Source organism: Anabrus simplex, chromosome 1 (assembly GCF_040414725.1).
Source record: "Anabrus simplex isolate iqAnaSimp1 chromosome 1, ASM4041472v1, whole genome shotgun sequence".
Classification (NCBI taxonomy): Eukaryota; Metazoa; Arthropoda; class Insecta; order Orthoptera; family Tettigoniidae; genus Anabrus; species Anabrus simplex.
This window is the reverse complement of record NC_090265.1, coordinates 1398293248-1398437426: the sequence shown is the minus strand read 5'-3', so window position 1 is coordinate 1398437426 and position 144179 is coordinate 1398293248. Positions and strand designations below refer to the sequence as shown.

The window sequence follows — 144179 nt, the reverse complement described above, 5'->3', positions numbered from 1 at the left end:
ACAGAAAAACTTACTCAACTTGTAGGATTCCAGCAAGATATAGCAGATATCTTGGATTCAGGAGGTCAAATGGACTGTATCGCGATTGACCTGTCTAAAGCAGTTGATAGGGTGGATCATGGGAGACTACTGGCAAAAATGTGTGCAATTGGACTAGACAAAAGAGTGACTGAATGGGTTGCTATATTTCTCGAAAATAGATCTCAGGGAATTAGAGTAGGTGAATCCTTATCTGACCCTGTAATAATTAAGAGGGGAATTCCACAAGGCAGTATTATCGGACCTTTATGTTTTCTTATATATATATATGATATGAGTAAAGGAGTGGAATCAGAGGTAAGGCTTTTTGCGCATAATGTTATTCTCTATAGAGTAATAAGTAAGTTAAAAGAATGTGAGCACCTGCAACGTGACCTCGAAAATGTTGTGAGATCGGCAGCAGACAATGGTATGTTGACAAACGGGGTTAAAAGTCAGGTTGTGAGTTTCACAAATAGGAAAAGTCCTCTCAGTTTTAATTACTGCGTTGATGGGGTGAAAGTTCCTTTTGGGGATCATTGTAAGTATCTAGGTGTTAATATAAGGAAAGATCTGCATTGGGGTAATCACATAAATGGGATTGTAAATAAAGGGTACAGATCTCTGCACATGGTTATGAGGGTGTTTAGGGGTTGTAGTAACGATTTAACGGACAGGGCATATAAGTCTCTGGTAAGACCCCAACTAGAGTATGGTTCCAGTGTATGGGAGCCTCACCAGGATTACCTGATGCAAGAACTGGAAAAATTCAAAGAAAAGCAGCTCGATTTCTTCTGGATGATTTCCGACAAAAGAGTAGCGTTATAAAAATGTTGCAAAGTTTGGGCTGGGAAGAACTGAGAGAAAGAAGGAGAGCTGCTCGGCTAAGTGGTATGTTCCGAGCTGTCAGCGGAGAGATGGAGTGGAATGACATTAGTAGACGAATAAGTTTGAGTGGCGTTTATAAAAGTAGGAAGGATCACAATATGAAGATAAAGTTGGAATTCAAGAGGACAAACTAGGGCAAATATTCATTTATAGGAAGGGGAGTTAGGGATTGGAATGACTTACCAAGGGAGATGTTCAATAAATTTCCAATTTCTTTAAAATCATTTAGGAAAAGGCTAGGAAAACAACCGATAGAGAATGTGCCATCTGGGCGACTGCCCTAAATGCAGATCAGTATTGATTATTATTGATAGTCCTCGTGTCAGAAAAAATATCCATTACAGACATGGATTCGAACTATGATCTTTCTGTTCAGTGCCAGAAAAAAAGTCTCAATTACATGCATGGATTCGAACTCTGAAACTGAAGGGCAAACTACCTATCTCCTTACTTCGCGAGCTGTCTCTATATTACAGTCATGGGTTCGAAACCTGATCTCTCTGTTTAATGCTAGAATAAAAAAATCTCTTTTACATGCAAAACATAGTTACTGTTGAACCCATAATTCTACGGTGAGAAAATTTTTTTTCAATATTTATTTCGTATCAACAAGCTACTTTTATTTTTGAGAGCAGCCATGTTGCACTCCTAAGAGCCCCGATGTCGCGTGGGAATGATCTCACTCACGGCAAGCTCGTGAAATACCGTGACACCTCGGCGGACCTCGAGTGTCCGATAATTCTTTAAATTCATGGAATTCTATATAACGAGGGATTTTGGCAATACAGCAAATAAAGAAATAAATAAGTTATATTATTCGTAAACCCTACGTGAAGACAGAGCCCCCAGGGAAAAACATAAATGCAGTTAAGCCTAAGTACATGTCAGCGTCAGATCAGTGAACTAGCTACACGTGCCAAGGTCAATGGATGAAGAAACCGCGCGAAACGCACGGACAGAAATAATTTATTTCCCCTGTTGTGAGTGTGGTAAAATTATAAGATTAACATCTAAAATAATTACAAGCCTGTCCGGAATTCTGGGACAAGTCTCATAAAAATCGGTCTATTAGACGCAAAATTGGCAGATTACGCAATCAAGTGTGGGTAGCGTCCCTCCTGAGATTATAAAACGGAACCCCCCACCGTATATCTTTCAGTGTCGATCTGGATCTTGAAGCAGCGGGAGTTTACGCCCGTCGTCAGTGGAAAATTGCACCAGATTGATCTACAAACAACTAAATACATGTCCGTGGCTGAGGTCCACATACTCGGTTAGCAAGAGAAGGTGACTGAAAAGTTCTGAACGTTTGCCGACGAACTATGAAAGTGTAGGCGTTTGTTAAAATATACACAGCAGATTTTATTATATCACCTCATGTACGTTTGAAAGTGGTAAGAGAGTTGGGGAAGCTATTCAGAGTAGTTCTGCTTTCTTTATCTGTTGAACACCTGTTTGTTGGAAGAACAGAGAGAGACAACTTTGGGAACGAACCAGACAGTCGCAGTTGACTGCAGAACGAGGGAAGTTCGTGGTGTAAATTATAGAGAAAAGTGCGTGATTTGTGTGGTAATTTAATATCGTGTGAAAAAGGCAGTGTTTGTAAGAGTGAGATGTTGGAAATGATAATGTTATTTGTGAAAATGTACGGCTAAAGGCACGAGGTCAGCTGGCGACGATGTACCCAGAATTCTGGGAATGACTCCATTGTGCAGGTCTGTCTATATTTGTATTATGTCGTAGTTAGATTTTATTGATCTGTCCCAACAAATTTTTCAAGATGATTATCGGGTTGATATTTGTAATTATCAGGCGAAAGGTGTTGTAATTTTTGGTCAGCGTGTGAAAATTTCAGTGTGTAAATTTCACGTCAAGAAACTGTAAAATGCGACGTTTAAATTTGGTGTTAATGTTCGATGAGATATTGTCCAAAGCGAGGAATTTTTGGAAAGTTATAAGTGTAAATTAGTCGTGGCGAATATCTTAATTTCAAATATCAGTTGAATTCGGAAATTTTTGTCGATAATAATAATAATAATAATAATAATAATAATAATAATAATAATACTAATAATAATAATAATAATAATAATAATGTCTACCGCGGGATAAAGAAATTTCTCTATGTCAAAAGTGCATTTAACCTGTATATTTTACAATGATCGCAGGCATTTAGAAAATTTCAGTGAAATTCGATAGAGTTATATTTATTCATGGGAAGTAAATTTTTGGGACATCGTGTATATCAATGATACGAGAAAAATCGCGGTGTGTTCTTGAATTCTCGAGGTCCAAAAGTCGTAATAACAGTAAAGTAAGAGGTGTGTTTTATAGTGGTCGTTGTTTTCACCAGAGGATTGAATTATGAAAAAGGGTCTTGGAAATATAAGAAAAAAGGATTGTGAACGAAGAATTTATATGTATGTGGAGATGAGAGGGATAGGAATATTGAAGATGAAATGAAGCCTGGATTTTAAGTGATACCGCTGGGATACGGCGAGGAGAATGAGTTTGAAACAGGCTATATTTGCCGAAGAAGTATTTGTGAAACAGACTGTATTGAGACAGGCTGTAGTGTTTACGCTACCAATCCGAAATTTAAGACGATTACTGTGTGAGGCGCCGTAGATTTCTAGTAAGGTCCCAAGTGAAAACGACTCTAGTAAAGGTTAAAAATCATGGTAGTAAACGTCCAGTGATTTGTTACGTAAAGCCTGTATGAATATTAAGATAATGTGACCTCAAGGATAAAAGAGCATTTAGAACACACGGTTGGTGTTGTATTGAATTTCGTTTCACTGGATATGTCATTGATATAAATAGTTGGAACTGACGGTAGGCGATTTGAGAGTTTCTAATGCGGTAGTGATGATTATTATTTTGAAGGCATCCACTAAATGGTAGAGGTGTGTTGGGAATTATCATTGCTTCCCTAAAACTTCATTGCACAGGCTGAGATTGTGTTTGAGGTGGAGAATTGTTCGTCACGTATATTTATTTTCGAGTTCACGTATTGTAACGAGGTAGAGACTTACTGTATTTTTCGACTTGCATTCGTTTAATAGTAAGAGACGTTGTTCCGTTGTGTGTTATTAGTCTGACCAGGTTTAGTATTGAAATGTCAGAGTTTATCTGAAATTGCTAGTTCGCCTGATATGTTAAGGGATGCGTAGTACGACCCATTTTTGACGCCCGACGATAGATTTAGGACGTCACATGTTATCCTTGGAGTTACTGATGATGAGACGTCCTAGTTCACGGCCGACGATATAATTTGGAAGGTATCATGTACATAGAGGTTAGTGTTAGGATGTACAGATTTAAAGTGAGCCCGACGATAGGTTTGGGATGTCAGCTGTACACACTCAAGGCTCAGATTAGATGTTTCTTTTGTTTTTTTGCGAAGTGGCCTGAACGAGGGTAGCGCCTACAGTAAAATATAAATTATGAAGAGGGTCAGATCGGTTATGATGAGGCCAACTAGTGCGTAGCTCCAACAGCTGTTGGTGTTCCTTAAGATAAAGGGGCCTCTATCGGCGATTGAGGGTTGCCCAAATGTTGGATATCGACCTGATGGAGATTAAATATTTTTACTGTAATTCTCCGTGCGTGTTGAGCTTTAATGACTTCAATATGTTAATTTATTTTACGGACTTAATTTTTCTTCTCGTTTTGACGTCCGTTTCGTTTTGATGGTGCGCATATTGACACTCAGTGTATTAGTGTGAGACTTGAGTTGCGAATGCGGTTTCGATTCGTCAGCTAGTAACACTATTTAATTTTTAATCTTTGTCGTACTTTCATTTTATTCGTAGTTGAATTTGATTAAGTAATCACTTTATAAGTAGTGTGTTGGGACAGACAATAAATAGATATATCTGTAATGGTAGTCATTGTTTTTCAAGGGAAAGAATTCCTTAAAGTTGTAATAATTTTCAATGTGGACTGGTAATTTTATTAAGCGTAACAAAACCATTTCTAACCTGAAAATCGGTTCAATAATAATACTTTTCAAGTGACATTCCACTTTTTAATTAACTTCAGTGTTTGGCATTTCTTCTAAATGCATGATGAATAAGTGTTTCCTGCATTTCGCAGTTTTGTTCCTTTAGAACGACATAACGTAAGATCCTCACGGATCATGTTGTTGTTGGTTCCTTCCGAACAGCTGTGTTGGGTGATGCACCTTTAGCATCGGGATAACCTTATCACTTAAGGGTGTCATGAATGACAAATACATGGTGGAATTTTATTTCAATTGTGAATGATGCTGTTAACTCTTAGTGAACACCATGCTTTCCCATAATATTTCGCAACCTATCTAAAGCAACTGATAGTCAATTTGGTTCGATTAAGGGTCCAGTCGGCGGGTGTTCCGTATCCGTAAAGGGTATTCGACTGGTGAATATCCTTAATTGAGAGAAAATCAGGCGTTCTACTTGTTGAAAGTCAGATTTTCCACGGATCGTGTGGATTAACTCTCAGTTCTCGTTTGGACAATAGGTGCCCGGTTTTCAGGTCTTCCCTTTTTCAGTTTTTCAGTTTCGCTATCCACTAATGTACTAACTTCTCCGAAGCAACTCTTCGATATTGTAAGAAACAAATCAACGCTATGCAATGTGACTGTTTGAAACATTCAAAAATAAATAATTCATTTTTTTATTTCAAGAATGTATATTAAATTAATAATGTTGTCGTGCTATTTCGATTTAATAAAAGTTAGTAAGCACATTTTGCTCCTCATTTCAAGTAGTTAGGCTCTCTTCTGAACCCCATCGTTTGGTTAAGATCGTGACCGAATTTATTCCCGCAACGACCCATGATTTAAGAGTTCTAGATTGTTCTACTGTAGCAGCCGTGGCCGACCAACGATGGAATGGTAAGTTCAAGGGTTCACCGTGTCAGAAAAATCTCTATTGCAGACATGGATTCGAACCCTGATCTCACTGTTCAATGACAGATAAAAGAATTGCATGCAACACATAGTCACTGTGTCAGAAAAATCTCAATTGCTGATATGGATTCGAACTATGATCTTACTGTTCAGTGTCAGTGTCAGAAAAAATCTCTATTACATGCATGGATTCGAACTCTAAAACTAAACGGCAAACTACCTCTCTCCTTATTTGGCGAGCTCACAAACACGTGGTGACCGTAACAGAATAAAAAATAAATGTATATTACAATCATGGTTTCGATCCCTGTTCTCTCTGTTCATTGCCAAAATAATAAAAACTTTATTTAATGCAACACATTTTCAGAAAGACATGGATTCGAACCGTGATCTCTCTGTTTAATGCTAGAATAAAGAAGTCTATGAAACTACTTATACCGCGAACTGTGTACACATGATTCATAGCATGATTACAAACGCACTGCATTAGGTGAAGAAACGACCGCACTTCTCATTTTCGCTAGTACACTTCTTTAGTGATATACGCCCATGCAGGCATATAATTTTCAAGCACTCAAGAAAATACGAGGCACACAATACGGAATTGATTGTTACATAGAAATAGAAAACATATATTTAAGCAAAAAGCAGGTGCTGTGAGCTAGCCCTTACACACATACATATTTTTTACTGCGGACAGTAAAATTAACTTAGATATAGCACACACACGAGTGTAATTCTCCGCACACTTCACTCATATTTTAAGATTTTTGTAGGCGTGTGTGCTTTTTGCGAAGCTATCAAAAGAAATGAATGAGATACTGTGTGTGCCTGCGCGTCGCTGGAGGCTAGACCAGATGTTTAACTCAGCATACGCATGCAAGTACAGAACCTTTCACTTACCTACAGTACAGATTCAATACAGTACTGAGAATTATTTATTTATTTATTTATTTATTTATTTATTTATTTATTTATTTATTTATTTATTTATTTATTTATTTATTTATTTATTTATTTATTTATTTATTTATTTATTTATTTATTTATTTATTTATTTATTTATTTATTTATTTATTTATTTATTTATTTATTTATTTATTTATTTATTTATTTATTTATTTATTTATTTATTTATTTATTTATTTATTTATTTATTTATTTATTTATTTATTTATTTATTTATTTATTTATTTATTTATTTATTGAAAGTACACAGGCAATAAGCCCAATACAGTACCTTCTTAACACAACAGTACTTATAATGCATACATGTAAGTAAAGATAAATACATAATAATAATGCTGAAGATAATAAAGACAAGGAAGAAGAATGAATGGAAAACACATATACAGAGAAAATGACAATTGAAACAAGGAATTGAAACAAGGATATAATAAAGTAGTAAGTGACTATATTAATAAATAAGTTAAAGAGCACCTATTATATAGAAAAGGAGTCTGAATTTATAAATTAGAAACACAGGCCTTTAAATGTGAATAAATAACAGTGTGTGATTCTGAAAATAAATCTATTCCTGCAGCAAATGTGTTGTAAAATCGTAGCATTTTAATAAAAGGCGAGTTCAAGTGATGAGATGTTCTTGATCTTGGAACTTGAAATACTGTTTTCATGCGAGCTCCAGCTCGTGAAACATGAAAGGAGATAAAATTGAGCAGTCCGATGGAATTAAATTTATTTCTTACGATTTTGTTTAACGATTTTAGAGAAATAATGATTCTTCTGTTCCGCAACGACGTGAGGTTAAAGTTACTTCTTAAATGCCGTGTTGATGTATCATAAGGGCAAAGTGTCTTATTTGTTTTATAATACAGATACCACAAAAACTTGCTTTGAACAACTTCAATAGTATGTATTTGTTCGTTAGAACACGGGTACCAAATTACAGATGCATATTCTAATTTACTCGTAACAAGGCTAGTAAATAACTGAATAACAATCGATGACTGAGTAAATAATTTAGAACTCCTTATTATAAACCCGAGCATACGGTTGGCCTCGTTCGTTATTTTTGTAATATGGGCGTTGAATGTTCATTTTTCATCAAATATTACTCCTCTCTTTTTGCCGAAACTGTTTCTAGTTTGGTATTCTTTATATAGTACGACGCAATCGTACCTTTCTTTTTCCTGGTAAAAGTTACTGATTTTCATTTCTTTACATTAAGAGACATATGATTCATATCGCACCGTTGTACAACACGATCAATGTCCTGCTGTAGCTCATCCTCATCCTTCTTGTGATGTACAACTTTAAATAGTTTTACATCGTCAGCAAACAGCAAACAACTGGCATGACGAAGATTATTCGGCAAGTCGTTAATCAAAATTAAAAATAGAAGGGGACCCAAATTAGATCCTTGAGGAACACCGGAGTAACTAATGAAGTTGTCTGAGATTTCGCCTTTAAAAGGCACAAACTGACGTCGATCTTTCAGGTAAGTACATAACATTCGAAGTAGTGGTTTCGAGAACCCAAACTGGTGCATTTTTTGGACAAGAATTGTATGTCTTACCTTGTCGAATGCTTTTTCGAAGTCTCTAGACAACATCCGTTCTTTCGTTGTTATCCCATACATCATACAGTGTCTGAGTAAATCCTACAAGATTTGTAATAACAGATCTATTAGGAAAAAATTCATGCTGAAATTCTGAAATACCTGTCTTAACGTGATTATAGATCTTAAAATATAGTATATGTTCATATACATTTGCAAAGGCGTCAATAATAGAAACAGGGCGGTAGTTAGATATATTTTCATGAACGCCTGCCTTCGGAATTGGTGTAATTTTTGATATTTTCCACCTTTCAGGGAAGCAAGACTTTTTTTAATGAAAGGTTGAAAATGAAGGTTAGCTGTGGAACCAGTATTTCAGTACAACCTTTAATTATATAACGTCGGATGTTATCTGGACCACTTGCCTTTTTAGGTTTTTGTTTTCCATTAATGACTCTTTCTACCTCCTCTTCTGATATAGAAGTAATATTGAGCACATCCATAGTTGGTAATACAGGAATCACATCCAAGTCCATGTTATCGATATTATAATTAAAGTCCGGGATGGTATACACCGATGAGAAATATCGCGCAAATCCTTGGGCAATATTTCCAGTTTCATACCTGTTGTTGTTATACACTGACTGACAGAGCAAATGCAACACCAAGAAGGAGTGGTTCGAAAGGGATGAAAGTTGGGGAGAAAACAGAGACGGCATGGACGAATAATTGATGTTTATTTCAAACCGATATGCAGGTTACACAATGCGCACGGCATCGACTCAGTAGGATGTAGGACCACCGCGAGCGGCGATGCACGAAGAAACACGTCGAGGTACAGAGTCAATAAGAGTGCGGATGGTGTCCTGAGGGATGGTTCTTCATTCTCTGTCAACCATTAGCCACAGTTGGTCGTCCGTACGAGGCTGGGGCAGAGTTTGCAATCGGCGTCCAATGAGATCCCACACGTGTTCGATTGGTGAGAGATCCGGAGAGTACGCTGGCCACGGAAGCATCTGTACACCTCGTAGAGCCTGTTGGGAGATGCGAGCAGTGTGTGGGCGGGCATTATCCTGCTGAAACAGAGCATTGGGCAGCCCCTGAAGGTACGGGAGTGCCACCGGCCGCAGCACATGCTGCACGTAGCGGTGGGCATTTAACGTGCCTTGAATACGCACTAGAAGTGACGTGGAATCATACGCAATAGCGCCCCAAACCATGATGCCGCGTTGTCTAGTAGTAGGGCGCTCCACAGTTACTGCCGGATTTGACCTTTCTCCACGCCGACGCCACACTCGTCTGCGGTGACTATCACTGACAGAACAGAAGCGAGCGTGACTCATCGGAGAACACGACGTTCCGCCATTCCCTCATCCAAGTCGCTCTAGCCCGGCACCATGCCAGGCGTGCACGTCTATGCTGTGGAGTCAATGGTAGTCTTCTGAGCGGACGCCGGGAGTGCAGGCCTCCTTCAACCAATCGACGGGAAATTGTTCTGGTCGATATTGGAACAGCCAGGGTGTCTTGCACATGCTGAAGAATGGCGGTTGACGTGGCGTGCGGGGCTGCCACCGCTTGGCGGTGGATGCGTCGATCCTCGCGTGCTGACGTCACTCGGGCTGCGCCTGGACCCCTCGCACGTGCCACATGTCCCTGCGCCAACCATCTTCGCCACAGGCGCTGCACCGTGGACACATCCCTATGGGTATCGGCTGCGATTTGACGAAGCGACCAACCTGCCCTTCTCAGCCCGATCACCATACCCCTCGTAAAGTCGTCTGTCTGCTGGAAATGCCTCCGTTGACGGCGGCCTGGCATTCTTAGCTATACACGTGTCCTGTGGAACACGACAACACGTTCTACAATGACTGTCGGCTGAGAAATCACGGTACGAAGTGGGCCATTCGCCAACGCCGTGTCCCATTTATCGTTCGCTACGTGCGCAGCACAGCGGCGCATTTCACATCATGAGCATACCTCAGTGACGTCAGTCTACCCTGCAATTGGCATAAAGTTCTGACCACTCCTTCTTGGTGTTGCATTTGCTCTGTCAGTCAGGTAGAAGTAGGCATTATCACCTATTCGAGTTTCTCTTTTACTACTAGTAAGCGTCCAGAAATTATTATTATTGTGTTTTATTCCATTTTCTAAGTTGTGAATATATATTTTATATGCAATGTTTATTTTAGATTTTAGTTCACTTCTAAGCTGCCTAAATAGATCGTCATAATATTTTGAAAATTTCTCTTCCTGGCCTATTTCTTTTTTCGCTTTAGAGTTTGGATAATATCATGTGTAAACCATACGGGATATTTGGATTTTTGAATGAGATTCCTCTTGGGATTGCATACATCAAAACATTTGTAGAGTGAGGTGTAAAAGAAATCTACTGCAAGGTCAATGTTCTCAAAGGAATACAACGGGTTCCAGTCAAAGTCACGCACTTCACATAAAGTTTCATAAAATCTGCATTTTTGAAGTCGTAATATTCACGGCATATGTTCTTAAAAAGGGGAAGTTTCCTGGTTGGTAACGATAATAGAGAGAGTGCGGGATAATGCAAATCTTCCGGTACCAGTACGAATTCTTCATGTTTTATATTAATTGGTATGTTGGCCAAAACCAAGTCTAGATTTCAATCCTAAATACGACATGAAATTTGCTAGACTACGAGTGGCCGTTGATCCTTCAGTAAAATTATAATTTACATCATTAATTTAAGCTAAATTAAAATCACCCATAATGATGCAATCGGATATTATAAGGTGATCAATGTTTTCGACATAGTTAATGTAATCCTGATATACAGAGTAGCCGGAAGAGGGAGTTATATAGACAACATTTATAAATAACTTTCGCTTGTTACCGAGAATTTGAAGAGTAAGGGATTCACATTGTTGACTATTGTAAACAGAGGATAGCTTTACACGGTATCCCTTTTTAATAGCTATAAATACTCCAGCTCCACGCGAATGATGTATTTGATAGTGAATTATTCGATGATCGATATGTGATATTTAGAAATGATAGGGACACATCACTAACAGGAAAGTGTGTAGAGTTCATTTAGTGATATTTATATAGTGGTGTTTAGTGCTTGTTGGTAGAAATTGGGAGTAGTGATATTTATTTAAATTTTATAACAAGTAATTCAGTTGGTCTTCAGTAAATTAACGTTTTCTAGGTTAAGTAGGCTAGCTAGGTGTATCTTGTTTCGAATTTAAGTTTAGGAAATACTTTAGGTAATAATGAAAATGAAAACCTACAACCTGTTTTCCAGTCATTGACCGGATCAGGAATGGAATGAATGAAACAGATATAAGCTATTAGTACGATGGGGTCGCCACTCGCAAAGTGATTTAGTAATGACTGATAGATGCTATGAAATGAGAATGGAGAGTGTTGCTGGAATGAAAGATGACAGGGAAAACCGGAGTACCCGGAGAAAAACCTGTCCCGCCTCCGCTTTGTCCAGCACAAATCTCACATGGAGTGACCGAGATTTGAACCACGGTATCCAGCGGTGAGAGGCCGACGCGCTGCCGTCTGAGCCACGGAGGCTCCTAGGTAATAATATTAACTTTGAAAATATTTGTGAATATCTGTAAGTTCGTTGGTATAATACTTACAAAGGCAGATTATCGTAAGGAAAAGAACCGTAAATTCCGCCGAAATTTCTCCGGTATTTCGTATAGATATCCGTCCAAACTACCGCGAAGGTAATAATTTACTACATTAAAAACACGATACGCCTGTAAACTTCCATTTAAAAAGTAGTTAAAGAGATTATAAGGTAATAATTAACAGTCGTTGTATTGTTATTGATTATTGTCGCTCCTCATATTCAAATATTGCATTGTTGGCTACAGTCGTGAACAAAGGGAGTAATGTAGTCAAGTAAATATAAAAAAAAATCAGCTGACCTTGTATTCCAATCATTTGTACTTCTGAGTAGGTAGTTAAAGTATCCGTAATTTATATTTCGCTCCCTCGATATTTCAGTATTTCTGAGCGGTTAGCTAATAATAATAAAGTTCATATATACCAGTAATTGCAGTTCAAGTCCTTGAAGTAGTAGGAGTAGTTTTGATAGAAATATTTGAGAAATTATTGTAGACAACCTAGCATTTTTCAGTAGGCCTAATTAAGGACACTTTTATTCTCCGTCCCGTGGAGTAGGGAAAATAATAGTAATCCACCAGATGTAATAATCACATAACCACATATCAGTAGAATTGTAGTGAAGATACGGTATACTATATTAGATAGTATCTAGCCAGGTATATTCGTGTTTTTCTTCGTGTACGGCAATCCTTTCGCTACTTAAGCATTTAAAAACTCAGTGTAGTGTACCGGTAGTGTAGATACATTGTAGTATAGATACAGTACATTTAGACAGTGCCGTATCTTGCCTGCTATATTCGTGTGTTATCTTTCGTGTGTATTGTACCGTAATACTAATAATAATTTGTCTAAGCATTTAGCTTCGTTGGTAATCTTTGAGTACAGTAGTTCTTGCAAATTTCATTTCTGTTTGTGCTTCGTAGTGACATACGGTACCGGTATTGTAATTAGGATACGTCTGAAAGTAGTTTAAAAATTACTGTAGTGTACTGTATCATATTAGAATTTAGTGTGCTTATTTTATTATTGTAAAATATTTGTGTAGTACTGGTGTAGTAGAGGTATCCGTAGAAACTCTTACTAAAATACTGTTGTTGTAATTAGGATAGGCTTAATTGCAGTTTGGAATTGTGTAGTTCTTGTGTATTACTTTCGATATTCAGTAATTAACAGCAGTTTTTATCCTGTTAGGGGTTGTAGGATAAATAATAGAGCACGACTAATTAGTATTGTAGTGTAGTCGTATATTAATTACCTCATTGTGTGATCTTTGAGTACTATCCCAGACAATATAACCCTCCGTTCATTTATTTTTTTGCAAATAAGTTATTTTATTTTTAATTCGATTCTTTTTTCCGTAAAGAATGGCTAAGGAGCGCGAGTGTACGAACTGTGGGTGTGGCGAGGCATTGAGGGGTATGAGGGAGGAGTTGGAAAGTTTGAGGGAGATAAGTAGGATTCTCACAGAAGACAGGAAGGAAGATAGGACTCCCTCAAAAAATGTACAGGTTACAGTAGGTGTACAAGAGGGAGGGGAAGGAAAGGGGGGAGTTGTAGAAGACAGGTGGTCTAATGTTCTAAGGGGAAGGAGCTTGCAGGCTAAGGGCTCTGTTCAGGATCAGAATTCAGGACAGGTGTCTGTGCGAAATCGGGACGAGTCACTCCAGGTAGAACAACAGAAGGAAGATGAGGGACAGGGAACTGTTGGTGTGATGTGTGGAAGTAGGGGGAAGGGAAAGGGTAGGAAAGGGAAATGTAGAGTATAGGATAGGAAAATACAGGTGGAACAGGGACATGGGAAGGAGAAAAGGTAGGAGGAAGTAGCTTCTGCAGCTATTAGGAAAGACAGGGCTGACCAGGAGGGGAGGGGATCAAATGAGGTGGGTAGGGTTGAGGCTCTGGTCATGGGTGATTCCATCGTTAGACACGTGGGGAAAGTGTGTGGAGGAAAGGGTACTAGGGTAGAATGTTATCCAGGAATTAGGTTGAAGCAGATGTTGAGTAAAGTATAAGAAAGGGAGGAGGGGAAGGAGAAGATGGTAGTGTTTCACGTTGGTACAAACAACGTATGGCAAGCTGATATAAGTATCAACATAGTTGTAGATGTGTGGGATCTGGTAAATGCAGCACGGGTGAAGTTTAAGAAAGCGGAGATTGTTATTAGTGGAATACTGTGTAGGAGGGATACTGACTGGAGGGTGATTGGGGATTTAAATGAGACTATGAAGTGGGTATGTGGGAAACTGGGAGTGAAATTTCTAGATCCTAATGGGTGGGTAGGAGATAGGGATCTGCGCTCAGATGGCCTTCATTTAAACCGGAGTGGTACGTATAAGTTAGGAAATTTGTTTGGAAGGGTAATAGGGAGGTACATTCAGGGAAACGGGATGGCCTAGGGAGCGGTGATAAGGGAACAGGGAACTGGAAATCAAGTAGGGATGACATAAAATTGTTAGTATTGAACTGTAGAAGTATTGTAAAGAAAGGAACAGAATTAAGTAATTTAATAGATATATATTTACCAGATATTGTAATAGGAGTTGAATCATGGCTGAAAATTATATTATGGATGCAGAAATTCTCTCACCGCACTGGAGTGTGTATCGTAGAGATAGGATAGGAATGGTGGGAGGGGGATTGTTCATTCTGGTGAAAGAAGAATTTGTAAGCTACGAAAAAGTTAAAGATGAGACACATGAAATTCTAGGTGTAAGGCTCATTTCTAAAGATAATAGGCAACTTGATATATTTGGAGTGTACAGATCGGGAAAGGGTAGCACTGACGCGGATTCTGAATTATTTGATAGGATAGTCAGCTATGTGGGAAACGACATGGAAAGAAATGTGATTGTAGCGGGAGATCTGAATTTTCCAGATGTCAATTGGGAAGGAAATGCCAACGACAGGAAGCATGACAAAAATGGCAAATAAGTTAATATAGGAAGGACAGCTGATTCAGAAAGTGATGGAACCAACCAGAGGGAAAAATATCCTGGATGTGGTGCTGATAAAACCAGATGAGCTCTATAGGGAAACTGGAGTAATAGATGGTATTAGTGATCATGAACCTGTTTTTGTGGTAGTTAAAAATAAATGCGATAGAAAGGAAGGTCTTAAAAGTAGGACTATTAGGCAGTACCATATGGCTGATAAAACAGCCATGAGGCAGTTTCTAAAAAGTAACTATGATCGGTGGAAAACAGTAAATAAAAATATAAACAGACTCTGGGATGGGTTTAAAGAAATTGTTGAGGAATGGAAAAGCAGGTTTGTAACTTTAAGGGTGGTAAGGAATGGTAAAGACCCACCTTATTATAACAGAGAATTAAAGATACTAAGAAGGAGGTGCAGACTGGAAAGAAATAGAGTTAGAAATGGCTGTGGAGGTAAGGAGAAATTGAAGGAACTTACTAGAAAATTGAATCTAGCAAAGGAGGCAGCTAAGGACATGATGGCAAGCGTAATGAGCAGTCATACAAATTTTAGTGAAAAATAGAAGGGTATGTATAGGTATTTTAAGGCAGAAACAGGTTCCAAGAAGGACATTCCAGGAGTAATTAATGAAGAGGGGGAGTGTGTATGTGAGGATCTTCAAAAGGCAGAAGTATTCAGTCAGAAGTATGTATAGATAGCCGGTTACAAGGATAATGTCGAGATAGAGGAGGGGACTAAGGCCAACGAAGTAATAAAATTTACATATGATAACAATGACATTTACAATAAGATACAAACGTTGAAAACTAGAAAAGCGGCTGGAATTGATCAGATTTCTGGGGATATACTAAAGACAATGGGTTGGGATATAGTACCAAATCTGAAGTATTTATTTGATTATTGTTTGTTCGGAGGAGCTATACCAGATGAATGGAGAGTTGCTATTGTAGCCCCTGTGTATAAAGGAAAGGTTGATAGACATAAAGCTGAAAATTACAGGCCAGTAAGTTTGACATGCATTGTATGTAAGCTTTGGGAAGGCATTCTTTCTGATTATATTAGACATATTTGTGAAAGTAATAACAGGTTCGATAGAAGGCAGTTCGGTTTTAGGAAAGGTTATTCCACTGAAGGTCAACTTGTAGGATTCCAGCAAGATGTAGCAGATATCTTGGATTCTGGAGGTGAAATGGACTGTATCGCGATTGACCTCTCTAAGGCATTTGATAGGGTGGATCATGGGAGACTACTGGCAAAAATGAGTGCAATTGGACTAGACAAAAGAGTGACCGAATGGGTTGCTATATTTCTAGAAAATGATCTCAGAGAATTAGAGTAGGTGAAGCTTTATCTGACCCTGTAATAATTAAGAGAGGAATTCCTCAAGGCAGTATTATCGGACCTTTATGTTTTCTTATATATATACTAGCAAGATACCCGTGCTTCGCTACGGTATTATACTGAAATGTATAATTGAATGCTTATTGTATTAGATATATAATCCGCCGAAATTCGCGATCTGACTCGTTTTCTGCGAGATTCCACCAAAATTCCCGATCTGACTGGTTTTCTATGATTATACGGCACGTTTCCTCCCACTTTTAAATCTTCCTTTCCAGCAATCGATTTCGTACTTCCCGTGCTAGGCTCAGGTATTCCTCCCGGTCAGTTGGGTCCGTAAATCTTTGCCATCTTTTCCTAAAATATTTTTAATATGGATAAAATCCTTCTGGAGATCCGGCGTGGTGTCATATTGGGTGCCTTGGCGGCACTGAACCCGCGGCCGGACTGCATTCTTAGTCATTACCCGTCCAGGAGCCGTTTCCAGCGCGGTCCGCACATTTGACGACGGTCCGGAACATTAGCATTATTATTATTATTATTATTATTATTATTATTATTATTATTATTATTATTATTATTATGTGTTGCTGGAATGGCTGATGACAAGGAAAACCGGAGTATCCGGAGAAAAACCTGTCCCGCCTCCGTTTTGTCCAGCATGAATGCCACATGGAGTGACCGGGATTTGAACCACGGAACCCAGCTGTGAGAGGCCGGCGCGCTGCCGCCTGAGCAACGGAGGATCCTTATAAGTACATTAATAACAGTAAAATTAATTGGTCTCACCTCCTTCTACACCCCACCGAAGTTAAGTTTATTTACCGCCAACCCCCCCCCCCCCCATAAAAAATTAAAAGAATGCTTGTTTCTTTATGTTTAAGGGAGATTCCAAACACCAATGTTCACGTCTATTACCTTCAGTTTTGAGATATAAGTATCCCCATAAAAATTATTCACTTCTTTTCACTTCATTACACAATAATCCCTCCCCTTAAGTGAATTTTCCCGCAAATAATACTTGTTTCTTTAATAGTAAAGGATCTTCTAAATACCAATTATCACGACTCTAACTTCTTCAGTTTTCGATTTATGTGTCCTCTTGAAAGGAATTCACCTCCTTTACACTCCCGCCCTCCAAGATGGTTTCCCCACCAAAACGCGTTCTTCTTTGTTTTTAAAGGAGGTCCAAATAAGAATTTTCACGTCTGTAGCAACTTTAGTTTTTATTAGATGTATGTATTCTCATACAATTCAGTCAATTAATTTTTCAATTCTTTCACCCCGCCCCCCCCCCCACCCTTCATTGGATTTTCCGGGAATACGTGTTTCTTTACTTTTAAAGCAGATTGCAAATATCAAATTTCACGTCTGTAACATCTTCATTTTTGAGATATCAGTAGCCTAATTAAAAGAATTCATCACCATTTTCAGTCACTTTTACCCCCCCCCTTCCACGCAAGTGGTATTTTCGAAAACTAAAAGTACACGTTTCTTTATGTTTAATAGAGATAAAAAATACCATTTTCACTTCTGTAACATGTTAATTTTTTTTAGATATACTGTAAAAATTCCTCATTTTAAAATTTAACCCCTTTTAAGTTCCCCTCAAGTGGAGTTTCCAAAAACAAATCACCTATATTTCTTTACATTTAGAGGAGATTTACACCCACTCTTTACGTCTGTAACATTTTACGTTTCCAAGATATTCTGTAGATATAGTCTTTCAAAAAATTCACCCCAATTTGTCACTCTTGTTTAACCGCAATTAATTGGCTTTTCCAAAAACTAAAAAATACGTGTTTCTTAATTTTTAAAGGAGATCCCATATGCAAATTATCAGTTCTGTAATATCTTTCGTTTCTGAGATATGTGTATCCACAATTAAGGCATTCAACCCATTTTTTACCCTTTTACACCCCTCCTATTAGGATTTACAGGAAACAAAAAAAAAAAAAAACGTGTTCCTTTATTTTTAGAGGAGATTCTAACTACCAATTTTTACATCTGTAAATTTTAAAGTTTAAGATGTAGACACACTCATTTTAAAAAATTCACCCCCCCTTTTCACCCCCCAATATTTGGATTTTCCAAAAACAAAAAAAATACGTGTTTCTTTACTTTTAAAGTAGATCCAAAATACCAATTTTCAGGTCTGTAATATCTTCAGGTTCTGAAATATAAGTAGCCTCATGAAAGGCATTCAACCCATTATTCACCCTTTTACACCCTTCCCATTGGGATTTTCCCAAAACAAAATATACGTGTTTCTTTATTTTTAATGGAGATTCTAAATACCAATTTTTACATCTATAAACTTTAAAAGTTTTGAGATATAGATACACTCATTTTAAAAAATCACCCCCTTTTCACCCCCCCATTAATTGGATTTTCCACAAAAAGAAAAATACGTGTTTCTTCATTTTTAAAGGAGATCCCAAACACCAATTTTCAGGTCTGTAATATCTTCAGGTTCTGAAATATAAGTAGACTCATGAAATGCATTCGACCCCTTTTTCAACCTTTACCACCCTTCCTATTACGATTTTCCGAAAACAAAATATACGTGTTTCTTTATTTTTAATGGAGATTCTAAATACCATTTTTTACATCTATAACCTTTAAAAGTTTTGAGATATAGATACAGCCATTTTAAAATATTACCCCCTTTTCACCCCCCTTAATTGGCTTTTCCAGAAAAACAAAAAATACGTGTTTCTTTATTTTTAAAAGAGATCCCAAACACCAATTTTCAGGTCTATAATATCTTCAGTTTCTGAGATATAAGTAGCCTCATTAAAGGCATTCAACCCATTTTTCACCCCTTTTCACTCCTCCTATTGCGATTTTCCGAAAACAAAGAAGTACGTGTTTCTTTATTTTTAATGAAGATTCTAAATACCAATTTTTACATCTGCAAACTTTGAAAGTTTGGAGATATAGATTCACTCATTTTAAGAATTCACCCCCTTTTCACCCTCCCATTAATTGGATTTTACAAACGCAAAAAAATACGTGCTTCTTTATTTTTAAAAGAGATCAAAAGTACCAATTTTCAGTACTGTAATATCTTCAGTTTCTGAGATATAAGTACCGGTATCCTGATTAAAGGCATTCAACCCATTTCCCCCCATTTTCACCCTTTTTCATCCCTCATATTGGGATTTTCTGAAAACAAAAAAATACGTGTTTCCTTATTTTTAAAGAAGATTCTAAATACCAATTTTTACATCTGTAAACTTTTAAAGTTTTGAGATATAGATACACTCATTTTAAAATTTCACCCCCATTTTCACCCCCTTACCGAAGGAATATCCAAAAATCCTCTCTTAGCGAGCACCTACATCATAATATGAATATATCCCCAAACTTTCATTTCTTTATATCCAGTAGTTTTGGCTCGGCGATGATGAATCAGTCAGTCAGTCAGTCAGTCAGTCAGTCAGTCAGTCAGTCAGTCAGGACAAGCTATTTTATATATATAGATAAATGATATATGTAAAGGAGTGGAATCGGAGGTAAGGCTTTTTGCGGATGATGTTATTCTCTATAGAGTGATAAATAAGTTACAAGATTGTGGGCAACTGCAACGTGACCTCAAAAATGTTGTGAGATGGACAGCAGGCAATGGTATGTTGATAAGCGGGGTTAAAAGTCAGGTTGTGAGTTTCACAAATAGGTAAAGTCGTCTCAGTTTTAATTACTGCGTTGATGGGATGAAAGTTCCTTTTGGGGATCATTGTAGGTATCTGGGTGTTAATATACTGAAAGATCTTCATTGGGGTAATCACATAAATGGGATTGTAAATAAAGGGTACATATCTCTGCACATGGTTATGAGGGTGTTTAGGAGTTGTAATAAGGATGTAAAGGAGAGGGCATATAAGTCTCTGGTAAGACCCCAACTAGAGTAAGGTTCCAGTGTATGAGACCCTCACCAGGATTACCTGATTCAAGAACTGGAAAAAATCCAAAGAAAAGCAGCTCGATTTTTTCTGCGTGATTTCCGACAAAAGAGTAGCGTTACAAAAATGTTGCAAAGTTTGGGTTGGGAAGAATTGAGAGAAAGAAGAAGAGCTGCTCGACTAAGTGGTATGTTCCGAGCTGTCAGCGGAGAGATGGCGTGGAATGACATTAGTAGACGAATAAATTTCAGTGGCGTTTATAAAAGTAGGAAGGATCACAATATGAAGATAAAGTTGGAATTCAAGAGGACAAACTAGGGCAAATATTCATTTATAGGAAGGGGAGTTAGGGATTGGAATATCTTACCAAAGGAGACGTTCAATAAATTTCCGATTTCTTTGAAATCATTTAGGAAAAGGCTAGGAAAGCCACAGATAGGGAATCTGCCAGCTAGGCGACTGCCCTGAACGCAGATCAGTATTCATTCATTCATGCATTCATCCGTAGTTGGTTTCCTTAGAGCTGTCATATCCTCCTTCAGATTAACCAGAAGTTCATAGATGTCACCAACAGATGGCATCTCAGCTACTGACATTTCATCACTCACAGTGCTCGATCTTTTTTTACTATGACAAGCTTTGCACCTCCATTTATGATCACTGGATGAGGATAACTTCAAGTCTCTGTCTTGGAGAGTTACACATTTAGAATGAAACTATTTACTGCAATTAGAACACTGTATTTTAGCAGTGGTATCCTGCCTGAATACGGATTTTCCACACTGCAAACAGGTGCACATCGCAAGCGTAGGCAAGGTCGATATCTCGAACAAACAGTGAAGAACGTACTCCGGTGTTTTCAATTCGTTGGGTTTGCAACACTGACCGCCTAATGTTTACATACAATGTCCTTTATAAAGAATACTAATTAAACCAGTATTACGGCTATCTGCCAGCGAAACTTAGTGTTATTACTGTTCGTTGAAACTTACTACATCGGTAGACACGCCTCCAAGTCAAGAAACCAGAATAATCAGCAAAAATAACCCATTGACACCAAAGCACTATTCACACACGTCCTCACTCAACCGCCATCACTCATCACAGTCATCACATTAAAGTAATTATCACATCTGCGTCACGGTGTTGTTCAAAATATGTGAAATCAATAAAAATTAACAATATGACTATCTGTTGTATTGTTAATCGATTCTGATACTGTTCAATTTGCATTACCTCTCTAGTGGATATACTTAGAGTTTTCGTGACCTGCCCAGGGAATAAAACCCGAGACCTGAGCGGGGTCACTACGTTACTGTCGGTGGATAAATCTATAGCTGAGTAGTCACTGTTATGTACAGTCTCTCTAGTATGGCAGACCCTCTAGTCCCTCTTCGAGACCGCATGCTATTATTATTTTTATTATTTAGACATTTTTCTTAACGTCATAAAAATATGTGTTAACTGTCTAATTCTTTTCTGCTGGCAGAATATGCGAGCTGTTTTCAAACTCACATGCAACGGAAACTTCTGTTATTCATAAATCACGGGGCATGTTGGCTATCCGTAGGCGACCTGCACGTTTTGATGTCATATACCAAACGCTAAAGCAATTCAACCCTTCAATGGCCTTGGATTACCAAGCGGCCGCAGGCTGCAAACTAGCGGCCGTATTCTTAAGTTAGGTACCATCCCAGCATTTGCATGGAAGAAACCATGGAAAATTACTTCTAGGATAGCTGAGGTTGGAATCGAATCTACCTCTCCTCAGTTGACCTCCCGAGTCTGAATGGACACAGTTCCAGCCCTCGTACTACTTTAAAAAAATTCGTAGCCGAGCCGGGAATCGAACCCGGGCCTCCGGGGGTGGCAACTAATCACGCTAAATACTACCCTACAGGGACGGACTAGGAATGTTTTAATTCTACGACTGCATGTCAGGGAATTGAACGCAGGCTTCTAGAGGTAGCAGGCTACGAACTAGCCCTCAGTGTCGTCCCTCTAGTCCTCTCCAAGACCGCATGCCATATTATTATTATTATTATTATTATTATTATTATTATTATTATTATTATTATTATTATTATTATTATTATTATTATTATTTAGAAATTGCTGTTATCATCATAAAAAGTAGAATAATTGTTAACTCTCTAATTCTCTACTGTCGGCAGAAGATGCTACGGGGGTCTGCGACGTACAGTCCCAGCATTTGGTAGGTATTCACTATGGGCTATTCTGTGGCCCCGGGTTCGATTTCTAGCCATGTTACCTGCATCTAAGTCTAGTATATAGTCTACGCACACATAGCCCCCCGTGAATTATTACAGCATTGTAGTTGCACCACATCGCAGAGAGCTGTGTCTTGGGCCCCCAGTTTTACAAGACGTAGTAGCAGGCCGTGGGCTTAAGTTAGGTACTATCCCCCAGAATTTGCCTAGAGGAGAAGCGGAGAAGGCTACTCAGTAAAATCCCTGACCAGATCGGGGAATCGAACTCCCCGGCTACGAATTAGAAGCATGTTGAAAACTCTAACTTGGCCTGGAATCGACCTCCTGAATTCTCTAGGTAATAATCTCAACCCCTCTTCACAACACGGACGGTGCGACATTTCTTAAAAATCGTATCTGATTTATTTTATAATTCACCTTTCTACTGTATGTCAGAGAACAAATAGCGGTCCGTATGTATGCGCTGTTTTCACTGAAATTTGAAACTTCCTGTTTCCTGCTGTGGACAGGAAAGAGACACGCGCACTAGGAAGGCGGCCACATCATTTCAAAACAAGAATAAATCTTCTTTATATTTTTTTACAGGTAAGTATATATTACGATACTATAAGGTAAGTACAAAACATGCGATCGAAGTGTCTGTACAGAATTATAACACGTACATAAAAGGTGTGAAAATGCGTGTACTTTCCCGTTCATGTCTTCACTACGTTAGAAGGTGTGTTACGTAGTCCAATGCGTGTGCTATTGTCATGTGTTTAATATAACCGTGTAGTACCGTGAATGGGATCAAAGCTACGTAGTCCAATGCGTGTGATATGTGACGTGCTTAATATCTATGTTTATCATTATTCGTACCGTAAATAGGAGCAAATCCACCTCCTTAACACAATACGATGTAGAAAAGCGTAGAATTATTTTTATTGCACACGACTGCGGTTGTTGTGTATAGCTGCTACACACCCGGTCGCAAGCTGCGTAAGTGAAACGCTTTTTTTTATTGTGTAGGCAACACTGAAGAAGCATACAAAATTCAGTGAGGTAGTTTCCCGTCGTTTACTTCAAATACAGTTCAAGGTTCTGTGATAGAGAATTTTTTATTCAAGCTCAGTCGCTATGTGATTGTGTTGTCGAAAGACTTTTATCGTTATTAGGGAGAGGAAGCGTATGTAGGTCCCTTATATTTTACAGACATACCTCCGTAGCATTTACATGATAACATCGCTGATAATTTTACCGAGGAGGCGGAACAATATTGCCAGGGGGTTGTGTCATACAGTCCTAGCATTTGTTTGCTATTTACTATGGGCTAGTTTGCGGTGGCCAGGTTCGATTCCTAGCCAAGTTACTAGCACAAACAGCCCTCCTGTCAATTATTATAGTGGTGTGATAGCACAAATAAGTAGGATAGTAGTCATGTGTTCGATTCCCAGTCAGAACAAAGATGATATTGTTAAAATCGCATTCAGTTATGTTAAAAATATGCAATTGTTTAACTGGCTAATTCTTTACTGTGGCAGAAGATGCTATTTTGAATCTCCTTAGTTATTGTCTTGTAACAATATTCGTTAGAAGATGGTAAGTATCATCACACAAATGAATAATAAGACAATATGCTGTTATGTTAAGTGGAATATTTTGAGATGTTTTAAATTCTAAACGAATATCGACAGGAGATTATTTTATAGATTTATTATAATAAGAGCAGACTATAACTACAATCAGTGCCTTATTTTTAAAATATTTAGACAACAATAGCGGACGAAGTTCTTTCTGGCTGCCACACACCCGGTCAAAAGCTGCGTAAGTAAAATGCTTCTTTATTGTGTAGGCAACACAGCAGTGGCATACAAAGATAATAGGTAAGGTAGTTTCCCGTTGTTTACTTCAAATAGAGTTCAAGGTTCTGTGATAGAGAATTTTTTATTCAAGCTCAGTGGCTATGTGATTGTTTGGTCGAAAGAGTTTTTATCCTTATGAGGGAGGGGAAGAGAGTTTAAGGTTCTGTGATAGAGTTTGTTTATTCAAGCTTAGTGGCTGTGTGATTGTGTAGTGGAATGGGATTGTGTCCTTATTTCCAATAGCATAGGGAGAGGGAGCGTAGGTTGGTCCCTTATCGTTTACAGACATTCCTCCCCAGCATTTGCGTAGTAACATCGCTGATCATTTTACCGAGGAGACGGGACAATATTGTCGGGGGTGCTGTGTCATACAGTCCTAAAACTTGCTTGGTATTTACTATGGGCTAGTTCGCGGGGGCCGGATTCGATTCCTAGCAAAGTTACCTGGACACACAGCCTTGCTATCAATTATTACAGCTTTGTGGTTGCACAACTAAGTAAGATAGGATTCACGTGTTCGATTCCCAGTCAGGACAGTGATGATATTGTTAAAATCTGATTAAGTTATGTTAAAAAGTACAATAATTGCCTAAGTGGATAATTCCTTACTGAGTCAGAAATCGCTATTTCGAAAAAATGTGCAATAGTTGTGTAGCTGACTAATTCTTTATGCGGTAGAAGCGATTCTCTTCATTTATTGTCTTGTAACAATATTCGCTAGATGGTAAGTATCATCACACATATAATAAGACAATAGGCTGTTGTGTTAGACGGAATATTTTCAGTTGCTTTAAATTTTAAACGAATATCGACAAGAGATTCTTTTATAGATTTGTTATGATAAGAGCAGACCATAACTACAATCAGTGCTTTGTTTTTAAAATCTTTAGGCAACGATAGCGAACGATCTTCTTTCTGATAATACGAATTAAGATTACCGAATACATTTCCAGTCCCTCTCCCCTCCCTCTAGAGACACAGCTGGAAAGATGATCGAAGAATTTTTTTTAACGAGAAAGTCAGCGCTGTCCGAGCCATTCAGACTAACAGAGTAAGTATATGCCATTCTGTGTGTGTCATGATTAAATTTTAAAAAATCCTCTCCGCAGCGAGAGGACACTGTTCATAGCTATTTGTTTGTCGGATGGGGACGTAAAGCCTCGTGCTAATCTTACAATGCTATTGATAGAAGAAAGTGTATGTGTTACTACCCTTTCCCTAATAACATGCTATTTATATTATCTATCAGCTCCAGACGATAAGGAGTGGCATCTATCTGTCGGATGAAGAGGTAAAGCCGTAAGCAGACCTCACGATAACACAGATGCGTTTTCGAGAAGGTGGAGGAGTGTTCATAATTATTTGTCTGTCGCATAGTAACGAAAAGCCTCTAAGACCTGCAGAGTTAGCTTAATCTCTGTCATCATGTTTAGACTTGTTCATAAGGAGGAGGCATGTCACGCTGTAACGTCACGTTATTTGTCCGGCGGATGGTGACTTAAAGCCTTGAACTGGGCCAGGCCACCTCCAAAATAGCATCCGTCGGATAGTGGTGTAAAGTCATGTGCAGACTACATAACTAAGTAGTCTATCGGATGGAGACGTGAAGCCTAAAAACATGTCATCAACAAAATGGCGACTAGGACATGTACAGCCTAAAACAGGATTGAACCAGTTTTTGCGTCATTTATATCATCTTCCCTGCGTCATAAAGGGCATCCGGTAGCCTATTTGTAAAACTAGGTACAGACGATGAGGAGCAGGAGGGTATCTATCTGTCGGATGGAGACGTAAAGTCTTGAGCAAACCTCACGATAGCACAAGTGCACAATAAATAGAGATGCGCTTACGTAAAGGAAGACGAGGAGTGATCATAGTTATTTTTGAGTCAGATGGCGACGTAATGCTTCTAACATGGTGTCGGGAAGGGAGGATCTGGCAATATGTCGTGGGAAGTGCATCTCGCCGTAAAACTAGTACCCTTTGACGTTAGGCCCCTCCAAGATGGTGTTGGGAAGGGCTTCTAGAAAGGCGGCGTAGGGAAGGGCATCTAGCCGTAAAACTATGCGCTGTAAGGTTAGGCCCCTCCATGGGGAGGAGGGCATCTATCTGTCGGATGGGGACGTAAAGCCTCTCTAATTACAGCCTGCAAACCTCCCCTCCCCAAACGCAGACCGGTCAAACTTCAACCACCCCTTCCCAAACCACTGCTGGCTGCCCCAGCGACATTCCTCCTGTACCTCCAAGCTCTCTGCAGGTGGCCACGTGAACACACAGAGCCTTCTTTCCCATTTCACTGAATTCTCAGACATATTCTCTAACAACAACTTCCATGCCATATTAATATCCGAGTCGTGGTTGAAACCAAGTATCCCGTCTTCACTAGTACATATGGAGGGTTACACGCTGATAAGAAACGATAGAGTAGGAAAAGGTGGGGAAGGCGTAGGGATATATCTGCGCAAAGATATGAAATTCAAAGAATTACTCAAAACACCAAGTGAATTTCACAACGGGCCGGAGTTCCTATTTATTAAATTACAAATTCGCAGTGTTAAGTGTTTACTGGGTGTTGTGTATCGTGCACCGAAGACGAGATATATCGAAGACCTGGAGGAAGCACTACAGGACCTATTACCCAGGTATGAGCATGCTATTTTAATGGGCGACTTTAATTCTGACATGATAAAATGTGACTCTGCTGAATCCAGACAACTCGAAAGCATGCTTACCTCACTCAATATGACAATCCTTCCCCTAAATCCTACACACCACACAGCTACTTCCCATACACTACTGGATTTAATTATTACAAACAATACTGATAGAATGCAGACTTACGGCCAACAGCCAGCTCCCGGACTTTCCCAACATGACTTTATTTACGCAACTTACTCACTGAAATGTCCCAAATATGAGCCTAAATTAATTTCCTATCGAGACTTCAAAAGCCTAAACGAAGAGGCGTTCATTGAGGACGCACTCAAAACACCGCGGCACAACATACAGCTCGTACAAGACATTAACGACAAAATAACCTTGCTTAACAAACTACTTTTAGGACTGTATGACAAACACGCCCCCACACGGACTGCACGAGTGAAACGAAAACCATCACCTTGGCTGACGCAAGACATACGGTTAAAAATGGAGGAAAGAAATGCAGTTTACAAATATTATAGAAAAAATCCAACTGCAGACAATTTCGAAAAGTACAAAAAATTGCGTAACACAACAACTCAGACAATCAGGAATGCTAAGATACGCCACACACATGAAATCTTAAAAAATAACAGTTCTGGCAATGTTTGGAAAATTCTTCGGAACATTGGTTTGACAAAAAACAAAACCGACGAAAACAACACTGACTTGCCATTAGACGAATTAAATCATTTTTTCTGCTCACAAAATTCACATACAGACGAACGAACTAAAAGGGAAACAATCGACAGACTACATACAAAAACAAAACACGATGGAGAAGAATTTTATTTTTCACATGTAACTCTTAATGACGCCAGAGACGCAATTCATGAAATAAAGTCAGAGGCTACAGGATGTGACGGAATAAATTTGACATTAATTAAAATACTCACTGAAATTGTTCTCCCAACAAATACACACGTAATAAATACCTCACTCATGACAGGAATCTCCTAATATATGGAAAAGTGCCATAATACGACCGATAAGAAAAATCGATAATCCAACAAAACCCGAAGACTTTCGACCAATTTGCATACTTCCTTGTCTTAGTAAAATATTAGAAAAGGTCGTTCACAAGCAGATAACAAATTACCTTAACAAACACAATTTACTCGACAAATACCAGTCAGGATTTAGACCTAACCACAGCACAACCACAGCACTACTAAAAGTTACAAATGACATTCAAGCAGGCATGGACAACGGACAAATGACTATCCTTGTACTTTTAGACCTAAGTAAACCATTTGACTGTGTGGACAGAGAAATATTATTAGCTAAGCTACAAGCACAAAAATGTTCTTCAAGCGCACTGACGTGGCTGCACTCATATTTAATTGGGCGGCAGCAGTGCGTTTCAGCAGGTACGAAAGTGTCACACTGGCAACAAACTGAAGTTGGCGTAGTTCAGGGCAGTGTTCTAGCGCCACTGCTATTTTCACAGTACTTAAATGACCTACCAAAACATATCAAAACGTGTAAATACAATTCCTACGCAGACGATATTCAACTTTATATACAAACAAACCCGAACGACATCCAACTAGACATTAACAAACTAAACGATGACCTGGAAAATATAAAAGACTGGACTAAAAATAATTCTCTTAAAGTCAATCCATTCAAATCGCAAGCAATCATAATTGGATCCAAAAGTAATCATACCAACCTGAAAAGTGTTAAAATTCCCCCAATCCTATTTCACGCAACACCAATACAAATAAACGAAACTGTAAAAAACCTTGGCCTCATTTTTGATAAATACTTAAACTGGACGGAGCACACGACGAAAATATGCCAACGAGTATTCTTTTCTTTGCACTCTCTTAAACGTTTACGGGATCTCCTTCTTCTAAATACGAGAAAGTTACTTGTTCAAAGCTTAATTCTACCCATCTTCGATTATGGTGACGTAATATACAACAACCTGAACACCACACTTAACGCTAAACTTCAGCGGGCTTATAATACATGCATTCGTTTTGTATTAAATATGCCCAGGCATTGTCATATATCACCTGGTCTTGAACAGCTGTCGTGGTTATATTTGGCGGAGAGAAGAAACCTTCACTCTGTTTCGCTTGTTCACAACATTCTCCGTACAGACACACCAAGTTATCTGAGAATGGATCTTAAATACTTGTCATCTCCAAACAGTATACCTACAAGGTCAGAAACCTCTTCCCTGCTGAGCTTCCCAATTTACCGCACGACCGGGTACGGCAACTCATTCTTACCTGCAACCATACGCTCTTGGAATTCCCTTCCGGCTGTAATTAGAGACATACATAGTAGAAATGTATTTTAAAAAACATGTTATAAATGGTACATAGACTTAAGAAATTAGTATTTAATGTTTTTTTAAATAGTGACTCTCAGAAATTTACCTTTTTTATAACTATTATTTAAGTTTAATTTTATAATTAATTATATGTAACTAGAAATCCTAATACTCTGTAGTTTGTACAATGTAGTACATATGAGATGGTTTGGCATAACAGCAGGCTTCATAGCCTGAGCCACGCCACAAGTCAATAAATAAATAAATAAATAAATAAATAAATAAATAAATAAATAAATAAATAAATAAATAAATAAATAAAGCCTTAAGGAGATAATTCAGATGCACAACTAAGTAAAGATGTCGGGATAGAAACGTACCGTGACGTCACATCTCTAAAGGCCTGTGTCAGTCCGCATTACGATCACATCGCCATGGTTATGCATGTTTTGACTTGTCGGATGGAGACGTAAAAGCTTGAGCTAACCTCTCACTCGCTGGGGCTCAAGATGGTGACTGTGTGTATTTAGGCCCCACCAAAATAGCGCCGGGAAAGGTATCTAACCTTAAAACTAGGTCCGAGGTAGCGAAGGTGTAGTTAGGCCTCTCCAAAATGGGTCATGAAGGTTATCTACCCGTAAAACTGGATCCAAGGTAGAGACTGTATAGTTAGGCTCCTCCAAGATGGCGTCGGGAAGGACATCTTGCAATATGAAGGGCAACCTCCCGTAAATCTAAGCCCTGTAAACTTAGGGCCCTCCAAGATGGTGTTGCGAAGGGGGTCTGGCAAGATGACGTCGGGTAGGGCATCTAGCCTTAAAACTAGGACCCTGTGAGGTTAGCCCCCTCCGAGATGTTGTCAGGAAAAAGATCTGGCAGGATGGCGCCGGGAAGGGCATCTAGCGGTAAAAATAAATCCTGTGTAGTTAGGCCCCAGCGTCTGTGAGGTTAATCTTGCACTCTTGCACGCCTCAGCACGTGGTCGTGAAGACAGCTGTTAATCAAAAAAGCACGTGGTGTGTGGCTAAGTCCCGTCAAGATGACATCTGTGAGGTTAGGGTCTTTTCTTTTCAAACTTCCGCGCCTCACACTTGTCAAAAGTATGTTGTTTGTGGCTAAGTCCCATCAAGATGTCAGCAGTGAGGTTAGGGTCGTTCTCTTTCTCAAAATTTCACGCCCAACACCTGTCAAAATCACATGGTATGAGATTAGAAGCTGTCAGCTTTGAGGTCAGCCTCACTCACTTATTCAAATTCCTGGCCTCACACCTGTCAAAACACGAGCACGTAGTCAAAAGTAATGTTAGGACCTGTCAAGGTGACAGCTGTGAGGTTAGGGTCGTTCTCTTATTCAAATTCCGCACCTTACACCTGTCAAATAAGTGCACGTGGTCTTATTTGTAAACAATAGCACCTGGCCGTGACGTCATGGGGTCAATGACCTTGCCAGGGGTTTTAGAACATACAATCACCTACTACTACCGTATTTTTCTTGGTTCGCTACTGTATGTACTGTATACTGTCTTGTAAAATCTTACTATAATGTGTTATAATTAAAGTGATGTCGTAAAATAGAGATTGTTTGTATCTTTTTAATTACTGTTAAAAGTAATGTACTCAGTATAAACCCGTAGATACATATGAAATATAATTTAGCTTGCGAGGTGTTTCAAGATGTCGAGGTTTCGCTGTACATAATTATGATCAACCGACAATACCCAGAACACACACTTAATGAGTAGAATATTGATGAAATGTGTATATGCTGACGACACTGGGGTATAGAAGGGAGGTAAAGTAGTATTAAGACACTGTCAGAGTCCTATCATTGTCACCGTCATATAAATGACGGGGGTTAGGGGGAGATCGATGTAGAGAGGAGTGGATAGTTTCTGATATTCCTTGAAGGAGCTCGGATAGTGTTCACGGAGGATGGCGTTTTGGAACTGGAGGGATATGTAGTTTGTCTGCTGTAGCTTGTGGAATAATATGGAGGCGTCTATATTGATTATTATAAAACTAAGCTATATTCCCACTTACCCGAATTTGATGGAAATGATGGTGCTTCAGTTGAAAGAAAATTTGGTTAAAACATAATAATTGGATTTCAAAACAATTACATACATTAATTTACTATATTAACCAGAAAAGAATGAAAAAAATATCCTTGTTATTTAAAAGGAAATCACACATTAAAATAATACTGTAATTCACATCGCTACAAATAGAGTACAATGTTATTTTACTCAATAAAATGAAACATTAAGTTTCTGGATCAAAAAGCCGTAGGATTAAAACAACGAATACCAGGCGAGTTGGCCGTGCGGTTAGGGCCGCGCAGCTGTGAGTTTGTATCCGGGAGATAGTGGGTTCGAACCCCACTGTCGGCAGCCCTGAAGATGGTTTTCCGTGGTTTCCCATTTTTACACCAGGCAAATGCTGGGGCTGTACCTTAATTAAGGCCACGGTCGCTTCTTTCCCATTTCTAGGCCTTTCCTATCCCATCGTCGCCGTAAAACCTAACTGTGTCTGTGCGACGTAAAGCAACTAGCAAGAATATAAACCAACGAATTATAGTCCTGCTTGTAAAACAATTGATATTTTCTCTAGCTTATGATTAGATTAGATTAGATTCTTAACGGCTCGATCTCTAAGTGGTCAGCATTTCTTTTCCGGTGCTAGTAGAATAAGATCGCGCACGATTCTTGGCAATTCGGTTAACCCGAAAATTAGAGTGAGAAATGTTGTTTACGAGCCTTTGCAATAGAAGTCGGGGCCATCAGTGACTGAATTCTTGAGTGTTCCTATTGCTTGAAAGAACCCACCGCTGAGTTTTCTATCGTCATTTGGAAAACCTAGCATATACCAATTATATAACTCCGTAAGTATTTAATTTTCTTCCACATATAATGTAACATTGAGGAGTGAACCTGTGTTCTGAAGCGGGAACTTACGCTATCATAATGAAGGGGATGGGATTATTTGGACCAGCGCATCAGTAAATGTAATTAAATTAATATTACCGGTATATGTTTCACGTAACACTAACTACAGTTCCGGTTTTTGCGGACGCAGATGTGCCGGAATTTTACCCTGTAGGAGTTATTTTCCGTGCCAGTAATCTACTGGCATGGGATTGGAATATTTGAGCACCTTGGAATACCACCGGTCTGAGCCATGATCGAACCACTAACAGCTTGGCCCAGAAGTCCAGGAAACCACTCTGCCCAGCAGAAATAGGGAAATACGATCACTAAAAGTACTCCATGTGTGTGAGACTGTAGATATGATTCTGCTTCATATTTCATGATAAATGCGACTCATAAATCTATTGCGTCATCAGACTGTCTTCCTGATCTCTGAAGCCTTGGGTCATCCAATGAGAGGAGCTAGTTTGTCACTAGGGGAAACACTCGTGGATTCACTGCTCTAATAAATGAAGCGTAAGACAGAACGCGATAGTTACAGATTACAGTTTGCATCTTCGTTTCTTGGTAAGTAAACCGACGGATAATGGTGTAGTTCAAGAGCTCGTAATCCTTGTTGGTACAATGTGAGGAGCTTGAAATATTTTGGTCGCCCTTTCGTACACTAAACGTAGCTGGATAGATAGATAAAAATTCAGAAGTTCTTTCGTTTCTGTCTTAGTGTTTCTTTAACTTTCCGGGGTATGGATTAGGAGGGAAGAAGCCCTGTCTTATGATGGCATAATAATAATAATAATAATAATAATAATAATAATAATAACAATAATAATAATAATAATAATAATAGTAAAATCCTCAACTGCTTTATGGGGGAATTTTAATTTGACATCACCTAAGGTGCATCTTCTCAATTTTCGATTTACTCTACCAAATGACAGAGGAGACAGCATTTTCTTAGGGTAACCTATTGTTGAATGTTAATTAATTTTATCGACATGTGTTGCCAGATATCTTTCACATGCCAACAAGTGCAAGTAGAAATGATGTAGGGTCATTTCTCGCCTAGAGATGTCTAACTCCCTCTTCAAGGTTTGAACCTGAAATATTGGGGTACAGGGGTCAACAATACCATTAATCCACTGAGGGAGATTGAGTTGAAGAGGAAAACAAATTGCCCTTCTATAACGGATGAAATTTGAATACTAAATGATGTCTGCTCAGTAGTCTCAAGTAATCCCACACAACTCCTGTGTTTCAGACTAGTTTCTCATTTGTGACTGTATCAGGCACCAATACCTACACGGCGGAAATATATTATGGTGAACCTCTGAACGCTGTGGTGGAGTTTGAAATAACTGGCCTTAGTAAGACTGTTTACTCCTGTTCGGAATATTTGACTATTTCCACTTAGTATTAATAAAACAAGTCAAATTTATGCTAAAATTATCAATATCTGATTTCTCAAATTTAATTCTAAATTCAGTAACTCCACACTCACATATTCATTTTAGTTAGTTAAACACAGGGGATCTTGGGAAAATAAGTACAATATGCTTTATGTCGCACTGACACACGTAGGTCTTACGACGACGATGAGATATGTCTAGAAGTGGGAAGGAGGCGGCCGTGGCCTTAATTAAGGTACAGCCCCAGCATTTGCCTGGTATGAAGATGCGAAACAACCGAAAACCATCTTCAGAGCTGCCGACAGTGGGGTTCGAACCCACTATCTCCCGAACGCAAGCTCACAGCTGCTTGCTCCTAATCGCACGGCCAACTCGCTCAGTGGAGAAACAATTACATCTCGCTAAATGTATTTAGGGCTTCACTAAACATTTAAATTTCTCCTGTCGTTGACGGGTTTGATTTTATACAACGGAAGAAATATAACGTCCCTGGAAATGGAAAGTATCGTAAGCGACATTTTTGTCAAAATTGAGGTTACAATGTTAATACGTCAATCGGACCCCTCTGCATACATTGACAAAGTATCATAAGAGTCAAATGAATTTAGAGGGTAAAAGTAACATTAAAAAAAAGTCATTATCGTACCCACCATCAGTAATATACAGAACACCAGGTTATCCTAACCACCAGTCATTACATCCTTAGCGCCTGAGTAAGAATCCTGTATTTTACGTACGGCTTGTCACACGCGAAACGTTTAGCAGACCCTACAATTTCAATAATACTGATCAGTAATACTGAGTCAATAATACTGTCAGTACGCATCAATATTGTAGCGACCTTACATGATCATTATTACTGTCAATATTTTGGTTAGTACAAGTGCACTTGCTTACTTACCATTGCGGTATTCTCACTTTAGAAATAAAAAGTCAACTACCGTCAATACGGGTTAAAGACTGGCTTAGAAGAATATACTATTCTCATATGAAGTTGTTGAGGGAAATACAACATATCGAAGCAGAAGGTTCAGAATTGTCTCCGAATGATTGAGGGTAGGCTACTTTTGCGAAAATACAAGGAGTGGTAGATTCTTCTTCTTCTTCTCCTGTTTACCCTCCAGGGTCGGTTTTTCCCTCCGTCTCAGCGAGGGATCCCACCTCTACTGCCTCAAGGGCAGTGTCCTGGAGCTTCAGACTCTGGGTCGGGGATACAACTGGGACGGATGACAGTACCTCGCCCAGGCGGCCTCACCTGCTATGCTGAACAGGGGCCTTGCGAGGGGATGCGGAGATTGGAAGGGATAGACCAGGAAGAGGGAAGGAAGCGGCCGTGGCCTTAAGTTATGTACCATCCCGGCATTTGCCTTCCAGGATGGCTGAGGTCGGAATCGAACCCACCTCTACTCAGTTGACCTCCCGAGGCTGAGTGGACCACGTTCCAGCCCTCGTACCACTTTTTAAATTTCGTGGAAGAGCCGGGAATAGAACCTGGCCCTCCGGGGGTGGCAGGTATTCACGCTAACCACTGCACCACAGAGGCGGACAGAGCCTTTTCGAATAAGGCAAAATACAAACATGCAGACCTGTTTAGCGGTAGCAGAGAGATTAGCGGTGACATTGAGGTATCTTGCAACTGGTAGAAATTTTGAAGATTTAAAGGTTTTCCGCTATAATGTCACCAGTTTTCACCAGTACAGCAGTTGTGGAAACGTGTGAAGTACTGTGTTACGCTTATTCTAGCAGCGTTTCATATAGTTGGATAAACTTTTGCTATAGGACTACTTGGCGGTTTCACAAGCACCTTTACTTGGCTTTGGAGAGAATCGCATTTGTCGTCCATCGCTGCTCCGTTAATACTGACAGAAATAATGACGAACGCACTCACACTGTCAGTATCCCCACCACTCTACTGTACTGACGCTCGCAGATCAGGGAATCCGGATCTGCTTCAGTACTGGCCTTCATTCCATCATTCCAGTCCACACACGATCAGTATTACTGTCAATATTTTTCGGTACTGACAGTTTTATTGACCGTGTAGGGTGTGCTTTTCAATTCTTGTGGGAAAGTGAGATGTGTTAGCTTCATTGTTCGTGACTGTTGTCGGTCATTGCTGAAGAAACGTACACGTTTTATAACTGCCTCAAACCAATTTGGCACTTGAAACATAAGACAAAGCGTGCTGGCGGACCTATCGCATGTTAGTTGACTGCTAGTATACTAGTGGAATGCAGAAAAGTGACGGAAAAGGAAGAGAAGATAAGTGACAAGATTCGAGTGAGCACATACAGTCAGTAGCTAAACAAATCGGCTCATTGTCAGTACGTATTCCAACCGTTCGTGCACGAAGTGAATTTTGCCACTGAAAATTCTAAACTGAAGTTTGCGACAACAAGAGGACAAACGCGAGAGTTTGTTCCGTGTTCATAATTTTATGAATAAGGAAGCTCAAGACAGAAATAATATAACACAAGCATAGTATAGAAGGGAGTAACTTGTTGAAAGTAAAACAAAAAACAGCAGATGCAAGAAAAGTGTTGTAGGGGACGGTCAAGGGAATGTTAACCGAGCAAGTTGGCCATACGGTTACAGTCGCGCAGCTGTGAGCTTGCATTCGGGAGGTAGTGAGTTCGAATTCCACCATCGGCAATCCTGAAGATGGTTGTCGGTGGTTTTTCGTTTTCACACCAGGTAAATGCTGGCGCTGTTCCCTTATTAAGATCACAGCCGCCATCTTCCTAATCATAGCCCTTTCCCATCCCTCCGTTGCCAAAAATCTTCAATGTGCTCGTGTGACGTTAAACAAGCGACAAAAGATAAAAATTAAAGTAAAACTAGTAGAACAGAGATAGCACGAGACTGAAGAAACTTCATTTGGTACATTTGGCAACACGGAAAGGGGAAAAGCGTGTAACGGATTTTTAAGATTTCGACGCACAATCCATGAATTTTACATTCTTCAGAAAACAACTCCATCAGTATGTAAATTACGACCTGTGTCAGGAGAGTGGATTCGTTTTCAAGGATATTCTATCAGTTTGAGAATTATTGTACTCGTAAAAGAGTTAGGCTCCAACTGGAAGAAAATTAGACATAATCGTTTTAATCGATATCGCCTATATGGCAAAAGACCTCGCCAGGCCTCTCTGGCAGCCACACAGCATAGCAATAAAGTAGTTATCTTGTGAATAAATTTGTGAGTGAGTTGCTGCGGGAACTACATATTTATCTGACGACTGGTGGGTGATATCCGACAAGGAGATTAGCAGGCGAAACAATACGAGTGTTGGCTAGTGAATGCATGATTCGAAGCAGTGTATCGATTCATTCAAGTGTCCGAGAGAATCGATTCACAGGAACGGCGAGCTCACGGCACACGATTCAGCTTACTCCCAGCGGGCAGTGCTGAGTGGCGCACTCACTGGACGTTGACGGGGAGCCGAGCTTCCGCTGCAGCTAGACAGTGAATCATGGCACATCGAAAGAATCGTGAACGAGCGGGGCTCAGTGAGACACAAGATACACACGGCTCCATATCGGCTCACTGGACACTGGCGGAGACTTGCATTCACTGTCCTCTTCTTACAGGGAGGTTTAAATAATAGATGGATTTATTTGCAGTGTTAAAAAGATAGTCAAAACATAATTCTGAAGAAGCTAGTAAGTAGGTAGGCTATTAGGTTATACTATTTATTAGTTTAATGAATCTTAGTATTATAACTTAGTTGACATTTGACAATTAAACTGGACTCTAGCTTGCCCTATTACTATGAGTCATGCTCATGACTACTCAAAAGTACCTGTTTTATATTGGGAAGAACGGCTCAGTATTCTTTCAGTTCATATGTCAGATCGTTGCACAAGACTTCAATCATATGTGGACAGACGCAATAACGTAACCAATAGTATGTTGAATCGGAAAACCAGCGGGCTACTCTACATCTCGGGTAGCCTATACAAAATATGACGATGTTAAAAAATCCTCACCTGATAGAAAAATACATATTTTCAAAAATGACTAAGCGAGTTGTCGTACGGTTAGTATCGCGTTGCTATGCGACTGCATTCGGGGGATGGTGGGTTCGAATCCCACCGTCGGGATCCGTTAAGATGGTTTTCCGTTGTTTCCCCATTTTCACACCAGGAAATGCTGGGAATGTGCCTTAATTCAGGCCATGGCTACTACCTTCCTAATCCTAACCTTTCCCACCCTGCGTCGCCGGAAACCTTCCATGTATTAGAGTGATTAGCATTTTTTTTTCTAAGAAAGGAGTTGATAGTGTGAAGACCAGATGGCAGCTGCGAGCAGTGAATGCTGTTGCTGCTGTCTTACCAGCACATACTACACAGATGCAGTAGGAGCGATGACTAATGTGCCGTGAATCGGATCACTGTATCGATTCAGTAACGTGAACGGAATCAAATGAGTCGATTCAGTAAAATGAATCGAATATCCCATCACTAACGAGTATCTAAACCGTGCTTACGACTCCAAACACAGTGATATATTACCGCAAAACAGGTGAGGAGGAATGATTTAAATGCTCCTTTCTAAACATTGTACTGTAATCAGTGTAATTTCCACTTTGAATCTCTTATTTTACTGTAAGTCATGTTTCCTACTGTTTTCATCTACATTCCTTAATGCAATCATTTAAGAAAATCTCTTATTATTCCTTTGCCTTACATTCTTTCAAACCAATCCCTCCAAAATATCGTAAGCGCTACAAAGGTTATCGTAAGAGGACCACTTTGTTAAACAATGCAATTGACAACGACCGTTAAACAATCGTAAGCGATATTCATCACTTTAAAATAATTTCCTTTTGGCTACGATTGGATAAATACGTAACCTAACATGACAATAAGGTGAAAAATTCATTGTTGTAATAGAATAAAACCTAAACTTCCTAAACTCTAAGTATTCGACTAGCTAATCCTTTTTATCATCTCCTGTAAAATTCATATTTTTTCGCTTACGATACTTTGCTTTTCCAGGAACGATACCTTAATTACCGCAGTAGAATGCCTGCTAATTGAGTTGATGCAGTGTAAGTTCAAAATGTGCAACATCAAGAGCCACTTGATATTCATAACGTTTCTGCATATTATTCTACATATTGATGGACAGAGTTTGCTGTAATGACACACATAATGATGTTACCTTCTCGTGTAATTCGGGAATATTTGTAGGTAAATCATCCGTCTTAGAAACTGATTCCTTAAACATGCCCCGTATACAGGCATCTGGAGCCGTGCGATTTTGGAAGCACGAAGATTACGGGAATGGAGTTCGATGAGAATTTAGGCGATTTCGGAAGTGTCGTTGCAGAAGACTAATTTACTAACCGCCGCTGTGAGTGGTAGCTCTGACTTGCTGCATCTATTGTCATTGAAGCGGTGAGTTTCTGACAAAAAGAAAATAAAGAAAACAGAACAAATTCCGCACGAAGGAGGGGTAGTAATGAGGTCTCTGTACACTACCTACTCTACATTTTGTGGGTTCTATACAGCATCCCCGACGAAATAAGGGCCAAATATTCTATGAACGGACACGGTGCACCAAATCGTAATCCGTGGACTATGTAGCGGTTTCTGCAAAACGACATCAGGCCCTTTAAACACTAAATAACGAGTTGTTTGTCGGTTGATATGGCCATCAAAGTGAAAAAGGCTTTTATTTAAGAATCATGTTGCAGAGGAAATTTGGATCTTCAGACCCATGGACAACATTCATCTCTTTAAGCATCCGCCAAAACGCGATTTTAGTCGTGGATTACGGGTTGGAGAATGTATAACCTGTTGGAGAATTTAACATGGTTCTCGATCGTGATGAACAAATATTTCGGGTCAGCTGTACGTCACCATAACACTGAGCGAGAAGAGGAAGGCAGCGTTCTCGCTCCCATAGTTCTGCTTTCTTACTCGCACACTTCCCTTCACCGGCTGTCTTCCTAGCTGGCCCGATCTCAAAAAAACTCACATTCACGAACAGCAGGCTACTGATTCTGGTTGGATAGAATCACTAATTGTCAGTAGCATTATTGCGGGCTACCTTATAGCGGTTAAGCGAGAGAAAGAGGTTTTGTCGAACACACAATTAATTTTCAGGTGTGTTTTCGACTCCTGCGCGGTGTTTACTGAACGAGGTACGCTTGCTATTCGCACGTACACAGCAAGCTGAGGAGACGTTAATTGAAAGAAATATTTTATATTGATTAGAAATCTTATAGAATAAATTGGAATAAACTTCAAAGAAAAAAAGGGGAAAGGGTATTTTGGGGATGGTTGGGGAAAAAGGGGTAAAGGTCCCATAAAAGGGAAAAGGGTGCGTGAAAAATGCCTCTTTTCGCAACTAGAAATAAAATGCCACACTGTGATATCTTTCCGAACAGCTTTAATTTACCCTAACAATAAAGGTGCGCACCTAAAAATCCTAACACTGCTAATGAACATGGCATTAGCTACGAAAGTGATTGAGTCATATAGCACGTATATCTAGTTCGAGGTATGATACGCATATACAATCCATGCGCATTGAAAATAGTTCTTTTATGATTTAAGGTGTGTTATGTTTGAATTTCTTGGCTGTAGACTTGAGTTTGTGCGGAGCTTTTGGCATGGCACTCTGACGTAGTAAGTCACTATTGCTGCACTCCTTCGATACTGATAACGTGACTCCATCACTGAGATGTCTTGATGTAAGCGTTCACCATGTTCGTCACTGACTGAACATACGTTGTCGGAGATTAAGTGAAGATGTGAGCGAAGAGATGAATTTTGAGGTACATATTGCAACTCAGCTGTTTGTACGCACAAACGCACCTCCTCACAACATTCAGATCGTCAGCAGATTTATAATTTCCAAGAAAGTTGACCTAACTTATTCGAACGCCACCCATGCATCCCTTTCAGTGTCATTCAGAAAGTCTTCGAAGTGGGTGTCGCAAATATCTTCCCTATTTCTGGACCTGTGAACAATCTTTCAAAAAATCACAGGAATAGAACCAGCTTTTGGGTGGTTAGGCCGTGTGCATTATGCAGAGTTTCGTCCAGACGTGCCATTTGGACTCATCAGCTGGAATGGCACGCCCCTCCAGGACTCTGCTTAGCAGTGGCAGACCAAACTGTGTGGCCCCGCCGTGTTAGCAAATCAAGTTTGCTAACCTGCTAGAGGAGAAATGACTTCTCCGTTTAAAAAATGCTCCCCCATTGGAGATACAAATTCAAAAAAGGCTTTCACAGCCGCAGATCTAAAAATCACAGGAATAGAACCAGCTTTTGGGTGGTTAGGCCGTGTGCATTATGCAGAGTTTCGTCCAGACGTGCCATTTGGACTCATCAGCTGGAATGGCACGCCCCTCCAGGACTCTGGTTAGCAGTGGCAGACCAAACTGTGTGGCCCCGCCGTGTTAGCAAATCAAGTTTGCTAACCTGCTAAAGGAGAAATGACTTCTCCGTTTAAAAAATGCTCCCCCATTGGTGATACAAATTCAAAAAAGGCTTTCACAGCCGCAGATCTAAAAATCACAGGAATAGAACCAGCTTTTGGGTGGTTAGGCCGTGTGCATTATGCAGAGTTTCGTCCAGACGTGCCATTTGGACTCATCAGCTGGAATGGCACGCCCCTCCAGGACTCTGCTTAGCAGTGGCAGACCAAACTGTGTGGCCTCGCCGTGTTAGCAAATCAAGTTTGCTAACCTGCTAAAGGAGAAATGACTTCTCCGTTTAAAAACAGAGTCCTGGAGGGGCGTGCCATTCCAGCTGATGAGTCCAAATGGCACGTCTGGACGAAACTCTGCATAATGCACACGGCCTAACCACCCAAAAGCTGGTTCTATTCCTGTGATTTTTAGATCTGCGGCTGTGAAAACCTTTTTTGAATTTTTTGAAACTTTCTTTCACTTTCGCATAACTCAACTCTGGGAACATTTTGCACAGATACCGATTTGTTGTTTAGTGCCTTGATGAAATTCGTCATGAGCCCCAGCTTGATATGAAGCGGTGGCATGATAACTTTGTTACGGTCAATCAGCGGCATACGAAGGACATTTTTATTTCCCGGCTGCATTCTGTCTGACTGACCTATATTTCTTTATGTAGTGGTGCTATCTATCTCTGCTGTCCCACTCGCAGAAAAAACAGCAGTACTTGGCGCACCCTGTCTGCGTTCCCATGAGAAGAGTGATAACTTTCAAATCACCACAGATGTACCATTTATACTCCTGAGAGCGTACTTTTTTGAAGAAGTAGCGACATAGTTTTGTATGTCTGTTTCAGCTGGGTAGAATACCCAACCGGTTTTCATTGAGTAATAATACTGCTTTCAAACTTCTTTTACTGTAGATGAGTCGATAAACAGTCGCCATGCTTCAAAGTTGTTTTCCATCCCTAGGCTTGACATGAGAACTTGAACGTCCATACAGTAGCAAATAGTGTCACTCGTTGCAATTAATTTCACAAGTTCTTTGTGTCTGCGACGGAAATGTGTTGTGTTTCCGGTGCAAGAAAATTAGTTTTTTAAGCCGTGAACCGAGCAGCTCAGCTTGACCTTTTGTTAGAGCCGTGTCCCGTGCGCGGTCGCGAAGTTCAGCTTTGTTTATCAAATGAATCCCTTCTCCAGGTTGATAGTCAGAGTCTGATTCGTTACTTGAAAGAGAAGTTTCATCTTGCGTTTCTTCAACAGCTGTGAAGTATATCCTGTAGGTGCTGTTAGTATTGGAAAAACGACGGGATCATATGGAATTGGTTTAGAAACTGAGGGAACGTCGGGATACTTTACAGATGTGGGAGTTTTTTCAGGAAAATCCGGTAACATTTGCCAGAGAGAAATAACAGTTTGTGGTGTGGTTGCTTGACTCACGCCATCTTACAGGTACTCCGAATGCCAGACCGTTGTTCTTCTTTGCCTTCCTTTTCCAACCGCTCAAGTAGCCTCCACATGTCAAACAGATGAACTGTGGTGCCCACGATTTACCTGTATCCACCTTTGAATCAAAGTATAGTTCATATGCTTTCTTAAGAAACTGTGTAAAGTTCTTCCAATGAGATCTGTCTGTTAGAAATACTAACACATAGCAAAACAGATCCGGTGAATTTATGCAACCTCTGGAAGACATAATATCGCCTTAAAATAAAAAAAATAAAAAAACAAACAAAAAAACAAAAAAACGAATGAAAGTATAGTAATGCGATATCGAAAATATTTTGATAAATTACCTTTAACTATTTTCACATATGATGTATGTTGCGATTCCTTTTGATGCCTTCTTTGATGTTCATTTCTTGTAGGTCTTCCCTTGTTTCTTATAGCCAATTCGTCTTGGAACATTGTGAGTTTATTATATTAAATAGAACTTTGCTGAGTCTGTAAATATGGCCACAGAATTTCAAACGTCTCCTCCAAACGATAACAATGAACCTGTCTTTTAGACTTAAAGTTTTGAAGTTCTTCTCTTGAACCAGACTTCATTTTCTTGCTTTGGGCCGTATATTTTCCCGAAAATTTTTCGTTCCTCCCTTTCAATTTCCACGATTTTAGATTCACCTCATAAGGTTATGGTTTCCGATACGTGTAGGAATTACGGTACGGCAACTGTTTTAAAGTATCAGCTTCGAGCCTTGAGATATCACTCTTTTATTTTAATCATTCCACGTTAGTTCACATGAATTCTACAGTTGGGTGGTGTTTCTATGTTGGCCTAAGTGATCAGTCCTACTGGCAGAATGATTTATTCAAGGTAGGTAAAAGATGACTACTGCAGGTCGTCTCGTATTCCTTTTCTAGTTGTGCTTTCGTGCTATTCTGATATAGGTTTTCCAGGTACTGGGCTTTCTCGTATGATAGCTAGAAGCTTGCCTTTGATCTATCCTATGTAATGTCTCTAGGGCACAACTAGTTTCTTCTTTGTTCCTTGTGATGATGGCCAGATTATTATTATTATTATTATTATTATTATTATTATTATTATTATTATTATTAATTTGAGCCGCCTGAGGACTATGGTGCTTGTGCTTTAGCTGTATTGTCACTGTTATTGTTCTTGTTGTTTTTTATTGTTGCCGCTTCTGGCGTTCTTAATGGTATGTTTGTCTGCTGCTTATCTTATTGGAAACTAGACCTTTGTTTTGTTGGCCTAGTATTCCTTCGTTTTCTTGCTGAATTCTATTTTGCGTTCCTCAGACCATTTCCTAGTCTCAATATAGTCAGCTTCCGTAAGGGATGTTAGGAAGGAGTAGTATAATAGGCGGGTTCTGCGGCCACCACCTCCTCCGGCTCCCAGAGGCCTCCTCCACCACCACCACAGCCAGAGGCCTCCCAGAGGTCTCCTCCACCACCCGCGGGAAATTTGAATTTGTAAACAAAGCCACGTGCTTTTTAACAGCTATCATCGACAACAACGCATGGCTAAACTCAGTACTGCCATCTTGACGGGCCTAAACCTCAGTGGTACCAACTTAACCTAACTAGCGCGAGATAAACAAATCCACGTGTTTTTTGACAGCCACGTGCTTTTTGACAGACAACAACGCATCGCTAACCTCAGTACTGCCATCGTGACGGGCCTAAACCTCAGTGGTACCAACTTAACCTAACTAGCGTGAGATAAACAAATCCACGTGCTTTTTTGACAGCTGTCATCCGCCCTCTTTAAACTATAGAACACCGTGCTGCCCTCTTTATCGCAGTAGCCGCAAATTCGTCACCTGTCATCGGCAGTGCTGCCATCTTGGCGGGCCTAAACCTTAGTGCTACCAACTTAACCTCACTAGCGTGTGATAAACAAAGCCACGTGAATTTTTTTACAGCTGTCACCAGCCATCTTTTATCTATAGAGCGCAGTGCTGCCCCCTTTAGCTACTTACCTTTGAAATGTGGTGGCGGATAATTTGAAAAATGCTTCTTTGACAGCAGCCATCTTTAAGCACCGTGCTACCCTCTTTAGCTACTTACCTTTGAAATGTGGTGGCGGTAAAGTCCACGTGCTTTACAAACCTATATGCTTTTCTGACAGCTGTCATCCGCCATCTTTAATCCAGAGAGAACAGTGCTGCAATCTTTAGTTGAAATGTGATGGCGGAAAATTCCACGTGCTCTTGTTTGGAAACAAATCAACATGCTTTTTTGACAGCTGTCATCCACCATCTTTAATCAACAGAGCACCGTGCTGCCCTCTTTAGCTACTTACCTTTGAAATGTGGTGGCGGCAAATTCCACGCGCTCTTGTTTGGAAACAAACCCATGTGCTTTTCTGACAGCTGTCAACCGCCATCTTGTATCACAAACCTCAGTGCTGTACTCTTTAGCTAGATACCTTTGAAATGTGGTGGCGGCAAATTCCACGTGCTCTTGTTTGGAAACAAAGCCACGTGTTTTTTGGACAGCTGTCATCCGCCATCTTTAATCAATAGAGCACTGTGCTGCTATCATGCGGGTAATTTCGTCAGCTGTCATCCGCCATTTTTAATCCACAGAGCACCGAAGGAGCCTGTACAAGGTTTAACGTCCCCATCAACAGCCCTTAATAATGCTGGCTTTTTGGAACGCCCTCGAAACTACCTAAGAATGTAATATACTACAGTAGGGAGAGGGTAAAACTCGGTGCCGGCACATAGCCTACTCCTACCGATGAAGCCTGCACACAGCTTATCGCCTCCATCCGACAGATGAATCGCCATCAACATCTTGTACTCACAATAATTTTCGAAGGAGCCTGTACAAGGTTTAACATACCCATCAACAGCCCTTACTTAATGCTGGCTTTTTTACACCCTCGAAACTACCTGAGAATGTAATATGCAACAGTAGGATCGCCTCCATCCGACTCTTGTACCCGCAATCATTCTCGCTACTTCGGGAGATAGCGGGTTCGAACTCCTACTGTCGGAAGCCGTAAAAAATAGCAAATGCTAGGTGAGGGACCTGCGCGATTGTCATAACGTGTAATTACATGATCTAGGCGGATGCCCTTCCTGACGGCATAAGTTGCCAGGATTTGAATCGCGGTATCCATCATTGTGTCTGACTTGCGTGTATGCAAGCTCACGCATATTTTTTTTTGCTGAGATTTCATGCTACTTCCGTTCGCCACCTATAGCGGAAACTCGCAGTACTGCGTCTATTTCGTCTTACAACTTGGAGGAGACAACATGTGTACATATAATTTATGATCATTCATTATTTTCGTACTAAGCAAATCATTTGAAGTGTTGCCGAGTTAGCTATGCGATATGTGCACAGTGTTTTTTTTTTTATTTTCATACTAGGCAATTGATAGGCGAGATAGCTTCGCGATATGTGCACAGTGTGTTTTTGATTTTTACACTAGGTAAATCATTGATGTTGTACTTTTGCTCTGAACACATCAAACAATGTTCTGATCACATGTTTTATCGAGTACAGTGTTCGATTCTAGTCTTGCTATATTTCAATCTAATTTTCTTAGAACAAAGATATCCCCTAACATGTTGTATCGGATCACATGTTAAGGTTAACGACATCGAGTGTAGTGTTCGATTCTAGTCTTGTTATGTTTCAATCTAATTTTCTTAGAACAAAGGTATCCCCTGACATGTTGTATCGAGTACAGTGTTCGGTTCTACTTGTTTAGTGATCTGAACACATCAATCAATGTTCTGATCACATGTTAAGGTTAACGACATCGAGTGCAGTGTTCGATTCTAGTCTTGTTATGTTTCAATCTAATTTTCTTAGAACAAAGGTATCCCATAACATGTTGTATCGAGTACAGTGTTCGGTTCTAGTCTTGTTATGTTTCAATATAATTTTCTTAGAACAAAGTTATCCCCTGACATGTTGTATCGAGTACAGTGTTCGGTTCTACTTGTTTAGTGATCTGAACACATCAATCAATGTTCTGATCACATGTTAAGGTTAACGACATCGAGTGCAGTGTTCGATTCTAGTCTTGTTATGTTTCAATCTAATTTTCTTAGAACAAAGGTATCCCCTAACATGTTGTATCGAGTACAGTGTTCGGTTCTACTTGTTTAGTGATCTGAACACATCAATCAATGTTCTGATCACATGTTAAGGTTAACGACATCGAGTGCAGTGTTCAATTCTAGTCTTGTTATGTTTCAATCTGATCTTCTTAGAACAAAGGTATCCCCTAACATGTTGTATCGAGTACAGTGTTCGGTTCTACTTGTTTAGTGATCTGAACACATCAATCAATGTTCTGATCACATGTTAAGGTTAACGACATCGAGTGCAGTGTTCAATTCTAGTCTTGTTATGTTTCAATCTGATCTTCTTAGAACAAAGGTATCCCCTAACATGTTGTATTAAGTTCAGCGTTCGATTCTACTTATGTAGTGTTCTGAACACACCAAACAATCACATGTTGAAGTTAACGACATCGAGTACAGTGTTCGATTCAAGTCTTGTTATGTTTCAATCTGATCTTCTTAGAACAAGGGTATCCCCTGACATGTTGTATCGAGTACAGTGCTCGATTCTACTTATTTTGTGTTCTGAACACATCAATCAATGTTCTGATCACATGTTGTATCGAGCACAGCGTTTGATTCTACTCTTCTTATGTTTCGTAAGTCTAAACATGTACAATAATGTTATCGCTGCACACGCTTGCCTTCGCGATGCAGGTTTAAACTTGTTCGATATAAAGCTATGCCTTGACATAAGAGGCGGAGGAGGAGGAGGTAGAGAAGGAGGAGGAGGAGGAGAATGATAAGGTCTTAACAGCCTATGTATAGTCGTCATTGTTTAAAGATGACACCTGTCAAAATAATTTTTCAAATTATCCACCACCACATTTCAGCTAAAGAGGGCAGCAGGGTGCTCTGTTGATTAAGCACATAGAATTTCAATTTGCTCTCCACCGCATGCATAACAGCAACCGTTATCTTGCGCAGTAGCCCCTAAGCTAGCTTTCTTCATAAGAGTAGCCGCAATCTTGTGCGAGCACCCCCTAGGCTGTCTCATAAGGAACTATGTATAGCCGCCATCTTGCGTCCGCCATCTTGCGCAAGCATCCTTAGGGGGCGTCTCTAGCCATCTTGTGCAAGGATCCTTAAGCCGCCTCATAAGAGCAACCACCATCTTGCGCAAGCATCCCTAGGGTGTCTCATAAGGACACTTGTATAACCGCCATTTTGCGCAAGCATCCCAAGGGCGTCTCATAAGAACCTATGTACAGCGATCATCCTGCATAAGCACCTTTAAGGAGTCATGTATAGCCACAATCTTGTGCAATTAGCGTCGAGAGATGGCTGCTGTAGAATTTTTCTTTTAAAATTATCCGCCGCCATTTTTCAACTAAAGAGTGTAGCGCTGAGGTTTGCGATGTAAGATGGCGGATGACAGCTGACAAAAAGCGCGTAAGTTTGTTTACTAAACAAGAGCACGTGGAATTTGCCGCCACCACATTTCAAAGGTATATAGCTAAAGATGGCAGCACGGTGCTCTCTTGATTAAAGATGGCGGATGACAGCTAACAGAACTTTTCAAATTGTCCGCTACTACGTGCTTAAGGTAGTAGCCATAAAGAGGGCAGCACGGTGTTCTGTGGATTAAAGATGGCGGATGACAGCTGACGAAATTGCCCGCATGATAGCAGCACAGTGCTCTATTGATTAAAGATGGCGGATGACAGCTGTCAAAAAACACGTGGCTTTGTTTCCAAACAAGAGCACGTGGAATTTGCCGCCACCACATTTCAAAGGTATCTAGCTAAAGAGTACAGCACTGAGGTTTGTGATGCAAGATGGCGGATGACAGCTGTCAAAAAGCACGTGAGTTTGTAAAGCACGTGGAATTTGCCACCGGCACAAAGAGGGCAGCACGGTGCTCTCTGGATTAAAGATGGCGGTTGACAGCTGTCAGAAAAGCACATGGGTTTGTTTCCAAACAAGAGCGCGTAGAATTTACCACCACCACATTTCAAAGGTAAGTAGCTAAAGAGGGCAGCACGGTGCTCTGTTGATTAAAGATGGTGGATGACAGCTGTCAAAAAAGCATGTTGATTTGTTTCCAAACAAGAGCACGTGGAATTTGCAGCCACCACATTTCAACTAAAGATTGCAGCACTGTTCTCTCTGGATTAAAGATGGCGGATGACAGCTGTCAGAAAAGCATATAGGTTTGTAAAGCACGTGGAATTTACCGCCACCACATTTCAAAGGTAAGTAGCTAAACAGGGCAGCACGGTGCTTAAAGATGGCTGCTGTCAAAAAAGCATTTTTCAAATTATCCGCCACCACATTTCAAAGGTAAGTAGCTAAAGGAAGCAGCACTGCGCTCTATAGATTAAAGATGGCTGGTGACAGCTGTCAAAAAGCACGTGGATTTGTTTATCTCACGCTAGTTAAGTTAAGTTGGTACCACTGAGGTTTAGGCCCGTCAAGATGGCAGTACTGAGGATAGCGATGCGTTGTTGTCTGTCAAAAAGCACGTGGCTGTCAAAAAACACGTGGCTTTGTTTATCTCACCCTAGTGAGGTTAAGTTGGTAGCACTAAGGTTTAGGCCCGCCAAGATGGCAGTACTGCCGATGACAGGTGACGAATTTGCATCTACTGCGATAAAGAGTGCACCACGGTGCTCTATAGTTTAAAGATGGTGGATGACAGCTGTCAAAAAAGCACGTGGATTTGTTTATCTCACGTTAGTTAGGTTAAGTTGGTACCACTGAGGTTTAGACCCGTCAAGATGGCAGTACTGAGGTTAGCGATGCGTTGTTGTCTGTCAAAAAGCACGTGGCTGTCAAAAAACACGTGGATTTATTTATCTCGCGCTAGTTAGGTTAAGTTGGTACCACTGAGGTTTAGGCCCGTCAAGATGGCAGTACTGAGGTTAGCGATGCGTTATTGTCCGTCAAAAAGCACGTGGCTGTCAAAAACACGTGGATTTGTTTATCTCGCGCTAGTTAGGTTAAGTTGGTACCACTGAGGTTTAGGCCGGTCAAGATGGCAGTACTGAGGTTAACGATGCGTTGTTGTCGATGATAGCTGTCAAAAAGCACGTGGCTTTGTTTACAAATTCAAATTTCTCGCGGGTGGTGGAGGAGACCTCTGGGAGGCCTCTGGCTGTGGAGGTGGTGGAGGAGGCCTCTGGGAGCCGGAGGAGGTGGTGGCCGCAGAACCCGCCTATTATACTACTGGAAGGGTCTCGTTCTGATAATTGAATGGTAGTTGCTTCCATGTATTAATTACTAGCAGAAGTACCCGTTCTTCGTACGGGTTATCGAAAACTGGCTTTAGTTACTCATACTATCGGCGTGACTGACTTCATTAGATATTTATATCACTGGTGTATTTACCTAAGTACGAAGAAATTAATTGTCATGTTTGGAATTATAGTGTATCTTCTTCTTCTTTTCTTCATGGGGGCCATTAATATTACTTCCTAATTAGCGTCGATCTCCAAATTCTTTTGCTACGATGTTTTTACTTCATTCCCACCTGGATATACCTGCGCGCTTCACAAAGCTGAAGGTTTAGTGCAAGTATACTTCCGCTATATAGTACCACAAATATAAATATTATTGATTGTATTTGTTTGATCCGACATTTCGTAACTATTATAAATGATTAAGGAAATACGCGATGCATAAAAGATACTACTATAATTATCGAGATCTATAATTCTCAGGGCATGTCACTCATGTCGCACATCATATAATGAATCTGAGTATAAATGTTGAGAAACTGTGCAAGTCATGGGCGCACCTCCTTGAAAATTGTGTACAATGATCGTAAAAGTGGATCAAAATATCGTCACTAATAACATCAGTGATCCTAATACTCCACGATTTGATAGAAAATAGTTTAAACTATCGGTAACAGACTCCACAAAATGCTGAAACCTAAGCCAGTAGGTAAAAACGGAGGCCCGTCGGCAACCGCAGGTCGCTATACTACGGAGATCTCCGGGTCTATTATTTTTATACTTCACCCCCTTTCCATCCCCGCCCTCCATATAGAAAGTCATATGTGTATCAATTTTGGTTGGCAGCTATGCCCAAACGTACATGCATAATCTAGCTGCTTTAGAATCCTGGAGCTGACGTTTCCATGGTTCGTTTCTTTATCCGATTCCTAGAACAGGGGTAGTGTGGTTCCAATATCTCCGTAACGGTTGGTTTTAGGGACTTAAAACATGGTTTTCGGGCCCGAAGGGTTTACCGAGTTTTGTTCTTTGCGTCAAGGGGCTTAAAATGAGCTTTGTCTCGTCCTTGTTACGACAATTTCGATTTCGCCTATATTAGCCTATTTTTTAATATTTGTATATCTCCCCCGTCTCCCCCTCGACTTGTTTTGAAAATAAAATACACCCCATGTTACTCACTGGCAATGTAGCTTTCTATAGGTGAAGTAATTTTTAAAATCGGTTCAGTAGTTACAAACAAAAATAAAACATTTTCCTCTTTATCATATTAGTATAGAAGTATAGATTACATCTCTACACATACGGTTGCCATCAGGAAGGGCATCCAGCCGTAAAACATGGTCAAATCCACATTTGCGACACAGTTCGCATCCGCAACCCCACAGGTGTGGGTAAAGCAATAGAAGAAGAAGATACTCATTTTAAAAATTCATCCGTTTTTTTATTCTTATTCTTATTTAACTGGATTCTCCAAATATAGTGTGTTCATTTTTAAAGGAGATTCCAAGTACCAATTTTAAAGTCTGTAACATCTTCATTTTTTGAGGTATATGTATCCTCATATAAATAATTCAACTCCTTCCTCACTTCATTTCACCCCTCCCCCCATTATGTGGATTTTCTAAAAACGAATATTTGTGTTCTTTTATTTTTAAAAGGGATTACAAATATCAATTTTCATGTCTGTAACATGTTAGGCTTTCGTGATTTATTGTAGATAATTTCGCTGCTGTAGAACCTCGGAGCTGACGTTGCCATGCTTACGGCAGTTCATTCCTTTATCAAATTCCTAGAGCAGGGGTGGTTTGGTGCCAATAACTCCGTAACGGTTGGTTTTAGGGCCTTAAAAATGGTTTTTGGGCCCGTAGGGCTTACCGAGTTTTGTTCTTTGCGTCAAGAGGATTAAATTGAGCTTTGTCTCATCCTTATACGACAAATTCGATATTTTGCCTATATTAGCCTATTATTTTTATATCTCCCTCCCGTGCCCCCCCACCTCGAATTGTTTTGAAAATAAAATACAGCCCATGTTACTCATGGGCAATGTAAGTTTGTATAGGTGAAGTAATTTTAAAAATCGGCTCAGTAGTTTCTGAGTCTATTCGTTACAAACAAAAATACAAATTTTTCTGTTTATAATATTAGTATAAATGACGGCATTATTAGTATTAAGTGCTGCCAGATCCTTCTGGTTTAGAAATTGAGGGAACGTCGGGATACTTTACAGATGTGCGATGTTTGTAAGAAAATCCGGTAACATTTGCCAGAGAAAAATAACAGTTTGTGGTGTGGTTGCTTACTCACGCCATATTACAGGAACTCCGAATGCCAGACGGTTGTTCTTCCTTGCCTTCCTTTTACAACCACGCAAGTTCCATGCACCTGCTGGATCCTCAGTTATCCAGTGGCGTTACCCTTGCTGGCTACTTTGAAGATTTGATAGGACAGGTGTGGGAATCCATTCTATACAGGTGTTCGTAGAAAGCCAGGCGTTTTCTTCTGATGGTATATGTGAGGATTTCTTGGTGTTCGTAGAGTTCATGGTGTAGTTCATACCATAGCCTTCCATCTGATAAGATCCTTAGTCCTAATATCCTTGTCAGGAAAGTCGTTTCTTTTACTTCCAGGGTTATTAGTTGGGTCTTCTTAGTTGCGTAGAGGACTGAGGGTCTGACTATTGTATAATAATAATCTGTGACAGCAAAGCAACATTGCAGTATTTCCGGGATTGCAAGGAGAGACCAGTGGGAACACATATTTAACCGGTGACGAGAGCTATTAGAGGATCTAACGAAGTAGCATTCTGTATGTACGTACATTCCTGATGAATTCGTACTCTTGAGTTCAAGAACAAGCTGGATATCTTGAGGTAATAGGATGAATGTAGAATAACCTGGAAATTTAACCTTATACAGTATAAATGGCGGTACAGTTCAGGGAGTTATTGACGTGAGCGAAGTGTAGCAAGTCGATTCAGCTGTGTATCGATACCGTCCATTGGATTAAGTACGGACTGTGTGTGCTAATAAACAATGGATGTTAAATATTAAAAGAACTGATATCAGTAGTCATTGATGGTTGTAGATTTTTTACGACATCGTTGCATTAGGACAGCTATAGAGAAGAAGACAGCCAAGACCAATAATTATAACAATGAGACCAACTTTGTTTGGTATATGTTATTTTTTTGAAATGGACATTTGCAAATACGTGGAATATGGATTGGGAATGGCGTAGATGTGAGATATTTAGCAGGTTTCATCATAACATTCACCCGTTTTACCAATCCACAGGCACAAGGAACGCTCAGAGTGTGATTGTCAGGCAAATATCGACGCGCATCATACTTACCTTGTAGCCACGTGTCCTGGTCCAGATGATTTACAGGCGTTTAAAGGATAAATCTATTGTCATAGTGCCCAAGTCATTATCTTATAGGAGTAGATTTGTCTACAAGAAACCTAGGGTATTACGGACTGGTGCCATATTGTCATTAGTAACGAATCCAGACTCTGTATCGGAGGCGATGACTGTATGGTAGCCTAGAGGTGCCTCTCTCTTACTGAGAAATATACCACCTCCCAGCCATTGATGTGATGGTCTACCTAGAATGCAACCACGTGCAGCAGTCGGTACTCTCTTGTCGTGGTTGGAGGGTTAATTGCAGGTAAGTGTGAGAGGAATCCTGCGAGCACAAATATTTTCACTCGTGGTAGGAACTTTTCAGCTGAGTAATGCTCGACTCTATTCTATAATGTTTTCCCAGGGGTGATTCCTCTAGGATCGCCATACCTTCTTGGTCTGCCCTTTCTCCAGACTTCCCCCGATCGTGCTTGGGACGTCAGTTTCGCAGGCTTCTTTAGAATGCTGGATCTGGAGGCCTAGATGCAATATCTGTGGGACAAGGTATTGTAGCGCCTGTACTCATATCTTCCCAGCCGAATTTCGTATTGAATCCAAGATAGGGGCAACTTAACAGGATTGTAGAGCCGTCTTAGGTATTAACCGTTTACCTCAGTAGCATTATATTCTACCTCTCTCCCTCACAGTATAATCACATATATTATTCATTCATTCCGTATGCACCTGGCCATTTCTTCATAGACACAGTATTTTTTCATCCGTTTCCTGGCACAAGTCTGAGCAAATTATAGCTTCCACCAAAATCTTAGTCTCAGTTAGCTGGGAAAGTGCGGAAGCTGGGGAATAATGGATTTGGAACACGACTTCCTCGTCTTGATGTTGATGTTCGTCTTGATGTTGAAGTTCGTCTTGATGATCATGTTAGTAAATCAGTGGTAAACCACCTCGCACTGCGCTTTACCTAGTACTCCTCATTTAACCCCGCCGTTTGATTTTGTTGTTTCCCTACAACCGCATAAAATTTGGTGGTGATATTTGGCGTTCCAGCCATCCTATGGGCTGAACACAGAACAGACCGACATTCCATATATAAATATGTTAATGGGTGCATATGAAGATATGATTAATGTTCCTCTGAAAGCCAGATCCCTACACCATTAGTGGAGAGTTGCAAACAATGTCTATGGTAATAATAGCCCATGTTGGGAGCTTTATTATTCGACGGTATTCAAAAGATAGAACTATGGAACAGCAGACAATTTACACATTTCCACAGATAGAACTTAATATTTGTTTGAAATAATGTATGAAAGTATTGAAAACAGCCTTCATAATTCCATAGACTATCAGATGTCACTCCGAATTCACCCAAAGTCACATGTTTCCAACTAAACTTGTCTCTTTGATAAAGCACATCTTCCATTCGGATACTTACTCTACACTCACTAATGTACACATTTTCTCAAGTACTAAATTAAATTGTTTATTTTTTACACTATGGTATATTTTTACTTGCATAATTTTGTGATTTTTATAACGAAATTTACACAGCATTATAATTTAACCTGTGAATTATATTCTTTCAGGTGAGTGTTCTAACTGATATGCACACCAACATGGACATCGTGAGGAGTGGGATTCTTCTCGTGATGTTGGCAGAGATTGGACTATCCCAACATTCGCTATGCATAAATGAACAGGAACTAATCAGGTTTACAATATCAAGTAAACGAAATGAAACTCGTCATCGCCTTGTAGAGGTAAGGAATTGAATAATGTGTTTTGCGATATAAATCAGTAACTGTCTCACTAGACTTGAATTCATTTATATACAAATTACAGTTAGACGAAAATACCGTGGCTACTTTATTAAAGGAAAATAAATATTCGATGATTCGGTTTGGTTTAAAAATCCAAACGCCGTTTCTCCAATTTCTGTTGAGGATCTATTTATCTATCTGTATATATAAATCTTCTCGTGAAAGATTTTCCCTCTTGGTACCATTATAAATCAACATGAAATAATCACATTCATCTGTGAGCTGACTCAATTGCGATCGAAAAATACAAGACTACAAGTGACATTGCGCTATTTTACTTCTGAGCTCTCATATGAGGCAGTTAACAGTTTGTATTATAAGGAGATAATCGTGTGATTGCTGTAGCTTACGTACCTATTACGTCCGTGAATATCTAACCAAAGATATATTTCTTGCATTGATTCATTTAGTCAGAGACTCCTGGGAGGGTTGATGGCGTCTGATACGTAAGATTCGGCGTTTAGTTGTGGTGGAGGAACTTTTCGTGTGCCATTTTCAAATAGTGTGGTGCAGAGGGAAACTATTTTAGCCTCACTGATAGATTATGGCATTAAGGGTAGATATTTTTTATTTACCATTCGCTTTACATCGCACCGATGCAGATAAGACTTATGGCGACAGTGGGATAGGAGTAGCTGTGATTAAGGTAGAGCCTCAGCATTTGACTGGGGCGAAAATGGAAAATCACTGAAAACCATCCTCAGGCCTGCAGACAGTGCGAAGGGAAGATTACTGGAAGCAATAACAGGTATTTATGTTGAAAATTAGGCTGTAGCAAAAATTGATGGTTGAATGAATTTATGATTCAAGGTACTTACAGCAGTTAAAACAAGGTTGTAAACTTTCTCCTTGTTTGTCATAGTTTACGTGGAATATTTACTGAAATGTATAAATTGGCAGGGATGGATTTAGTTCTGTCTAAATGTAGTAAGCACTTCGGCCTATACCGATGATTTGGTGTTCATGGCGGAAAGCCTGAAATCTAACGTCGAGAACTTGAAAATGTGTGCGATACGTGTGATATGAAAATTATCATTTTCAAGACAAGTGATGTCAGTAGGGAAGAAATCTAGAGGATTGAATGTAAGGTTGAGAATACAAAGTGGAAGCAGGTATATCTTTTCCAGTATTTAGGATTTGAAGTTTCCCAGGATGATAGAGTGAATGAAACTGATTCAAGGTGCATCAAGGCTAATGCAACGAGCTCGCAGTAATGGTAAACTGTATTCTGTAAGAAAGGAGTCGGTTCCCTAACGAAATTATCTTTACACCGGTCTGTTTTCAGACCGGCTTCGCTGTACATTAGTCAAATCTGGGTGGACTCAGAGTATATTATTCATAAGTTGTAATTATACAGTCAAGAATGCAGCCAGAATGATTTCCGGTAAAAACAGATCGGAACACTATCAGGAGGGTACTCGTAATGTTGAGATGAAGGCCAAATTAGGTGTATGTTTCGGTAGTGAGGTCATGGGAGGCTATTGAAAGGGTGTAGGTTACCTAACAGAATAATGGACTCGATCATGGAGGATAAGAGCAGTAGAGGGAGACGAAGGTGGCAATGGTTAGCCTCATTTTCTCATGACATTATGACAAGAGATATGGAACTAAATGTGGCCACAGAGCCTAGTTATGATCTGTCAGTGGAGAGATAACGTGGAATGATATTAGTAGACATATAAGCCTGAATAGAGTTTATTAAAACTACGAAAGATCATACGAAGGTAAGATTGGAATTTAGGATTTCAGAAAGATATAGCAGACAGATTCAGGGGGTCAAATTGATTGCCTCGCTAATAACGCACTCAACGCTTCTTGATTGATAAAAGAACATTGTATTATCCTTGTAAAGTTGAACATACCGCTTAATTCAATAGCTCCTCTCCTTACTTCCAAAGTTTGTAATATTTTCGTAACACTATTATTTAATTGCATATCACCTAGAACTAAATCGTGCTATTTTCCTTTGAACCTTTTTCAGTTCTGAAATCAGATAAACTCATTGGAATGATCTTTTGCGAATACTCGTGAATGTGTCCTTTGAGTTATGTAAAAGTAATTACTAAGTGGAACGGGAAATGTATCAGATTTTATTATCACAGTGAAATTGATTTGAATAAACTGTCAATTGTTAAATGATCCTCTTTGGAGACAAAAATTCCAATGTTGATTAATGTTAAATATACCAGCCGGTTTACCGTATTTGTCAATCAGTGTTGACGTATTATATTTTCAAGAAAGGTGTGAAAGATGAGAAGAGTGCAGAAACGAATATTAAGTGGAGATGACAATCTATATGTGGTGCCGATTTCAGCTGTTGAAATGTTATTGTTTTCTCAATATCGCCTTGAAAGGCTGACGGAATAAAGATTTTATATATAAAGACGATGGCAGCCGTTACAATAATAATAATAATAATAATAATGTTATTTGCTTTATGTCCCACAAACTACTCTTTTACTGTTTTCGGAGACTCCGAGGTGCCGGAATTTAGTTCCGCAGGAGTTCTTTTACGTGCCAATGAATCTACCGACACGAGGCTGACGTAATTGAGCACCTTCAAATACCACCGGACTGAGCCAGGATCGAACCTTCCAAGTTGGGGCAAGAAGGCCAGCGCCTCAACCGTCTGAGCCACTCAGCCCGGCGCAGCCGCTACGAGTAAAATTGTCTGGATTATTCCATTCGATAGATCAACATGAGGATTTTTATTTAAAAAATTATACTTTGGTAATTTAGTTTACTTTCAAGAGTTGGTGCGTGAAGTATGTCTTAACATAGTCCATTATTTTCCTAGGTAACCCATCCTCCATTTGTTTCGGATTCAACTTAAGCTTTATCCATCGAATTTGTTCCTCACTTAGCCTTTATCTCCTCATTCCGCGTACCCTCCTGCCATTGTTCCCACTAGTTTGTACCAGCAATCATGTTCGCTACTTTCATGTCTGTTACTTCTAATGAATAAGATATCCTCAGTTCTCCCAGTCTTCACTCCCGTAAAGCAAAGTTGGTCTGAAAACAGACTGATGTAAAGATAGTTTCTTCCGGGAGCTGACTTACGTTTTACAGAATACTGTTGATCGCAACTGCGAGCTCATTGCATTAGCTTTACTGCACTTTGATTCAGTCTCACTTACTATACTACCATCCTGGGAGAGCCCACGCCCTAAGTACTTGAAATTATTCGCCTGTTCCAACTTTGTATCACCATTCTGAGATTCATTTCTCTTGGATTTCTTACATACTGACATCAATTTAGCCTTCGAAAGGCTAATTTCCATACCATACTTATTGCATCTATTTATAAGTTCCAAGATATTAGACTGCAGGCTTTCGGCACAATCTTGTAATCTATCAGTTTCATGTCCGTATTTATACTTAGTATCTATAATCACAAAGAATGGGTACTGTCCACCTAATCAATACTTTATTATATCTTGTTACTAAGCAGTACCGGTTTCGACCTTCACAGAGGTCATCTTCAGCTGGTCATAAGATCTAAAGTTAACTTAAAATAATTTTAAAAACATTACTAAATCTAATGAAGAATGTCACATGATGTGAGTGATAAGATTAAAATATACAATATATAAAATATACAATGATATGATGTATCTTCTGGTTTAAAAACAAGCGTCAAAATTCTATGACATGTATGTGTTACATAAATTTCTAGTGTACCGGTACTGTTTGTGAGTAGTAGATAATTTGGTGAAATACAATTTCAACAAGTAAAATGTTTATGGCGTTCTTGAAGTACACTTTGAAGTTCAGTTTATATTGGTGAATCGTTCTATACATTCATTGGTATGTTTATACTAAACATTCTGGAACATTCTATGATATGGATGTAATAAAATTTATCAAATAATACATTAAAATACGAAAAAATGTTCACATGATTCTTGTGGTACGTTTTGGAATTATATTAATTTTGTACATTCACAGATATGTTTGTACCAAGCATTCTAGAATATTCAACTATGTAATGTTGTTTTTCTTTTAAGTTCATATGATTAAGAATGTTGAATAATGAACATGAAAATATTATGGTGTATCATTAGTTTTCTTGGTACTAATCTCGTTAAAAGATATTGAGTAGGTGCAGATGCTCCCTCTTTGTAGTTTTGTTGTTGGACATTCAGTAATCTGCGAGAACAGAGAAGAATGAAGTATAAGAATTTTCTCAGTGGAATGTCTAATGAACGTGTGGAATAAGTGTTTACTTACATAATCCTGTTGACTGGTCGAATGTGTACTGTTAGGGAGCACGTCGTGTACTGCTCCGTGTACGTCTAGGGCTAGTACTTGCGGTAACGGAGAGGGGAAGTGGAGGGGCATGAGGGGTATTGATTGGGGAAGGTGAGGTAGAGTTGGTAGAGAGGGGAAGTGGAGGTTCAATAGGGATAGCGATTGGGAGAGGTGGAGCATGGCTGGGCGTGTCTTCGGGAGGTTCCTTGATATATATTTGATTCTGTTTTTTAACTATTTTTATATAGGTGTTTTTTAAAATCGGGATGACTGTATTAAAGAGGATAATAACTTTATCTGTAATTTCGTTCAAGTTATAATTTGGGTTTGCGTATTGATCTATAGTAATGTAAAATTCGTCTGTTATATTGAGCAGAGGGCCCTTGGGGATCATACTTAAAATCTGCATGTCGTTCTCAATATTTGTAAAATTATGCTTATAATCCTCGTTAAGTTGAGCTATAGCCGAAAAGTGATTATGTTTTAAGGCGTTGATGTGTTCTTTGTAACGAATAAAGGAGTTTCTGCCAGTACGTCCGACATAGCTAGCCTCACAACTGTCGCATTTCATTCGATACACTCCTGAACAACTGTACCTATTATTATCATTGACAGATTTGGCATTATGTAAGATTTTAGCACTGTTGTGTGTGGTTTTGTATGCTATTTTTAGATTGCGTTTTTTGAAAATATTGGTTATGGAATGAACATGGGTATTATTAACTGTAAAAAGTACGTATTCCTTCTTGGAGTCGTTAGTTCTGGTTAGTCTTGATTTGGGTTGATATTTTATCTTTTGAATGATTCTATTGACCATTTCTCTATTAAATCCATTTTGATGGGCTATATCGTAAATCGTGTTTAATTCTTTTTTCAGCTCTTCTTGAGATAGAGGTATATTGAATGCTCTGTGTATCATACTGTGATAAGCTGCCTTTTTGTGAGCGTTATGGTGGATGGAATCTTTCCTTATTGTATTGGAGGTTTGAGTAGGTTTTCTATATACTTGATACATCAAGTGATCGTGGTGTCTAGTGACAGATATATCTAAATAATTCAAGGTTCAATCATTTTCTTTTTCTACTGTAAATTTTTTATGTGGGTCTATTTTATTTAACTGTTCTAAAATATTTGTCTCATTGGTGAATGTATTGTCTATAACAACAAAAACGTCATCTACAAATCTGCACCAGAAAAATATCAACCCAAATCAAGACTAACCAGAACTAACGACTCCAAGAAGGAATACGTACATTTTACATTTAATAATACCCATGTTCATTCCGTAACCAATATTTTCAAAAAACGCAATCTCAAAATAGCATACAAAACCACACATAACAGTGCCAAAATCTTACATAATGCCAAATCTGTCAATGATAATAATAGGTACAGTTGTTCAGGAGTGTATCGAATGAAATGCGACAGTTGTGAGGCTAGCTATGTCGGACGTACTGGCAGAAACTCCTTTATTCGTTACAAAGAACACATCAACGCCTTAAAGCATAATCACTTTTCGGCTATAGCTCAACTTAACGAGGATTATAAGCATAATTTTACAAATATTGAGAACGACATGCAGATTTTAAGTATGATCCCCAAGGGCCCTCTGCTCAATATAACAGACGAATTTTACATTACTATAGATCAATACGCAAACCCAAATTATAACTTGAACGAAATTACAGATAAAGTTATTATCCTCTTTAATACAGTCATCCCGATTTTAAAAAACACCTATATAAAAATAGTTAAAAAACAGAATCAAATATATATCAAGGAACCTCCCGAAGACACGCCCAGCCATGCTCCACCTCTCCCAATCGCTATCCCTATTGAACCTCCACTTCCCCTCTCTACCAACTCTACCTCACCTTCCCCAATCAATACCCCTCATGCCCCTCCACTTCCCCTCTCCGTTACCGCAAGTACTAGCCCTAGACGTACACGGAGCAGTACACGACGTGCTCCCTAACAGTACACATTCGACCAGTCAACAGGATTATGTAAGTAAACACTTATTCCACACGTTCATTAGACATTCCACTGAGAAAATTCTTATACTTCATTCTTCTCTGTTCTCGCAGATTACTGAATGTCCAACAACAAAACTACAAAGAGGGAGCATCTGCACCTACTCAATATCTTTTAACGAGATTAGTACCAAGAAAACTAATGATACACCATAATATTTTCATGTTCATTATTCAACATTCTTAATCATATGAACTTAAAAGAAAAACAACATTACATAGTTGAATATTCTAGAATGCTTGGTACAAACATATCTGTGAATGTACAAAATTAATATAATTCCAAAACGTACCACAAGAATCATGTGAACATTTTTTCGTATTTTAATGTATTATTTGATAAATTTTATTACATCCATATCATAGAATGTTCCAGAATGTTTAGTATAAACATACCAATGAATGTATAGAACGATTCACCAATATAAACTGAACTTCAAAGTGTACTTCAAGAACGCCATAAACATTTTACTTGTTGAAATTGTATTTCACCAAATTATCTACTACTCACAAACAGTACCGGTACACTAGAAATTTATGTAACACATACATGTCATAGAATTTTGACGCTTGTTTTTAAACCAGAAGATACATCATATCATTGTATATTTTATATATTGTATATTTTAATCTTATCACTCACATCATGTGACATTCTTCATTAGATTTAGTAATGTTTTTAAAATTATTTTAAGTTAACTTTAGATCTTATGACCAGCTGAAGATGACCTCTGTGAAGGTCGAAACCGGTACTGCTTAGTAACAAGATATAATAAAGTATTGATTAGGTGGACAGTACCCATTCTTTGTGATTATAGATTTCGGCACAATCTGCCATTGATACCAAGTCTTCAGATTGCTTACTGCATTTCTACCCAACTGAATCCCTCCCTGCCACTTTATACCTTTCAGCAGATTATCCATGTAAACTACAACAACAAAGGTGAAGAATTATACAGCCTTTTCTAAGTTATGTATGTACCCTGAACCAAGAAATCCTTCTACCATCAATTCACACCGCTGCCCAATTGTCAGCATAAATGCCTTTGATTGATGTTAATAATCTACCCTTGATCCCATAGTCCCTCAGTATGGAAAACATCTTTTCCCTCGGTACCCTGTCACATGCTTTCTCTATTTCTACGAAGCAAAAACGTAACTCTCTATTCTTCACGTAGCATTTTTCAATTACCTGGCCCATACTGAAGTTCTGAACCTGACAGCCCCTCTGTGATTTGAAACCACACTGATTTTCATCCAGTTTCCTCTCAAACACGGATCCCACACTCCCTTCCAAAATGCCAGTGAATACTTTGCCTGGTATACTTATCAATGAGTTACTTCGATAGTTGATGCAATCCTTCCTTTTCCCTTACTTCTTTTGTCCCATCTGAACGTACCTTAACAACAATCCATGAAGCAATTTCATCCCTGCCTTCCCACTATACTTCACCATTTCAGGTCTGGTTTCATCTATTCTTGCTGTTTTATGACAATGGAGTTTATTTTACGTTGAGAAGATTTTCAAAATATTCATTCTACCCGTACAGTGATTCCCTGCGTTCTATTATGAGTTCAACCTGAATTACACAGAACACTGTTCATTTCCTTTTTCCTTCCCTTCCTAATATTCTTTTTTTTCTGTCCAGATAGTTTTCCCTGTTGCTTGACCTAGCCTTTCCAGATAATTACCAGAACCTTCCCAAGACTTCCTTCTGGATTCAATAATTTGGTTTTATCTCTGATTCTTTTATCTACGTACAGTTCCCTGTATGCATCCGCCGTTGTTTGAGTAATTACTGATACTCATTTCATCATTCCATCAAGATGCTTCATAAAACTTGTCAAATTCATCCTTATCTCCACCCTCACATGGTGAATACTCTGAGACAATTCTTGTACTTATTCCTCCAACTGCCAAATCTACCCAAATCATTCGCTTATTTATGTGCCAAGCAGAAACTATGTTGCGTGCGATAGTATTCCTGTAAAACAGCCCTACCCCACACTCTGTTCCTAGGCATTTCTTTGCTGTTTCTCCTTCTGCATCCCTGTATGCCACCCATTCTCTTTCTACATCCTGAACCTGCGTACTGTCCTCTCTTCGGAACTTCTCACTAATCATATCCATATATTTCTGTTTAGTTTCCCCGTCATGGAGATTTTATACCCGTATTCGTTTATAGGCAGATTTCACATTCTTTGTCCTAGACCTACAGACACTTAGTTCACTACAGGTCAGATAGTGATCCGTATCATCGAAGAATCCCCGGAAAACCCGTACATTCCTAACATATTTCCAGAATATGCAGTCGGTTGAGATATAGTCTATTATGGATCTTGTACCTTTACCGTTCTGTGTGTAGCGGTGAATAGACTTAGGCTTGAAGAATGTATTTGTAACTGCTAAACCCTCTCTAGCTCAGTATTCCAGCAAACACTTTCCATTCCTATTATATTACAGATCTTCCCCACATTTACCAATCACCCTTTCGTACCCTTCAGTTCTATATTTAACTCTCGCATTGAAATTGCCCATTAGCACTATCCTATCCTTGCTGTTGATCCTGACTACGATGTCGCTCAATGCTTCATAAAACTTGTCAAATTCATCCTTATCTCCACCCTCACATGGTGAATACTCTGAGACAATTCTTGTACTTATTCCTCCAATTGCCAAATCTACCCACATCAATTCGCTTATTTATGAGCCAAGCAGATACTATGTTGCGTGCGATAGTATTCCTGTAAAACAGCCCTACCCCACACTCTGGCATTCCCATTTAACCCCCGTGTAGTACACTTTATAACATCCTGTCTCTTCCTCTATAATCTCCTATCACGTCCCCATTATCTCCCCTTACCCGAATATGATTTACTCGTAGAACATCGAGATGGATCCTCTTTGCTGACTCAGACAGTTCTGCTTTATTTCTTCATTAAACCCCATTAATTTTGATAACTCCCCATCGAATTCCATTTCGTTCGCCAGGTTGTTTCTAAGGAGCCCCTCTTCTGTCAACTGGGAGTGGGACTCCGTTACTCCCATTGGTCCTAGGCTTGCTTAAAATTTTCTGAGCTTTGTAAATTCTGTGAAGCAGGATGCTACCCTTATTTACACATAGTCAAAGTGGGCTTCTCTCCTCTAACGGGTTAGAGACCGGAATGCTACGGCTGACAAATCAAAGCAACTTAAGGCTATACACAACTTGTCAAAGCTATGCGTAAACATGTTGCTAATCTTACGAAGCCATAATTATTTCAAAATGCAGATGGTAGTTATATTAAGGACTGGAGTTGCAAATGTTATTACACTAAATTCAAGAGACCGTAATATTCATATTTCTTCATATATAGTATATATAGTATATAATAAATGAATTTTACTGTATGTTGACAACAGGTGGACCTTATGAAGAACATCCCGGTATCTTCCAATGCAATTGATGATATTTCATTAGAAGTGAGCATCGGCCGCTCTGTGTTTGGAAAAAGTGAGCTCATGCGTCTAAACACAACACTGATGGGTAATTATGCTTGTGTACTTGATGAATGGAAATTTCCCTTTTTTCTGTACCGGTATATGACTTGTGTTAATTTATTTCAGCTCAAGAACCCCGTGTAATTATTCGGAGGACAGACTATGAACTCTTCCCTGGAGTCGGTTATTACAAACTTCACACCACGGCTAAGCTGTGGGATGCAGCGCGATTATCGTGCATTGACGAAGGAGCAGATCTCATAGTTCTCAACTCTGAAGCTGAAGCGAACGTTGTCAAACAATTCTTTTCTAGAAAACCTACCTTTCAAGGTTCTGATTCTTCACTGTATATTCACGCAGGTTTTAACGACAGAGCTACTGAAGGAAAATATGTTACAATTACAGGTTAGTAATTTTGTAAACATTGTATGGAATGAGTGTAATGTACTGTAGACCAGTGGTTCTCATACTAGGGGACGGAACCACGAGGAAGGTGAGAGGGTCTTGGGAGAGAGTCGCAACCAGCTTTCTATAGCTGAAATTTAAAACGTCTCCTGTTAACAAGGAATAATATTAATAATAATAATATTAATAATAATAATAATCATTAAAGTATGAAGGCTTTCACGGCCGGTGTCAATATAATAAAATTCTTCCGGGCTGTTATGCCGTAGTCCACTCCTCTCGCTTCTCCCAGACGTTTCGACTACTGCTGCGGTATATTCGCCTGACGGAGTACAAAAGGAATTGTCGCTTGGGGCAATACGACAAATCAGCAGTAGCGGAGCATGCACTGCTTGACGGAAATCATGAGATCCGTTACGAGGATACTGACATACTGGCCACAACATCCCACTTTCACGCCCGTCTCTACAGGGAAGCAATCGAAATACATAAACATCCGGATAACTTTAATAGAAAGGAGGAAGGACTGAAACTCAGCATTTTTTTTTGTGTTGATGGCCAGTGGATGGGAGCCCCGGGGCGAAAAATATGCCCCCCTACTCATCTGTTTCCGAGGGATTGCCGATGAGGCGAAAAGTCACTGTTCTCGCTACACTGGCGGGGGAAAAGCAGTCTGTCTGATAGGCTGGGATGCCTATAGTCAGAAGAGAAACCCCCTCTTCGCTTCAGTTTACGTGCTCAAAAAGGAAAATTACATCGGAGCGGTATTGGTATCAGAGTGCTTCTTAAGAAACGGCCCTTAACAGGAGAGTAATTTAGAGAAAGTTTAGTGGTAAGAAGGTTTCAATTTGGAAAAGACCGAAAGGTTGGCCGGTTCGAATTTTAAAACAGGTCATAGAGGATCCAAGGGCCACGGTACTTCAGGCGAGTACTTGGCTTCTTAGTCCTCATGACCCGCTTTAACAGTAAAATACCAGGGTCCTCTGATTGGTTCGAGAGGATCCTAGCCCTGGTCATCCTCACGATTTTATTTATCTGAGATCTAAGTGTGGGGATACGAAGCTCGGCCCGTATCCTCTTGTTAGATTTCAGATATGGTGCTCTGGTCATCATTCTAAGTGTCTTATTCTGAAAGGCTTGTAATTTTGAAAGTGGAGTTTTGGCAATATAGCCCCAGGCCTCACAGCCATACAGCAGGATGGGCCTGATACATGCTAGGTAAATATTTCTCTTGATAGAAGTAGAGATATACTTATTGCCTAGCAGAGGTCTCAGTGCTTTCATCCGTGCCGTGGCACGCTGACGGGCCTGTTCTATATTGTATCTCCAGGACAGAGTTCTGTCCATTATTAGGCCGAGATATTTAATTTGGTTCGTCCAAGACACGGGGACGTTATTGATAGTGAGGCGATCAAGGTTAGGCCGGCGCCGAGTGAAAACAATTGCCTGGGTCTTATCCGCATTTATTTTCACCTTGTTCCGGAGACACCACTCCCAGAAGGAGTCGATCCATTGCCGTAATCGTCGGACAGCATAGTCATTTCGCTTCATGCCGATGTAAATGGCTATGTCATCCACGTACTGCTGGATCTCTACACCTTCCCGTGTAGGAAGATCGTTCACGAAACTCAGCATTTTTTTTTTTTTTTTTTTTTTTTTTTTTTTTTTTTTTTTTTTTTTTTTTTGTGATCTGGTACACGAGAGTCCCGTGGCGACACTAGGCCACTCTACTCGTCGGTTTCTGCGATTTGTGAAAAATTCACAACAGCACCAGCACGACGTACACTGTGGAGGAAAAACAATCTGTCTATGACGGAGCAAGTCCGCCATGTCAGAGCTGAAACCTCCCTTCGCTGAGCTATTAGTATTCAAATTACTAGTGCTAGTTGGCAGGGTTGGAGAGATGTTGAATAACATGGTTCACAAGAAGGCAAGTGGAAGGTGGCAAGGCGAAGAACAGGGTGAGCTGGTTACGGGATTAATATCTGCCGGGAGGGCATGTGGGGGACTTGAAGGGGAAGATGAGGTGATAGATGAGAGGAAAGAAGAGTAAGAAGTAACTGGGTTAAATGGGAGGGGTCCTGGTTGGTTGGGATAGCTGGTGAGTGACGTGGTGGGAATTGAGAGTGATTGAGAAGTGGTGGTGGAGAAGTTTGTCTTTGCAGGTGCCTGGAGTCCTTATAATGCTTCTTGATGGCACTCTTGATGAACGGGCACCCCGGGAACGACGCCGCATGCTTCCCTTCACAGTTGGCGCACCTCGGCTGCAAGCGAGGTACCTGACAGTCGGTGTGACGGTGGGGGCCGCCGCACCGATTGCACCTGGTGGAGTTGGTGCAGGTACCAGCTGTATGGTGCAGCTGGAGGCAGTTGTAACACTGCACGACGAGGGAGGGGCGGGGGGTGGAGGGGGGGGGGTCTGGCGAGTGACTGGTTCTGGGTTCGAAGTGGAAGTCTTCAGAACTGGCGTTCGTCGTCTTCTTCTTCTTCTTCTCTGGCGTGTCTGGGTGGCACTGCTGGTGAAGATTGGCAAGGGTTGCTCTGGATCTTGGTGAGAGTTTTCTCTTGGCGAAGGGGGAGGGGTGGGGGGGACCTGGGTGACAGGGTCAGTAGGTGTGAAAGGGTCAGATTTAATTTCTGGGTCAGAGATGGGGTCAGTTTGAGATTCAGTGTCCTGGGTGTTAGGAGTCTGAGGGCTATTGCTGGAAGATGTTGGCTGTGCTGACATGATGACTGGATTAATAAGAATGGGAGATGGTACGTCGGGGATTTTTAGTTTCTGAAGGATGGCCGGAATAAATTTATTATTAAGTGGGGTGATAAGGAGGTGATTATTGTGAGTTTCTTCAATAACTGCGATGTGACTGCTCAGGATCGGCTCAATGGCTTCAATAACGGCTTTTCTGATGGCTGGTATGGGTCCTGGGTTTGCAAGTGGAATAATGAGGAGGCTATTGTTAGGGTTAATGGGAGAAGAGGTGTTTTTCCTGGTGTAATGAAATGGATGCTGGTACGGGGGTGGCTCTTCAACTGCGATGTCATCTTCTTCGTCTTCTTCGTCGTCTTCCGAATCCAGGAGTGACTCCATCATTTCTTGCCATCCCGGAAGTTGGTCAGCGGGAGAGAAAGGAATTCCTTTACCGGCAAGGCGGTTGGAAAGGACAGGTAGGGAGTCCTGGGTTCGAGGGAGGACGAAGATTACATGGGAGTCGGCATTTTCGTCTATCCAGTGAATTTGGTTGGTAGAGGGGCGGAGAGCAGCGGCTATGCGTTGCCTGAGCAGTTTCATATTGGTTGGGGTGGGGTCTGAGGGGGGGGGAATGACCAGATAATTATCCATGGGTTTGGGGTCGGAATCGATAAATTCAATTTTCATCAGGTGGTTGAAGTTCACATATGGGCCCCAGCTACTCGGTCCACCGGGGTTGTCCATATTGAATAAAAGAAAAGTGAAGGAAAGAGAGAGAGAAGTAAGAGAAGATGAGGTGGAAAGGCGGGGGAGGAGGGAGGAGACGGGAGCTAGCACTAGTGGTCAAACTCCTAGGAGGACCAGGGCTGGGAGCACTCGGGGGGTACCAGTCGCGCCAGGTGTAGTTGATAACCGGGTCGCGCCGGGACAAGTCGCGAACAAGCACACACCGAGTGTAAGACAAATAGCTCTTTTTCCTTGACAAATTGCTCCTTTGTAGCATTCAGCCCTACGGGCTAGCGGTGAGACGGCTGGGCTGGACTGGTGGACCGTTGAGCAGCCGGGGCGAATATGTGAGACCGCAGAAAGGTGGGTCCACGACTATATCAGAAAAGTCGGACCGCGCTGTGAACGGCTGGGATCGGCAAGATGGCGGCCGTTGCCGGGGACTCTTGCTGCGGCTGGCGGTCGGTGGCTGGGGGCGAGCCGGGGCTCGCTCAGGCTGGACACTCGGCGAAGCGCTCCTGGCGGCTGGGTGCAGTACTGAGAAGTACCGCAGGTGAGAACAGTGACGGGAACTGCCGATGAGCTGGCGGTAATCAGGAAGCAAGCTCGGTGGAGGGTTCTCACGAGGTCTTGACTGCTCGGAGCATAAGCATCGAATGTGTTGTGTGAAAAAGAAACTCAGCAAGGCTTTTTTTTTTTTTTTTTTTTTTTTATACGGGGGGCCCCCGTAGCCCGCTCCCCCGCCGTGACCATCGACTCAATCTACATGGCCTCCGACATGCTATTAATTTCTAAGTAGAAAAGAGATAGCTGGGTAGAGTGGGAAGTGATACAAGGAGTATCTGCCGGTTTCCGAGTCAGACTCGCTACCACGGCAAAGTTTGTATTGGTTGGATAGTGTTAAGGTATGGTATTGAAGGGTCAGGGAAAAAAACCACATAGGCAGAAAGAAGAAAGAGCCTACATGTAAAACCTGACAGTCAGCAAGGCCTGGTACACCCCTTTATATAACGTACGGTCGAAGTTTACTAAGATCAGGGACATTACAGTCAACCAACCAGAGGTTCATTGCTCGGCACGACCCAGCCGGAGTTCGTGCACTCCGAGATCCAATCAGACGAAAGACTTCTCGGAGCGACCCAGTCAGAATCCATGCACGGCGCGAACAAATCAGAGGTCGCGTGCTTAGATAGCCAACCAAACGTCAAGCTGCTCGGCGCGACCCAATCGGAGGTCGTGCTTTCAGATAGTCAGATGTCGGTTTGCACAGCGCGAACCAATTGGAGGCCACACACTTACATATAAATACAGCTGCTTCCCATACAACTTTTGCAGTCGCCAGCGAGATACAGGAGAGCGTATCCACACGACGCCACAGAAGATGACTACCGCAGCAGTAGTCGAAACGTCTGGGAGAAGCGAGAGGAGTGGACCACGGCATAACAGCCCGGAAGAATTTTATAATAATAATAATAATAATAATAATAATAATAATAATAATAATAATACTATTTGTTGAGAATTTTCGAATCTGAGAGCAAATGTGCGACTCTAATTGCAGCATAGTACCTTAAGCAGCTATGAAGTACATCTGTCTCAAAACTGAAAGTCCTTAAACAAACTAATATATATATTATATATGTGATTGTAGTCTCCTTGCCAAACAAATTCACCATTTTTAGGAACACGAACGTAATTTTTACTTTCTAAATTTTGCATTCTATGTTTGTCCTTGTTACGCTTTACTTTAGAATTTATCACCTCATCCTAGAAATATAAATGGAAGAAAGGTATTAGAAATCCGGAACTTCATGTGGAAAATCCAATGAAGGCAAGGTATTTCCACATTATATATTGACTACAGGGAAAATGAAGGTGAACGGAACAAAATTCGCTCTCTTTTCCGGTAGGCAATAAACATGCGATAGTCAAATTAATCTCTTTGTTGTGAAGTAGAGGACAGTGAACATGGTGAAATGATATATTTAAGATGTCAAGAACGTGGTTTGGACTGAAGGAAGTTATTTGATGCATCATCGAACACTAACGAGAGATGAGTTCCATACAAATCTTCAGCGGATGTTCGTTGAGGACTCTGTTAAATCTCACCCACTTTGGAAGGGTGGATCCAGGAAGCGCACTTTCAAATGAAACGAAACCTTCAAACCAACTAACTTATGCTGCAGGGGTGTCCTCGATCCTTTTTTACAGATTGCATGTAATTCTTCTTTCTCGGTATCTGATCCCGATCACCTTCAGAATCTCAAATAGCTTGGTCCAATCAACATTATCGTATGCCTTTTGTAGATATACTAACGCCATGCACGTGGGCTTGTCCTTCCTAATTCAGACCTAAAGTCAGGATTCCATCGCTTGTTCCTAAATAAGTCAAAGTGATCTCCTCGCAGTTTAAACTGGACGTTTCTTTCCGCTCTTCTGTTAATAACAGGTGTAAAAAAAATTTCAGACGTGATGTACTAATCTAATGGTGCAGCAGTTTTCACACTTGTCAGTACTTGTTTCCTTGAGAATAAGTATAAGGTTATTCTGTCTTACACACTAAACGGAACAACCTCGCCATGCAGGTTTCTCATAAGGCAGTCAGTTATTATGAGAGTATGTCATCAATTCCAGGCGCATTTTTCCAATTTAGCATCCTCATAACTTTCTCGAATTCTGTCCGTTTCATCAGGAACAACAGCCTTTTCTTGTTCCAGAATATTATAATAGACTTCGGTTGAAAAAATGTTTTGAATGTGCTCCTAACATTCTTTCCTGCGTTGTATTATTTTCCTAGAAGCAGTCCTTCATCTGAGCTCTTAATATCCGTATTACTGTTTCCATATATTTTCTTCTTTTCCCCATATGCAGCATCTACCATACCTACAATCATACAACTTACAATATCCTTGCACTTCTCTTTCAGCCATTCTTCCTTAGATGCCCTGCACTTTCTATGTACCTCATTCTTTAATCGACTGTATTCTTTTCTGACCCCTCATTTCTTTTTTTGTATTTTTGTACTTTCACCGTTCGTCAATCAGTGTGTTATTTCCTCCGTTATTCGTTGATTTACTTGATCTTACTTTTCCGCCTAACTTTTCATTCTTCACGACTGCCCACCCACATGCTTTTGTGTTCCATTCAGCCTTTCCATTTAGTCCTTTTGCAACATGTCCCTTGAAACAATCGCTCACATGCTTATCCATCAACTTGTCTAGATCCCATCTTCTACCATTCCATCCTTTCTTCAATTTCTTCAACATTAGACGGAGTTGTATGACAACCAATTTGGACTCCGAGTCCACGTCTGTTCCTGGGAGTATCTTGCAATCCAATACCTGGTTTCTAAATCTCTGGAAACACAATACAGTTTATTGCCGTTAGACAACACCAAGTTGCAAAACACAAAGTAAAATAAAATATAATATACAAGTTACAGTTTTAAAAATATAAATATATATAATTGTCATTAAACAGAGCACTACATATGAAAGGTTTATGTAGACTGAAGTGAAATTAAAGCTTATCATGACACTTTGGGCTATTAGTCTCTAGAATAGTGGATCTGATCATAACTACCAGTGTTAGCAACCTATTAGGAAGGTGTTGACATACATATTCGTCCCTTGACGATAGTGTTACTTTTCCTTCAAATTGAAATCTATACATATAAAATAACTTGTCCTGACTGACTGACTGACTGACTCATCATCGCCGAGCCAAAACTACAGGACATAAAGAAATGAAATTTTGGGGATATATTCATATTAACATGTAGGTGCTCGCTAAGAGAGGATTTTTGGATATTCCGTCGCTAAGGGGGTGAAAAAGGGGTGAAATTTTTTGAATGAGTGTATGTATATCTCAAAACTTTAAAAGCTTACAGACGTATTTTTGTTTTCGGAAAATCCATTAGGAGGGGTGAAAAGAGGGTTGAATGACTTTAGTGAAAATACTTATGTCTCAGAAACTGAAGATATTACAGTCCTGAAAATTGGTATTTGGGATCTCCTTTAAAAATAAAGAAACAAGTATTTCTGCTTTTTTGGATAATCCGAAGAAAAGGGGGTGAACAGGAGTGGAAAACGCGGTGAATTGAATAAAGACTATATCTGCAAATTATCTCAGGCACGTAACATACTGCAGATTTGAAAACTGGTATTTGGAATTTCCTGTAAAATGAAGAAATATATATTTTTTCGGAAAATCCAATTAAGGGGAACTGAAAAAGGGGGTGGAATTTTAAATTTAGCGTATCTACGGTACCTACAATATATCGCAGAAACTGAACATGATGCAGACTTGAACGTTGGTATTTAGAATCTCCTTTACAAATAAGGAAACACGCTTTCTTTGGTTTTCGGCAAAAACCCTTAACGGGGGGTATGGAGGTGAAAGAATTGAAATAGTTGAATTATTTGTATGAGAATGTATATATACACCAAAAAATCTAAAGGTGTTACAAACGTGAAAACTGGTGTTTGTAATCTCCCTTAAAAATAAAGAAACACGCATTTAAGAGGGAATCAACTGGGGGGGGGGTGAAAACGGAGATGAATTTCTTTTACGAGGATACATATATCTCAAAAACTGAAGATGTTACAGTAGTGATGATTGGTATTTGGAAGCTCTTTTAAGAAACGGGTACTGTTGTTTTTTGGAAAATTCACTTGAATGGGGAGTGTGAAAGGAAGTAAAAAAATTGAATTTCTTTCAGGAGAAACTTATATCTCAAAACTGAAGGTTACAGACATGGGAATTTGTATTTGGAATCTACTTTAAAAATAAAGAAACGCGCGTATTTTGGGTGGGGCGAAACCAACTTAACGGGCGCGGGTGGAGTGAAAAAGGAGTTGAATTCTTTTCATGAGGATACTTCTATCTCAAAAACTGAAGATGTTACAGACATGAAAATTTGTACTTGGAATTTAATTTCAAAGTAAAGAAACACGTAATCTTTTGTCTTTGGAAAATACACTTAAAGGGGGGGGGGTGAATGAATTGAAAAATTAGTTATATTCTTTGTGTAGGATACTTATATCTCAAAAACTAAAGATGTTACCGACTTGAAAATTAATTTGGAATCTCCTTTAAAAATAAAGAAACACGCATTTTGAGGGGGGGGGGGGAGGAATCAGCTTGGGGGCGAGGGCGGTGAAAAAGAACTTTCATTCCTTTTTGTGAGGATACATATATCTCAAAACGGATAATTGGCATTTGGAAGTTCCTTTATAAAGAAAGACACACGTTTACTTGGTTTTCGGAAAATTCACTTAAGGGAGGAGGGTGAAAGGAAGTTAAAAAATGAATTATCTTTATGAAGATACTTATATCTCAAAAACTTAAGGTTACACACGTGAAAATTTGTATTTGTAATCACCTTAAAAATAAAGAAACACGCATTTTGGAGGATGTTGGTGAGGGGGGGGGGGATCAACTTAACGGGCTTGGGTGAAAAAGGAGTTGAATTCTTACTATGAGGATACTTATATCTCAAAAAGTGAACATGTTAAAGGCTTGAACATTTGTATTTGGATTCTTCTTTCAAAGTAAAGATATACGTGTTCGTTTGTCTTCGGAAAATCCACTTAAGGGGGATGAATGAATTGAAAAAATAGTTGAATTCTTTGTGTGGGGACACTTATATCTCAAAAACTAAATATGTTAAAGACGTGAAGATTGGTATTTGTAATCTCTTTTAAAAATGAAGAGACACGTACTTTTGGGGAGGAATCAACTTAACAGTTAGGAAAGGGGATGAAAATGGATTTTAACTACTTTTATGAGTATACTTATATACAAAAAACTGAAGATGTTATAGACGTGAAAATTAGTATTTGGAATCTCCTTTAGAAATGAAGAAAAACGCATTTGTTTTTTCAGAAAATCGACGTAAGTGGTGTGGGGTTGAAAATAATTAATTAAGGAGTTGAAATATGTTTATGAGGATACTTTATCTTAAAAACTGAAACTGTTACAGACGTGAACATTGGTACTTTGAATTTCCTTTCAAAAAACAAGTATTTTTTTCGGAAAGTAGATTTAAGGCGGAGAGGTGTGGAAAGAAATGAAGAAGGAGAAGTTGAATTATTTATCTAAAAAACTGAAGGTGATACAGACGTACAGACATGAAAACTGGTATTTGGAATCTCCTTTAAAAGTAATGAAACATGTATATTTTTGGTTTTAGGAAAATCAAGTTCCGGGAATGAAAAGAATTGGAGAAGCGGGTGAATGTTTAAAATGAGTACCGGTATATCAACATTATATGTCAAAAACTTCACATGTTAGAGACAAGAAACTTGGTATTTGGAAATTCCTTCAAAAATACAAGAATCTGTACGTTTTTGTTTTCGGAGAAGGCACTTAACAGGAGGTGAAAAGAAGTGAAAAATAGTTGAATTGTTTTTATGAGGATACTTACATCTTAAAAACTGAAGATGTTACAGGCGAGAAAATTGGTATTTGGAATCTCTTTTAAAAATAAAGAAACATGTCTTTTTGTTTTCGTAAAATACACTTAGATCAGGTGGGGGAAGGACTGATCAAGGGGTTGAATTCTTTTTATGGGGATACTCATGTATATCTCATAAACTGAAGATGTTACAGATGTGGGAATGGGTATTTGGAATCTCCTTTAAAAATAAAGAAACATGTATTTATTTTTTCGAGTTGAGTGAAGACTGTTTCTCACATGTACAGTTCTATGTCGCATGGTCGTCTTAGCCCCAAAAGGTAATACCACAAACAGGGTTTACAAACAATTCCCGGGGTAAACGTAACTTTATTTTGGGTGAGTTTTTATACGTTATGGATTATCAGATAATGTCTTAGTACAATGCCGAGGAACGATTAATGTGTTCAAATTACGAAATCCACGCGAGCGAAGCCGCGGGTAATTGCTAGTAGTCAATAAAAACCGTTTAACATCATCCATTTGTTAACGTATGTTTTGAAGCTTTAAGGGTATACCTTTCCACTGTATAGATAGCATATTGAATAAATTAATCCCAATATATCTAAAATTTTCTTGTGTCTCTTTCATTTTAACGTGTGGTAAATCTAAATCAATCCTTATCCGTGTATCGTATGAATATACATTTCTACGAGATGTAAGACCATCAAGCATTTCTTTGATTTTAAAGATGCAGTGGAATATGTATAGTGATGCGACAATCATAATAGCAAGTTTATGAAACATAGACCTGCGTGACTCCCTTTTTGGCTTTTCCTTTTAGACACCTTATTGCCTTCTTTTGTCGCTTGATAACATATTGTGCGTTTGTCGAATTCCCCCATAATATAGTACTGTATGAAAAATGTGAATGAAAGAAAGCATGGTATGCACACAACATATGAAATGAAATGAAATGAAATGAAATGGCGTATGGCTTTTAGTGCCGGGAGTGTCCGAGGATATGTTCGGCTCGCCAAGTGCAGGGCTTTTGATATGACTCCAGTAAGCAACCTGCGCGTCGTGTTGAGAATGAAATGATGATGAAGACGACACATACACCGAATCCTCGTGTCAGTGAAATTAACCAATGGTAGTTAAAATTCCCGAACCTGCCGGAATCGAACCCTGGACCCCTGTAACCAAAGGCCAGCACGCTAACCATTTAGCCATGGAGCTGGACCACACAATATATGATTATACTAACTGACTCTTTCAGTCTTCGAAATATAAATAACCCCCTAGACAGCATTTTAAATAACTTTTGTGCGTGAGTATACCAGCATAACTTAGAATCCAAATATATTTCCAATAATTTGACAGAACTATGTTCATTGTCATCTGAAGTTGATTTAATTAAATGAAAATAAATAACTTCTGTCTTTATACTATTTGAAATAGTATATTAGCCTGCAAACAATTTAACGATCTGGATCTTGTTGCACTAAGTGGAAATTATTTGAGCACTGAAAAGAGTTTGTACCCAATTTTCTCCCATTTGTCAATTAGGCCTAAAATGTTGGTTCACCACTTGAGTCCAAGGCAATTCTTCCTCAACATGATCTTCTCTGTTTTCTACTTTCTTGATTCTGACTTTCAGGCGTTCATTTTCAGCTAAATCTTCTTGTAGAACACCTAAAATTTTAAAATTTGCCTCGTAATTCTCCCCTTTTCTTGTCTTGCTCACTAAGTGTTTCAGTTTGTTTACACTGAGGACATAGCCCCTTACTTCTTTGGTTATCCGTCTTATTTGCGACATTAGCACAACGAAAATGATACCATTCATCACATTTCACACAATGAATACCATGTATTCATACTCTGTTACATTTAGGCCTACCACATCTTTCTTCCCACCTTAAGCCACTTCTACTAGAGATACCGCCGACTCGCACATTGTGGAAGCCGCCATATTGTCTAATCATAATGAAGTCTATTTTGGTATCTTTCAGTATCTTCCGAAGTAAAGAAACATTTTATATATTAATAATCACTCATTATTTCACCAGATGTAATATAGATCATAATTTCCATCAAATGAATGTTTCAACCACCTCTACATAAAAAAAAACGATTCTAGAAAGGAGGTCTTTATACTCCCCATAAAAATTCACACGTTTATTGAATAATAGAAACACAAGTTTGAAGCACAAATTGTGTTAAATGGAAGATGAATTGGAAACAACATTTCAAAGAACCTTTAAGCCCATTAGAACTATAGGTCCTAAATTTGTAAAAATGTTTTCGACTGGGCGAATAGTTATTTACGCAACATTCTATGGCTCGGATGGAATTTTTAATCACTCTTACGTTACCAGAGTAATAAACATTGCCCTCTGCTCCTGGATTAATTCAAGTAATACAACTTTATGATAAACTGTGATATACGAGGTATTTACCTGTCACGAGTGGATTAATCTACACATTAGTCAACATGCTGATGGCGGTAGATTACACGGATTAGGAAAGCAAGGACGCCATTAGTTGTGGACATCAGTGGTTGTGGTGGTGGTGGTTGTGATTATTGTTTTAAGAGGACGTGAAAGTGGACAAACTTCCTTTATTAACACTAATCAGAGGAAAAATCAGGAAGGGGTCTGGCACTTTAAAGTTATCAGCAAGTTCACTTGAACAGATTTCCTAAAATTACTGACCAAACTTTTGATTTAGAAAATTTTTAAGTATTCTCATACCTTACGAAGTTTTTCATTTCAGTTGGGGTGGGGAGATTCATGTTACCTGTAGGATGCAATTACTGATGATTATCTGGAAATTTATTTCTTCTTCTGCTGTTGTAAACTAAGTTATTGAAAACATTCGATTTTAATTCGCCAAACATTGGTATATTTTGCAAATATATTTAGCCATTCAACAATAGTACAGCGATATATACACTTATATCGTCTGAATTGGTGTCTAACATATCGTTCCTTGGGCATTTTTACAATTGAGATTCTTCTTCTTCAATGAACTGTAACGCAAACACTGAACTGGAGACAGTTACGCTCTGTCATATTCAGAAGGTTCCTCCTGGATGTCATCTCATCCAATCGGAAATAAAATTCCCCTGTGTAGCTTCCCACAACGTATTGTACTTTTTCTTAGAAGATACTGGTTTATTAGTCCTAGAAAGACCCGGTGCCTGCTGCGTTTCATTAGAAGGTACTGGCGCACCATCATCTGCTGATATCATATTTATTTACACTATCAACCTCAAAATTCTACCAGAAAGGGAATTGACATCAACAGAATTAGGTGTTTTAACGCTACTTTCCTCATCCCTAATATGTCCACCATTTGGAGGAAAAATAGTATTATATATAAATGGTGCATTATTACTGACATCTTCCAACATTTGTAGTACCTCATCCAGTGTCAGAATGAAAAGTGGGAGAAACATGAAGTGAATATCGGATACTATTCATGAATGTAACTGAACAAAAGGCCTACTTTATGTGACCAATGTCAGCTGTAGGTGACACCATGCATTTTCACGGGAATAACATATCCTTAAATGTGTTTAAGAATGATCACTTTAATTACTGAACTTTTTAGCAATTTACATGCTTAAAATGCAAAATGAAATTACCTTTCAACACACAATTTCCATACAATAATAACTTGCAGTTGCTTCTCGAATTCAATCCAGTCTATTTCCTCTCTTTTATGGGCAGGAGCTGACTGATCACTGCAGGCTGCGAGTTCGAAAATGGTCCATTTCAAATTATAAGACCTTTCTTTAAATAATTCCAACAGGCAGAGAAGTTCAAGCAGCCTGATGAGCAGGAAATGCCAAGTCCACAATACAGCACAGCAGTTGCTATTTACCTTTGAAATTTTTTTAAAATGATCCATGGTTCATTCGACTATATTATATACGGTTAAGCCTTTCGGAGTTTGTTCTGCAAACCCACATTCACAATATTACGAATTAGCAGAATATTCAATATATAATTTCCGGTATAGTCCTCGTTATATTCTGAGAAATACAACGTAGTATTATTCTGTTCGAAAATTTAACAAATTACTCGTAAAATATCGTTGCCACATGAAGTGAAACATTTTTAATCATTCTACGATGTACTGTTGCAAGGGGCACTTCCCAAAGTGTACGCTCCGATGTTGATGAAAAACGTGTCTCTGAAAATAAACTCAAAATGACGAACAACGACACATTTACGGCAATCATCATTGCTCAGATGGATCACTGAGCATACGTTAAAACATTCGTATCATCCAGTTTGCGGATTTCTTAAAACTAACCTCCTAAAAAAGGACAATATTTGTAACTAGCAAATGTACCCGTGCTTCGCTACGGTATTCTACATTGTACACGGATTTCTCCGAATATTACTGTAAATGCAGTGTGTAAGAATATATTAAATTGCACTTACAAACGGACTTCACCATCAGTCGACTCGTTCAGTGTTCTACATGGTTGATCTTGTGACATTTACCCTATCTCCTATATTTATGGGTTTGATCCAGTTATTCATTGAATGGGGTGAAATTTGGTTCAGTTTTCACATACTACCTTATTTTTTTGATACTCATGTGACCCTGGAATCATAAAATTTTGCGAACATATGGCCAGTTGCCATTTCAATGTGCCCGCCCAATGTCATGGTTTGTCATATCCTAAGGATATGGCAAGCTGGGGACTGGATAGGGTTCTAGAATGCACTCAAATTACAATAAGAACACCAGGTTAAGGCGGCTTAATGCCAAGAGTTAATATATTGAAATTTCCCAAAGTTATTCACTGTACAATATATACATCTATATATATACAACTCTTGAAACTAACTTGATCATGAATTAGGGAACTTCCTAAACCTGCACAACTTTCTCTCTAGCTAAAAGTTCTTAGTTCCCTATTTAGTTCATTCAATACTAGTTAATACTTATCTTCCGAGCGGTGGGAGTCTTCTACGACGTCTTCTTTCTTGAAGCCTGAGTTTCACTATCACACGTTAGCACACGCTGTTACACTTCTTCCCTTCACTGGTTCCCCAAGAGATACAGTTCTGATTTACAATGTTACAGTCCAGGCTATTCGCTAGGTGATCGAGTTCATATGTTGTACTGGAAACTGTCGATCCGTGGTTACCTCTTCCCTACTGACCGGCCCAATCTTGTACAGTCTTATCCCTGTTTCCTGGATAATAGGAGACTTTAGTCCCTGAGTGATGCTTCCCTCTAGCCTCCTCTGTATAGTTAGTGTCTATTGAGTGGGTTCCTCCAGAGAACTTCACTCCTATTGAAGAACAGTCACAGTCCTTAATTGTCACCCTTTCCTTTACGACTTTACTAAAGCAATAGAGATTATGTGCTTCCACTGCTTGTCAGAATCCGGTACTTTTCCCTGGTCGCGTAAGCCTAATTTACTTAAAAGGCTTCCCTTATTTTCTCGTTAATTTACAGGGTCGCTAATGCGTTCCCTTCACCCTACTACTCTTTTACTGAAGCGTTCAGACTTCCTGACGTATTGTCTAAGAGTACTATTATCAATGATAATATTCCTGACTTCGAACTTCACTTCAAGTTCTGTTCGCGACCTGACTGGCTCAATGTCCCCGCCAGACCTTCAGCTTCCTTCCCAACTACCTCTCTGACTGTGAGCTATGAACAAACTAACTGATTACCTCTCTCTGCTCTCCCTTAAGTTAATTCTGTATTTCGCTGTTGCTATGCTCAGCCGAACTTTGAACCCTGTGTACTTCTGATTTGTCTTATTCTCATTGGCTGGCAGCATCCCTTCCCAGAGGGAATTCTCAACCTTCTTAATTGTTCCAGAAGGTCGAACCTCGGAATTTTCCCTGTACTACGTGCGGTTAAAGCCGCGCTCTGTCATCCTTGACCATGTACATACAGTGATAAGGAATGACCAATATCCTGTGTTTGTTCAAACATTTCACCACTGCCTGAAAGCTCAGAACTGCATCTCCTTTAGTAATTCCCAATGAATATTTCAATCTCATTTTCTTACCCATACAATTATTTCCTCTTGATACCTTAAGTTTTATTTCATATTCTGACTCAACATTTCTTATATCTACTTTTATTTCTGCACTGTGAGGTCGCGGTTCGAATTTATTTTCGAACCGCGTGCTCACGACTTATGACATGCGGGAGTGCCTGATCAGCGATACGACACCTCCCCCCTTCGGAAAAGAAGTGTGTGCGTCCACATGACGCAGGCACTTCTCTTTTACACTTGCTTGTAAGGACTTTCTTATTGTATACTCTTTTCTGTTCCCTTGAGGGGTTCCTAAACTCCCTTTTGATAATCACTTGTAATTTACTGTTATACTCTTGTGCGTGACTTCTTACCTAGGGGTGATTGCACCTGACTGATAGTGTCATCTTCACTTTCCATTTCATGAATACTGACACGACCTGAGACAGGTCTACTTCTATCGAAATGTACTACTAAGTCATCATCAGAGCTTTTAGATTTAATTTTGTTTTCATTTACAATCTTCTGTGTGAGGCAAATTTTAGTACAACACCCCGAGGTATCTTTCCAACATTTCTTATATGTTGGACCTAGATAGAGGGGACAACATTTACAACAAGTTAAAATTCCTATCATTATTATTATGGCTATCACTGTCCATACTATAATCTTGTAAATATTGAAATGTGAATACAAGTGATTAAACTGCAAGTCCTTTTCTTTCTCAGTAATAAGATTTTCTAAATCTTCTACCTTTCTACTCGTATATTTGAGTTCATTTTCATGCACTAATATGTTACGTAAAGGGGTTTCCTTTAAATCTAGTTCTGGTAATTTTAAATTAACATTTAAATGCTCACAACAATCATATGTTAGGAACAGATCAGGAACTATGTCCTTTCTATTAGTGGTATTAACCTGAGTTGTAGATTTTAGTTTTATATTTGGCCCGTAGGCAGTGCAAGTTTCGTAAAAGGTGAGAATACCTACTCCCTTTATTGTGACATCACTTGTGTCTTTACATACCATTGTGAATTTAGTTGGTTTTATGGTTACATAAATATATTTATTTCTACTGATTGACATCCAAAACGACTGTTGTACTTGCACTATATCTTTAGGACAGTTTATTGGCATGGAGCTAGTACCAGTTAATAAAGTTAAAATACAATCATCTTCTCCGTGGGTAATTTTTAAAGGAAAGTCTAATGGACATACATTTTTATCATCAGAGATTGCCTTACATTTGAGCATTTGGTCCTTGGACAAGTAAGTATATAGTTGTTGTTCTTCACTTATCATAATAAATTCTGATGTAGGTCTTATTATAATAAATTGATGACTTTCACTTGTTACTGGTGTGGGGAAAGGAAGAATCTTGTACACCTTGAAATTCTTTTCGTCACTGAGAGGAGTTGTGAGTACATATAATAAGACATCTTTGTTAATGATAGCCTGCAACTGAGCTATCTTATAAATTAAATACTCATGAGTTGTGCCCAATTCAAATGGTAGGGTCATCTTCTGAGGGAGTTGCCCTAGTGCTTTTTTATAAGCTTTAATTATTTCTGCAGGGCTTAAAATCTGAACATGAATGATTCCTAGTTGAGCATATGTAAGGGCTGAGGTTATCACGTTATACTGTTCGTGTAATTGGACTAATAAGTCCTCAATTTCTATTAAATGTTGGTTAATGTTTACTTCAATGCTAAGTTGGTCGTAAGCTTGTTCTAACTGTTCGGTTTCATTTTTTATAAAACTGTTAATTTGTTCCAGACTTTGACTAAGTTTTAATTCATTGCTAGTGACGTCATACAGTGTACTATTCATTGATTGTAGTGTCGAACGTACGACCAGCATTTGCTCTTTCACAGTTTTAATCATTGACATCTGTTCTTTTTGTTAACTTAATTAATATGCCGATAGTGTTTCGGTTCCGGTATTTACTACGTTGATTAATCTATGTGTATTAATTCTCTTTTATTTCATTTGTCTTTCATGCCTGATACCTTCCTTTCTGCGCGTTGCCCATTTCCAATATTGAGGAAAGCAACGGGAAACTATCTCACTTTTTATTCTCTGGTAAGCCTCTTTGGTGACACTTAAGTCATCCACACTGGTTCATGGTGGATCTGTTGAGGATCCAACCAACCTTCGGACTGGCTATATAATATGCATATACACCTATTCCTTACACACAATTATCCCTTTTGATATTACTGCACTACTTGCGTATTTTGCCAGTTCTATCGGATTTAGAAAAAGAACAGAAGAGTTAAATTTAACATCTCTTATTATCTCACAGTGTTGACCTAGCACTGTCTTGTTATCTAGCCTAAAACTCCACTATGAGGTTGACAGTCTACATTTCGTCTTCACATTGTTCAATTGAACACATATAGCCTACTGTATTATGTGAGCTTCTGCAATCACCAATTATTGTAGTGAACTACAAACACTATAATAGTAACTTCCTTCTAATGCGGGTTACGCTCACCATATTATGTGGTACGCATGTGGTATTTCCCTAATGAATGATTCCCATGCCGACGTTCGTGTTCTGCACGTGGTTTTACTAAGTGCAGACACCACCATAATTCATACATGTGCTCTGTCTTGTTCACCCCTGTTGGGTTATTATGTCATTTATCTCCCGTATATACACTTGCTGTGGTCAAGTCTGCTTAACACATTCTCTTATCAGCAGTAAGGCGTGCTGTGTTTACTAACAGCGATTCATGCTGAGGGCTTCAGCATCCCTTTAACTACTAGGTACCGTTATGTTAGCCTTGACTGACAAAGTCATTCAATCTACTTCCTCCTACAGCTAGCCTACACTCTATTATTATTATTATTATTATTATTATTATTATTATTATTATTATTATTATTATTATTATTATTATTATTATTATTATTATGGGTACAGTTTTCACTTTTAGGCTTTTCTGATCAACTTGTCTTATGCACACGCTATTTTATTATGCCTCCTTGTCTGTCGCGTTATATAGTTGTGTGAACGACATGTTCCACTGTGAGGTTGAGATTTCACATCTCATCCCAACAATGTCCAATATAGGACTTAGGATACTGTTTTTAGGTGTTAGATAGTCACGTGGACTTAGGGTGGCTAGCCCTATAAAGTAGTGACTTTCCCGAGGAATTGCCTGCGATGTTTGCAAGAGTACATAAATTTGAATTTCAAGAGTAGTACTAACATGTTCTATGGTGTCTATGCTCAGATGAGCCTTATCATGACAGGGTTTTCTTTCTTTGGAGTTCTGCCCAAGTAGGGTATACTCCGCTTTGTTTCCTTCATGTGGGAACGTACTGGATCGGCTATGTGCCGTCTTATCTCAATATCATTCGTTTGCTAACACAGCGGTAGTTCAACTTATCTTTCACTCATTCTTATCTGTTAAGGTCACTCATTCATTCGAGTGTGGCACTTCTCTAGTTTGCTTATTACAAGTTAGTGCGTGTCATGTGTTACAGAATTGTTACGTACCCTGGTATAGGGTGTTCAAAAACAACGGTCACTGCTAAGTTGCTTTGACATACTATCAGACTGGGTGTGTATGAAATTTAATTGTCAGACATATTATAGGATTCTATAATATATGGTAGGGTAAACCATACCCTAAGTTACGAGAATACGTACGGGTCATGTCCTCGCTGCTCATGACTCTTTACTGAAAGGTGCTGTCCAGTTACGCGCACTGCGTCCTGCGCACCGATATTCTAGGCCCTTCTGATTTAGGTTGAATTTTCTATACTCCCCTGGAAATTTAGCACGATGGTTTGGCTGAGTATTTCATATAACTCCACCAGCAACCTTCGATAGTTCCAAAAAGCCATAGGGGTAGAAGGGGGTGTCGTCAACCGTGGCCGAAATAAGGGCCATTACATTTTTTGGAGGTGGCCTAACTAATGAAGAGTTTGAGGCGATTTTGGTGTACTTTTATGAGTTTGCCTCTGTTGTTCATTCTTAGCAAGCAATTTACACCGTCTACTTTTTCTACTGTGTAAGGGCCTCGATAAGGCTGTGAAAATTTAGAGCTACGTCCTCGTCGTAGAGTTTCATCTCTAAGGAGTACTTTATCTCCTATCTGAAAAGTTACCTCATGTAATTTCTTATCATAAATTTCCTTCTCTCTTTCTTTATTACTAATGAGAGTTTTCCTAGCAATTTCCTGGTTTTGCTGTAACCTGTGCGTTAGCTCTTCAACTACATTCTGATATTCATTATAGGTGGCTTCTGGCTTTCGCTGTAGTATACCAGGAATATTCGCCTTTCGACCGAAAATTAACTCATAGGGCGTGAACCCTGTGTTTGTATGTGGAGTAGTATTGTACACAAATGTAGCAGTGGGGAGATACTTATCCCAATCATTCTGCTCTGAGCATATATAATGCCGCAGGTACTCCACTAGTGTGCGATGCGCTCTCTCTATGCTACCGTTAGATTGTGGGCGAAAAGCAGTAGTGTGCACCTTCTCTATTTTTAATAATCTGCACATTTTCTTGAACGTTTGGCTCATAAAGTTACTACCCATATCGGTTAGTATAATGTTGGGAATCCCAAAAATACTGACTACGTTCATTACTAGTGCCCTAGCTATAGTTTCCGCCTCTTGATTAGGGATCGGAATAGCTATTAAATATTTGGATAACAGATCTTGGCACGTGAGAATAAAGCGATTAGAATTCTCGGTCACCGGGAGTGGGCCTACCACGTCCATAGCCACCTTTTCAAACACAGTCTCGGGAGTGTCGGTCACCTGCAGTGGAGCTTTAACTGCTGGGCCTACGATTTTGTTTTTCTGACAGGAAGGACAAGAACGTATAAATTTCTCTATGTCCTTCTTCATACCTGGCCATTGGACTATTTCTTTAATTCGGGCTAACGTTCTAGTCATGCCCTGATGACCACCCACAAGTGAACAATGCGCTTCTCGTAGAATGTTCAGCTTTTCTTCCTCAGTGAGATTCTGAACTTCTACTTCAGGTGAACCTTCCTGCTCTTGGTCCTCAGCTCCCTCTGACTCAGCACTTACGGGGCTGGGATTACGGTTTCGATTCTCGTCTAACCTCTCTGCTTGCGCGTCCTCGAGGTCATCCTTCCTAGAGTTTCCTTCCTGTTCACCTGTTAATACGGCTTCTTGGCCTTCAGCGCTTACTACCCTTACCGCTGTCTCAGGTTCCGTCTTTTCTACTCTTTCGGATTCTATTGGGATTCTGCTTAACGCATCTGCGTTCTTATTAGTTTTTCCCATTTTATATACGATTGAAAAATCGTATTCCGCTAATTTCAATCTGAACCTGATCAGTCGTGAAGATGGGTCCTGAACATTGAATACCCACTTCAGCGGTTTGTGGTCTGTAACCACAGTGAAATGTCTGCCTAACAAGTAAGGTCTAAAATATTTAACAGCCCATACAATGGCTAGGAGTTCCTTCTCTGTTACAGAGTAATTCTTCTCTGCCTTGTTCAGTGTTCGACTTGCATAAGCTACCGGCAAGTCTTTTCCTAACTCTCCTTGTGAGAGCACGGCACCGATTGCTTCTCCACTTGCATCTGTCGTTAGGATGAACGGTTTCGTGAAATCAGGGTACTGCAGTACTGGCTGCTCTGTCAGCTTCTGTTTTAATATACAGAAAGCAGTCTCTTGTTTATCGGTCCACACGTAAGGGACGTTGTTTTTCAAGAGTTCATACAGCGGCTTCGCGATTTTACTGTACTCGGGTATAAATCTGCGGTAATAGCCGCTTAATCCCAGAAATCCCTTGAGCTGTTTAGTGGTGGTGGGTCTAGGAAAGTTCTTCACCGCTTCCACTTTTCGCTCATCTGGTTTAACACCGTCTTTCGTTACTATATGCCCTAAAAATGCTACTTCCGTGCGCAAAAATTCGCACTTATCTGGCTGTAGCTTCAGATTGTGTTCTCTGAGTCTCTGAAAGACCTCTCTGAGTCTTTGATGGTGCTCTTCTATAGAGCTCGAGTATAAAAGAATATCATCCAGATAAACCAGAACTTTAACTCCTAATAAGCCTGCCATGGCTGTATTCATCATCCTAACAAAGGTACTTGGGGCATTAACCAACCCCATGGGCATTCTAACGTACTGGTAGTGGCGTCCTAATGCTGAGAAAGCCGTCTTCTCTCGATCTTCCGGACGTACTAGAATTTGGTGATATCCGGACGCGAGATCCATGGTAGAGAAATAGCGTGCTTTCCCTAGTGCGTCTAACAATTCAGTGATTAGGGGAATGGGATACGTAGACCCTAAGGTTACGCTATTTAATTGACGATAATCCAGGCAAATTCTATATTTCTGCTTCCCTGAGGCGTCCATTTTCTTGGGCAGAATTAACAATGGGGCATTCCACGGGCTGGTACTCGGAGTGATTACTCCATCCTCTAACATTTTAGTGACCTGTTTTTGCACTTCGTCTTTCAGTGCTTCGGGAATTCTATAAGGCCTAACGTTTATAGGGGGTTGATTCTCCTTTATATCTATCCTATGCTCTAAGATAGTTGTGTACGTCAGTTTATCTCCTTCGAGATGAAATACATCATTATATTCGGCGCAAATTGCATATAGTTTTTCCCTATCTCTGGGCGATAAATGATCTACCCTTAATTGCTCTATGAGCCTCTGTTCACGAGACTTATTTTCATGTTGCTGCGATACTTGTTCTACCGTGCACACTTCTGCTTGGTTAGGGGTTTCGTTCCACTGTACTTGGTGGATATTTATTAACGGGCTATCAAATGTCACTTCAGTATCGCGAGTATTTAAGATACTCACTATAGCTTTGCGATTGGGTGCTCGAGTTACACAACTAGCAAGGTACACCCCTGGCAGTAGCTCTTCCTTATCTATTATTCCCTCTGCCAGCGCTTTATCAGTATTTACCGATACTATTGTTTCTGTCCTCGGTTGGAGGCTGATAACTTGATTCGGAGGGATCCTCTTAGTTATGCAGTACTGTTCTCCATTTATTTCCGCTTCGCCCCTCTTATAATTCAATATACTATTCCTGAGTACATTCCGCCCTATAATGGCATCATATTGTAGGGGTACTTTATTATTAACCACATGAAATTCATTAAAGTTTTCCCCTATAAGAAGGTCAACTGTGCCCTTGGTTCGGATTTCTTGGGCATCCGTACCTCTTACTTTTGCGCCCATTCTACGCACTTCTGTTTTGGAAGGTACAAATTGCTCTTTTAAAAGGGATATTGGACTTCCTGTGTCCAATAGGCATTGCAGCAGACTTTTAGAGTCTCTCAGCCCAATTTCTATAGTGCCTTCAGGTTCATTCGGAGAGTGTTCGCTTACTACACTAACATGACAGACTTCCTGGATACTTAGTCCCATAGGATATATCTGTTCAAAAATTTCAACATACCCTTCCTTGAAATTTATAATACTGTCCTGCAATAGGTCTCTACCTATTAATCCATCAACAGACAGTCTGAAATCATCTCCTACAATGTGGAATTCGGGGTAATATTCCCCTATCTGCAAAGTAGCGCAACCTCTTGTGCGCGAGCTTCGCCCCGTGATTCCGGCCAGTTCTAATTCTGGTTTTCTATGATAGATCTCTCTTTTAGGCACGGTATGTTCTTTTAGAAGGCTCACATCTGCCCCAGTATCGACTAAAAATCGAAAGGGCCTTTTTCTCTCTTTGGCATAGACCAAGATCGAATCCAAGCGATCATGTTCTACACGGCTCTGTCCCTGACAGTGCTGTGTTCGGTCAGGCCTTCTATTTTCTCTACTTACTTCTCTGATTTTCCGTGGGCTGGACGTTGTGCGGGACCCGTGATCTTGCCCTGAGTCACGGTCCCGACCCCGTTTAAAACCCTGGAGGGCTGATCCCTTTCTCTCCACTGGGAGCCATTTCCCGTTCGAGCCGGCGGCTTTCCTTTAGTTCGCGATCGGCTCTGCGCACGTTGGTTCGTAGGAGGCCTTCCTCCCTTGTCACGAAACCAACAGGTACGCTGTCTGTGTCCTTTTCGCCCACATATAAAGCATTTCCGTGCATCCAGTTGGTGAAATTCTTCCCAGCATTCGGATTGCACGTGCCCCAATTTATTACAGTTGTAACACCTAACTATTTTACACACCTTTATTTCATGCGGACTGCTTGTACCTTCCGTACGCCTGGACCTACATTTCTCCGATGCATGGCCCGGTTTCTTACAATGTTTGCAAACTTGAGGGCCCTTTTCTTTCGGTTTGGCAGCCCTACAGTCCCGGGCTACGTGTCCTTCGCGATTACAATTGTAGCACACTACTCTTACATTTGCCTTCCTATAAGGCCTATGTGCTGAAGACCTAACGTTAGTGGTAGTTGAGTTTTTGTTTCCTGACGGTGGTTTATATCCACTCGTGGAACCTTTCGCCCCTATTATTTGTTGCTTAGCCTTTTGAGAGACTATTGCGGTTTCCTCTTCCAAGGCTATATCGATAGCTTGTTCCACAGTTTGGGCGCCCCTACTTTTTATTAAATTTTGGATCCTCTCATCTCGCAACCCTTGCACAAAACTAGCTTTAATTAGTCTTCTAATAAATTTAGCTTGGTTTTCTCCTACTGTTGGAGACTCGTCCTTTATCGCAGTGTCACGGAGATTTGTTCCGATCTTATCTATTCTGTGAGACCATTGCGATATGGATTCCCCTGGCTGTTGCCTAGCTGCAAATAGCTGGCATGCGTAAAAATCTACTGTTCTACGCTCACAATAGTATTCTTCTAGTGCGGCCTTAATTTCGGGCCAAGTTCGCACATCTGACCGTACTAACAATTTACTTCGGGCTTCCTTCGTAATTTTTGTCAAAATTAATTTATAGAACAGGCCTCTTTTATCTGGCCTTACTACCTCTAATGCGGTTTCTACCGTTTCGCAAAATTCCCTCAATCTATGGGGTTATGAACCATCAAATTCTGTATTGATAATGCGTAAAGCCTCAGTCACTGACATATATTGCACAACATGTCCTAAATCATCATGATCACTTATTTGGCTAGGAGCCGGACTGGCTGATCTAACTGACCCTTCCATTCTATAAATGTGGCTTCAACTCACCCTACTGTTGATTGTTGACTTCTGGAACTGGGTTCTCCTTCTTTTATGCAACACACCAGCTGCCTCTCAGTGCACGAACAAGGTTCTTCCTCTCCTTTCCAGCTACAAGATTTGTTACTCGAACAGTTGTAAGACCTCTGAAACAGTTGATAAGAGAATCAATTTTCAGCTTAAACTTAATAACCTATGGCAATCATTTTGCAGTAGTACAATTTAATTAGTGCATTCACTCCACAAGCTGACACCAGAATTTTTAAGTCCACTTGTCATATCCTAAGGATATGGCAAGCTGGGGACTGGATAGGGTTCTAGAATGCACTCAAATTACAATAAGAACACCAGGTTAAGGCGGCTTAATGCCAAGAGTTAATATATTGAAATTTCCCAAAGTTATTCACTGTACAATATATACATCTATATATATACAACTCTTGAAACTAACTTGATCATGAATTAGGGAACTTCCTAAACCTGCACAACTTTCTCTCTAGCTAAAAGTTCTTAGTTCCCTATTTAGTTCATTCAATACTAGTTAATACTTATCTTCCGAGCGGTGGGAGTCTTCTACGACGTCTTCTTTCTTGAAGCCTGAGTTTCACTATCACACGTTAGCACACGCTGTTACACTTCTTCCCTTCACTGGTTCCCCAAGAGATACAGTTCTGATTTACAATGTTACAGTCCAGGCTATTCGCTAGGTGATCGAGTTCATATGTTGTACTGGAAACTGTCGATCCGTGGTTACCTCTTCCCTACTGACCGGCCCAATCTTGTACAGTCTTATCCCTGTTTCCTGGATAATAGGAGACTTTAGTCCCTGAGTGATGCTTCCCTCTAGCCTCCTCTGTATAGTTAGTGTCTATTGAGTGGGTTCCTCCAGAGAACTTCACTCCTATTGAAGAACAGTCACAGTCCTTAATTGTCACCCTTTCCTTTACGACTTTACTAAAGCAATAGAGATTATGTGCTTCCACTGCTTGTCAGAATCCGGTACTTTTCCCTGGTCGCGTAAGCCTAATTTACTTAAAAGGCTTCCCTTATTTTCTCGTTAATTTACAGGGTCGCTAATGCGTTCCCTTCACCCTACTACTCTTTTACTGAAGCGTTCAGACTTCCTGACGTATTGTCTAAGAGTACTATTATCAATGATAATATTCCTGACTTCGAACTTCACTTCAAGTTCTGTTCGCGACCTGACTGGCTCAATGTCCCCGCCAGACCTTCAGCTTCCTTCCCAACTACCTCTCTGACTGTGAGCTATGAACAAACTAACTGATTACCTCTCTCTGCTCTCCCTTAAGTTAATTCTGTATTTCGCTGTTGCTATGCTCAGCCGAACTTTGAACCCTGTGTACTTCTGATTTGTCTTATTCTCATTGGCTGGCAGCATCCCTTCCCAGAGGGAATTCTCAACCTTCTTAATTGTTCCAGAAGGTCGAACCTCGGAATTTTCCCTGTACTACGTGCGGTTAAAGCCGCGCTCTGTCATCCTTGACCATGTACATACAGTGATAAGGAAAGACCAATATCCTGTGTTTGTTCAAACATTTCACCACTGCCTGAAAGCTCAGAACTGCATCTCCTTTAGTAATTCCCAATGAATATTTCAATCTCATTTTCTTACCCATATAATTATTTCCTCTTGATACCTTAAGTTTTATTTCATATTCTGACTCAACATTTCTTATATCTACTTTTATTTCTGCACTGTGAGGTCGCGGTTCGAATTTATTTTCGAACCGCGTGCTCACGACTTATGACATGCGGGAGTGCCTGATCAGCGATACGACAGGTTGCATCTCTCCTATAAGTGTGCCAAACAATACATACACATGTAAAAAGTACAACATTAAATTGAACTCAATGAATGCCGTACTATTTTACGAATAAGGGATAGAGATAAGACAAAAGGTCACAGGCCCAAATTGAAACGCCATCTTTTGTTATACCACTTACGGTTTCGCCACCAATTATTCCGAAATGAAGGTCTGCAACGTCGTTAAAATTGCATCCATATTTCGATATTTTCCGAGGCCAAAATTATACATTTCCATTGCCTGGAAGATGTATTTCCTCCGAGTTGAAATTAACAGAAAATAGGATTATAACTGAGGACAGCGGGAAGAATACAAATATGTAATTTCTAAGTGAATGCATTGGAAAATCAAAAACCACTAAATAAATTATGCTGGTCTGAGTTATGGATGTAAGAAAGTGGTAACACAGGAGAAATTTAGGCGCAGGGATTCTTACGTAAACAGAAAAGAATATGACCAATGGTGTTATTACTGTCATGGTAACCTGTAGGTTCGTTGTCGGTCTGTCGGTCACTCAATGCAGAGCATGATACCCGCAGAAAATAGTAAATTTCTCCGTCATTTGAAGAGTAAGGCAAATTATGACATAACAAAAGTTGCTCATAATGAAGATGCGTTTCGCATTCGGTCTACGTAGTTTACAAAAAAATCAATAGTATAAGAGAAAATGGAGGAAAACCGTTCTGGTTTTCCTATAAACCCCCCGTCTATTCAAAGATTTTAATGTGATATGCACATCGGGACCTTTCCCTGGATGAGTATAATCTAAATATGAAGTTTGGTTGAGATCTATTCAGCCGTTTCGCCGTGATGGTGGAACAAAGACGAACAGACAAACAGACACGAAAAATAAAAACCACCGATTCGGTCTTGAGTTGACCTAAAACGAATAAATATCTGAAAAATTGGCAAAACAAACGCAATTACAGACAGCGGACCCCCTGCAACTTTATTTATATAGATAGATAAGCATGGACACGTCTAGCTGTGCAGACCTTTATTTCTAGAGTTACTGCTTTGAAACTGTACGACATATCTACAAATGACATCACCATCAGACGCATAGTACAGCGTTCTACACGGCTGGTCCCATGACATCTTCTCGTATCTCCTATATTTATGGTTTGATTGAGTTAGAGTCATTGAATGGGGTGGAATTTTGTACAGTTTTCACATACAACTTTCTATTTTTGTTCTCACGTGTCAGCAAGAATCATAAAATTTGGCTATCACATGGCCACTGGTCATGTTAATGTGCGAGCCGAATGTCATGATTCTATCTTTCTATGTGTGCCAAACGATAACATATACTGAACCATAATTCTAAATTTCAAGGGTTCAATACGTGTTAAAGTACAAAATTAACTTGAAATCGAGAAATACAGCTCTGTTTAACATATAAGGGTTAGAAATATGACAAAACGTCATAGGACCAAAGTTGTAGATCTCTCCAAAATCAAAGGCGATTGTGTTTTCTGATGTGTGATACGACTTACCGGTTAACCCCCAATTATCCCGAAACGAAGGTCTGAACCTTCGTTAAAATGGCGTCCATATTTCGATATTTTCCGGGGCCAAAAGTTATACATTTGTATAGCATAGAATATATCCTCAAAGAAAAGAGTGTCCAGCTTTCGGGATTAGCACTCGCATACATACGGAGTAATTAAGGAAGCAAAATAACACATCTAAGGAAGCTGACATTAATAGAAAATGGATTATAACTGAGGATAGCCGGATGACGAAAAATATGTAAATACCAAGTGAATGTATTGGAAAATCATATGCCCCTCAATAAATTACGTTGGTGTGAGTTATGGAAGTAAGAAAGCGGTAACAGAGAAGAAATTTAGACGAAGAGATTCTTAGGTAAACAGATAAGACGGTGAGTAATGGTGTTATTACTTGAGCTATTGGTTATAACCTCCAATGATATTGTGGCAATATCCCGCAGAATGGCTGATTGATGCCTCAATTAATCAATATTGATCTGCATTTAGGGCAGTCGCTCAGGTGGCTGATTCCCTATCTGTTGTTTTCCTAGCCTTTTCCTACATGATTTCAAAGAAATTTGAAATTGATTGAACGTCTCCGTTGCTAAGTTATTCTAACCCCTAACTCCCCTTCCTATAAATGAATATTTGCCCCAGTTAGTCCTCTTGAATTCCAACTTTATCTTTATATTGTGATCTTTCCTACTTTTATAAACGCCACTCGAACTTATTCGTCTACAAATGTCATTCCACGCCACCTCTCCGCTGACAGCTAGGAACATACCACTTAGTCGAGCAGCTCTTCTTCTTTCTCTCAATTCTTCCCAACCCAAAATACGTAACATTTTTGTAACGCAACTCTATTGTCGGAAATCACCCAGAACAAATCGAGCTGCTTTACTTTGGATATTTTCCAGTTCTTGTAATCCTGGTGAGGGTCCCATACACAGGAACCATACTCTAATTGGGGTCTTACTAGAGACTTATATACCCTCTCCTTTACATCCTTACTACAACTCCTAAACACCCTCATTACCATGTGCAGAGATGTACCCTTTATTCACAATCCTATTTATGTGATTACCCCAATGAAGATATTTCCTTATAATAACACCTAGATACTTACAATGATCCCCAAAAGGAACTTTCACCCCATCACAGCAGTAATTAAAACTGAGAGGATTTTTTCTATTTGTGCAACTCACAACCTGACTTTTAACCCCGTTTATCAATGTACCATTGCCTGCTGTCCATCTCGCAACATTTTCGAGGTCACTTTGCAGTTGCACACATTCTTGTAACTTATTTATCACTCTATAGAGAATAACATCATCCGCAAAATGCCTTACCTCCGATTCCACTCCTTTACTCATATTATTTATATATATAAGAAAACTTAAAGGTCCGATAATACTGCCTTGAGGAATTCCCCTCTTAATTATTACAGGGTCAGATAAAGCTTCACCTACTCTAATTCTCTGAGATCTATTTTCGAGAAATATAGCAACCCATTCAGTCACTCTTTTGTCTAGTCCAGTTGCACTCATTTTTTCCAGTAGTCTCACATGATCCACCCTATCAAATGCTTTAGACAGGTCAATCGCGATACAGTCCATTTCACCTCCAGAATCCAAGATATCTGCTATATCTTGCTGAAATCCTACAAGTTGAGCTTCAGTGGAATAACCTTTCCTAAAACCTAATTGCCTTCTATCGAACCAGTTATTAATTTCACACACATGTCTAATATAATCAGAAAGAATGTCTTCCCAAAGCTTACATACAATGCATGTCAAACTTACTGGCCTGTAATTTTCAGCTTTATGTCAATCACCCCTTCCTTTATACACAGGGGCTACTATAGCAACTCTCCATTCATCTGGTGTAGCTCCTCCGACCAAACAATAATCAAATAAGTACTTCAGATATGGTACTATATCCCAACCCATTGTCTTTAGTATATCTCCAGAAATCTGAGCAATTTCAGCCGCTTTTCTTGTTTTCAAATTTTGTATCATTTTAAATGTCATTTTTTTCATATGTAAATTTTATTACTTCTTTGGCCTTAGTCTCCTCCTCTATCTCGACATTATCCTTGTAACCAACAATCTTTACATACTACTGGCTGAATACTTCTGCCTTTTGAAGATCCTCACAAACACACTCCCCTTGTTCATTAATTATTCCTGGAATGTCTTTCTTGGTACCTGTTTCTGCCTTAAAATACCTTCCATTTTACACTAAAATTTGTATGACTGTCAATTATGCTTGCCATCATGTTATCCTTAGCTGCCTTCTTTGCTAGATTCAATATTCTAGTAAGTTCCTTCAATTTCTCCTTACTTCCACAGCCATTTCTAACTCTATTTCTTTCCAGTCTGCAAATCCTTCTTAGACTCTTTATTTCTCTATTATAATAAGGTGGGTCTTTACCATTCCTTAGCACCCTTAAAGGTACAAACCTGTTTTAGCATTCCTCAACAATATCTTTAAACCCATCCCAGAGTCTGTTTACATTTTTATTTACCGTTTTTCCACCGATCATAGTTACTTTTTAGAAACTGCCTCATGCCTGCTTTATCAGCCATATGTTACTGCATAATAGTCCTACATTTAAGACCTTCCTTTATATCACATTTATTTTTAACTACCACAAAAACTGCTTCATGTTCACTAATACCATCTATTACTTCAGTTTCCCTATAGAGCTCATTTGGTTTTATCAGCACCACATCCAGGATATTTTTCCCTCTGGTTGGTTCCATCACTTCCTGAATCAGCTGTCCTTCCCATATTAACTTATTTGCCATTTGTTGGTCATGTTTCCTGTCGTTCGCATTTCCTTCCCAATTGACATCTGCCAAATTCAGATCTCCGGCTACAATCACATTTCTTTCCTTGTCGTTTCCCTTATAGCTGACTAACCTATGAAATAATTCCGAATCCGAGTCAGTGCTACCCTTTCCCGATCTGTACACTCCAAATATATCAAGTTGCCTATCATGTATAGAAATGAGCCTTTACACCTAGAATTTCATGTGTCTCATCTTTAACTTTTTCGTAGCTTACAAATGCTTCTTTCACCTGAATGAATACTCCCTCTCCCACCATTCCTATCCTATCTCTACGATACACATTCCTGTGCAGTGAGAAAATTTCTGCATCCATTATATCATTTCCCAGCCATGATTCAACTCCTATTACAATATCTGGTAAATATATATCTATTAAATAACTTAATTCTATTCCTTTCTTTACAATGCTTCTACAGTTCAACACTAACAATTTTATGTCATCCCTACTTGATTTCCAGTTCCCTGTTCCATTATAACCGCTCCCTAGGCCATCCCGTTTCCCTGAATGTACCTCCCTATTACCCTTACAAACAAATTTCCTAACTTATACGTACCACTGCGGTTTAAATGAAGGCCATCTGAGCGCAGATCCCTATCTCCTACCCAACCATTGGGACCTAGAAATTTCACTCCTAGTTTCCCACATACCCACTCCATAGTCTCATTTAAATCCCCAACCACCCTCCAGTCAGTATCCCTCCTACCCAGTATTCCAGTATGCCTTCTACCCAAGTAACAACCACGATTTTAAAGGCATCATGAGGAAAATGGCAATACGTTACTTCCCTGCTGGCATGCAACCAGAGACGTTGCCATGGTAACTTGTAGGTTCGCTATCGGTCTGTCGGTCACTGAATGCAGAGCATGATACCCGCAGAAAATTCTGTAGTAACTTTCTCCGTCATTTGAAGAGTAAGGTAAATTACGAACATAACGAAACTTGTTTATAATGAAGATGCGTTTTACATACGGTCCACGGAGTTTACAGAAAATCAATGGTATAAGAGAAAAACCCCCGTCTATTCAATGATTTTAATATGATATGCATATCGAAACCTTCCTCGGGATGAGTATAATCTAAATATGAAGTTTGGTTGAGATCTATATACCGTATCGCCGTGGAACAAACAAGCAAACAGACAGACACGAAAAATAAAAACCACCGATTCGGTCTTGCGTTGACCTAAAACGGATAAATATCTGAAAAATTGGCAAAACAAACGAAATTGCAGACAGCGGATCCCCTACAGCTGTATTTATTTAGATTTGTTACTATTTACTGTTATACAAATGTTAATGTCGTGTCCATCCTCCAACAGTGGGAGTTTGTAATTGTAGAGATGTTATAAATCTAATACACGTATTAACTACTAGCTGTAGTACCCGTCGTTTCCCGGATAGTTTCTGAATATTTACCTTTAAGATTTGCATTACCAGTTAGTTATGTGTGATGTGAATTTTAAAGAATTCCTTTTTGACTTGCAGATTAATATGTTATGATCTATTATGTAGTTTTAAAATTATTTAGATGTGCTTGATTTCAAGTTGTAGATTATATAATTTTCGAGTAAAACTTCGTCCTTATGGAAGCACGAATCAACTGGGAAGTATTTGATCCTGTCAAAAATAAAAATTAAAAATTAAAAATTAAAAATTAAAAATTAATAAGTGATAACTATATGTATTTAGCCGTCGCACTATACATACGATGTACATGATTTCAACTGTCAATGAGACTGTCCCCCTCCCGCCCTCCTACACTAAGAGATATAAAATGTGGATTGTCACCATTCATCTCAGAGACCCAGAAAACTGTAGATTCGACACTGTTTTCGATTATTTTTATATCTCACTCCCCCTCACCCACACCCCAAAGGGGGCTGAACGTGATTTTAAAAAATTCGGTGTTTCACTAATTTTTTCAGCTACCACGAAAACTATGGATTCGATAATATTCTAGATTATTTTTATACCACCCCCTCGCCTTCTGCCCATAAGGGTGCTAGGGGTGTCTTACCCTCACGCGGTTTGTCTCCTGATACGAATTGATAAGTGTACCATGTTTGGTGAAATTGCTCCATTGGTTTAGGAGGAGATTTGTCATTTACACACCCACACCCACACACATACATCAATTTTTATATATAGTAAGAAGAAGAAGATAATATTTTTATATGTTGTTTTTCGTTTAATTTTATATCTCGCCCCCTCCGCTCCCCACTTGGACTTGCAAAAAATCCGGAGTAATACTATTCATCTCAGAGACCCTGAAATCTATGGATTCGAAACTGGTTTTAATTATTTCTATATCTCACCCCCCCCCCTTTGCTCACAACCTAAAAGGGGCTGGACTTTAAACAATTCTAGAGTATTACTTTTCAACTCAGCGACCCCGAAAACTATGAATTCGACACTATTCTCGATTATTATTGTAACTAGACCCCCCCCCCTCAGTGATAGTCTCCCGATAGTAAGTAATACGTGTACCAAGTTTGGTTGAAATTGCTCCAGTGGTTTAGGAGGAGATGTGTCATTTACACACACACTTCCATTACTATATATAGTAAGATTTTTATACTCGTACTTCACCCCCTTTCCATCCCCGCCCAAAGGAGTCGTATGAGTGCCTTACACAACAGCATCTTCTTTCCAGATATTAAGTCTTATTTGTACCAATTTTGGTTGGCAGCTATGCCCAAACGTACATACATAATCTCACTGCTCTAGAATCCTGGAGCTGACGTTGCCATGGTTACGGCAGTTCATTTCTTTATCCGATTCCTGGAGCAGGGGTAGTGTGGTGCCAATATCTCCGTAACGGTTGGTTTTAGGGCCTTAAAACATGGTTTTTGGGCCCGTATGGCTTACCGAGTTTTGTTCTTTGCGTCAAGAGGATTAAATTGAGCTTTGCCTCGTCCTTATACGACAAATTCGATATTTTGCCTATCTATATAAATAAAATCGTAACGACCGTGTGTCTGTACATTGATCATTTTGGCGAAATTTCCGTACAGTTATCCGTTTCAGGTGTAATAATGACCATCTGCATGATTTTTAGCTTTGGTGTCTATTAGTCTGTATGTTTGTCTGTTTGTCTGTCCTTCTATAACTTGAAAACTACTGGATATAATTCCACCAAACGTCATATTTAGAATCCACCTTTCCTTGGGTAGGTTTTAGCGCAAATATCGTTTCTAAATCCCTGAACTGAGTGGGGATTTTTACGAAACCGAAACCGTGATTTTTCACTCCTTCAAAGTATACACAACCGACCTTAATGGAATTATACCTGCCTTAAGGTAAATTAATTTCTAAACCTTTTTTTTCTCATGTGCATCATTTCGATAACAGGATTTAATAAGGGAGATATCAATAACGGACCATTTTTCGGTACAAATCCCAGCGGACTTAACCCAAGAACGGGTGCGTGTAAAGCGTATTTCTTACAACTTGAAAACTACTGAAAATATTTGAACCAAACTTTATACACTGACTGACAGAGCAAATACAACACCAAGGAGGAGTGGTTCGAAAGGGATGAAAGTTGGGGAAAAAACAGAGTCGGCACGGAAGAATAATTGATGTTTATTTCAAACCGATATGCAGGTTACACAATGCGCACGGCATCGACTCAGTAGGATGTAGGACCACCGCGAGCGGCGATGCACGCAGAAACACGTCGAGGTACAGAGTCAGTAAGAGTGCGGATGGTGTCCTGAGGGATGGTTCTCCATTCTCTGTCAACCATTTGCCACAGTTGGGCGTCCGTACGAGGCTGGGGCAGAGTTTGCAAACGGCGTCCAATGATATCCCACACGTGTTCGATTGGTGGGAGATCCGAAGAGTACGCTGGCCACGGAAGCATCTGTACACCTCGTAGAGCCTGTTGGGAGATGCGAGCAGTGTGTGGGCGGGCATTATCCTGCTGAAACAGAGCATTGGGCAGCCCCTGAAGATACGGGAGTGCCACTGGCCGCAGCACATGCTGCACGTAGCGGTGGGCATTTAACGTGCCTTGAATACGCACTAGAGGTGACGTGGAATCATACGCAATAGCGCCCCAAAGCATGATGCCGCGTTGTCTAGCGGTAGGGCGCTCCACAGTTACTGCCGGATTTGACATTTCTCCACGCCGACGCCACACTCGTCTGCGGTGACTATCACTGACAGAACAGAAGCGTGACTCATCGGAGAACACGACGTTCCGCCCCGCCATTCCCTCATCCAAGTCGCTCTAGCCCGGCACCATGCCAGGCATGCACGTCTATGCTGTTGAGTCAATGGTAGTCTTCTGAGCGGACGCCGGGAGTGCAGGCCTCCTTCAACCAATCGACGGGAAATTGTTCTGGTCGATATTGGAACAGCCAGGGTGTCTTGCACATGCTGAAGAATGGCGGTTGACGTGGCGTGCGGGGCTGCCACCGCTTGGCGGCGGATGCGCCGATCCTCGCGTGCTGACGTCACTCGGGCTGCGCCTGGACCCCTCGCACGTGCCACATGCCACATGTCCCTGCGCCAACCATCTTCGCCACAGGCGCTGCACCGTGGACACATCCCTATGGGTATCGGCTGCGATTTGACGAAGCGACCAACCTGCCCTTCTCAGCCCGATCACCATACCCCTCGTAAAGTCGTCTGTCTGCTGGAAATGCCTCTGTTGACGGCGGCCTGGCATTCTTAGCTATATACGTGTCCTGTGGCACACGACAACACGTTCTACATTGACTGTCGGCTGAGAAATCACGGTACGGAGTGGGCCATTCGCCAACGCCGTGTCCCATTTATCGTTCGCTACGTGCGCAGCACAGCGGCGCATTTCACATCATGAGCATACCTCAGTGACGTCAGTGTACCCTGCAATTGGCATAAAGTTCTGACCACTCCTTCTTGGTGTTGCATTTGCTCTGTCAGTCAGTGTATATAGCATACATCTGTCCAAGGGTATGTTTCCCTGGTGTCTTTTAGTTAGTTAGTTAGTTGTTTGTCTTTCTATAACTTGAAAACTACTGGATATATTTCCACCAAACTTCATATTTAGAATCCACTGTCCTTGGGTAGGTTTCAGGACAAATATTGTTTCTAAATCCCTGAACTAATTGGGGGTTTATACGAAACCGAAACCGTGGTTTTGCACTCCCTCAAAATAACAACAACCAAACGTAATGGAAATCTACCTAGCTTAATGGAAATTAATTTCTAACACTTTTTTACTCATGTGCATCATTTCGATACCAGGATTAATAACGGAGATATCATTAACGGACCGTTTTTCGGTACAAGTCCAACCGGACTTAACGCAAGAGCGGGTGCGCGTAAAGCGTATTTCTTACAACTTGAAAACTACTGAGATATTTCAACGAAATTTTATATTTAGCATCCACACCTCCAAGGGTAGGTTTTAAGGTTTATACCATTTCAAATTCCCTGAATGGACTGGGGTTCTGTAAGGGACCGAAATGGTGATTTTTACTCTCCCACAATATATAAAGTACAAGACCAACTTGACTGGAAATCGATCAAACTGTTTGGAAATCCAATTCTAATTTCTTTTTCTCATGTGCATTTTTCAACGGGAGGATTAATAAGGGAGATAACATGAAAGGTCGGTTTTCAGGCTAAGTCTAGCGGTCATAGCCCAAAAGGTGTTATACGTGGAGCAGATTCCTTATCTATCTAGATAAATCATATCGTAACGACTGTGTGTCTTTGCATTGACTACTTTGGCGAAATTTTTTCACAGCTTTCCGTTTAAGGGGTAATAATGACCACCTGCATATATTTTATTTATAGTTTCCTAGAAGTCCTAAATTTAACCCCTCCCCCTCGCCAAAAATCAAGATTGCCTCACAATCTGCCACACGAGCTAAATAATTGAAATTAAGAAAAATGTATACGTTTTAGCCTGTAACCTACGGAAAACTTCCAAGATCTTTAAATATTTCACTTTTTATGCCGAATAATATCGAAATATAGGCAATTTAATGACGGTGCAGACCTTCGTTTCGAGGTTTTTCACGGCTAAACGGTAAGCCCTATCACAAAACGGGTGGCAAGATCTCCGTTCAATTTCGAGTGATCTACAACTTTGGTCCTGTGATATTTTGTTGTCTCTCACTCTATCTCTCTCTCTCTCTCTCTCTCTCCCTTATAGGGTAGATTTGGCTGTATATTTCGATGGTTCGTAAATTTTGTGCTTTTTACACGTGTATTACTTAGTTTGACACACTTACAGGAAAGGTAGAGTCATCGAATTTGGCACGCACATTGACACGACCAATGGCTATATGCGAACCCAATTTCATGATTCTAGCTTCCACATTAGTATGTGAAAAATAATGTAAAATGATGAAAATGTACCCAAATTTCACCCCATTCAAATATTGAAACTCAATCGAACCCATAAATGTGTCTGTCTGTTAGGTCATCAGCCCAGAGGCTGGTTGGATCCTCAAATAGCACCACCAAAGGTTATTCGGTTATAAGGAAACCCCAAAAACCAATGGCAGCACCAAAATGAGGCGTACTAGGCAAGATGAGGAGTGAGGTAGTTTGCCATTGCTTTCATCGTGAGATACGAGAACCTGTTTTAACACCAAACATGTAGAGCGATAAAAGGGACGTCTGAGGGTGCAAACCGTTTGTTGGTATGATGTACCGTTTAGAAGCAGTAAATCTCGAAATGAAGGTTTGCAAGTTCAAACGTGTCCGTAATTATCTGTCATCTATATAAATATAAACGCAACGACCGTCTTTCTATAGATTGTCTATTTTGGCGGAATTTCCGTACAGTTATCCATTTCAATTGTAATAATGATCGTCTGCATATTTCTTAACTTTGGGGTCAGTTTGCCGGTTTGATTGTATGAGTTTTTATAACTTGAAAACTACTCAATATATTTCTACCAAACTTGATATTTAGAATCCACCTGTCCTTGTCTAGGTTTTACTGGGGGTTTATCCGAAACCGGAACCATGATTTTGCACTTCCTCAAAATATGCACATCCGAAATTAATCGAAATCTACAATCCTTAATGGAAATCCATTTCTAAAACTTTTGTTCTCATGTGAATTTTTCGACAGGAGGATTAATAAGTGAGATATCATGAACGGTTGGTTTTGCAGGTTAAGTCCAGCGGACGTAGCCAAAATGTGTTGTACGCGGAGCAGACTCCTTAGCTATCTATATAAATAAAATCGTAACGACTGTGTGTGCCTGTACATTGGCTATTTTGGTGAATTTTTCGTACAGATACCCGTTTGAGGGGTAATAATGATCGTCTGCATATTTTTTGGTTTAATTTCCTGAAAGTCATAAATTTACCCCCTCACCCAAAATCCAGATTGCTGCATAATCTGCCAGACAAGCAAGAACATTGAAATTTGGCAAAATTATACGTTTCAGCCTGTAACAAACGAAAAATTACATAGATCTTTAATTTTTTCACTTTCTATCCCCGAAGAATATCGAAATATGGAAGCAATTTTAATGATGGTGCAGACCTTTGTTTCAAGGTATTTCGTGGGATAAACGGGAACTCCTATCACATAACGGATGGCACAATCTTCGTTGAATTAGGAGTGATCTTCAACCTTGGTCTTATGACTTTTTGTCGTATCTGTATCGCTTATACGTTAGATTCGTCTCTATTTCTAGATTTTAAGTAAATTTGGACTCATTACCTATATAATTCATACTTTCAATCACTTACAGGAAAGATAGTATGATCAAACTCTACACGAACATTGGCCCACCCAGTACCTATATGCGAGCCAAATGCTATGTCACATAATTATCCGAAAAGTAATGCAATGTAAGATAATATTACACAAATTTCAACCTATTCAACGTTTCTGACTCAATCTGACCCATGAATAGACGAGATGCGAGAAAATACCATAGGACCAGCCATTTAAATCGCTGAATACTGCGCCTTACGGTATAATACTTTATCAATATGACGTACCGTTTAGCAGCAGTTACCCTGTAAATGAAGGTCTGCAATATTGTAAACATGCATATACTTTCGTATGTCCATCTATATATATATATATATTCATTGATGTCGATTTGTAGCGATCGAGAAAGGGTGTGTCTGCTATTGTAATCAGTACTCCCTACACCGATTTTGACTGCTGGCAATAGGAATGGGGTCCTTCTCCATCTCCTGTGTAACTGTCATTAGTAAGGAGGGCCTACCATTTTAATGAATAATTCACTTTTCGATTTTTCTTGCAGAAGGTAAGGGTTCATGCAGTTTTGTTCGAAAGTCCCCTACCCTATTGTGTTTGGCTCTAGGCCAGGGTGCCCGCCATTATAAACAAATGTTCCAATCCAAACTTTGACTAGCATTAGGCATAGTGGCCTGCTATTGTCATGGAAACTCATTAAATCTGTGTGACTGGCAGTAAGCTGGCTGGCAGCAGTAAAAAGGGCCTGTCGTTATAATGATAATTGCACAACTCAATTTTAACTGGTGGTAGGGAAGTTGCCTGCTATTATAATAAAAAACTCCTGTAATCTGTCTGAAAGTAGGAAATGGGTCTGCCATTGTAACTAAAACTCCCCAAATCGATTGTGACCGTGCAGTAGGCAATGGGGCTGCAATTATAAGGTAATCTTGCCAATTCGATTGTGAATGGCAGTAGGCAAGTGAGCCTGCCGTTATCATCACAACTCCGCAACCCTCACTTTACATTGGAAACAACGTATGAGGAACACCCCATGCTATTTCTCGGATAAGGCTAAGAGACATGCAATTTTAAAACAATCTAATTTACTGCACGCACAGTCTTTACGTCGATATCCGTATACAGTGTAGAATACCGTAGCGAAGCACGGGTACATTTGCTAGTAATAGTATAAAACCGTTGCGGTTTTCCTATAAAACCCCCGTCTTTACAAAGATTTTAAAATGATATGCATATCGAAACCTTCCCCGGGGTGAGTATACTCTAAATATGAAGTTTGGTTGAGATCTATCCAGCCGTTTCGACGTGATGGTGGAACAAACAAGCAGACAAACAGACACGAACAACTTTATTTATAAGAAGATACATCCTAGGTGCTTGCAGGACAACTAAAGCTACACACACACCTTTTAATATTCAAAATGAATGTAAGACTTCATCAACACAACAACATAATCAAACTATACCTGCTCCTACATAAGCAGCTTCCCTCAACCACATTTGATCCCATGTTGATGTATCTCCGGCCACATTCAAGAAAGTCGCTTTTAAAATTCCAGTTTAGTTCTCCGTTAGAGAAATCAGATTGTGTTGGGGAAGAGATTTTCACTTCTTAGTCTAGGGCTGGTGCCAAAATTCTGCGTTTCTCAATTCTTGTGCTAATTACCGCTAATACCTTAGGGAGTAAATTAAATTAATTTCTCATGTTCCTCTGTATTATAATAGTAATAATAATAATAATAATAATAATAATAATAATAATAATAATAATAATAATAATAATAATAATAATAATAATAATAATAATTGTCAACATTACGTAGCTAAATAAGTTAATGAAATCACTTCCTCATGTTCCTCTGCATTTATTAATGTACGACGGAATATTTGCCGAAAAAAGACAGGTATAATTGTTCGACATCTTGAGATATTTTTGTGACACTAGATCCATCAGAATAGGAGTGTATTCTTTGGGTTGTGTACATTGGAAAGTAAAACATGTGAAAGATCACGTTATTGAGTCAGGGAAGGAAGATACAGGGACAGAAGAGAAAGTTAATGAATTCCCCGGAAACATTTTATGTCCAGTTTGGGTCCAAAGAAATTGGATGATAGTGTGTTTTATGATTATAATAATTTATGACATATTTAGGCCTATATATGTCTATCGTAAGTAGAATAATGATCCAATCAGCGTCCGTATGTTATCAGTGTTATCATACAAGCCTCGCAGTGTGTCTCCCCTGAATATTTTTGTAGAGAGTTTGAAGAAAGTGTAATAATCCTAAAAGTATACCTTTTTACGTTAAAAGAAAGTAATAAATATTACTGATGATCTAAAGTAATAGCATGGGTTATGAATTCCAGGATGTGATTAAGATTCCAAATAAACACGAGGTGTTGTGGCTGTGATCAAGACATCAATTTTCATATAAAATTGTAAGCTTGTAAGAATGATTTTGACTGAAATATCTTTAGACATTACTGAATGCGTTGTTAAACGTTTCAGGTGCTACCCTCAAAGAAGCTGGCTATGACAAGTGGGATTCAGGAGAACCCGCAGGAAATTACAATCAAAACGTCGGTGGGGTTGACAACAACGGACTGCTCCATGACATACCCAATGCGTGGAAACTTGGATATATATGTGAGCAAGGACTTTAAGAAATCAACATTGAATTAATATTGCTTGACAAGTGATACAAATCGCCAATCATATTAATACCCAAATTGTTATAAAATGTGAGGATCTTAACATCTGTGTTCATACACCAGCATTAACAGAGCAGTAAAATCATGGAAAATGTCTTAGAAATGTACGAAAAATGCAGAATATTTTGCAGAATATATGTTGTTCTTTTCATATTACAGTCCTTCTTAAGTGAGTATGAAACCAGACCATTGTCCTTAACTGCTTCGATATAGTACACTTGCGTGTATTTGAGAAGTTTCCGTTCAAAAGGTGCTATGTCCATCATAAGAACGTTGTAGAGAAACGCAAGGAAATGAGTTATAAAAGACACATAGAACGTACCCATGATCGGGTATGGTACTACTTTTAACGAATTACATCTTTCTTATCTGGATGTGTCATAGAATATCGATAGTATTCAACCTCTGCAAGGCATGTGGACGAAATACTAAAAAGTGTTGCAGTGGAAATACCACCTTGTTAACAAACACACCTCATTTGTACAGGAAGGAAGAAGCCATGATTTCCTTGTTAGAAAACGCCACTGGAATTCCACTCACAAAATGGTGAACAAACATCAGCTCTAGGGCAGCCAAAAGCCGAATAGTATTACCTGAAATTGAAATAGCCCTATTCCCGTCCCTCACATCAGAATCAATTTGTCCTAATAATCAGGGCCCCGGTCGACCATCCGGAAAGGTATTCTGGTTCGATGATGGTCGACAAGTTGTTGAATAATATTAAAGGTAGATTTCGGGATCATATGTTATAAAATCTTTCCTTTCCGCTCAAATATACGTTTGGAATGATAATTCATTTCTTTCCCTCCTTTGTATAAGTATCACCAGTAAAGCCAACTTCTTCACACCCGTTGTTCATTATAGTGTACTGAAAATTTCCAAAATAAGTAGGTAATTATACAGTTTCACGAATCCTAAGAGCAATAGATTTCCAACCAGACTATTGTACACTATATCGAAAAGTAGACGAAAATGTCCAGGCTGGTACATCGTGGTCCAGTTAAGGTCATACTTCCCAGTGCTTCACTGGATATACTCTGCCAGACATTATCAATGTTTCCACAATCCGGAGATCATTTTTCACCCGAAAAATGCTGGTAATCAGAAACTCAAATGTACTACGGCCTACAGTCTAGAAAACTACTTGCATTGTTTGGAAGTGACAACATCCCGTATCACAGTGGAGGAAAGGGAACCAGAGTAGAGTGTACTCCAGGAATGGGTTAATACAGGTGTTAAGAAAAGTCGAAGTGAGGGACGAGTGTAAGGGAAAGTGGTATTTATTTCAAGTCGGTACGAACAACACAGGCTAAGAATGTGCAGGAATACGAACCAACTCGTTTGGGAATGTGTGGGATCATGCTATAGCAGCACGGGATAAGAATTAGGGAGAAGATAATGTTATTACAAATTTACTATACACGATGGATACTGTACGGAAGGTGATTGGAGACAATGGAGTAAGTGTGCAGGTGAGATTTGTAGATCCCAACTGGTGAGCAGGAGATAGGGATCTGCGCTCAGATGGCCTTCTCCTGAACTGTTGGGGTCCATTGTGAATGTACGGTGAGCTGCTTGTTTTACAAGTATTGTAGGGAGGTAAATTCAGAGAAACCGTTTGGGCTAAGGAGCAGTGATGAAAGTATGGGAAGTCATGTACGGATGGCATAAATTTCATAGTGTTAAACTTTAAAGTTACCGGAAGTAAAGGAAACGTTTTCAATTTAATATATATTTACCGTATACCGTAATATAAGTTGAATCGAGGCTGAGACGTGATATACTGGATGCGGGAATTTTCTCCCAGAAGTGGAATACTTATCGTAGCTAGAGGATAAACTCGAAAGGAAGGGGTGTATTCATACTGGTGTAAGAAACATTTATAATTTATGAAAAAGTTAAGGGCAAGGAATTGTAGGTGTAAGACACATCTCTAAAGATAAGAGGCAAATTCATTTGTTTAGATTTACGGACTTAAAATGGGTGACCCTAACTCTCATGCGGAATTAATAAGATAATTAATTATACCACGATTGACACAGGATGGAAACGAGTGTGCCTCCTGTGATTTAAATTTACCAAATGATAACTGGAATGCTAATGCGAATGACAGAAAGCATGGCCAAAAATGGTAAATAAGTTAATCTGGAATCAGTGATCAATGATCTGTATTTAGGGCTGTCGCTCAGGTGGCAGACACCCCATCAAATGTTTACCCACATATTAAACGTTTTCAAGGAACTTTGAAATTTATGGAACATTTCCCTTCATAATTTATTTCAGTCTTTTACTCCTCGTCCTATAAATAAATATTTGCCATGATTTGTCCTCTTGAATTTAAACTTTAACTTCATAATGCGATCTTTCCTAATTTTATAAGTTCCGCTGAAGCTTATGTCATTCCACTCTACCTCTCTAATAACACCAAGTCTTCCCAGCCCAAAGTTTTCAACACTTTCGTAACACTACTCCTTTGTCGGAAATTACCCAGAACAAATCGTGCTCTTTTCCTTTGGATCTTTTCCGGTTCTCGAATGAAGTAGTCCGGGTGTGGGTTCCATACAGTGGAACCATACTCCAATTCGGGTCATGCCAGAGATGTAAACGCCTTCTCATTTATATCCTTACTATAAATCCTAAATCATCTCATAAACATATGAATAGATCTGTGACCTTTTTTAACAACCTTGTCAATATGATTTCCCCAATGAAGATCGTTCCTTACATTAACACCTAAGTACTTACAGCAGGGCCTCCAAAACGCCCAAAACCTCACGTGTGCAAATCGAGGCGCAAGAGCTCCGTGCACTGTGCATCGGTTCCACTCAGATCGGCTCGGACTAACGCTTCGTCTCTGGGCTACTCGCCTAAGCTCGGCCCAACTCGGCTCAACTCGGCTCGGATTTGGAGAGCTACGGAGCAAGTGAGGAAGAGGGAGACAGGTGGAGCGAGCGAGACAGGCGTGGGGAAAGAGAGAGGCAGCGCTACTGCTCCAAATCTAGGAGTGGGGGTCTGCACTCTGAGCAACCAAGTGAAGTCTTCATTTGCACCGTGCACAGTGCATGCACTAGGCGCATGCACCCTGAGAGGCCCTGACTTACAGTGTTCCCCATGATGTACTATCACCCCACAAACACAATAATTAAAACTGACGGGACGTTTCCTCCTGCTGAAACTTACAACCTGACTGCTCGTCCCTTTTAACATCATACGATAGTCTGCTTTCCATCTAGCAACATTGTCTTGGTTTTTTGTAGTCGCTCACAGACCTGTAACTTATTTTCTACTCTATACAGCATATTATCATCCGCCAATAACCTTTTCTGTTGTTCCAGTCCTTTGGTCATATCATTTATGTACACAAGAGAACAAGAAATTATTAATTATTATTAATTATTAATTTAATGCATGTTATAGTAGACTAAGAAATATTCTGAATTAGTTATAGGCCTATTACTCTCATGTTGCTGGTTTCCTTTTTTATCATTGGTTGTTACTTATTGGTTATTTTATTTCATTGTACTGTAAGTTCCATTCCATTGTTTTAATATTAACATGCATAATGATTTCTCTCTTTCCTATGTAATAATTGTATGGTTAATATTACATAATTATTTACTGAACACGGTTTCGAACTTACTATATCTCCTTAACATTAAATCTGTATACATATGACAATTATGTTTCTACAATATTGTGGTTTTTCGCCATGTATTGCATGTTTTTCTTTATGTTTAATTTCTTCTTTTTCCTTGTATGTGAAATATTTAATTTGTATTATTTGTATGTTGAAAGTATCGCTGAATGAGTGAATAATGTAATTGTGCTCATCACCTTATATTCACATCAAATAAATAAATACATAAATAAAATAAATCAATAATACTGCCCTGCGCGAACTCCTTCTTAATCATTACAGGATCACACCAATCAATCAATCAATCAATCAATCAATCAATCAATCAATCAATCAATCAATCAATCAATCAATCAATCAATCAATCAATCAATCAATCAATCAATCAATCAATCAATCAATCAATCAATCAATCAATCAATCAATCAATCAATCAATCAATCAATCAATCAATCAATCAATCACTACTGATCTGCATTTAGGGCAGTATTCCAGGTGGCAGATTCCCTATCTGTTGTTTTCCTAAACTTTTCTTAAATGATCGCAAAGAAATCGGAAAATTATTGAACATTTCCCTTGGTAAGTTATTCCAATCCCCAACTCCCCTTCCTGTAAACGAATATTTGCCCCAATTTGTCCTCTTGAATTCCAACTTTACCTTGATATTGTGATCTTGCCTACTTTTAATGACACCACTCAAACTTATTCGTCTACTGATGTCCTCCCACGCCACCTCTCCACTGACAGCTCGGAACATACCACTTAATCGAGCAGCTCGTCTCCTTTCTCTCAAATCCTCCCAGCCCAAACTTTGCAACATTTTTGTAACGCTACTCTTTTGTCGGAAATCACCCAGAACAAATCGAGCTGCTTTTCTTTGGATTTTTTCCAGTTCTTGAATCAAATAATCCTGGTGAGGGTCTCATACACTGGAACCATTCTCTAGTTGGGGTCTTACTAGAGACATATATGTCCTCTCTTTCACATCCTTACTACAACCCCTAAATACCCTCGTAACCATGTGCAGAGATATGTACCATTTATTTACAATCCCATTTATGTGATTACCCCAATGAAGATCTTTCCTTATATTAACACCTAGATACTTACAATGATCCCCAAAAGGAACTTTCGCCCCATCAACGCAGTAACTAAAACTGAGAGGACTTCTCCTATTTGTGAAACTCACAACCAGATTTTAATCCCGTTTATCATCATACCATTGCCCACCGTACATCTCACAACACTATCGAGGTCACCCTACAGCCGCTCACAATCTTGGAACTTATTTATTACTCTATACAGAATAACATCATCTGCAAACAGCCTTATCTCTGATTCCACTTCTTTACACATGTATATAAGAAAACATAAAGGTCCAATAATACTGCCTTGAGGAATTCTCCACTTAATTATTACAGGGGCAGATAATGCTTCGCCTACTCTCCGAGTTCGATTTTTTAGAAATATAGTCACCAATTCAGTCACTCTTTCGCTAAGTCCAATTGCACTCATTTTTGCCAGTAGTCTTCCATGATCTACCCTACCAAATGCCTTAGATAGGTCAATCGCAATACAGACTATTTGGCCTCCTGAATCCAGGTTATCTGCTATATCTTGCTAAAATCCTTCAAGCTGAGCTTCAGTCGAATAACCTTTCCTAAACCCACACTGCGTTCTGTCAAACCAGTTATTAATTTCGCAAACATGTCTAATATAATCAGAAAGAATGCTATCCCAAAGCTTATATGCAATGCATGTCAAACTGACTGGCCTGTATTTTTCGGCTTTCTGTCTATCACCCTTTCCTTTATACACAGGGGCTACTATAGCAACTCACCATTCATTTGGTACAGGTCCTTCAACCAAACAATAATCAAGTAAGTATTTCAAATATGGTACTATATCCCAACCCATTGCCTTTAGTATATCGCCAGATGTCTTATCAATTCCAGCTGCTTTTCTAGTTTTCAACTTTTGTATCTTACTGTAAATGTCATTGTTATCATAGGTAAATTTTAATACTTCTTTGGCATTACTCACATCCCCTGTCTGGACATTATCCTTGTAACCAACAATCTTTCCATACTGCTGACTGAATACTTCTGCCTTTTGAAGATCCTCGCATACACACTCCTCTTGTTCATTAATGATTCCTGGAATGTTCTTTGAACCTGTTTTGGCCTTAAAGTGCCTATACATACCGTTCCATTTTCACTAAAATTTGTACGACCACCAATTATGCTTGCCATCATGTTATCCTTACCTGACGTCTTTGCTAGATTCAATTTTCTAGTAAGTTCCTTCAATTTCTCCTTACTTCCACAGCCATTTCTAACTCTATTTCTTTCCAACCTGCACCTCCATTTTAGTCTCTTTTCTTCCCTGTTATAAGATTGTGGACCACCTTTAAATGTACAAACCTATTTTCACATTCCTCAACAATTGCTTTAAACCCATCCCAGGGTCTGTTTACATTTTTATTTACCGTTTTTCCACCGATCATAGTTACTTTTTAGAAACTGCCTTATGCGTGCTTTATCAGCCATATGGTACTGCCTAACAGTCCTAATTCTAATCTCTTACTTTCTTTCACATTTATTTTTAATTACCACAAAAACAGCTTCGTGATCACTAATACCATCTATTACTGCGGTTTCTCTATAGAGCTCATCTGGTTTTACCAGCACCACATCCAGAATATTCTTCCCTCTAGTTGGTTCCATCACTTACCGAATCAGGTGCCCTTCCCATATTAACTTATTTGCTATTTGTTGGTCATGCTTCCTGTCGTTCGCATTACCTTCCCAATTGACATTTGGTAATTGAGATCACCCGCTAGATCACGTTCCTTTCCTTATCGTTTCCCACATATCTGATTATCTTATCAAATAATTCTGAATCAGCATCTGTGCTATCCATTCCTGGTCTGTACACTCCAAAGACCTCTAGTTGCCTATTATCTTTAGAAATGAGCTTTACCCCTAGAATTTCGTGCTTGTCATTTTTAACTTTTTCGTAGCTTACAAATTCTTCCTTCACGAGAATGAATACTCCCTCTCCTACCTTTCCTATCCTATCTCTATGATACACCCTCCAGTTCCGTGAGAAAATTTCTGCATCCATTATATCATTTCTCAGCCATGATTCAACTCCTATTACAATATCTGGTAAGTATATATCTATTAAAATGCTTAATTCGATTCCTTTGTTTACAATGCTTCTACAGTTGAGCACTAATATTTTTATGTCATCCCTACTTGATTTCCAGTTCCCTGTTTGCTTAACACCGCTCCATAGACCGCCCCCTTTCCCTGAATGTACCTGCCTATAACACTTCGAAACAAGTTTCCTAACTTATAAGTACCACTGCGGTTTAAGTGAAGGCCATCTGGGCGCAGATCCCTGTCGATCAATCAATCAGTCAATACTGATCTGCATTAAGGGCAGTCGCCCAGGTGGCAGATTCCCTATCTGTTGCTTTCCTAGCCTTTTCCGAAATGATTTCAAAGAAATTGGAAATTTATTGAACATCTCCCTTGGTAAGTTATTGCAATCCCTAACTCCCCTTCCTATAAATGAATATTTGCCCCAGTTTGTCCTCTTGAATTCCAACTTTATCTTCATATTGTGATCTTTCCTACTTTTATAAACGCCATTCAAACGTATTCGTCTACTAATGTCATTCCACGCCATCTCTCCGCTGACAGCTCGGAACATACCACTTAGTCGAGCAGCTCTTCTTCTTTCTCTCAATTTTTCCCAACCCAAACATTGCAATATTTTTGTAACGCTACTCTTTTGTCGGAAATCACTCAGAACAAATCGAGCTGCATTTCTTTGGATTTTTTTCCAGTTCTTGAATCAGGTAATCCTGGTGAGGGTCCCATACACTGGAACCATACTCTAGAGACATATATGCACTCTCCTTTACATCCTTACTACAACCCCTAAACACCCTCATAACCATGTGCAGAGATCTGTACCCTTTATTTACAATCCCATTTATGTGATTACCCCAATGAAGATCTTTCCTTATATTAACACCTAGATACTTACAATGATCCCCGAAAGGAACTTTCACCCCATCAACGCAGTAATTAAAACTGAGAGGACTTTTCCTATTAGTGAAACTCACAGCCCGACTTTTAATCCCGTTTATCAACATACCATTGCCTGATTTCCATCTCACAGCATTTTCGAGGTCACCTTGCAGTTGCACACTATCTTTTAAGTTATTTATCACTCTATAGAGAATAACATAATTCGCAAAAAGCCTTACCTCCGATTCCACTCCTTTACTCATATCATTTATATATATAAGAAAACATAAAGGTCCGATAACACTGCCTTGAGGAACTCCCCCCTCAACTATTACAGGGTCAGACAAAGCTTCACCTACTCTAACTCTCTGAGATCTATTTTCTAGAAATATAGCAACCCATTCAGTCACTCTTTTGTCTAGTCCAATTGCACTCATTTTTGCCAGTAGTCTCCCATGATCCACCCTAACAAATGCTTTAGACAGGTCAATCGCGATACAGTCCATTTCACCTCTAGAATCCAAGATATCTGCTATATCTTGCTGGAATCCTACAAGTTGAGCTTCAGTGGAATAACCTTTCCTAAAACCGAATTGCCTTCTATCGAGCCGGTTATTAATTTCACAAACATGTCTAATATAATCAGAAAGAATGCCTTCCCAAAGCTTACATACAATGAATGTCAAACTTACTGGCCTGTCATTTTCAGCTTTATGTCTATCACCCTTTCTTATACAACTCTCCATTCATCTCGTATAGCTCTTCCGACAAAACAATAATCAAATAAGTACTTCAGATATGGTACTATATCCCAACCCATTGTCTTTAGTATATCCCCAGAAATCTGATCAATTCCAGCCGCTTTTCTAGTTTTCAACTTTTGTATCTTATTGTAAATATCATTGTTATCATATGTAAATTTTATTACTTCTTTGGCCTTAGTCTCCTCCTCTATCTCGACATTATCTTTGTAACCAACAATCTCTACATACTGCTGACTGAATACTTCTGCATTTTGAAGATCCTCACAAACACACTCCCCTTGTTCATCAATTATTCCTGGAATGTCCTTCTTGGAACCTGTTTCTGCCTTAAAATACCTATACATACCCTTCCATTTTTCACTAAAATTTGTATGACTGCCAATTATGCTTGCCATCATGTTATCCTTAGTTGCCTTCTTTGCTAGATTCAATTTTCTAGTAAGTTCCTTCAATTTCTCCTTACTTCCACAGCCATTTCTAACTCTATTTCTTTCCAGTCTGCACCTCCTTCTTAGTCTCTTCATTTCTCTATTATAATAAGGTGGGTCTTTACCATTCCTTACCACCCTGAAAGGTACAAACCTGTTTTCGCATTCCTCAACAATTTCTTTAAACCCATCCCAGAGTCTGTTTACATTTTTATTTACCGTTTTTCCACCGATCATAGTTACTTTTTAGAAACTGCCTTATGCGTGCTTTATCAGCCATATGGTACTGCCTAACAGTCCTAATTTTAAGACCTTCCTTCCTACCACATTTATTTTTAACTACCACAAAAACAGCTTCATGATCACTAATACCATCTATTACTTCCCTTTCCCTATAGAGCTCATTTGGTTTTATCAGCACGACATCCAGGATATTTTTCCGTCTGGTTGGTTCCATCACTTTCTGAATCAGCTGTCCTTCCCATATTAACTTATTTGCCATTTGTTGGTCATGCTTCCTGTCGTTCGCATTTACTTCCCAATTTACATCTGGCAAATTCATATCTCCCGCTACAATCACATTTCTTTCCATGTCGTTTCCCACATAGCTGACAATCCTGTCAAATAATTGCGAACCCGCGTCAATGCTACCCTTTCCCGATCTGTACACTCCAAATATATCAAGTTGCCTATTATCTTTAGAAATGAGCCTTACACCTAGAATTTCATGTGCCTCATCTTTAACTTTTTCGTAGCTTACAAATGCTTCTTTCACCAGAATGAACACTCCCCCTCCCACCATTCCTATCCCATCTCTACGATACACACTCCAGTGCCGTGAGAAAATTTCTCCATCCATTATATCATTTCTCAGCCATGATTCAACTCCTACCCATCCATTAGGATCTGGAAATCTCACTCCCAGTTTCCCACAAACCCACTGCATAGTCTCATTTAAGTCCCCAATCACTTTCCAGTCAGTATCCCTCCTACACAGTATTCCACTGATAACAATCTCTGCATCTTTAAATTTCATCCGTGCAACATTTACCAGATCCCACACATCCCCAACTATGTTGGTACCTATACCTGCTTGCCTTACGTTGTTAGTACCAACGTGAAACACTACCACCTTCTCCTATCCCTCTCCCTTCTCTTCTACAATCCTCAACATCTGCCTCAACCTAATTCCTGGATAACACTCTACCATGGTTCCCTTTCCTCCACACACTTTCCCCACATGGGTAACGATGGAATCCCCCATGACCAGAGCCTCAACCATACCCACCTCATTTTATCCCCTCCCCTCTTTGTCAGCCCTATCTCCTCTCACTGCTGCAAAAGCTACTTCCTCCTCACTTTTCCCCCTCCTATGACCCTGTTCCACCTGTCTTTTCCTTTCCACTACACTACCTTTCCCTTTCCTACCTTTTCCCGTCCTCCTACTTACGCACATCTCAGCAACAGTTCCCTGTTCCTCGTCTTCCCTCGGTTGTTCTACCTGCAGTGACTCGTACCGAATTCTAACAGACACATGTCCTGAATTCTGATCCTGAAAAGAGCCCTTAGCCTGCAATCTCCTTCCCCTTAAAACATTAGACCACCTGTCTTCTACAATTCCCCCATTTCCTCCCTATCACTCCTTTACACCTACTGTATCATGTACATTATTTGAGGGAGGCCTACTTTCCTTCCTGTCCTCTGAGAAAATCCTAATTATCTCCCTCAAACTCTCCAACTCCTCCCTCATACTCCTTAATGCCATGCCACACCCAGAGTTCCTACAGTTGCACTGCTTAGCCATTATTTACGGAATAATGGGAAGAAAAGGAAAGATGAAATAACTTATTCGGTGGAAAAAATGAAAGGAAAGAAATATTGCCTATGAAAATGAAAGGATAGAGATATTGTCTAGGATAGTTCACAAAAATCACACAACAACAACAAGGTAATTAATATAAGCTACTACTACATTACAATACTACTTAGTTGTATGAATTTTTTTCTACAACACACAAACAGAATGAAAATTGCTGTTAATTACTGAAAACCGAAAGTAATACAAAGAATTAGGTCTACAAATTCTAAACTGCAGTTAAGTCTGCCCTAATTACTGCAACAGAATTCTAGTAAGAGAGTTAATACAGATACCACAGATACTATAGATAGTACAGATGCTATACTACACAAATATTTCACAATCTATATAAATAAAATTGTAGGGGGTGCGCTGTCTGTAATTTCTTTTGTTTTGCCAATTTTTCAGACATTTATCCGTTTTAGGTCAACTCAAGACCGAATCGGTGGTTTTTACGTTTCGTGTCTGTTTGTTTGTCTGTTTGTCTGTCTGTTTGTCTGTTCCACCATCACGTCGAAATGGCTGGATAGATCTCAACCAAACTTCATATTTAGAGAATACTCATCCCGGGGAAGGTTTCGATATGCATATCGTTTTAAAATCTTTTGAATACACGGGGGGTTTATAGAAAAACCAGAATGGTTTTCCCACCATCACGCCGAAACGGCTGGATAGATCTCAACCAAACTTCATATTTAGAGTATACTTATCCCGGGGAAGGGTTCGATATGCATATCATTTTAAAATCTTTGAATACACGGGGGTTTATAGGAAAACCAGAATGGTTTTTCCACTATCACGTCGAAACGGCTGGATAGATCACAACCAAACTTCATATTTAGAGTACACTCATCCCGGGGAAGGTTTCAATATGCATATCATTTTAAAATCTTTGAACAGACGGGGCGTTTATAGGAATACCTGAATGGTTTTTCCACCATCACTTCGAAACGACTGGATAGATCTCAACCAAACTTCATATTTAGAGTATACTCATCCCGAGAAAGGTTTCCATATGCATATTGTTTTAAAATCTTTGAATAGACGGGGGATTTATAGAAAAACCAGAATGGTTTTCCTGCATTTTCTCTTATACTATTGATTTTCTATAAACTTAGTTTACCGTACGTGAAACGTCTCTTCATTATAAACAACTATCGTCATGTTCATAATTTACATTACTCTTCACATGACGGAGAAATTTACAATTTTCCGCTGGTATCATGCTCTGCATTGAGTGACCGACAGACCGACAACTAACCTACAGGTTACCATGGCAACGTCTCTGACTGCATGCCAGCAGGGAAGTAACGTATTGCCATTTTCCTCATCATGCTTTTAAATTCGTGGTTGTTCCTTGGGTAGAAGGCAAGAGAGGCGTCAATCGGCCTATCTGCGGGATATTGGCGGAATATCGTTGGATGTTATAACCGCCCTCGAATAGATTAAATAATAACACCATTAGTCATCTTCTTATTATTTGTTTACCTAAGAATCACTGGACCTAAATTTCTCCTCTGTTATCGCTTTATTATATCCATAACTCACATTAGCATAATTTATCGAGGGGCATTTGATTTTCCAATACATTCACTTGGCATTTACATATTTGTCGTTATCCGGCTGTCCTCAGTTATAATCCACTTTCTATCCTTTCAACTTTTTAAACTGTATTATTTTCTTCCTTAATTACGCCGTATGTACGTGAATGCTACAAACTACTGGATGTATTTCCAACAAGACTCATATTTAGAATACACCTGTCCTTGATAGGTTTTAGGGCAAATATTGTTTCTAAATCCCTGTACTGACTGGGGGTTTATACGAAACCGAAACAGTGATTTGCACTTCCACAAAATACACAACCAAACTTAATGGAAATCTACCTACCTTGGTAGAAATTAATTTCTAAACCTTTTTTCTCATGTGCATCATTTCGATACGAGGATTAATAAGGGAGATATCATTAACGGACCGTTTTTCTGTACAAGTCCCATCGGACTTAATTCACGAGCGGGTGCGTGTAAAGCATATTCCTTACAACTTGAAAACTACTGAAGACATTCGAAAAAAAAAAATATTTAGTATCCACCTGTCCAAAGGTAGGTTTTAAACGTAAATAACAATTCATGTTCCGGAATGGACTGGTGGTTTATAGGGAACCGAAATGGTGATTTTACTCTTCCACAATATATACAGAACAAGACCAACCGGACTGGAAATCGACCAGACGTGATGGAATTCCACCTCTAAACCTTTTTCTTCATGTGCATTTTTTCGTCAGGAGGATTAATAAGGGAGATATCATGAATGGTCACTTTTGCAGGTTAAGTCCAGCGGACATAGCCCAAAAGGTGTTTTACATGGAGCAGATTCCTTATCTATATAAATCAAATCTTAACGACTGTGTACCTCTACACTGACTATTTTGGCGAAATTTTCGTACAGCTTTCCGTTTAAGGGGTAATAATAACAATCTCCATAATTTTTGATTTCCTGAAAGTCCTAATTTTTACCCGCCTCGACCGAAATCCAGATTGCGGCATAATCTGCCAGAAGGAAAAGATAATTGAAATTTGACAAAATTATACGTTTTAGCCTGTAACGGACGGAGAACTTCCAAGATCTTTAAATTTTTCACTTTCTATCCCCGAAGAATATCGAAATATGTAGGCAAATTTAATGATGGTGCAGACCTTCGGAATGTCCTATCACATAACGGATTGCACAATCTCCGTTCAATTTGGAATGATCTACAACCTTGGTCTTATGACTTTTTGCCGTATCTGTATCCATTTTACGTTTGATTTTTCACTATTGATCGATGTTAAGTAAATTTGAAATGTTCACATGCATAATTCATACTTTCAATTACTTATATGAAATACAGAATCATCAAACTCTTCACGCAAATTGGCCCACCCAGTAGCCATATGTGAGCAAAATGCTATGTATGTAGCTGTCACATAATTATCCGAAAAGTAATGTAATGTGAGATAATCTTACAAAACCTTTACCCTTTTCCACGTTTCTAACTCAATCTGACCCAGGAATAGATGACATATCATAGGACCAGCCATTTAGGCCACTAAATCCGGCGTGTCTTATGGTATAATCTTTTGTCGATATGACGTACGTTTAGTAGCAGTTAATCTGTAAATGAAGGTCTTCAATATTGTAAACACGCATATACTTTCGTATGTCGATCTATATATATTCACTGATGTCGATTTTTAGCGATCGAGAAAGTGTGGGTCTGATACTGTAATCAGTACTCCCCACACCGACTTTGACTGGCAGTAGGAAAGGGTTCCTTCTCCAACTCCTGTGTAACTGTTATTAGTAAGGCCTACAATTGTAATGAATAGTTCCCTTCTCGATTTGACTTGCAGAAGGCAAGTGAGCATGCAGTTTTGTTTAAAATTCTCCTACCCAATTGTGTTTGGCAGTAGGCAAGGGTGCCCGCCATTATAAAGAAATGTCCTCATCTAAAATGTGACTGGCTTTAGGCATAGTGGCCTGCTATTTTGATGGAAACTCACCAACTTGGTGTGACTGGCAGTAATCTGGCTGGCAGTAGGAAAATGGGCCTGGCATTATAATGATAACTGCACAACTCAATTTCGAGTGATAGTAGGGTAATTGCTTGCCATTATAATAGAAACTCATCAACTGTAATCTGTCTGGAAGTAGGAAAGGGGGGCTGCCATTTTAACGAAATCTCCCCAAATCGATTCTGTCCGCGTAGTAGGCAATGGGGCCTGCAATTATAATGTAAACTTTCCAACTCGATTGTGAATGCCAGTAGGCAAGTGAGCCTGCCGTTATATCACAAATCCGTAACAAACACTTTACATTGGAAACAACGTACGGGGACCTCCCCATGCTCTTTCTCGGATAAAGCTAAGAGACATGCATTTTTAAAACAATCTTATTCACTGCATGTACACTATTTACTTCGATATTCGAATACAATGTAGAATAGCGTAGCGAAGCACGGGTACATTCGCTAGTAATAGAATAAACACACTAATCTACATAAATAAAATTGTAGGGGGTCCGCTGTCTGTAATTTCTTTTGTTTTGCCAATTTTTCAGATATTTATACGTTTTAGGTCAACTCAAGACCGAATCGGTGGTTTTTACGTTTCGTGTCTGTTTGTCTGTTTGTCTGTCTGTTTGTCTGTTCCACCATCACGTCGAAACGGCTGGATAGATCTCAACCAAACTTCATATTTGGAGTATACTCATCCCGGGGAAGGTTTTGATATGCATATCGTTTTAAAATCTTTGAATACACGGGGGGTTTATAGGAAAACCAGAATGGTTTTTCCACCATCACGTCGAAACGGCTGGATAGATCTCAACCAAACTTCATATTTAGAGTACACTCATCCCAGGGAAGGTTTCGATATGCATATCATTTTAAAATCTTTGAATAGACGGGGCGTTTATAGGAATACCTGAATGTTTTTTCCACCATCACTTCGAAACGGCTGGATAGATCTCAACCAAACTTCATATTAAGAGTATACTCATCCCGGGAAAGGTTTCGATATGCATATTATTTTAAAATCTTTGAATAGACGGGGGTTTATAGGAAAACCAGAATGGTTTTCCTCCATTTTCTCTAATATTATTGATTTTCTGTTAACTTAGTTTACCGTTCGTGAAACATCTCTTCATTATAAACAACTTTCGTTACGTTCAGAATTTACCTTACTCTTCACATGACGGAGAAATTTACAATTTTCCGCTGGTATCATGCTCTGCATTGAGTGACCGACAGACCGACAACGGACCTACAGGTTACCATGGCAACGTCTCTGACTGCATGCCAGCAGGAAAGTAACGTATTGCCATTTTCCTCATCATGCTTTTAAATTCGTGGTTGTTCCTTGGGTAGAAGGCAAGAGAGGCGTCAATCGGCCTATCTGCGGGATATTGGTGGAATATCGTTGGATGTTATAACCACCCTCGAATAGATTAAGTAATAACACCATTAGTCATCTTCTTATTATTTGTTTACCTAAGAATCACTGGACCTAAATTTCTCCTCTGTTACCGCTTTATTTTATCCATAACTTACACTAGCATAATTTATCGAGGGGCATTTGATTTTCCAATACATTCACTTGGCATTTACATATTTGTCGTTATCCGGCTGTCCTCAGTTATAATCCATTTTCTATTACTTTCAACTTTCTTAACTGTATTATTTTCTTCCTTAATTACGCCGTATGTACGTGAATGCTACAAACTACTGGATGTATTTCCACCAAGACTCATATTTAGAATACACCTGTTCTTCATAGGTTTTAGGGCATATATTGTTTCTAAACCCCTGAACTGACTGGGGGTTTATACGAAACCGAAACAGTGATTTGCACTTCCACAAAATATACACAACCAAACTTAATGGAAATCTACCTACCTTGGTAGAAATTAATTTCTAAACCTTTTTTCTCATGTGCATCATTTCGATACGAGGATTAATAAGGGAGATATCATTAACGGACCGTTTTTCTGTACAAGTCCCATCGGACTTAACTCACGAGCGAGTGCGTGTAAAGCGTATTCCTTACAACTTGAAAACTACTGAAGACATTCGAACCAAAACTTATATTTAGCATCCACCTGTCCAAAGGTAGTTTTTAAACGTTAATAATATTTCATTCTCAGGAATGGACTGGCGGTTTATAGGGAACCGAAATGGTGATTTTACTCTTCCACAATATATACAGAACAAGATCAACCGGACTGGAAATCGACCAAACGTGATGGAATTCCACCTCTAAACCTTTGTTTTTCATGTGCATTTTTTCGTCAGGAGAATTAATAAGGGAGATATCATGAATGGTCACTTTTGCAGGTTAAGTCCAGCGGACATAGCCCAAAAAGTGTTTTACGTGGAGCAGATTCCTTATCTATATAAATCAAATCGTAACGTCTGTGTGCCTCTACACTGACTATTTTAGCGAAATTTTCGTACAGCTTTCCGTTTAAGGGGTAATAATGACCATCTCCATAATTTTTTATTTAGTTTCCTGAAAGTCCTAATTTTTACCCGCCTCGCCCAAAATCCAGATTGAGGCATAATCTGCCAGAAGGAAAAGATAATTGAAATTTGACAAAATTATACGTTTTAGCCTGTAACGAACGGAAAAAATCCTAGATCAATAATTTTTCACTTTTTATCCCCGAAGAATATCGAAATATGCAGTCAATTTTAATGATGGTGCAGATCTTCGGAAATTCCTATCACATAACGGATTGCACAATCTCCGTTCAATTTGGAATGATCTACAACCTTGGTCTTATGACTTTTGCCGTATCTGTATCCCTTTTACGTTTGATTTTTCTCCATTAATCGATGTTAAGTCAATTTGGAATTTTCACATGCATAATTCATACTTTCACTTACTTATATGAAATACAGAATCATCAAACTCTTCACGAAAATTGTCCCACCCAGTACCCATATGTGAGCCAAATGCTATGTATGTAGCTGTCACATAATTATCCGAAAGGTAATGTAATGTGAGATGATCTTACAAAACCTTTACCCTTTTCCACGTTTCTAACTCAATCTGACCCAAGAATAGATGACATATCATAGGACCAGCCATTTAGACCACTAAATCCGGCGTGTCTTATGGTATAATCCTTTGTCGATATGACGTACGTTTAGTAGCAGTTAATCTGTAAATGAAGGTCTTCAATATTGTAAACACGCATATACTTTCGTATGTCGATCTATATATATTCACTGATGTCTATTTTTAGCGATCGAGAAAGGGTGGGTCTGATATTGTAATCAGTACTCCCCACACCGACTTTGACTGGCAGTAGGGAAAGGGTTCCTTCTCCAACTCCTGTGTAACTGTCATTAGTAAGGAAGGCCTACAATTGTAATGAATAGTTCCCTTCTCGATTCGACTTGCAGAAGGCAAGTGAGCATGCAGTTTTGTTTAAAACTCCCCTACCCGATTGTGTTTGGCAGTAGCCAAGGGCGCCCGCCATTATAAAGAAATGTCATCATCTAAAATGTGACTGGCATTAGGCATAGTGGCCTGCTATTTTGATGGAAACTCACCAACATGGTGTGACTGGCAGTAATCTGGCTGGCAGTAGGAAAATGGGCCTGGCAATATAATGATAACTGCACAACTCAATTTCGAGTGATAGTAGGGTAATTGCCTGCCATTATTATAGAAACTCTTCAACTGTAATCTGTCTGGAAGTAGGAAAGGGGGGCTGTCATTTTAACGAAATCTCCCCAAATCGATTCTGTGCGCGTAGTAGGCAATGGGGCCTGCAATTATAATGTAAACTTCCCAACTCGATTGTGTATGCCAGTAGGCAAGTGAGCCTGCCGTTATATCACTAATCCGTAACAAACACTTTACATTGGAAACAACGTACGGGGACCTCCCCATGCTCTTTCTCGGATAACGCTAAGAGACATGCAATTTTAAAACAATCTTATTTACTGCACGTACACTTCGATATTCGAATACAATGTAGAATACCGTAGCGAAGCACGGGTACATTCGCTAGTCTTCTTATAAATAAAGTTGTTCGTGTTGTCTGTTCCACCATCACGTCGAAACGGCTAGATAGATCTGAACCAAACTTCATATTTACAGTATAACTAGCGAATGTACCCGTGCTTCGCTACGGTATTCTACATTGTATTCGAATATCGAAGTAAATAGTGTACATGCAGTAAATAAGATAGTTTTAAAATTGCATGTCTCTTAGCGTTATCCGAGAAAGAGCATGGGGAGGTCCCCGTACGTTTCCAATGTAAAGTGTTTGTTACGGATTTGTGATAAAACGGCAGGCTCACTTGCCTACTGGCATTCACAATCAGGTTGGGAAGTTTACATTATAATTGCAGGCCCCATTGCCTACTATGCGGACAGAATCGATTTGGGGAGTTTTCGTTAAAATGGCAGCCCCCCTTTCCTACCTCCAGACAGATTACAGTTTTTATTATAATGGCAGGCAATTACCCTACTATCACTCGAAATTGAGTTGTTCAGTTATCATTATAATGACAGGCCCCTTTTCCTACTGCCAGCCAGCGTACTGCCAGTCACACCAAGTTGGTGAGTTTCCATCAAAATAGCAGGCCACTATGCCTAATGCCAGTCACATTTTAGATGAGTACATTTCTTTATAATGGCGGGCACCCTTGCCTACTGCCAAACACAATCGGGTAGGGGAGTTTTAAACAAAACTGCATGCTCACTTACCTTCTGCAAGTCAAATCGAGAAGGGAACTATTCATTACAATTGTAGGCCTTCCTTACTAATGACAGTTACACAGGAGTTGGAGAAGGAACCCTTTCCTACTGCCAGTCAAAGTCGGTGTGCGGAGTACTGATTACAATAGCAGACCGACCCTTTCTCGATCGCTAAATCGACATCAGTGAATATATATAGATCGACATACGAAAGTATATGCGTGTTTACAATATTGAAGACCTTCATTTACAGATTAACTGCTACTAAACGTACGTCATATCGACAAAGGATTATACCATAAGACACGCCGGATTTAGTGGCCTAAATGGCTGGTCCAATGATATGTCATCTATTCTTGGGTCAGATTTAGAAACGTGGAACAGGGTAAAGGTTTTGTAAGATCATCTCACATTACATTACTTTTCGGATAATAATGTGACAGCTACATACGTAGCATTTGGCTCACATATGGCTACTGAGTGGGCCAATTTTCGTGAAGAGTTTGATGATCCTGTATTTCATATAAGTAATTGAAAGTATGAATAATGCATGTGAAAATTCCAAATTGACTTAACATCGATTAATAGAGAAAAATCAAACGTAAAAGGGATACAGATACGGCATAAAGTCATAAGACCAAGGTTGTAGATCATTCCAAATTGAACGGAGATTGTGCAATCCGTTGCGTGATAGGAATTTCCGAACGTCTGCACCATCATTAAAATTGCCTGCATATTTCGATATTCTTCGGGGATAAAAAATGAAAAATTTAATGATATAGGATTTTTCATTCGTTACAGGCTAAAACGTATAATTTTGTCAAATTTCAATTATCTTCTTATTCTTCTGGCAGATTATGCCACAATGTGGATTTTGGGCGAGGCGGGTAAAAATTAGGTCTTTCAGGAAATCAAAAATTATGGAGATTGTTATTATTACCCCTTAAACGGAAAGCTGTACGAAAATTTCGCCAAAATAGTCAGTGTAGAGGTACACAGTCGTTAAGATTTGATTTATATAGATAAGGAATCTGCTCCATGTAAAACACCTTTTGGGCTATGTCCGCTGGACTTAACCTGCAAAAGTGACCATTCATGATATCTCCCTTATTAATCCTCCTGACGAAAAAATGCACATGAAAAAAAAGGTTTAGAGGTGGAATTCCATCAGGTTTGGTCGATTTCCAGTCAGGTTGGTCTTGTTCTGTATATATTGTGGAAGAGTAAAATCACCATTTCGGTTCCTTATAAACCGCCAGTCCATTCCGGAACATGAAATGTTATTTACGTTTAAAACCTACCTTTGGACAGGTGGATGCTAAATATAAATTTTGTTTCGAATGTCTTCAGTAGTTTTCAAGTTGTAAGGAATACGCTTTACACGCACCCGCTCGTGAGTTAAGTCCGATGGGACTTGTACAGAGAAACGGTCCGTTAATGATACCTCCCTTATTGATCCTCGTATCGAAATGATGCACATGAGAAAAAAAGGTTTAGACATTAATTTCTACCAAGGTAGGTAGACTTCCATAAACTTTTGTTGTGTATATTTTTTGGAAGTGCAAAATCACTGTTTCGGTTTCGTATAAACCCCCAGTTAGTTCAGGGATTTAGAAACAATATTTGCCCTGAAACCTATCAAGGACAGGTGTATTCTAAATACGAATCTTGGTGGAAATGCATCCAGTAGTTTCTAGCATTCACGTACATACGGCGTAATTAAGGAAGAAAATAATACAGTTAAGAATGTTGAAACTAATAGAAAATGGATTATAACTGAGGACAGCCGGATAACGACAAATAAATAAATGCCGTGAGTTATGGATATAATAAAGCGCTAACAGAGGAGAAATTTAGGTTCAGTGATTCTTAGGTAAACAAATATGAAGATGACTAATGGTGTTATTACTTAATCTATTCGAGGGCGGTTATAACCTCCAACGATATTCCGCCAATATCCCGCAGATGAGCCGATTGATGCCTCTCTTGCCATCTACCCAAGGAACAACCACGAATTTAAAAGCATGATGAGGAAAATGGCAATACGTTACTTCCCTACTGGCATGCAGTCAGAGACGTTGCCATGGTAACCTGTAGGTTCGTTGTCGGTCTGTCGGTCACTAAATGCAGAGCATGATACCAGCTGAAAATTGTAAATTTCTCCGTCATGTGAAGAGTAAGGTAAATTATGAACATAACGAAAGTTGTTTATAATGAAGAGGCGTTTCACGTACGGTAAACGAAGTTTACAGAAAATCAATAGTATAAGAGAAAATAGAGGAAAACCACTGTGGTTTTCCTATAAACACCCCGTCTATTCAAAGATTTTAAAATTATATGCATATCGGAACCTTTCCTGGGATGAGTATACTCTAAATTTGAAGTTTGGCTGAGATCTATCCAGCCGTTTCGACGTGATGGTGGGAAAACCACTCTGGTTTTCCTATAAACCCCCCGTCTATTCAAGGATTTTAAAATGATATGCATATCTAAACCTTCCCCGGGATTAGTATACTCTAAATACAATGTTTGGTTGAGATCCATCCAGCCGTTTCGACGTGATGGTGGAAAAACCATTCTGATTTTCCTATAAACCCCCCATATATTCAAATATTTTAAAATGATATGCATATGGAAAACTTCCCCGCGATGAGTATCCTCTAAATATGAAGTTTGGTTGAGATCTATCCAGCCGTTTCGACGTGATGGTGGAAAAACCATTCTGGTTTTCCTATAAACCCCCTGTCTATTCAAGGATTTTAAAATGATATGCATATCAAAACCTTCTCCGGGATGAGTATACCCTAAATATGAAGTTTGGTTGAGATCTATCCAGCCGTTTCGACGTGATGGTGGAACAGACAAACAGACAGACAAACAGAAACAATTTTATTTATATAGATTTTTACACTCGTTCTTCACCCCCTTTCCATCCCCGCCCAAAGGAGTCCTATGAGTGCCTTACACAACAGTATATTTTTTCCCAGATATTAAGTCTTATTTGTACCTATTTTGGTTGACAGCTATGCCCAAACGTACATGCATAATCTCACTGCTCTAGAATCCTGGAGCTGACGTTGCCATGGTTACGGCAGTTCATTTCTTTATCCGATTCCTAGAGCAGGGGTAGTGTGGTGCCAATATCTCCGTAACGGTTGGTTTTAGGGCCTTAAAACATGGTTTCCGGGCCCGTAGGGCTTACCGAGTTTTGTTCTTTGCGTCAAGAGGATTAAATTGAGCTTTGTCTCGTCCTTATACGACAAATTCGATATTTTGCCTATAATAGTATAAGAGAAAATGGAGGAAAACCGTTTTTCCTATAAAACCCCCGTCTTTTCAAAGATTTTAAAATGATATGCATATCGAAACCTTCCCCGGGGTCAGTATACTCTAAATATGAAGTTTGGTTGAGATCTATCCAGCCGTTTCGACTGGAACAGACAAACAGACAGACAAACAAACAGAAACAATTTTATTTATATAGATGACCCCGGGGAAGGTTTCCATATGCATATCATTTTAAAATCTTTGAAAAGACGGGGGTTTTAGAGGAAAAACGGTTTTCCTCCATTTTCTCTTATACTATTATAGGCAAAATATCGAATTTGTCGTATAAGGACGAGACAAAGCTCAATTGAATCCTCTTGACGCAAAGAACAGAACTTGGTCAGCCCTATGGGCTCGAAAACCATGTTTTAAGGCCCTAAAACCAACCGTTACGGACATATTGGCACCACACTACCCCTGCTCTAGGAATCGGATAAAGAAATGAACTGCCGTAACCATGGCAACGTCAGCTCCAGGATTCTAGAGCAGTGAAATTGTGCATGTACGTTTGGGCATAGCTGTACATTTGGTACAAATATGACTTAATATCTGGAAAAAATATACTGTTGTGTAAGGCACTCATAGGACTCCATTGGGCGGGGATGGAAATGGGGTGAAGTACGAGTGTAAAAATCTTACTATATATAGAAATGGAAGTGTGTGTGTAAATGACACATCTCCTCCTAAACCACTGGAGCAATTTCAACCAAACTTGATACAAGTATTACTTACTATCGGGACACGATCACTGTTGGGGTTGGGGGGTTAAGCCACCCCTTGTGCCCTTAAGGGAGAGGGTCAGGGAGGGGGGGTTAGTTACAATAATAATCGAGAATAGTGTCGAATTCATAGTTTTCGGGGTCGCTGAGTTGAAATGTAATAGTCTTGAATTTTTTAAAATCCATCCCCCTTCTCCTCTGTTACCGCTTTCTTATATCCGTAACTCGTACCGTCACAATTTATTGAGGGACATTACATTTTCCAGTGCATCCACTTGGTATTCATATATTTATATATTTGTCCTACCCGGGTGTCCTCAGTTATAATCCTATTTTCTATTAATTTCCACATTCTTATCTGTATTACTTTCTTCCTTAATTACTCCGTGTGTATGTGAGTGCTATTCCCGAAACCTGGACAGATCTTTTTACATGGTTATGGGAGTATTTAGGGATTGTAGTAAGGATATAAATGAGAGGGCGCGTAAATGTCTCCTAAGAGCACAATTATTAGAGTATGGTTTCAATGAATGCGACTCACACCAGAACTACTTGATACGAAAACTGCGAAACAAGCAAAGGAAAGCAGCAAGATTCGGTCTGGGTTATTTCCGACACAGGAGTATTGTTACGAAAATGTTTCAAACTATGGGCTGGGAAGACTTGGGAGTAAGGAGACTAAATGCTCGGCTATGTCGTATGTTTCGAGCTCTCGGTGGAGGGAAACGTGGGATGCCAGAGTTTGAGCATACCTTTTAAAACTGGAAAACGTCATAATATACGAACATGAAGTTGGAATTCAGGAGGACACATTGGAACAAATGTTCACTGACATGAGTAGAGTATTGGAATAAATTATCAACGAAAACGTTCCTTAATTCTCAACTTCTTTGAAAAGGTCTAAGTTGAACCTAGGTAAACAACTGATGGGGAATGTGCCACGTGAACGACAGACCTAAATGCAAATAATTAATAAATTGATTGATTGATTGATTGATTGATTGATTGATTGATTGATTGATTGATTGATTGATTGATTGATTGATTGATTGATTGATTGATTGATTGATTGATTGATTGATTGATTGATTGATTGATTGATTGATTGATTGCCCGCAGAAAGACGTAATTGTTGAATACATTCCTCCACATTCGGTTGGCCTCAGGAACGGCATACGATCGTAAAACTGGGCCAACTCCCCGGATCTCGCAAACATAAGAACACTGAAGTCGGATGAGAGAAGAGAGTGGTGCTGGTGCTGCTTTTTGTTTCAAGAGGATGTACAACTGGGCAACCATCCTATATTAACACTAATCAGTGGCAAAAATTGAAGGAATCCGACACTTCCGAAATTCAGTTATCGGACATAGAAGACAAGGACCATGAAGGACGTGGAAATGAGGCCTCGATTGCTCTAATGCCGTCGGGGTCTGCAAAGAACAAGAATTGACCAGGGAAGGTCGGATAGGATAGAAAAAGTGAGGAGCGTGGCACAGGCAAGTGCAAGCAATTACGAGACTCATCTATGGGTTCGTCGTCGCGACCCCACCCTGCTAAGTTAAGGGCACCTGGGGGGATTTCAGTCACTTCTTACGACACGCAGGGGATAATGTGAATGTGTTCTACCACCCCCCCCCCCCCGCACCCACAGGCGGTTTCAATCTTAAAACTGAGCCAATTCCCTAGATATCACAAACATAACACTGGAGTCGGATGACAGCAAGAGTTTACCAAGCGAGAGCAAGGGCGAGGAGACTTGAGTCCCAACAAATGAGGTTATGTTTTTCCTGTTTCATACCTACTATTAAAAATTACAGCCATAAGCAACAAAATCATACCACCTTACGAACTTTAGCAAGAAACAAATTTCATAAATTGTGACGGTACGAGTTACGGATATAAGAAAGCGGTAACAGAGGAGGAATTTAGGCGCAGCGACTCTTAGGTAAACAAATAAGAAGACGACTTAGGGTTTGTGGTTGTTATTTCGAAGCATTTTGCGGCCTTTCCCTTTCTTTTGCCGATATCTTCATTTTTCGAAGTATCTGATCTTTCAATTTCGTTCTGATTAGTGATAAGGCAGGATTGTTGAGAAGTTGTCCTTCCTTTTGAAACAATCACAAATTTAATAAATGATAGGAGAATTAAACTTAAGGTATGCTGTTAAAAGCCAGAGGTATCTTTCTCTAAATAAATGAATCATTTTGCCAAAGAAAAATAGTCATATCGTCTCATGGAACCAACAATACAGCGTAATGTTACGATACAAATGTCAAACCTATGAAGTGTCTGCCGCCATGACACTTACAGGCAACAGTTACTTCGGTGAGCTTCAGCGCGGGGCGCTGTAACGAGTATGTTTTAGCTGTCTATATCATCCATGTCGTTAAGCGTTGCTCCGAGCAAAAGGAACTTGACTGCTTAATGGAATTCACCCTGGTGGTGCTTAGCTCTTCTCTGTATTACATTGTTACTTTCTAATCGAGATTGGTAACATATCTATGTGAGTGTACAGTGCGTAGTTGCGTTTATAAATATCTGAAATATTGTTTCCTGTTTCAGAAGCGTTGCGACGGGACGTTAATTTATTTTCACTTTCGAAATTTTCGGCTACTGAAATTTCATTAGGAACCCTTGTGTCTGAAATTCTTTTCTGGGCGGGGTTTGTGGTTGTTATTTCGAAGCATTTTGCGGCCTTTCCTTTCCTTTTGCCGATACCTTCATTCTTCGAAATATCGGATCTCTTTCAATTCCGTTCTGATTAGTGATAAGGCAGGATTGTTGAGGAGTTGTCTTTCCTTTTCAAACAATCGCCAATACGGCCTTTTCCATTTTGTTGCTGATTGCTATTTACAACCTGGACTTTCCCTTCCTTTTCCGATATCTTCATTCTTCGAAGGTATCGCATCTCTAATTATTTCGTTCTGATTAGTGTTAACAGAAGATTGTTGCGAATTTTTACTTCCTCTCGAAACAATAATCACAACCACCTCTCTTTCGTTGACTATTACCCTGCCTTTCCAGTTTCTGCTCGGGGAGGGATTTCTGCTTTTGTTATTTTCGAGCCCTTCCATTTATTTTGCCGATAACTTCATTCTTCGAAGTATCGGATCTCTTTCAGTTTTTTTCTGATTAGTGTTCATAGAGGATAGTTCCCCTGTTGTACTTCCTCTTAAAACAATAATCACCAGCACCACCGCCACCACCAAAAAGCAATCACCACCACATCCACTTTGCTGCCCATTACAGAGTTACTGATTGGGTTTTGACACTTTTGTGACTGTTCTTTTCACCATGAGTGCTAGGAAGCGAATTGACATTGGAAGGTCCTTATCAAAAGCTAAAAAGTGAAAATACTGAGGGCTTCCCAGACTACTTCAGACCGCGAGGCCAGACTCAATGCAGACAGACTGAGGAAGACCACTGACCGTGATTTGGAGACTGCTTCTGAGCGCGAGGCCAGGCTTAGCTCACAGAGAGCACGCCAGTCCACATCTAGGGCGTCTGAGACTGCTTCTGAGCGCGAGGCCAGACTCAATGCAGACAGACTGAGGAAGACCACTGACCGTGATTCGGAGACTGCTTCTGAGCGCGAGGCCAGACTCAGCTCGCAAAGATTTAGACAGGTGCGTGTAAGACAAACAGAATCAGAGGATCAGCGAAGGGCTCGAATGGAACACGACAGAGAGCACCATTCCCTCATACGCGAAAACCTAACTGCGGAGGAATATTCTCAGGCATTAACACAACGAAGAAGTAGCTACGCGTTGTTAAATGAAATGCAAAATACCAAAGGGAACTAAGGGCTGAGAGCTACATCCACCTTAAGGAAGTCCTGAGGCAGGACAAAGGTAACATAGCAGATTTGGGACGGTTAGTCATTTTACCGTCCACTTTCCCTGGAGGACCCCGATATATGCACGAGCGATCTCAGGATGCATTCTGTTATGTGCGAAAATACTCGTGCCCAGATCTATTCATTACAATTACAACCAATCCAGAATGGGAAGAAATTGGCAATGCCGTATACAACGGTAGTCAGCGAATGATCGTCACGATATTATTACACGTGTATTTCACATGAAATTAAAATGCCTCATGGACTTACTAACCAAAGAACAAATATTTGGGCCAGCTCTTTGTTTTATGTACTCTGTTGAATGGCAAAAGCGTGGCTTGCCTCACGCCCACATATTATTATGGCTTGAGGACAAGATACGATCTGTCGATATTGATAAGGTCATTAGTGCTTAACTTCCAGATCCAGATAACGATCCAGAGCTTTTTAACATAGTCAAATGTCACATGGTCCATGGGCCATGCGGATCTTTCAACGTAGGCTCACCATGTATGAAAGGTGGACGATGCTCAAAACGATACCCACGAGAATTCGTCAATGAAACTGTCACAGGGAGCGATGGGTATCCATCCTACAAGCGCAGGAATCCTTCTAAGGGTGGCTTCACCGCACGCCTTGTGCTAAATGGACAGGATATGGAAGTGGATAATAGATGGATAGTGCCATACTCTCCTGTTTTGTCTAGGGTATTCAAAACACACATCAATGTTAAATACTGCAACAGTGTTAAGTCCATAAAATACATCTGTAAGTACATCAACAAAGGAAGCGATCAAGCAGTCTTAGGTTTGCAAGACAAAAATGATGAAGTGTGCCAGTATCAGAGCGGAAGGTACATATCCAGTTCAGAAGCAGTTTGGTGAATTCTTTCATTTCCTATCCATGAAAGGTATCCTCCAGTAATGCATTTAGATGTTCATCTAGAAAATTATCAAAGAATTGTGTTTACTGCAGAAACGGCTACAGACATAGTAGAAAATCCACGTAACACCACCTTAATGGCATTCTTCAATTTATGTCAGACAGATGATTTTGCTAAGACACTGTTGTATGAAGACGTCCCCTCTTACTACACGTATAACAAACAGCAGGGTACCTTTGTAAGAAGAAAGAAAGGAGTACCTGTGGTGGCATTTCAGGGCGTTAGAAAGCAGTACGTAATTAGCCGAGTGTATGCAGTCCATCCTAATAATTCCGAGTGCTTCTATTTACGCATGCTCCTGTTCACTGTCAGGGGCCAACCTCCTTCACTGACCTTCGCACCGTCAATGGCATACTTCATCCTACATATCGGAGTGCATGCAAAGCCCGTGGACTACTCCTGGATGACTCTCATTGGGAAGAAACACTGATGGAAGCGATCGTTTCACAAAGCCCAGAAAAACTTCGCTGGCTTTTTGGTATATTGTTAGTATTCTGCAGTCTCTCTGATCCGTTGAATCTGTGGAATAAATATAAGAAAATCCTAGCAGAAGATTTCTTACGACAAATTTCTCACTGTAACGACAGTACTGCTGATAAAATTATCGCCCATGTGTAAGACAGATGTCTTCAAGACCTTGAGAAATACGTTCTATCGATTGGCGGTCAACCTTTGAACATTTACGGCCTTCATTCCCCTCAGATCTTACAAACGTTAAATGCTGACTATATCAGAGAAACAAATTACGATAAAGAAGCGTTAAGGTCTTTTGTTCTACTAAATGAACCAAAACTTACAGATGAGCAGACTGTAGTATATAGAGAAGTATTAAACTGTGTTAGAAATGAGGAAAGTAGAATGTTTTCCTTAGACACTCCGGGAGGAACTGGAAAAACATTCCTGATTAACTTACTGTTGTCTTAGATCAGAGAGGATAGTAAGATTGCTGTAGCAGTAGCCTCTTCGGTGATCGCAGCCACTCTTTTACCCGGTGGCAAAACTGCTCACTTTATGTTTACAGTGCCTATAGATCTAGACTGCACAGAGTCACCAATATGTAATATCCCAAAACAAAGTAATATGTCCAATGATCTGCAAGACTGCAGTCTTATAATTTGGGATGAATGCACTATGGCTCACAGAAAGGCGATTGAAGCAGTTGACCGAACGCTGCGGGACATTCGAAACAGTGATAACTTCTTTGGAGGTGTCCCTATCCTCTTTTCTGGGGATTTTCGTCAAACGTTACCGGTTGTTCCAAGAGGGAGCAGAGCAGATGAAGTGAACGCCTCACTAAGAAGATCATCACTTTGGCCAAATATCAAAAAACTGTCCCTGACACAGAATATGAGGGTACATCTAGGAGGTGATGAAAACATACATACCTTTACTGAAAGTTTGTTGTCGATTGGAAACGGCTCACTCGGAGATAGTAACGGGATCATTACTCTTTCTGATGAATTTTGTATGCCGCTTTCTAACGTTGAAGCTCTCATTTCGTCGGTGTACCCGGACATAGAAAATATTAGGAGCAAACCCACCTCATGTCTCTGCTGCAGAGCGATCTTAACTCCTACTAATGAAGAAGCGGCGTACATTAAATCGACTATCCTCACAATGTTCCACGGTGAAGAGACAGTTTATGCGTCTGTCGATCAAGTAATCAACTCTGACGACGCAGTTCACTATCCTCCTGAGTTCCTGAATTCTGTAACGGCTCCGGGGCTTCCATCGCACAAAATTACCTTAAAGATCGGCGCACCAATCAGACTCATGCGCAATCTCAGCCCACCTAATTTGTGCAATGGGACAAGACTTCAGGTGAACGCCCTCCACAAACACGTGATAGAGGCAACTATCATGACTGGATGTGGTTAAGGACAGTCAGTTCTCATCCCGCGGATACCATTAATCCCAACCAACTACCCGTTTCAGTTCAAGCGTCTGCAGTTTCCAGTCAGCCTCTGCTTTGCGATGACTATTAATAAATCCCAAGGACAGACGTTGAGTATTGCTGGACTTGACCTCAGATCGCCCTGCTTCTCCTACGGGCAACTGTACGTCGCATGTTCCCGAGTCAGCAGCAGCAAGTCCCTGTTTATATGTGCACCAAAAAATAAAACACGAAATATTGTTTATCAAGAAGTTCTTCAATGACTCTGTTCTTCCTTCGCTTCAGTACGTGTACTGATGAAATATTATATGAAATTGATCCCATAAACTGAATAGACTCCGAATTATGGGAAGGTCATCAGCGTTACTTAATTTTTCCTCGCACACTATTGATTATCTGCAAGTAGAAATGGGGGCATGCCATCATAATGAAAACTGGCAGAATCGACACTGATTGGGTATATGGAAGAAGACTTAAAGTTAAAATGGGAATTCTCCAAATTGACTGCGAATGGCCGTAGGCAAGTAAGCCTGCCCTTAAAATGAAAACTCCCCAACTCGATTGTGAATTGCAGTAGGTAAGGGGGCCTGCTATTATAAAAAAAACCTTCCGAATTCGACTCTGACTGGAAATAGGAAAGGAGATCCGCCGTTATAATGTCAACTGCGAACTCGACTGTGACTGGGACTGATAAATTCTACCAGCAATGAGGATGAAAACTACCCATTTTGATTGTGACTGGTAGTAGGCAAGGGGGACTGCCAATATCATTAAAACTCCTCAACTCGATTGTGACTCGCATTAGGCAAGGGGAACTGCCTTTATAATTAAAACTCCTCAACTCGATTCCGACTTGCAGTAGGCAAGCGGGACTACCCTTATAATTAAAACTCGCCAACTACACTATGACTGAATATAGGAAAGAGGGCTGTGGCTACCGATAAGCAAGTGGGTCGGCCATTATAATGAAACCTGCGTAAGTTCGTTGTGACTGGCAATAAGAGAATGTATGCCTGTCATCTATATAAATAAAATCGTAACGAACGAGTGCCCGTACATTGACTATTTTGGCAAAATTTCCGTACAGTTATCCGTTTCACGTGTAATAATGACCGTCCGCATAATTTTTAGCTTTGGTGTCTGTTTGTCTCTTTGTTTGGCAGTTTGTCTGATTGTCTATAACTTGAAAACTACTGGATATATTTCTACCAAACTTCACATTTAGAATACACCTGTCCTTGGGTGTTTTGGGGCCAATGTTGTTTCTAAAGCCCTGAATTGACTGGGGGTTAATACGAAACCGAAACCGTGATTATATCACTCCCATAAAATAAACACAACCAAACTTAATAGAAATCTACCTGCTTTAATATAAACCAATTTCTAAACCTTTTTTTCTCATGTGCATCATTTCGATACGAGATGTCATTAACGGACCATTTTTCGGTACAAGTTCCACCGGACTGAACTCAAGAGCGGGTGCGTGCAAATCCTATATCTTATAACTTGAAGACTACTGGAGATATTTCAACCGAACTTCATATTTAGCATCCCCCTGTCCAAAGGTAAGTTTTTAGATCCATACCATGTCAAATTCCCGGAATAGACTTGGGGTTTATAGGGAACCGAAACAGTGATTTTACTCTCCCACAATATATACAAGACCAGCCTGACTGGAAATCGACCAATCTTGATGGAAATCCATTTTTCTCATGTGCATTTTTTCGACAGGAGGAATAATAAGGGAGATATCACGAACGGTCGGTTTTGCAGCCTAAGTCCTGCGGACATAGCCCAAAAGTTGTTTTAAGTGGAGGAGATTCCTTATCTATCTATATAAATAAAATCGTAATGAGCGTGTATCTGTGCATTGACTATTATGTCGAAGTTTTCGTACAGCTATCCGTTTAAGGTGTAATAATGTGTATATCTTTTAGCTATAGTTTCCTGAAAGTCCTGATTTTAACCCCCCCCCCCCCACTCTCACTCAAAATCAAGATTGCGGCACAATCTGCCAGACGAGCCAGAAAATTGAAATTATACAAAAGTATACTATTTAGCCTGTGACCGACGGAAAACTTCCAAGACCTTTAAATATTTCACTTTTTATTCCCGAAGGATAACGAAATATGGAGGCAATTTTAATGACGGTGCACACCTTCGTTTCGGGGTATTTTGAGGCTAAACGGTCAGTCGTATCAGAAAACGGGTGGCCCAATCTCAGTTCAATTTGGAGTGATCTACATCTTTGGTCCTATGACGTTTCGTCGTATCTCTATTCCTCATATGTTAGATTTGTCTCAATTTCTCTATTATAGCTGCATTTTGCTCTTTTTGCAAGTATAATTCGTAGTTCGAATCACTTATATGAAAGATAGAATCGTCTAATTCTACACGAATATTGGCCCACCCAGTATCCATACGTGAGTCAAATTCTATGTTTGTATCTGTCAGATTCATACACAAAAGTAATGCACTATGAGACAACCATACCAAACTTTCACCCTATTCAACGTTTGTAACTCAATTTTACCCTTCAATGGATTATACAGGAGAAAATATCTTAAGACTAGCCATTTAGACCTCTAAATGAGGCATCTTATGGCACAATCCGTTTATCGATATGATGTATCGTTTAGCAGCAGTTAATCTGTAATGAAGGTTTGCAATATTGTAAACATGCATATACTTCGTATGTCGATCTATATATATATATATTCATTGAAGTCGATTTGTAGCTATGTAGAAAGGGTGTGTTTGCCATTACAATCAATATTTTACATCGATAGTGACTCTCAGCAGGAGGGCGTCTGCTAATGTAATTATTACACTCCACATCGACGTTGACTGGCACTAGGAATGGGATCCTTCTCCAGCTCCCGTGTAACTAGCATTAGTAAGGAGGGACTACCATTTTCATTACTAATTCCCTTCTTGATTTGACTGGCAGAAGTCAAGGGAACATGCTGTGATGTTCCAAAATCCCCTAACCGATTGTGTTTGGGAGTAGGCAAGTGTGCCTGCCATTATAAACAAATTTACCCATCTAAAATGTGACTGGCATTAGGCATACAGTTGTGGCCTTGCTATTATAATGGAAACTCACCAACTAGATGTGACTGTCATTATAATGATAACAAGCGCAATTCAATTTTGACTGGCAGTAGGGAAGGTGCCTGCTATTATAGTAGAAACTTCTCCAGTGTAATCTGTCTGGAAGTAGGAAAGGGCGCCTGCCATTGTAACGAAAACTCCCCAAATCGATTGTATCCGCGCAGTAGGTAATGGAGCCTCTCATTATAATGAAAATTTACCTACTCGATTGTTATTGGCAGTAGGCAAATGAGCCTACCGTCATCATCACAACTCCGCAACTCGCACTTTACATTGCAAACAATGTATGGGAACCTCCCCTTGCTGTTTCTGGATAACGCTAAGAGACATGCAATTTTCAAAGAAATCTTATCACTACATGTACAGTAATTTACTTCGATATCTGTATACACTGTAGAATACCGTAGCGAAGCACGGGTACATTTGCTAGTTTTGTAATAAACAGTAAAGATTTGAATAGTGAGCATACACTCCCTCGAGTTCCGAACAGAAAAACTTACTTTGATTATAAATGTATAAATATCTCTATTACATGCAACACATAGTCCCCGTGTCAGAAAAAGTATCCATTACAGACATGGATTCGAAACCTGATCTCTCTGTTTAATGAAGAATTAAAAACATATATCTATTACATGCAACATATAGTTACCGTGTCAGAAAAATCCCTTTTACAGACATTGAATCGAACCCTGATCTCACTGTTGAATGACAGCTTAAAAAATTATATGCAGCACATAGTCACTGTGTCAGAAAAAATCTCTGTTACATGCATGGATTCGAACTCTAAAACTAAACGGCAAACTACCTCTCTCCTTATTTCGCGAGCTCAGAAACACATAGTGACCATAACAGAATAAAAATTAAATATATATTACAGTCATGGATTCGATCCCTGACCTCTCTGTTCATTGCCAAAATTTAAAAAAATCTTTATTAAATGCAACACATTGTCATCGTAATAGAAAGAAATCTCCATTACTGACATGGATTCGAACCTTGATCTCTATGTTTAATGCTAGAATAAGGAAATCTCTGAAACTACCTCACTCCTTATTCCACGAACTGTCCAAACACTATTCATGGCACAAATACGTAGTCACCATGACGAACAGTGAAACTCTGTTGTGTAGTAGAAAACAAAGTGTAAAGAATGTGTAAGATAACAACAGAATATACATGATAACAAACGCACTGCATTAGGTGAGGAAACGACAGCTGTTCTCATTTTCGCTAGTACACTTCTTTAGTGGTATACGCACACGCAGACATTTAATTTTCAAGCACTCTAAAAGAAACACGAGACACAAAATACGGGATTGATTGTTACATAGAAAACATACATGTATGCAACATGCAAGTGCTTTGAGCTAGCCATTACACACGTACATATTTTATTACCGCGCGCGGTAAAAATAACTTAGATATAGCAAACACACGACTGTAATTCTCTGCACACTTCATTCACATGAGCGCAGTAAAAAAAAGATATAGCAAACACACGATTTCAATTTTTCATTCATAATTTTTGTATTTAATTTTGTTTACCTGTGATTACCAATATATATATTGTACCCGTAAAAAGTGTTCATATCTTTAAGGCGCTTGGTATTAAATTAATGAGCATGAATCTTATCCTAGGGAGTGGCTTTATCATTGGAGTTGGTACAGAGAGGGTATAGTTATCAATTTTACAGATTATTTTGATAAATTGAGTTTATTGATCATCAAAAGCAAGTTCATATCACCTTCCTACAGCAGCATGGAAGTGTCGTGGCTGGTTGGTACCTCCGAGTCCTGGGATGGCGCTGGACATCGCCTGGGCAGGGACCACACCTACTCGGATGAGGAGTTCTGGAATGTCTCGACGTTCTGGAATGTCTCGAAGATTGGCACACGTTCCTGGGTTCGATTTGAGACGTAATTCACACTTGAGTTCTCTGCACGGCACTCCACACATTCATGGCACTGTCTGAACAGATATAACCTTTTAATGATTGTTACTGCACTCTGGATATTAAATCAAAACATTCTGGAATAATCACTCGAAGTACAAGATGATTTTGACTTTGTACAGGTAGAAATGCAAGTTCATAACACAAGCTTACTGTAAGTCAGAATGTTCTAGAGGATTACTGTCACTACAGTTCTAAATGCATAGTTCGGAAGATTTGAAACACATTGGCAATGAACTGAATAAATAGCACTCGGAAACTGTCTTGTTCCGTCGATAGGCGAAGTGATTAGCCATTAAAGAAAATAATATTTGAATGAAAAAGTCTGATTTCATAAATTATGGATTCACTCAAACTACTGGAAAGTTCTAGGCTTTCTGGGAACGCGACATGCGTATTGTGAATTGTCACAGTCTTTAATGAGGATAAGAATCAAAACACAAGTCCCAGTGCAGCACTTGGAAAGTATTGCATACTTCACAATTAAACGTAATGTTGAACGTCCCCTAAGTTTCACCGTTTTTACAAGACGTAAATTCAATGAGGCACTTGGGAAAGTAAGTCATATCGTTCACACGAAAGTTTACGTTGGTAGGGCACAAGTTCATCCTACACGCTCGGAAAATCTCAATGTTCCAGAAATTGATTCACAAAATACAAGTTCGAATAAGTTCGAAACGTAAGTTCAATGTGGTACACAACACTCGTGAAAATTCAAAGTCCTTTCAATCGTCGTCGGATAACTAAGTCCCTATGTGGCACTTCAAAAAAATAATAAAGTTACAACGTGTAGAAATAACAAAGTTCCAATGTGTCAAAATATTAAAGTCCCAACAAGACACTCGAAGAAAATAAAGTTCCGATGACAATGTTCCAGTATGTCACCTTAAGAAAATAATAGTCTTACCACGACACTTGGCGAAAATAACAAAGTTCCAATGAGACGCTTCAAAGAAATAACAAAGTTCCTACAGTATATAACACTGTAAGAAAATATCAAAGTACAGTCACGACACACGAAAAAATAACAAAGTTCCAATGTGTCGATATGACAAAGTTCGAACACGATGCTCGCAGAAAATAACAAAGTCCCAATCAGGCACTTCAAGAATATGATAAAGTTCTGACACAACATTTAGAGAAAATACCGTAGTTCCAATACTTGGATTCGATGACTGTCAACTAGAAGTTCGACACACACAATACTCCTCCTGTCACCCGTGTCACAGAGACGGCGGAGTGACAGACACTGAATTCGTAGGTCGGGTGGTCCTCCTTTTATACACGTTCGCATGGAAGTGTCTAGAACTCGGGTACCATCTACCCTTATAACTCCTATGATACTCGGTGGATTTTCTTGAAATCTTGGCAGATGTCGTCCATTGTAAAGGTTTTTAAGATGGCAGTGTTAAAATAGCGATAAAGTAGCGCAAAATGTACTTTTGAGGGTAAGCTCGAACATTTACCATATATGGTAGCGGATAGCTGGCTTACGGCGGCCACGTCACTCGCTGGGTACGTCACTGCGTTCGGCGGGCTACCTACCTTCCACCTCGCGCAAAGTTCAACGAACGTGTACTTCGGTCTTCTCTCGTAGCGGCGTTCCCGGTACAATATTTACATGTAGAAAAAAATAAGTGGAATACTAAATCATATTTTAAGATTTTTGTAGGCGGGTGTGTGTTTTGGGCGAAGCCATCAAAAGAAATGAACGAGATACTGCGATCACTGAGTCTGCCTGCGCGTCGCTGGAGGTTAGACCGGATGTTTGACTCAGCATACGCATGCAAGTACAGCACCTTTCACTTACCTACACTACCGATTCAATACAGTACTGAGAATCATACTAAAATAATTATCACATTTGCGTCGCAGCGTTATTGAAAAAAAAAATGTGAAAACCATAAAAATTTACAATATGAATATCTGTTGTATTGTTATTCGATTCTGATACGGTTCAATTTGCATTATATCTCTATTGGGTATACTTACAGTTTTCCTGACCTGCCCAGCGAATAAAACCGGAGACCTGACCGGGGTCGCTACGTTACTACGGTGGATAAATCTATAGCTGAGTAGTCACTGTTATGTACAGTCTCTCTAGTATGGCAGACCCTCTATTCTCTCTCCGAGACCCGTGCTATTATTATTATTATTATTATTATTATTATTATTATTATTATTATTATTATTATTATTATTATTACTTAGAAATTGTTCTTAACGTCATAGAAATAATTGTTAACTGCCTAATTCTTTACTGCTGGCAGAATATGCTATAAGAAACTCCAACTTACGAGCCGTTTTCAAACTCACATGCGACGGAAACTTCTGTTATTCATAAATCACCGGGCATGTTGAGTATCCGTAGGCGACCTGCACGTTTTGATGTCATATACCAAACTCCATAGTACTTCACCCCTTCATGGCCTTGGCCTATCAAGCGGCCGCAGGCTGTAAACTAGCGGCCGTAGCATTAAGTTAGGAACCATCCCGGCATTTGCATGGAAGAAACCATGGAAAACTACTTCTAGGATGGGTGAGGTGGGAATCGATTCTACCTCTACACAGTTGACCTCCCGAGGCTGAGTGGACACCGTTCCAGCCCTCGCACTACTCTTAAAAAATTTCGTAGCCAAGCCGGGAATCGAACCAGGGCCTCCGGGGGTAGCAACTAATCACGCTAACTACTTCTCTACAGAGGCCGACTAGGAATGTTTTAAATTCTACGAATGCGTGTCAGGGAATTGCACGCAGGCTTCTAGAGGTAGGAGGCTGTGAACTAGCCCTTAGTGTCGTCCCTCTAGTCCTCTACAAGACCGCATGCCATTATTATTATTATTATTATTATTATTATTATTATTATTATTATTATTATTTAGAAATTGCTG

At 39.6% G+C, this 144179-nt stretch overlaps 1 protein-coding gene across 1 annotated transcript; it reads left to right on the top strand.

Moving 5' to 3' along the window:
* The first annotated feature begins 32654 nt into the window (after positions 1-32654).
* LOC137501886 (hemolymph lipopolysaccharide-binding protein-like) lies at positions 32655-106650 on the top strand. The gene is made up of 5 exons (XM_068229031.1): positions 32655-32674; positions 54617-54790; positions 64538-64661; positions 64742-65020; positions 106313-106650. Exons 2-5 carry the CDS (start codon positions 54635-54637, stop codon positions 106465-106467), a joined length of 714 nt encoding a protein of 237 aa, XP_068085132.1. The 5' UTR covers positions 32655-32674; positions 54617-54634; the 3' UTR covers positions 106468-106650.
* Positions 106651-144179: the final 37529 nt, after the last annotated feature.

Bases quoted from the DNA above. Each gene is read 5' to 3' on its own strand.
- LOC137501886 (XM_068229031.1), top strand. From the start codon at position 54,635: ATGCACACCAACATGGACATCGTGAGGAGTGGGATTCTTCTCGTGATG. The intron at 54,791-64,537 runs GTAAGGAATTGA...TGTTGACAACAG, and splicing joins CTCGTCATCGCCTTGTAGAG to GTGGACCTTATGAAGAACAT. The intron at 65,021-106,312 runs GTTAGTAATTTT...TAAACGTTTCAG, and splicing joins AAAATATGTTACAATTACAG to GTGCTACCCTCAAAGAAGCT.